We start from the raw sequence: 143,612 nt of genomic DNA, 5'->3' as shown, positions 1-143,612 counted from the left end.
TAAAAATGAAACATTTAACTGCTTCAAAACTAAGTAAATCATCACACGCCCACGTGCGCACGATTAACTATACGTAGAAAGCTGCTCCAATTGAAACATGACACATGTATCCAAATATTAAAATAATGATGGTTTCATGGGGAACCCAATAAACATGTCGTAAAAATATACACATTCTGCAAATTTTTATCATTAAATATATATGAGCATGCATATAACAATCATTTACCCTACCATAAATTTAATGAACTTAATCATTTCACTTATTCAAAATTTAAAATTTGAAATTAAGTTACTCCTATACAACAAAAAGACACTTATACAATATATGACACCTCAACATAAACTTCCTAATAGGCTCGCGAAGATCATTTTATAACTTTCACTCACCTAGGGGGCAATTGTTATACCTTATGTAATGGACTTTGCAGACCTGATAGCATACCTCGCGAACTTGACCATGTATCCATAGAGAGCTGAACACATATGAACCTAGACTAGTTCGTGAACCTCAACTCGACAAAACTTGGAAAGGGATAACCCCACTAAAACTATGTGAAGGTCACATGGAGACCTAAAGTAATTGATTTCTTGTCACCTTAACATGTCACATCTTAGGATGTCACATCATCGTCACTGCCAAGAGTATCAAATCAGACTTCCACAGTAACAATCTTAGGACACAAGGCTAAGTTTGTCCCCCACTATAAAAAGGTCATACAAACAATTCAGATAGAACTTCTTTTTTCTAATTCTCCCTCTTTTGAATCTATTGGCTCTCTCTAGAAAAACAGAAACCTCTTCCCTACTTTCATCCTTCTTTCCCTTATCTTTTCTTCATATGTTTCCCTTGTTCACCTCATTTGTTAATACTTATTAAATCTTCAACTCATTTCCAAAGAAAAGAATTACAAAGCTGAATAACTATCTTTACCTTTTTGTTTTAAGTATCAATACTCTACTTCAAATTTTTTTAATACTAAAGACAACTTTGGGGACTGAACCAAGGACTGAAGCTTGCTTGGAACAAAGGTGTTAGACAGGAGCTAATCGAAAAGGAAAATATTATGGTGGTTCAGATCCTGACAGAGGACCTTCCAAATAGAAAGGAACTCAACATTGCTAGCAACATTAAAGATCTTTTGGCTAGGCAATGCGAATTGGGAAGCCCGAATCGTGAAGCCAACAAGATTGTCGATCTTCGATGAACTCTGCATTATATACTTTTGGCAACCCCTTGAAGAAAATTTTTGCACTAATGCAACTGAAATGACTTTCAATAGGGCATGTTTATACACTAATTAGTCTTTAGAACCTAGGTTCTCTTTATTGTAGCAATTAGAGCCAATAAATAAAAAATTCTAAAAATGACTATTAATATCTCCCTTTTTCTTAAAAAAAAAAGAAAAAGAAAAGATAAAGGTCTTAAAATTAAACTTAATTACGATGAATATCGTATATAGTTGAACCAATAAATAAATAAAATTCTCAAAAGTTGAATTCCAATGAGATGGAAATATGTGGCAATCCATCAAAGTTATCCATAAGAAAGTCAAAATTTTCTCCAAATGCAAGTGATTCACTTCCAACTCTATATCTCGACCAATTGTAGCAAAAAATTGTGAAGAATTGTCTTAACTAAAGCCAGCAAATAACTTGAAAACAGCTCAATCTCACAAACACAATGTCTTATCATTTGCTTACTCATCAATCAACCTAAAATAGAAAAAAGAATTAAACATAAAAAAATAAAAAATAAAAACGAAACGTTTAGATGTATCAAAAAATAAATACAAGAATTTTGGTCTAATTATGCCTCTACTTCATGTACTCTTTAAAAATTTTGTAATTTAGTTACCCGGCTTTTAATTTAAAATTAAAATATAATTAATAGCACTATTAATTTACTTCAGTTAAATTTGAATATGTGTTATCAATTAAACTTTCTTGTATCATACCTTTGAATATTGAAATGCAACATATTTAAATTTAACGAAAATACATTAACAATATTATCAATTGGACTTTAATTTTAAATTAAATCAACAGAGATTCTAATTTCCAATATTGTAAAAATCAAATCGTTGATTAAACTTGTCGACTACCTGTTCCTAATTCAGCAATAACTAAAATTAAAATTAAAATTCCATAAAAATTAAAAATTCATAATAGATTAAACCATCCGTTTTTTTATTTCGGTTTCAATTCTTTAATAGTTTGTAATAATTTTATCTCAATGGTCGAACAATTTAATCACTAATTCTTGATTCAATTAGTTCAATCAATCAGTCTAATCTCAATTTTAACAAGAATGCTAAATTCCTTAAAATAAAAGTTGATGGACTAAATTTCAAAAATCCGAATAAGTGCAAACACCGAGTGCAGGATTAAACCCACGAATTTTTTTACAACAAAACAGCACCCAAACTTAGTTGACTGGGTAAATACTTTCCTGCATTTTTGGCAGTTCAAAGCTTGTTTTATTCATGTTGTATTTTTTTTTCTTTTAAAGGCTAAAACCTAAATCACCTTCTAACTCCCACCCAACGAATTCTTGTATTTATTTCTTAAGTAAAACGTGGTGAATGAACGGTGGAGATGAAGAACGCCGCATTGCTGTAGTGACACGTGTATTACAACCTCGTACGTGTCTAATCATTATCGAGAGCCCTAGTCTTACGTAAACCAGTAACACAATATATATATATATATGAATGGAAGCAACAATTTTATATATAAATTGATTTCACACAGTTTCAACAACAGAAAAGAAAAAAGTGAAAAGAAATTCACTGTTTTCAAAGTTCAGACAAGGTTTTCTTCTTATGTTTTTGGTATTGACTTTCCATTTTAAGTAAGTTTCTGCATGGAAAATATTATTTATTATTATTATTATTATTATTATTATTATGAACCAATCTTCTCTTCTTCTTTATTTGGGTTAAAACCTGTTGTATATATACATAGTAAAAATCAGAGGGGGACATATGTTTTGTTTGAGAAGATTTTGGGATATTATTGTATTTCTGCAGTTCAAACTTGAGAACCCAGTTTTGTCTTCTGTTTTTCTTTTAAATTACTCTTTCCCACTTGTAGAAAATTTCCTTTCCTTGTTTTCCTGCATTTATTCATGTATATGAACACCATGAACCATTTATTGTTTCCTTTTCAACGAAGAAACATGATAAAAATTGCAGATATTTCCCCATTTAATCTTTAAAACCAAGCTAACACACATACACACACAACACCTTGCTTATGAATTCTTCAGCCGCCGCTTTCGTATTTTCATGATTTAAAGATTCTATAAACAGCTCCAACTATATATATAGTGAATTTCATAAGTTTGATGTTTAGCAGCAAAAATTGCAGAAAAGCTTGGAAAGGCGTGTTCCATAGAGAAGGAAGATGGAGAATGTTTACCAACCTTATATTGACCCTGAAGTTCAATCCCTTCTTGATAGAATCCATCCTCCCAGGTATTTATTTTACTTCCATTTCTTTCATAATTGAGATGAAATTATGGGAAAGAGAAATTGTTAGTTTGGGTTTGGTGGAAATGAAATTTTGAATAAATCCTTACATTTTTCTAAATTCTAAATCAAGTCCTTGCACTTCGTATTTCTAGCGGATTTAGTCGTTTTATTGTAATTTTATATTTTCTTTTTCCAAATATGAATTTTCATTTCTAATGTCAACTTTTTTTACATTAATTTCATCTTTTCTAAAAAGGTGTAATCTATACAAATTGGCATTTTTTTCATTTGTATAAAAGTTATACATTCTTAAATGTGTATAAATTTGTCTAATTGTAAAAAAGTCTACACGTAGAAAAATTTATAAAATAAAATCCTACAAATGAATAAAGTAGAAAAAAAAACCCACGTAGTACAGGTTACTCTAATTTTTAAAATAAATTTAATTTAATCTCTTAAAATTATAAAAATATATACTATAAAAATAAAAAATTACATTTTGCTCCTCCGAAACATTAAAACAATTTTATTGTTGGCCCCTGGGATTGATCAATAAATGAAACCAATGGATTATAAATCGGTGGTTTAATGTTTGTCAGGGTTTGCATCGACAACGACGCCTTCCATGACTGCACGCTTGTAAAGGTAAGGCTAAAAAGTGTTTAAATTCAACTTCAAATTAATGTTTTATAGAAAAACTAATTAATTTTAATGCACATTAAATGTTAAATTATGGTTTCGGCCTTTATATTATTCTTCATTTTGAGATTTAGTGACATAATTTAGTCATTACTTACTCCTTCTATAATTTAAAACGTTGACTTTATATTTTACCCATTTTAATAAAAATATTTTAGTATTTTAATTAAAATATTTAAAACCATGATTTAACCTAATATGTATACATGTTATAATATTGTTGAAGTCTTGATGATAAGTCTTTAATGGTTAAAATTAATTAATTAACTCGACACATTTATATAAATTAATATTCAATTTTTCTTTTGTGAAAAGATAAAATTACGAAACAAATAAACTAGGCCCTCAGTTTTCTAGTATGAACTGACTTGGTAAGATTATCTGCGATTGAGTTCTCTTTTTGAAGTAGACGTTGAATCTTCCATTGCTTTATCATTTCTAGAATTTAAAGTATTTTTTTAATTAGTGTAGAATTGAAATTTCCTGAAGATCCATCTTGAATAACATTGACAACCCCAAACCGTCAGTTTGGATTGAGACTCTTTCAAATCAAAGTTTAAATCATTCAAAATTCTAAAGTTTTTGATGAATTTAATTAATGTTAGTAAGTAGTTAGGCACTAAATCATTAATAGAGTTGTTTATATGGAAATTAATAAAATATTACTAGTTGGAACCATCCCCTACAAATAAAGTCAGCATTATTAATTATTCAAATTTAAAATATGATTATATAATTATTTTTAAATTTTCTTTTATATATTTAAAACAATATTTTTGTTGAAATAGGTGGATAGTGCAAACAGGCACGGGATTCTGCTAGAGATGGTCCAGGTTTTGACTGATCTTGACCTCGTTATCTCCAAATCATACGTTTCATCAGACGGTGGATGGCTCATGGATGGTCAGTCCATACATCAACCATAGAATATGATTTTCATTTTACCCTAATTCGTATGTTACATATTAACCAAAACAAAATTCCTATGTTACATGGCTTGCAGTGTTCCATGTGACAGACCACCTAGGGAGCAAAGTTACTGATGAGACCCTAATTCTTTACATTCAACAGGTATTTCATATTTTTTAGGCTTAATGTTTATATATCTATTAATTTAATTTTTACTTTTTTTTAAATAAAATTGACTTTTAATATTTTAAAATCCCATCATTAACTTAAAAATACAAAATAATTTTTTAATTAAAATATTTATTAAAAGATTAAATTTTTAAACGTAATAAATTGTCTAATAAGCCACATGTACTTTATGTTTTCTTTTTACTTTCTATATATTTTTGAATTCCAATTTATTTTAACTTTATTTTTATAAGTTTTGAATTATTTATTAATGTGACATATAAAATAAATAATGTCATGTCAAGATAAAATGCATGTGAGTCGCTATGTGGGCAACCTAACAAAATTAAAAATTTTAATGTTTTACTCGGCCTTTCCGTTAACAAAAAGTGATTTGATTTTTTTAAGTTAATAGTTAAATTTAACTCAAAAAGAAATAAAGGTCAAATTGATAAAAAAATGTAAATATTGAGAGTTAAATTTACTAATGTCTATTATTTATTTTACTGTAGAACGAAAAATTAGTTTTTAAATTGGTTTCTAATATGAGAACGATAATTGATAGGCACTTACTGATCCTAGGAGGAGAGGAGAGATTCCAAAGGAATTACAAACATGTCTGACAAGAGATGTGAAGCCTTGCCATGTCTCGACGGAACATACGGCGTTGGAAACGACCGGCAGGGATCGACCTGGTCTCATGTCGGAGATATCAGCGGCATTATATGAATTGAGATGTCATGTTACTGCAGCCGTTGCATGGACACATAATGCTCGAGTGGCATGCATAATCCATATCGAAGATGGTCTAATGCGGGGACCAATAATGGCATCGAAAAAGCTGGCACAAGCACATGAGAAGCTAAAGAGTGTAGTTGAGGCTCATCATGAGAGTGGTGAGCGTTGGAGCGTAAGGTTAACGGCCCCTGCGGTTGGTAGGACACATACAGAACGACGGCTCCACCAACTGATGTATGCCGATAGAGACTACAAGCAATGTCAGGGCAGCGATGGAAGTTGCAGACAGTGGAATGGGTGTACGAATACGCATGTGACTATAGAAGCTTGTAGAGAAAAAGGGTACCTGGTGGTCAACATAAGATGTAGAGACAGAACCAAGCTCTTGTTCGACACGGTTTGTGCCTTAACCGACATGCAATACGTAGTGTTCCATGCTGCCATTAGCTCAAAGGGTACCATGGCAGACCAGGTACATATGCTCTTACAAAAGAACTAAAAAGATGTTTCCATTGTTTTGATTATTAACTATATGCATTCAGGAATATTTCATAAGGAGACAAGATGGATTCAGTTCGAATACACAAAGTGAAAGAGAAAAACTTGCACAATGTTTGATTGCAGCAATAGAAAGAAGAGAATCCCATGTTAGTGTTTTGAAACAAAACAAAAAGACTTGTCTGGTTTTGGTAGTTGAAATTGTATGTTTTAGTGATCTTTTTCATTTGATGCAGGGGTTGAGGCTTGATATATGCACACAAAACAAGATGGGATTGCTTTCAGACGTGACGAGGGTGTTTCGTGAAAATGGGTTATCAATAACCCGAGTTGAAATCGGGACACAAGGGGAGAGAGCGACCGGAACTTTCCACGTTACGGATGCTTCGGGGCATGAAGCAGATCTAAGAACAGTGGAATTGGTGAGACAAGAGATTGGGGGGTCTGTTTTGAGGGTATATAGATCACCTAATGGGACCTCTAGAGCATCTTCATCAAGTATTAGTAGAAACAGTAGTGGTGAAGTGGAAGAAAGGGCTAAGTTTTCATTGGGGAATTTGTTATGGTCTCAGCTTGAGCGATTTCGGAGAATTTTGGGTTCATTAAATCATAAACAGTTCCTAATCATGTACATAATTCATTATTTATGAAATATTAGGGTTTCTTTTCCCAGTCATAAACTATTCTATCATTATATATAAAAAAATATCAACAAAAATCCACAAACCGAACTTGTTTAATCCAAACTCGAGCTGACTCATCTGAAACTGATCTCAACTAGAAACAATTTGAACTGGAACTCGAAATGAACAAAACCCAAAGTGACGGGAACCTAAATAATGGAAACCTATAATGACCCAGATCCAAAAACCCAAGCTTCAAGCCAAAAAAAACTCTAAACACAAAACAACCTGAACTCGAAATGACTCAGACCCGATACTAAATTGAACAAATATGACTAAAGAATTCACACCAACTTAAATCCCTTTCCTGATCAAACATTAATGATATCTATACTTTTTATATGATAGATTCTGAATTTACTGGACATAAATTACATGAATATTATTGCAGCAGCGCGTAATTATCCAATTCCAACAGTGCTTTATGTACAGAATATAGTTTCCAGAGCATTAGCTCAAACTGAAGAAATCATACACAAAATATTAACAAGATTATAGAGAAGACGAATCTAGAATACAGATATAGCAAAGGTTATTCGTTCACATGATTTCTTCGATATCAAGCCAATCATTTGATTCCTTGGTTTCAGGGTTACGAGTACTTACCTGCTCAGACGCAGAATGTTCATTGCCAACACAGTTAACGTCTTTTACTGAGTCCATAGAGCTCCTGCTGAGTTGAACCCACTCTCTCGAGTCTTTTGCTGAAGAATCAGAACCAGATGTGACTTTCTTGTAGTTTATTGGCATGTCGTCGTCGTCATCCTCAAGATCACTGAATGAAACATCCTCATCATTTCCAAGAGGGATGGTGGTAGCACTTGTGCCAACTGCCTCCGAAGTTTCCTCTTTTAACCAGTCATCAGCATCATCTTCAAATTTCTCGATAGAAACTCCAGAGGAAGCAGATGTTGAATGTTGATGTTTGACTTCTTTCTTTGGCTCTTCCTCAATGACAGACTTGTCAACAACCTGCATCTCAGTCGTCTGAACTGGGTGCTTTTCTGTTGCAACTTCAACAGCTACAGCAGTATCGGCTGCTTCATTTCCAGATTCATTAAATGGTGTTGGCTTAGATTGAGCGGGAGAAGGCACAGAAAGAAACTCTTCATGTGGTAAATCAGCCTTTATATTTGAAGTGCCACTTTCAGAATGTTCTTCCATCTTAGCCTTAGATCGGTTCTGTATCCCTTGCATTAACATTGCTCTTGCTTCAACTATCTGCATGCATGAAAATCAACAGTTAGAAATCCAGAAAGGGAAAGTGGAACAGAGGGGCGAAGGAAGGTGAATCACAAAGAAAAGCACAAGCAATCATTCCCTTCATTCCATATTAAAATTTTCACTGCAAAAGTTAGAAACTTTTGGGTTATATTTCAAGGAAATGACATGAGTAAGAAATGAGAATGTTGGTAGAAGGTCAAACAAGAGATCTGAAAAGAAACCATGATTAGGCTTTGTTTACCATTGAGGTCGAAAAGCACTTTTCAACCCGAACCTTGATTTTAAACGAAAAAAGTTAATAAACAAGCAGCTTACAAACCTTTATTTTAAATTCGGATTTTAGCCCAAGCCAAAAAGCCAAAATTTTTACCCTTCTTGCTTTTAGAAAAGTGTTTTTCAATGAAATTACCTTTTTATCTTTAATATTCACAACATCATGTCTAAAATTGATATTTTATCTTCTCAACAACACTTTTTGACAGCAATGGTAAACACTATCAAACTTTTCAAAAACACTTTGTAAAAACACTTTGTAAAAGCACTTTTTCACAACACATTTCAATCTCAATGGTAAACTAGCTCCTAGACAAAGATAGCCACTGCAAGGAAATGCGCACCTAATAGAATGATAAGACCAACTTATACACTAGCACTCCTTTTTCAAAAGAGAGAATTGATGAAAATGGCACTCAAGGATGAAAATGAAATTCATAAAACTTGATGAGCTTCTATTACCAAGTGCATTTAAGAATTTTCAGTATTTAATTAATTTGTTAATATTAGTTTTATTCTCATTTCATATCTGCTGTAGATGAAATTCCTTAAGTGAATCCTCAAGAACATAATACACAACACCTTGGACCACAAAAATGTGGGACAAATCAATGAAGAAAAAGGACCCACGAACTTACTTGGGAAGTAGACAGAAGTTCTGCATCTTGTTTATTTAGTCGAGGAAGAAGAAGTACAAAATAGATCTTCCAAAAGCAACCCTCACTCATATATCCTGGGCAAAGTTCAATCCTAAGAGCAGCCAATCTTGGTGCAAGACGTTCAACAGCTAAAGCATGTTCTTGTTGCTCATCAGACATGTCAAAATCTGAAATTTCAAAACAATATAAGGATGAGAGAAATTAGCCAGATTCATACCACATCTCTGAACTAAGGGTACAGCAGCCCTTACGGAAAACCAATCTAACATATGCACAAAGTAGTGGTACTGAAATATCCCCTTAAACGTGCTTCAAAGTTCAAACAATACACCGAAATATATGACAAAAAACTCATGAGCATCACCAAGCAGCAGAGCAAATTATTATCAAAATATAACAGAAACAAGTACCAGCTCATGCTCCTAAGATTTCACTCACCTATAAATTTATTGCATTGAATGACAAAGCAATTCTCATCATCATAATTATATATAACCTATAAATACACAATTATACACATAAAGGCATAAAATAAGACACGTGGGCAGTTTTGATAGTACAGGGTTTGTTAGTGAAATCTCATAGAGATATCAAACATCGGCCGATCGAGAAACCACAATGCAAAAGGCAATTGAAAGATCCGTCGTAGCAACCATAAAGTATCAAAACGTAGTTTGATTCTATTATCCAGTCCACTGATTTCAAAAGATATATAGCATTCGATAATCAATTATCAACTATGCATTACTAAATAAAGGAATCAGAGATTTGCAAAAAGGAATTGCACATTAAAAAGAAAAACAGTCGAAGGTACCAATGAATGAACAAGAAGTGAGCTAATTTAATTTAAGCACATTATTTAATTTGATTTAATTTAAGCACATTAGTGTACAAAATAAGAAATCAAGTAAATTACCATCAAAACCATCATCATCGGGCACCGGAAAATCAAGCCAAGTCTCTGGATGCATCGCGAGATCCCTAGCGAACGCGACCACTTCTTCGGTCACACCGACAGCGATTCCACTCTCGTATGTTTCAACACCCTCACCTTCGGATCCAAACTGAAGGAAATTCGAAGCGATCTTAGAGAACTCCGAGACATTAATATTATTAGACAGCTTCGAGATTCCAGTCTTGAATCTCCCACCGATCTCAGATAAATCGCTACGGATTCCCGCTATCAATGCCTCATCCGACAACTCATCCGTATCATCAGAAGACGGCGGCGGCCGGAGAGAGTTTTCCTCCTTCTCAGCCGCGTGATCGGGCTGTTGCTCCGATGATTCCGGAGGAGGCGGAGCGAGGAAGGAAGCAACACCCCAGAATTGACGAGATAGGGTTTTGGTAAGCTCGGATAGGTCTTCTTTGACGCCACGTGGAGTGTTTGGATCCGATGATGAATGGGAATGAGGAGAGGCTTGGTTAGGATTCGGATCGGATTCGGGTTTCGGATCCACCGCCGCATTGGTCCGATCGTCATCGTCGTCGTCGTCAAGCTTGAGCGAGTTAGCAATCGATCTAGCTAACCACGACATTCTTTTTCCCTTTCCTTTTTTTCTTTTTTTTTTTTTTTCCTGTTCTTAAGTTTATAATAATTATACTTTGTATTGTATATTTGAAAATGTTTGTTTAAAAAGACTATAATAGACGGAGGTGACAATATGAGCCATAAACGACAGCGTATTAGGTCCTTTACGGGACCTAAACGGCAGCGTTTGGGTACGCTTACGGGTACTGGCGGTGTATCCCTGTACCATATTTCTAGAACTATATAATCTAATTTGGTCGATTCTTCCTTATAGAAAATTTTGGGGATTATAGTTTTTTTTCTCCTTAGTGTTTTATTTTTGGTATTAAAAAGGATTAATATTATTAAAATATTTTTAAATCATAATTTAAATTTTATTTTGATAATTTACGTTTACATCATGGATAAATACCTTACACACGAAATAAACAAGAGGCAATCCCTTATCAAATACAATGAAGGATTAACACACCATTAAATTAAGGTCTAATTATAAGATTATAATGGTTAATTCTTATGAAGACAATACATCTTTCAATCACATTCAAAAGTATATCTTCTAAAATTTTCGTGACTCAACTAATGCTCTGAAGGCTTATCACATAAGACATCTGAAGACAATACATCTTTCAATCACATTCAATAGAATAATACGAATGATTAAACTTTATGAAAGTTTTTCATGCTTTAATTTGATAAATTGTATATGTATTTTTCGAATTGGTTAATTTTAGTCTTTATATTTTTAAAATTTTTAAATTTTAGTTTTAACCCAAATAATACTAGTTCAATTTGTTCGGTTAAATTTTATTACTGGTCTTGTACAATGCTTACAGTTGTAAATTTTGTTCATACATTCCAATTGGAACATTGTAAGTCCTTATAATTTTCGAATTTTGAAATTTCTTTCTTAACACAAATGACCGTCGTTAATCCATTAACTGTATTTTTAGTGAGGGATATGTGGAAATAACAAGCTGATATGATATTACACATGTGATAATATGTTTGTCACATTAAATTTTCGAAATAGCAAAACTTAGGCTACATTTGTTTTGCTGAAAACAGCTTTCGGAAATTGATTTTTGAAAAATGATTTGATTTTCTAGAAAAGTTGATGTTTTCTAGTATTTGAATGATTTTACGTAAAATATTTTTCAATGTTTTGAAATTTTCCTGAAACCATTTTTTAAAAATCGTTCTTAGTGAAACAAATACAACATAAATATGTTTCGTACAAAATATTATACTAGCATTTCCTTTTAAAAATCAAAATTTATTTTATATTAGGAAAATATTTTATAATAATAAACATCTTATATAAACTTAATAAAAATATCTAATTTGATAATATTTTATAATAATATCATATAAAAATTTAAAATAAATAACGCCTAATAAAAGTTTTATTTAAATTACATATACGAGAATGAATAGTGATACATTATAATTGAAAGTGAAGCTAAGCATGAATTAAACAAAGACTCGTATTTATATAATTAAAATATTCATATTCTATAAAACATTTATTATTAATAGTTTTAATAATATATTAAGAATATTATTTAAATTTTAAAACTATTAATGCTAAAATTTATTTTATTAAAATAAAATTGTAATATTAAATATTTATTAAAATAATATATGTTATTAATTTTATTAATAATTTATTATATTATTAAATATAAATAATTAAATACGTATGTTTAATAATATTGAATATTATAATATTTTATATTAATATTTACATATTTAAAAATTAAAATAATATATTAATAATATAATTAAATTTGATATTTAATTTTTCGACATTTTTTGTGGTTACATATAATTTGAAAGCAGATTTTTAAATTTAAAAAGTAGATGAGCTAAATTCTTGAAAGTAAAAGTAGAGAGCAAATTCCAAATATACGAAGTGTATAGGAATTTAGAGTATAGTTTAAATTTTTAATGTTTAAAATTTTATTTTATAATTTGACATAAATAAATAATCAACCCAACACGAACTGTAACACCCTTTACCCGTATTCGACGCCGAAATAGGGGATGAGGCATTACTAGAACACATACACTTGTAAACGTATTTAACCGAGTTATAAAATTTCATTTAAATTAAAACTTTCAATTTTTTTTTAACATGCTTTTATAATTCTTCACAATATATCCTTAAAATATTATATTCATAATAAATAGGGCCTACGAGACCCTATACGTACCCATGCAATTCAATGCTTCATTTCCATTTCATTCAGTTCACAATTTCTCATGCTCACAATTCAAATCATATCACTAGCAATTTACATTTAATTACCATGTATTTCAATTAAAACACAATAATTAATAATAATTAGATTTGAATTACAGTAATACAAACTTACTAGGCTAAATTGTAGAAATACCATGATACAGGGGCATTTTGGAAATTTTCCATTTCCCTCGACTTTCCACGCGATCTTGATCTAAATTAATAATTTCATTCAATTTATTAATTTAGACAATAAAACTATTCAATTCTTGAAATTTCGTCATTTTTTCCATTTTTACGAAATTACCCTAAAAATTTTACTTTTATCCAATTTAGTCCTTGAACCTAAAACATGTAAATTAGCTATTTTTAAAATAAACTCATATTATCAGAATATTCACATATATTTTCCCTCCTTCTCCACTCCATTCCACATCCTTAATGTACTTAATACTCTTAGAAATAACATTTTCTAAAGTTTCATTATTCACCCTTAAGTATATTTCAAGCTGTCTATCCGAGTCAGTATCACTAAATTATTTTTATCTGGAGCTACAGAACTCCAAATTATGCACCATTAATTTTTCCTGAAACTAGACTCATATATATTTTTACCATAAAATTTTAATAATTTTTAGTTTAGCCAATTGGTACATTTTATTCTTTAAAGATTCCCCTGTTTCAGTGCCTGCAGTTTTTTTACCTCTTTTCACTAAAAATCAAATATCTCTTAGTACAAAATTCTGATGGTAGTTTAGTTTGTTTCTCTTGAAACTAGACTCATCAAGTAATTTAATCATATAAATTAAAAATCACAATTATTTCTTTACAATTTATAATGATTTATCAAATTTAGAACAGGGGATTTCAAAATCAATCTGACCCTGCCTTACTAAAATTCAAATATCTCAAAATATACAACTCTTTTACTTTCTCTGTTTCTTTTATGTAAAAATAGACTCATTAAAATTTCATTTCATATCATATTCACTCTCTAATTCAATTTCCACAATTTATGGTGATTTTTAAAAGTTAACCTACTGCAGCTGTCCAAAACTGTTTTAGTGCAAGATGTTGATAATCAAATTTATAACACCCTCCTTTCCTTTCTCTACAATATTTTCTATCAATTCCTCTTGTTTCCCTTCACTAACATATCAAGAACATAGAACCTTATATAATAAATCCCTACATTAACATCAATTCCCTACTTTTTCAATAATATCAAACTTAAAAATATATTGAAATCTTAATGTTCTCACCTTGCTCTATTGATTTCAATCTTTAACTTGATTTTCTCTCTCCTCCAGCCTTTATTTCTTGAATCTAACTTGATATTCTAGCTCCCAATAGTCTCCTTATCAATTTTCTCTCTTGGTGGCTATGGAAATTCTTTTGATTTCTAGATGAAAATGGTGAATTTTTGGTGGAAGGACCAAATTGTAAAGAAAGTAAAACTTTCTTTCTCTCTCTTTTTCTCACGTTGGTGCATGGAAAAATGGTGGGTTGCATGCTTCTTCATCTTCCTTTTCTTATATATATACTAAATAAAATAATAATAAAATATCATTTAAAAATCAAATTAAAATACTAATAAACTAATATTTATTTATTTAATATAAAATATCTCCAACATCATCATTATCTTCTAGATTTCTCTCTCTTCTAATTGACTATTTTGCCCTTTATGATCTTTTAAAATTTGATCCTTGAGTCATCACTTAATTTGGTAAAATTGCGATTTAGTCTCTCAAAATTCTTCACCTTTTTCAATTTGGTCCTAATCCATCTATTTTCCTTAGTTTCTAGATCATTCCGCCCTTAAAATATTTACACCATTGGTCCTTCAACTTTTTCATATTTACACTTTAACCCCTCAATTTTTTAGTATTTACTCTTGGGCAACAAAACTTTTCTCACTTTTGCGATTTAATCCTTTCTTGAACTAATATGTCATAATATACTTCCCAATGTTGACATACTCCAAAATTTCCCCTTTTTGTCGCTTTATTTCCTTATTTTATTATATCAAAGATTATATTTTCTTGTAAAATTTTTTGGGTATTACACTAACCGTGAATGGAGCATTTGTTGAATTTCATATTTCATTCATGTAGATCATATATGTCAAGTTTGAAGTAAGAATATTTTTTCAATTATTTATTTTATTTAAAAAATTTCAATCGTTGAATATATATATGAGTTAAATCTCAAAATTATATTCAGTCTAATTTATAATTGTATACATGAACTTCGATTTGTTGTACTTGTGTGCATAAAAAATTGATTAATCTAGTTCTCACAAATTATTAACACAATGACTGATATAATATCATTTTATGTTTATACATTTCATACACATATAACTATATTTATTAAATATAAAACTAAATTGATGTATTTATTTCTTTAAATGTGTATTGTTAGCAAAAAAGGCATTACTAAAAAAAGAAGCTGCATAATCGAATTGATGCCTGAGATGATGGGCACTTCTTCAAGCACCAAACGATAAATAGTAAATAAACATAACATAAGAAGTTTGTTTAAGCAAATTGGTTTCCCTACATTTGCGGAGCCTAACTAAGTGAGAAATATCCACTTTCTTCAACAATTACACAAAGTGAACCTACTTAATAACACCCTGTGATAATTTCCCTCACTCTTATACTTTGAAGACTCAATACTATCACCACTAAATTCTCCCTTGTGAATTCAGTAAGTAAAACCACAACACAAAGGTTTTACTATCAATATGCACTCATAAAATAAGGCTCCTCACTTAGAAACAGATTAAGTGCTCAATTCTCTCCATACATAAACTTATATAAGTCTCTTCATTCTATAAATTAGTTTATCAAAACTTGCTTACATAAGAAAATCTATCACAATCCCTATAAAGCAACCATATTATAAGTTGAATACAATACAATAATAATGAATAAGATAAACAAGGATTCTTAGCTGCTAAGTTTTCAAAGATTCAATCCATTCAATAATGGGCTAGATATGGTCCATATACTTAGCATAGCCTAAATAATCAATTTAATTAATTGCCAACACTTTTTTTTTGATAAAAAACTGTGATATCCATTAAAACAAAACAAAACCCAATCAAAACAGTTTAAGAAACCATAAACATCTGAAAAAACAACAAAAGAAAAAAGGAAAAAGAAAAATAAAATGGAAACCTGGTAGAAAAAAAAAGCTCCAGACCACCATGGAAATCCTCTAGTGACTAAAGCATGGCCATCAATGAATTCATCAGCCCAGTCCAAACACCCTTGAACAAAACCTTCAGTCGTTTACAAAAATATTACTCGTCTCCTCAGCGACCACCAACTCTTTCGCCACCGCCGGAATGTCTTCCATCCAAAAGGTATTTTCTGTTCTACTGTAACCCTCTCTAGCAATGAAATGTGCCACTCGATTAGCCTCCCTTCTAACATGTTTAAAGCTAATCTAATGAAAAAACCTTTCAAATGCTTTGATATCTGCTATAACCGAATCCGGATCTGCTCTACCATTTTCTTCCTGATTGATTTTCTCAATTATTACCTGCGTATCCCCTTCAACCTCTACTTTTACGAAACCCGTTTCTTTGGCAAAGAGGAGACCTTGATAACAAGTTGTAACTTCAGCCAAACCCACATCCAAGATGTTGGAATGAAGGGTAATTCCACTGCCCATTACTTCTCCTTTCTCATTTCTAATGATAAACCCCGAACATGACTTATTTGATTTAGCTTTGTAGGCCGCATCAAAGTTTAATTTTACCCACGAAGCTTGTGGGGGTTTCCATCGGTCTATATCCACCTCTCTAACAGAAGGTAATTTCTCTTTCAACACTTCGATCTCAGCATGCATACTTATAATTTTTGCTGTTGTCTCATGTCTGGTTACTACTTTGCCTTCCATAATTTGTCTATTACGAGCCCACTAGATTGCCCAAACCGCAATAACGACCTTTTCCCAGACCCTCTCCTCTCTGTCCTATACCAGGTAATAAAACAAGTCCCAAAAAGTCACCAAACTCAAATTATTAGGCCAGGTAATACCTATTGTTTCCGAGATGCTTTTGACTTGATTACTGTAACACCCCTTACCCGTGTTCCTTACCGAAACAGAGTATGAGGTATTACTAGAACTCAAATACTTATAGTTTTTTTTTTAAAATTTCGGCAGCATTTCTGCTTATTTTTACATAAAACCCCCTGCAAATTTCCAAAGACAATTTCAAACAACTTCAATATTTCCAACCAATTACAGTTATATGTTCAGACATAATTTATCCATTAATAAACACCAACATATTAAACCGAACAATACTATATATATACATATTTATACCACATTACATAAAGTCATCTATACATACCATGTTTCAAAACTGTTGATTGCCAAAATACCCAAAAGTTGATGATAGTGTGGGTGATGTTCTGACTTCGTCCAATTTCTGCGCTGATCGATGTCACTATAATGAAGGGAAAATAAAGAAGAGCAAACATATAGCTTAGTAAGTAAACACATGACAAATAAATAAATTTCTCACACGATTACAAAGTAACATAATTTTAACCACACAAAAATTTCATTATTTGCTCAACTTCCAGCAAGCTATTTTTCTGCGTCATAGTCACCAATTTATTTTTATCTGGAGCTACAGGGCTTCAAATTAAGTTCTGTAAATTTTCTCCAAAACTAGACTCATATAACTTTCTACAATAAAATTTTCAAAATTTTTAGCTTAGCCAATTAGTACATTTTATTCTCTAAATATTCCCCTATTTCACTGCCCGGCAGTTCTGACATCTTCTTAATAAAATTTACTTATCTCCCTGTAAAAAATTCAAATAATGTTCTCATTTATTTATATTAAAAATAGACTCATTAATTAATTCAAGCATGTAAATTTAAAGCCATAATTATTTTTGTACAATTTTTGGTGATTTTCCAAAGTTGGAATAGGGGATTTCGAAATCAATCCAACCCTGTCTTAATAAAATTTAAATGTCCCCAAATATACAACTCCTTTGCTTGCCTTGTTCCTTTTATATGAAAATAGACTCATTCAGATTCAATTTCATATATTATTTAGCCTCTAATTCATTTTTCACCATTTATGGTGATTTTTCAAAGTTGCCCAACTGTTGTTAGACAAAACAGTTTTATATTTAAATTTGCTCTTTTGAAGTTTTGGTATTTCCTTTCACCTTACACATGGGTTGATTAAGTATCAAACCCGATATTCCTCACATAACCTTGTCCACCATATATAAATATTCACCTTTCCAATTTTCCCTTTGAACACTCGGAATGTTATCCGTTATCGGTGGATTCAGCACTTAGCAACCACCAATGATTCAGGGAATCAGCATTTAGCAACCTCTTTTCACATTCAAAAATACGGTGGAATCAGCATTTAGCAACTGCCAATGAATCGGGGAATTAGCACTTAGCAACCCCTTTCACATTTAAGATACGGTGGGATCAGCACTTAGCAACCACCAATGATTCGGGGAATCAACACTTAGCAACCCCTTGGGGGAATTAGCACTTAGCAACCCCCTTCACATTTAAAATACGGTGGAATCAACACTTAGCAACCGCCAATGAATCGAGGAATCAACACTTAGCAACCCCTTGGGGGAATCAGCACTTAGCAACCCCCTTTATATTCAATGTACTCCGGCCTATTCCTAGTGTTCAACTGAAAACCGTGTTTTTCAACACTTTACCACCTTTCCCAACTTAACCACATTTTTAGGATCTTCGTCAATTAATTATTTTATGTTCAATTAAATCTCAAAAAATATTAAATAATATCAAAACAATGCATTAATTCACATGTTTACTTACCTCGGTGCAAAATATCGTAATTTTGCAATTTACTCTACTATCTTCTCTTTTCCCCGTTTGAGGTAGTCTTCTCGTCTTTCTTGATCTATAATAGAAAATTTAACTCATTTAATGTTCACATTTATTAAAATAGTCCTCCACCCAAATATTTGAAAAATTACAATTTCGCCCCAAACTTTTGCATATTTATACTTTTGTCCCTAGACTCGGAAATTAAACTTCATCTCTTATTCTTATGTTTTATGACATACTAAACATTTTTCCCTTCTATGGCAACATCAAATTCTCACTCTAACACACACTTTTGAACATTAATTATTTTTACCGATTATGTCAATTTACCCGTTTTCGTTTAAAATCGCTTAGCAAAAGTTGTTTAACATAATTTCTAACTTCATATTCTACCATAAAACAGCAAAATAAACATATTTCACCTATGGGTATTTTTCCAAATATGAACCCTAACATGAATTATTGATAAAATAAGCTGAACCAAGCTACGAGGATTTCAAAAATGCGAAAAACATTAAAAACGGAGCTAGGATGCACTTACTATGAGCTTGAGAAAGTGAAGAAACTCTAGTTATGGAGCCCTTCTAAATTTGGCAGCAAGCTATGGAGAAGATGATGATTTTTGTCATCTTTTTCCCTTTTTATTCTTTTTATTTCCAAATGACTAAAATGCCCCCATTTAAAAAAAATCTATTTCACCCATTTCTTAAGTCTATTTTTGTCAATCAATAACTAATGGTCTAATTACCATATAAGGACCCCCAATTTATAATTTCATAACAATTAGACACTTCTAACATGTAGAACTCAACTTTTTCACTTTTTACAATTTAGTCCTTTTGACTAAATTAAGTGCCCAAACGTCGAAATTTTCGAACGAAATTTTCACGAAATTCTTTCGTGAAATCGTTGACCATAAAAATATAATGACAATCATATTTTCCCTCGTCGGATTTGTGGTCCCGAAACCACTGTTCCGACTAGGCTCAGAATCAGGCTATTACAATTACAATTTGCTACCATATGTAGGAACGTTTCTGAATCAGCATTACACCATGAACAGATTGCATTATGTTGGATCCTCCTATTATAAAGTGTCTGGCCTGTTGGGAGGAAACCTCATAGCGCTCTCCACACCGTTATCTTAATGTTTGAAGGTATAAACAGAGACCACAATCTTTTGTAAATCGATTGTATATTATGTGAAATTTCTGAGTATTCATTTCGAGACATGAGCTCTTTATATCTACTACGGACAAAATATTGACCTATTTTTCCTTGCGCCACACCAGGCAGTCTTCACGTACAGCTTTGGATAAAGGGACACATTTGATTGCCTCCGCATCTTCAACTGAAAAAATACTGGTAATCATCTCTTCTTTCCAAACCCATCTTTCCTCGTCAATTAACTGATCCACTGTTTGGACCAACTCGTTAATAGGACAAGTATTAACCTTGTTACCAAACTTTTACGGCAGCCAACAATCATTCCAAATGGATATCCTTTCTCTTGTACCTACTCTCCAACCTATCCATTGCTCCAACAAACCCTGAGCCGCATATATACTTTGCCAAGTATACGAAGGGTAAGTTCCAAGACTAGCTTCCCAAAAACTTGAATGTGGATAGTATCTCGCTTTAAAAAATCTAGCTAACAACAAATCTGGCTTAGTGATTAACGGCCATCCTTGTTTAGCTAATAAAGCGATGTTAAATTTCCTTATATCGCGAAAGTTTAGACCTCCATTCTCTTTAGCCTGACATAAATCAGTCCAGCAGGACCAGTGCAAGCCATGCCTATTACCTCCCTTACCCTACCAAAACCGATTCATAATCTTTTCCATTTCAGCACACAATGACTTTGGAAAAAAAAACAAGACATTGAAAAAATCAGTATGGCCTATAACACAGCTTTGATGAAAACTTCTTTGCCCCCTTGAGACAACATGCGACTCCCCCACCCATTAACTCTTGTTCTCAGACTATCACAAAGTCTTTGGAAAGCCTCCTTCTTCTTTCTCCCCACTATTGTAGGCAGACTCAAATACTTTTCCATACTCGTGACAGCCCTAACACCCAAATAATTTGTCAAAAGATCTCTAATTTATTCAAAACAATTAGAACTAAAGAAAATTTGAGATTTGTCCAAATTAATCTTCTGACCTGACGCTTTCTCATAGTCATCAAGAAATCTTTTCATTATCCTGCAGCCATCCTCATTTACTTCTCCAAAGATAATGCTATCATTCCCAAAAAACAAATGAGTTACCTTCGGGCCTCCTCGACAAACACACGCTCTCTGAATAAGTCCATCCCTCTTGGCTAGTTTAAGTAATGTTGAAAAACCCTCGGAACAAATAAGAAACAAATAGGGACTCAACGGATCCTATTGTCTGAGACCCTGTTTCGGTTGAAAAAGCTCATTCAACCTTCCATTGATCGTAACAACATAAGAGACCGAGGAGATACAGTGATTTATTAACTCCACCCATTTTTCATCAAACCCCATACTCCTCATCACACCTGTAACAAACCCCCACTCGACTCTGTCGTATGCTTTACTCATGTCAAGCTTTAAAGTAAAAAAACCCTTCTTCCCTTTCCTTCTATTCTTGAAAGTGAGTAGAATTTCATAAGCCGCAAGGACATTATCTGTAATAAGCCGACCAGGGACAAACGCTCCTTGAGCTTCATCAATACAAACATCCAACACCCTATTAAATCTATTAGCAATAACTTTCGCTATAATCTTATATAGCAAGCTTATGGGCCGAAAGTCTGTCATACAATCTGGTGTTGGGACTTTGGGGATTAAAACAATCGTTGTCAAATTAACCTCGTTCAGCTGTAGCTCTCTATTAAGCACTTTAAGACAGAAATTTGTAACATCCTTGCCTACAATCGCCCAGAATCTTTGAAAGAACGCCGCATGGAAGCCATCGAAACCCGAAGCTTTATTTCCCCCATCTCTTTAATCACCATCCTAACTTCATCATCTTGGAAAGTGCCCAGTAACATCCTATTCATCTCATTTGTTATCGTTTTTTGGACCCCTTCAAAAAAATTTTGAGCTCCTTTACTTCCCTCACTAGCAAACAATCCTTTAAAATAATTGGTAGCAATACGCATAAGATCTTCGTCCGTATCCTTAATGGACCCATTTTCATCCTTCAGCCCAGTAATCTTGTTTTTACGATGTCTGCTCGAAGCAAATTTGTGGAAAAAATTAGTGTTTCGATCCCCATACCTTAACCAATTCGATCTAGCCCTTTGCTCCTAATAGAGCTCTTCCTTATCGATCTCGAGATTCAGCTCTAATTTAGTCTTAATCATAGCCTCAATAATATCATCTGAAGGATCTTCCTCAGACAATTTATTTAAATGGTCTGATAGCTTTTTCATAGTCGCACCCTTCTCCTTCTTTAAATGGCTAGCCCATCTTCGTAACCCCTCACCCACTAGTGTTAATCTTTCAGGCATTGACGCATTTTTGTTGGAATCCCATAAAAATTTAACCTGCTCATGACAAGAATCTACTAACAGCCAAGCAGCTTCAAAACGAAATAAGCACCCTGAATTTGAAGAAATACCATGGCTTGTCGAGAATTCCGTATCTAACAACAAAGGGAAATGATCAGAAATTGAATTGTCAATGTGAAGGAGCCTGTAAAATGGAAACATCTCAGTCCAGGCCAAATTAGCCACTCCCCTATCAAGCCGCTCTCTTATATTATTTGCCTCAAAATTCCCCCTTTCTCACGTGTACCATCGACCACTATACCCTATATCCACCAACTCGCAATCTTCTAAAGCTAACCGAAAAGCCTTCATCTGCCTTGCTTGCCTCAATCGACCTCCTTGTTTTTCAAAACTGAATAAAATCTCATTAAAGTTCCTTATAACAACCCAAGCCAATCCATTGTTCGTACTCAGCCGCTTTAGCAGGTCCCAAGAAACATCCCTCCACCGATAATTCGGTATACCGTAAAACCCCGTTAGTCTCCATTTTATGGTCCCATCACTATTAACAAGAACTGCATCAATGTGATTCTTCAAGAAACTTGATACGGTAACATCCACCGAACTACGCCAACTCAAAGAAAGACCTCCTCATGACCCTCGGGCCGAAATATCCACCCTATTCACATAACCAAACTTCCTTCTTATCCTTTCCATTCTCGATCTCTCTACTTTTGTCTCCATAAAGAAAAAAACTTGGGGACAGTACTTTTTCAATACATGTTGAATTCTCCGAACGGACCGTGGGTTCCCTAGCCCACGGACGTTCCAACTTAATATTTTCATAATGCTCGGCTGACCTGACCTGCCCTGCAGGTTCAGCCGTTTGATTGGTTTGATTATCATCTTCCTCTAAACCATTCCTCCACATCATTTCATCAGTGGTAGAGGCATTTAGAACATTATTGGGTCTAGGCATCTTTTTCCCCTCTCCGCCAGTAATGGGTCGATCCTCTTCAGTAGACCCAAACTCCATCGAAACCAACTCCTCATTCAAAATCTATTTTGACTTTCCATATAAATTCAGCCCCAGATTCACTCCATTATTCCTCATCAGGTTTAACTCCACCAAATTCTTTCCTTGTTTACCTTCCTCATTTTTAGGAATTCCCTGATACCCTCACTAAATTTCAGTTGGTTCCCTTAACCAAACACTGCTTCCCGTTGCTGCCTTACATGGAGAAGCTTTGAGCGAGATATCCCATTTAAGAGGGAGCTCCTTTCTCCCTGTCACCATTCGTATATGACAACAATTCTCACTATGTCTGAGTTTGCCACACAAAAAACAAAATGTTGACAGCCTTTCATATTTGAAAATAACAAAGAACTCTTTTTTTGCCACAATAAGTTTCTTTCTTCTCTTCAAACTTTTCCGGATATCAACTTTAACTCTAATCCGCATGTAATTTCTTAAACCCGTCGTGATTGCTTTGACATCGTAATCCATGAAAACTCCAATAAAATCTCCAAATTGTTTAGCAATAGCTTCCGTAAAGAAACCATGTGGCAGATTATAAATTTGAACCTAGAACTCTGTATATAACAAATCCACTTCCAGAGGATCTTCGCCTTGTTTTAAGTGATGAAAAACAAGTAAATGATTGTTAAAAGTCCAGGGAGCGCCCTTCACCACCCTATTAAAATCCATTTCACAATAGAATTGAAAGACAAACCTTTTCACACCCACATCTGCAATGGAAACTTCCCCCAAGGGGTGCCACAGATTTGCCATCACAATCTGCATAGCCTGAAAATTTATTGTAGTTGCTGTTAGAAAACAACCTACCAAGCGCAACTCCAAAAAAGAGTCTTCTGTCTCCGTATTCTGTTCAATCTCCCAAGCTTCCAACTCCTTATTGTCTCCTTCCTCCGTTAATCGCAGATCGGCTAACCCCTCCTCCATGAGAAAACACCAACAGTCGACACGCACAAAAAACCACTGAGAACCAGCAGACACCAAATGCTACACAAGGAGCATACTATTAAAAAACAGGTACAATTGCCAACACTTTTAAATATGAAAGTTGTCTCCATATAAATTTGTTGGGCAAGGGAGTGGGCACTCCTTCTAGCACCAAATTGTTAGTTTCAATTTTTTTAACATGTATGATTGAATCAGAATTAAAGTTTCATATATACATTTGAACCACAACCAAAATTTTATATACATAATTGCACTAAACCAAAGTTCATGTATAAATTTGAAATTTATCCTTTCACATAGATGATATTTTAGATCAATATGATAGAGATATCGAATCAATTCGAAATTTTACATGTATGATAAATATAATTATATTGATAAATTCCACAAATAAAATGTTAAAATATCAATCCCAGAAAAAAAAGTCTAAAAAGATGAAAACTATGTTAATTTTATACTAATATAATTGAATCTCCGGATTAATCAACTTAGCTGACCCAATAAATTGAAATTAATTATCTTGATTAAAATAAGATCATTATTGTTAAAGATTCGCCATTTAAATTAACTATGAATGAATTATAGACAACAGACTTCACCGATTCCCACTGCACATAGACTTTAGTTTAGAGTCTAAAGTCAAGACATTGATTGTGCATCAATGCTGGGTTTTTACCCACTGCTTTAAAGCCTATGTACTGATTGTAAGCCCATTAACCATACACCTGTTGAACATCCATCTATCATCTTTTGTCAAACTATAAAATGAATTTTAATTGATAAATAAAATTTTACCATCAATGAGCACAAAGGCTACTATACATTAAAATTAAAAATTAAAGAATTACATAACGTTTGAGATTACACCAAAAAGAATGTTTGACTCAACCCACTTGTCTTACCCTAAAAATTGGGTTAGAAGAAAATGGATTATTGAAATTAAGAGTAATCATGTGTTGAATTTTAGTTGAGACTGTAAAATTATGTTAATCTAGTTCAGTAGATAGGTGTTGTGAAGTTTTAAGTTTAAATTCTTTTCCTTAAAATTTTAGTTATTTTTGTCTTACCCTTAATCTTTAAGCATTTAGCTTATGTTTTATTTCTACATAAATGACAACAAAAATGAGGTTGCTGATTTAGAGGTTAAATTTTGGTTTACTTTTTTTATTTTGTGTTTATAAAATCCCTATGTAAACAAAATAAAATTATATTTTAATTCCTTACTTTTCACTGCTTTGTGTTAGTTGATGTGTTAAATAAAATTTGTTAGTTAGTTATTATCATCTATTATTATTTATTATTTAATTTAATTTAATTTTTGAATTTCTCAAAAACAAATTGTTTTTGCTTCACGTTTCTCTCACCCTCATTACTATTATTTTTATTTTATTTATTAATTAATTAGATTTCTCCAAAATTGGCTTTCCCATTATTCACTCCTCTCATTTGTTTCATGTTGGTTCCAGAAAAGAAAGAGAATTTTGCAATCTTTCTTCTTTCTTCATCTTTTGTCTCCAAAATTTTACTGCTTTCTTGCTTATTGGTCTTTGTGTCGTTCAATTCCGGAAGCGGGTGTTTGATTAAATAGATTTCAACTTGATTCTAGCATAAGTATAATTTAATTTTTCTGTTTCAGTTTTTGGGGATTTTTAATTTTTGTAAAGTGGGGGATTTATGGGTACTGCGGTGCTTCGTATCTTTAATTGTACAGGTGATTAACCGATCGAAGAATTAAGACTGTGAGGGTGCTGATTTCGTCCTTGGGTAAGTGTTTTATTGCCAAATTGGGATTGTGTGTGGCTTGTTAAGTTGGTCATATTTTGTTTGGTTAGTATTTTAAGAAAAGTAAAAACGATAGGAAAATGCTGAAATTGGAACTGTCGATGCCACACGGCCATGTGCTAGACCGTGTGAGCTACACGGTCTAGGCCAATTAGGCCATGTGAGCCTATTTTTTAAAAATTCTCATTTTAGCCCGTTTTGATTCGTGAACTATATTTAACCTCTCCGTAGGGTCCATACCGCTTAATTAAGACCTGAAAACAAGGTATTGGTGACTATGCTTTTGTGTTGATATGTTTAGGGTATTTGTAATATATATACATTTGCATGATTTGGTACTGGTAGTTCTGATGATATTCGTTATGCCTGTATAAGTTTGTATAATATATGATTTTGTTAATTTGTATGCATGAATCTATTATTTAACTATGCATGCGACTTCATGGTAAAACTTGTAACAGCCCGATTTTGAGTCTAGTCAGAATAGTGATTTTTGGACTACAAATCCAACGAGGAAAAATGTAATGGCCTGAATTTTTAGAGGTGTCAGAACGGTGATTCGAGATCACTAAATTCGACAAATGAGTAGAAAATATTATTAATTTAGTTAGTATAAGTTTAATGTGAAGTTAGGAAAATTTTTGAAATAGTGAATAGTGCACTAGAAATAAATATTAAAATAATTAGAATAAAAAACGAGGTATCGAGACCTCAGAGATTTTAAACCGAGCCATAAATATTTTTATAAATATTTATGGAGTGTTAAAAAGTTAGTATTAAAGTTTCGTTAAGAAATTTTAAAGTTCCGATAATTAATTGAACAAAAAGGACTAAATTGTAATAAATGCAAAATTATGGGAAATGATTAAATAACTTAAATGATAAAAGAAAGAGGGCTTAAAAGGCAAATAGACCCAAAGTCTATTTGGGCTGGACGGCAAAGGTACAAAAAAAAAAGGAGAATTAAGGACAAAATTGGAATATTACAAATTTTACTTAATAAAGCTAGGATTGAAGTGAAATTATCTAGATTTCTTTTTATTTTTCTGCATTCTCATCAGCTAAAACACCATAGAAGGGTTTCCTTAAGCTGGTTCTTCATTTTACTGCAAGTAAGTTCAATTCTTGATTATTTCTTGAAATTTTTGTGTTTTTGTGACTTTTACAACTAGGCCCACTTGTTGTATTCATTAGTTTTTGATTCTATGAAAGAAGTTGAAAGTTGCTATGAATACATGCTGAAAGTATATGATGATTTAGCATGGAATTAGAGCTTTAAATTGTTCATATGTTGATTTTATTGAAAGAATTGAATAGAAAGTGAATGTTTGGGACCTAATAGTAAAAGAGTTTGAAGTTGGGGTTATATGTGGAAATTCTGAATTTCAATAGTTGTGAAATAACTTATAATGTCTAGGTAAAGTACTAATTGAGAAAAATTAGCTTAATTGGGGGGTTAATTGAGCAAGGACTGAATTGTATGAACTGTGAAATTTGGGGCAAAATGGAAATCAACATTTTGCACTAAAATAGTTTTGGACAACAGCAATGGTTTCAATTTGAAAAATCACCAAAAATTTTGGTAATTGAATTAGAGGGTGAATAAAATATGAAATTAAAGCTTATTGAGCCTAGTTTCTCAGAGAAGAAACGGTGTAAGTAATGGAATTATAAATTATGAGATATAATAAATTTTGTGAGACAATATCAGAATGATTTCGGGTTCCCCTATTCTGACTTTGAAAAATCATCAAAAATTGAAGAAAAAATAATTATGAGTTATAATTTATATGCTTAGAATCCTCAATGAGTTTATTTTCAAAGGAAACAAACGGAAACATCATCTGAATTCTGTACAATTAGATAATTCATTTTTAGTGAAGAGTAGTCGGAACTGTCAGACAGCGAAACAGGGGAAACTTTAAAGAATAAATTGTACTATTTGGCTAAACCAAAAATTTTAAAAATTTTATGGTAAGAAGATATGTGAATCTAGTTTCAGGAAAAATTAACGGGTCTTAATTTGGAGCTCTGTAGCTCCAGATAAAAATAATTTAGTGACTCTAACTCGGATAAATAGCTTTGAATATACATGTGAGTAAATAGTAAAATTATAGTTAATGTTGTTTAAGTTTGTTATACACATTAAGGATGTGGAATGGAGAGGAGGAGGAGGAGGAGGAAAATTGGGAAATATATGAATGATTTTTGTATAATTAGTCATATGCTTGATTATAATTGACAAACGATGAAATAGAAGTGATGCTTATATTTGTGCATTATTGGTCATGGTTTAAGCTCATGTGTGAAAATAAAGTTTCATAGTATGTGTGTATGGTATATTCGATATATGATTTGGCATGAAATAATGTCATGAATGATTTATGAATTAACACATGTTGGTGAGTGTGATACATGAATAAATGTTGTGCTCATCCATGCTTATAATGCTTATGCTATATGTGTATTTGGCTAACATATTTGTTGTACATGCTTAGGCTTTAGCCAAGTAGTGGCTAGATTATGCCATGTTAAATTTATAAGTTATGCATTAAAATGGTAAGTGCCTAATTGAAAATATGCTTGTGATCATGAAAAGGGTGGTAATGTTTAAATTATGTAATCTCTAGTGAAATGGTTTATCATATGGTTAGTTCAAAAAAAGAGTTATGTTTAAATACACTAGCTTGCGACTATGGTTGAATGACATGTTTATATCTTGTGTGATGTGCATAGGAAACGAGTGTGGAAAGGTAATGAAATAGTAAGTTCATATGGCTGAAATTTAATGATTAAATTTTAATTTCATAAATTATATAGTATATGATGATATATATTTGTTGATGAATTGAGAATAAAATAAAAATGCGAAAACCGAATAAATGATCAAATTGATCGGAATGCCGGATTTGGGTACTTCTGATCAGTGACAAGTGACAAGTGATAAGTAGTAGCTTTAGCTACACTTATCTGATCAGTGACAGGTGACAAGTGATAAGTGGTAGCTTTAGCTACACTTATCTGATCAGTGACAAGTAACAAGTGATAAGTGGTAGCTTTAGCTACACTTATCTGATCAGGGACAAGTGACAAGTGATAAATGTGATCCGTGTAAGACCGTGGCAGTGCTATGGCTTCGGAAAGTGATAAGTGATCATATTCAATACCATAGTTACACTATGGCAAAGTGGAAATGAAGTACTCAATTTTTCATAACCGTTCCCTAATTTGATTAAGGATGGTAAGTGACAAATGGGCCCAAAAGAATTAAAGTAAATGGATAAGTGGTAGTGTATTTATACCAGGATGATGTTGTTATTTAAGCTAAAGTGATATTTTCATTGCAAAATTGAGAATTTCATAAATGTGTTAGTGAATGGTATAGTTGATAAACGTTGAGTTAAATGGTAAATACGTATTAGTATTAAACTTAATGACATTGAATTGTATGTGAATTAAATAGAAATTGCTAGTGATATGATTTAAATTGTGAGCATGAGAAATTTCAAATTGAATGAAATGGAAATGAAGATTGAATTGCATGAGTATGTATCGGGTCTCGTAGGCCCTATTTATTAATATTATAATATTTTGAGGATATATTGTGAAGAGTTATAAAAGCATGTTAACAATTTTGAAAGTTTTAATTTAGATGAAATTTTATAACTCGGTTAAATATGTTTACAAGTGTATGTGTTCTGGTAATGTCTCGTACCCTATTCCGGTGTTGGATACGGGTAAGGGGTGTTACAAAAATGATGTGTTTCTATAAGGATAAATAAATATGTTTTGTAAAGCATAGACTTTCACGCCTTCTGTTTCTGTTACTATATGTCAGCATGTTCTACATGCTCACCATTCTGATTTTGTACATGTATGCCATGACACATTGCATGAGGGTTGGGATAATGTTAAAAGGAAGAAGATTCTGTACTGACAGTTTAATGATCTGCAATTTAGTGTGTCAGGGCCCAATTTTGCCCGGGCCCAGATTACAAACAATAAAATGAAAAAATAAAAAAACCCAAAATAAATAATAAAAAAAGGTTCAGTCCATTTACAAAATCAGGCCCAAATAGCCCAAATCAGTAACCTAATGGCCCAACGGCCCAAAAACTTAATTTTTTTGCCAGAAACGATTTCTGGCCGCTTCTCCTCGATCACGCCTCTCGTGCCTCATCCCAAGGCCTGACACACGTCTGCCGCCTTGTAACAAAACGGCAAAGGGCGCCTCTTCTCTCCCCTCCGTTGACCACACCGGTACCTGCAAGAAAAGAGAAAGAAAAAGACCACGGAAGCAAAAAAATAGCAAAGAACAGTAGCAAAAACAGTAAAATATAACATGTAAATTGGCTATAAAAGCCACAATAATCCATGTAATTTTTTACGCACAAAAAAATAATATAAAGAAAAGAGAAAGAAAAATTCTAAAAAGGTGGTCCTTTTATTTTATTTTTTCAAAATAAACATAAAACAAAAAAGAGTCGAAAACTTACTGGGCTTTTCGGATTCAGTCGCCATGAGTGGCCCTAGGATCGTCATCTCTGATTAAAGATGACATATTTTGGGCTCGGGGAATCAAAAGGCAAAAAAATGACTATTTTTGCACTTTTCGGTCACCATGGACGACAGTGCCGTAGCCGGTGACTAGTGGCCACCACGGTGGCCCGATAGCTAGCTTGAGAGGGCTGTTGAGAGAAAATAGAGACGGGTTTCAGGTTTTTTTCTAAAAGGTGTTTGAAATGATTTTTTTTGAAATTTTTTTGGTATTTAAAGGGCTATGATACGACGCCGTTTTGGGCTTGACTTTCAGACGCCCAAACGACGTCGTTTTGATACGACCTGATCGCCAACCCGACCCGAACTATGTAGGATCCGCGTGTTTTTGACATGGGGATCTAATTGTTACATGGGTCCTTCTACTTTTACAGATGGTTTCAATTAGGTCAAGTTTTATTCTTTTTATTTTTTAATTTGACCACTTTATTTTATTTTATTTTTATTTTGGTCCTTGGACCATTTATGGGAAATAAACATCCTAAACGGTGTCATTTTGAAGTCGGCCCAAAGACCCAACCCGATTCGTCCTAGGATCCGCATGTTTTCACAATAATAGCTTATTTATGACCCTGGTCCTTCCGCTTTTGGACTCTTTTTCAAGCTGGTCCTAATTTCAGCCTTTTTTTCTTTTTTAAATTTATGCATTTAATTTTATTGTTTTTTCATTTCAGTCCTCTGACCATTTGATCTCCTAGGAACAGTGCGTTTAAGGGACAAGGGGGATAATTTCCTAGTTGATCCTTGTCTTTTTTCGCGCATTTGATTTTAGTCCTTTACTATATTTTATTATTTAATTTGTTTATTTTATTATGATGTTTACTTTAAATTTTGTTTAGATCTCGATTTAGTCCTTTATTTTCAATATTTTATAAATTATCTTCCTTTATATTTATATTTATTTATTTATTTATTCTTTTATATTTAAAACTTGTGTTGTTCTTTTTTGTTTCTTTTATTCGCATATTTTGTCATCGTCATTGTTACTATTATTATTGTTATTATTTATTTCTCTTTCATTATTTATATTAGTATTAGAGTAGTAAATATAACAAGATTATCGCCATTATTATTACAATTTGTTTTATTATATTTATATCATTATCATTTACTAGCACGACATTTTATTTTTTATGTATCCTCGTTCCATTTTTGTACACTTGTCATTTCATTTTATTTCACTATAATCATGTCACGAATCGTGTTTAGATATGTTTATCCATTGTCGTACCATACCTAAATAAGATAAATACGCATTGTTTTAAATGTTAAATTTGTTATCACTCGATAAAGGAAAATTTTAAAATTAAGGCAATGTTCCGTATATGGAGATTCGAGACGTCTTGCCCTAACTAATGGGGTTCGACTTTCTCTTTGAACCTAGATAACCAAATATCCTTTTTAAAATTAAAATACATGAGATTTAATTAAATAATCGAATAATGAGCAAGTTTATTTTTGAGGATTCAAGATGTCGTGTCCTAACTTACTGGACGTGACCTTTTTGTCTACCTCGAGATAAGAAGGCCTTTTACATTTGTTTTAATTTACTTAAGTGAATTTAATTAAAAATATCGTTATGCAAGGTGGGATTGTGTTTTAAATTCTCTTCAAATTTTTTCTCGGCATTAAGACATCAAGTAATCTACTAGGTACCAATTTTGGGCGTCACGAGGGTGCTAATCCTTTCTCGTGCGTAACCGACTCCCAAACCTATTTCTTAGATTTTGTAGACCAAAAAGTATCGTTTCAATAAGTATAACATTTTGTTAAAATGAGCTTTGAGGTGATCCAATCACACCTAAATAAAAAGAATTGGTGGCGACTCCATTTTAGTTCTTTTTAAAATAAAAAGTCAATTTCAAAAAAAAGGTTTCGACACAGTGGTTTGACCACATATATTTAATTTGGCAGTTTAATGCATATTGCTAAGCCATCGTTGTCGGGCAACCTGGGATGCGAGTCATCGTTGCCAAGCAATCTGGGATAACTTAATAGGTGTGTTTTGGATGGATAAGTTCGGGGGAGAACTCTATTTTGATGTGTAGCGGAGTTGGGTAGGACGATTTTTTGAAAAATTCGCATTATGATTTTCTAAAAAATACTGCATTGGCATAAACATGCATACCCAATTCTGTTTGACTAGTCGTTATGAAATTTTCTGTGATTTTTTGTTTTGTATATCATAATGTGTGTGATCTCAATTTGAGTTTTAGTTATACACTGAGCTCTATAGCTCACCCCTTTATTTTATCTCTGACCGTTCAGGAAATCTTCGGACTTAGGATTGGACGGCGTGCGGGAGCTCAATTTATTTTCTCAATTAATTAAAATATATATGGTGGTTTTAGTATTAATTACTTTTGGACTGTAATATTTTTTGAACTTTGTTTTTGGTTTTTTGTTTTTGTTTTGTTTGTTTGGTTTGAGTATTTTTAACATGAAACTGCAAAACTTCGCAGGTTAACAATTTTTCAAATTTGAAACTCTGAAAGTTTTTCTGTTGCAAAATTAAGAAACCCCTAAAGAGTTTTTTTTTTGTAAATAAACAAATGGTTTTAACGAGTGTTTGTCTCTAAACTGGAAAGGATTTGCCAAAATATTTATTTTCAAACACGATTTTGAGTTCAAATTTTGGGATTGAAATAAGCGATTTGGATTTAAGTTTTTTTTCTAAACATTTGTGAAACTTTTGCCAAATTTCATGTTTTTGAGACGCACTTTTAGTTTGATCGAAACAAAGGCTTTTAAATGAGGTAATATAATTCCTCAACTTCTGGTCATAACTTCTAGGCTAGGTTTGGGGTGTTACAACATTACTTAGAAAATAAATATTAGCATCTCAAACATAAGTCTCAATGGGTGTCAGTCACCAAACCTTATGAGCTGGTGGGTTGGAACTAGAATTATATTGGGTTGGGTTATTCAATCAAATTTGAAGGCTCGTTTGGAAAGTTGGAAGAGTTGGATGAAAAATAAAACTCGTGTTCTAAACAAGTCAGGCCCCAAGTAAAATTTTTGGGCTTGAACTTGACCCGATCCAGCCCAAATCAATTGTTTTGATGTTGTTTCGTTGTCATTTTGCTGCTACTATTTCGTTATTATATTACTACTATTTTGTTGTTATTGTTTGGATATTGTATAACTCTTGTTTTATTGTTACCTTTACTACTATTTTAGAGGCATTTGCTTGCTAAGTTGCAACTATCTTAGTGTTATTTAAGTATAAAGATTTTTTTTAATGTATTTCCAATTTGTTGGTAAACATTTATTTTAATGTTTTTAGTGTATTTGATGTATTATATTTTTTAAAATTTGTTTTTACATAAAAAATAATCTAAAAAATATTAATACGGGCGGGTCGAGTCGGGCTCGAGTTTAGCATTTTTAATATGGGTTGGGATTGGACAAAATTTTAGGCCCACTTTTCAGGTTAGGCTCGAGCCTAAAAAGTAGGCCTAAAATTTTGCATCGACTTGGCCCATTATCAGGTCTATTTGGAACATGATGATCATGTCTTCCTCAATAAAATCTAATGAATTCATATAAAACAATAAAAGCTCAAGTCAAACCTAGACAAAAGCGAGTCATAGTAGACTCGAGCTAATTGACGATCGATAAGCTAAAGCAAACGATTCACTATTGACTCGAGAAAACCAAGCCTCTAACTATATCAAAAGGGGTTTATTATTCCGAAAAACTTCATTTAAGCAAAAACAAAAAAAGGGGTAAACTACACTCAACGTCACTAAACTATTAGTAAGTTTACATTTTGGTCATCCAACTTCAAAAAGTTACAAAATTATCACTAAACTATTCGGAAGTTTTCATTTAAGTCACTGAGTTGTTGAAATCATTGTTGTATAGTCCTCTTTGTTCGTACTACCTACGCCAATCAAGAGCTCTCTTTCCCCTTCTCTTCTACAATTCAGTTTTTTTTAATGAAATGGCTTTAAACATTACGAATCTATGAACTGAAATCCAAACAGCTTTCTTTCTTGATCTCTGACACTAACCGCAAGATCGATTTGGATCTAAAGTATGTTCTTCTACTCGCCAATGGGTACTGATCCATTATACCAATCATCGAATCGTCCCTTAAAGTTAGCTAATCAGACTTACAAAAAAATTTTCAAATAGTTTCACGAATTAAAAAAATTTCAAATATTTCAATAATCATACGATTAACTTACTAATTATTTTTTCACATATTAACATCCTCTTTCTGCAAAAATATGCTTTGTAGAATGGGCATTAAATTAAATCAATTAATCTTTCAAGTCTTTAAAGGCCGGAGCTGGAATTTTTCTTTTATCGACCAATATTTGGAAGCAACCTAAATTTTAATAAATACACCCAAAATTTGACGAAAATAAAGCACAAATTATTTGGTATTAAATTAGGATGAACACTGTATCAACTATCATAATCACATTCAGCAATTGGATTAATCAATCAATTTTTCGTAATAAATTTGCATGGATCTTATTTTTAAATTTATTATAAAGCTTCCTGCTTCAACCAAGCAATAAGAATTGATTAATATCAAAAATAATTTAGTATTTTATTAAATAAAAGAATTAACTGTTAAGTATTAATTCCGAGAACTCATCACTTTCAGAATCTTTTAAAGATTATGTTTTTCTCGTTAGTTAAGCATAACATTATCTCATTATTGGAAGAAAATGAGTTTATTGGTGCGTGGTTAAGTGGTTTATAAATTGATTGTTTTAAAAATATGTTGAATTTTTAAAAATAGTCGATTGAGTTTTAATTTAGTTAATATCGGTATTGTTGCTAGTATAAAAAACATTGGGTTCAAGCGCATTATTCTCTTATTTTAAGGTTGTTAGATACTTTTATTATAAAAAGATGTTGCCTCACTTCAAACCAATACATGAAATTAATCCCCCATAAATCAAAGTATAAGCACAGATAAAAGTAGCATCACTATTGCTCTATTCTCGTGCTCCTCCTTCTGACAGTTCGCATCAAGTTTATTTAAAGAGCTGAAACAAGGTTTACATTATGAATGATTTTATAAATAAGAGTCATAACTCATGAAACAATATGAATCTTTTGATGTAGTATTTATGATGATTGATCGTGATCAACATGAATAGTAATTTTACGTTTAACTCAAGCATCAACTTATGAATAATAACCACATCCCATCAAATATATTTAGTGTTAGGTTCTGATATCAATTGAAAATGCAAGTGTTTAGTTGTAGTTGTACTAATGCAATGTTACAACTGATGCTGTAACAAGACAGTTGAATGATATAGTTAAGAACAATAAAGATAAGTAGAAGCAATAGAGGAGATACGAAATTGGTTACACGGTTCAATCCCACAGTTATGTTTTACCCAAAGAATAAATTCTCTGATAACCAATTTAATTTATCTAAACTCATCAAAGATAATTAATAACATCTTTTTAAAAATATATCAAATAAAAAATTGCCAACAGAAAATAAACAACACGAATAATATATTAAAATATTTTTTTAACATATTCATAGCCTCTTTCCAACTCTTAAATAGGAGGATGATGCGCTTCAACACACTTGAATCCATGTCCCGCTACACTGACCACAACATCGATACCAATCAAACTAAAACTCAATAACTTATAAATTAAAATATTTAGTTTTACGTCACATTTTGTTTATTCTTAACGTGTAGGTTTGGTTAGAAATTAGAAATCTCCTAGCTTTGAAATGTGACTCAGTTTAATTATAATTGACAAAATTTGAGTACAAGTAAAGGAGGGTGTGATTCATCATTCAACGTTGTAATTCCACTCCTTGTTTTATGGGTTTTTTTTTTTAACTTCGAATAAGACAATCTTTTCAGATTTACTATCCCAATTAAAATAATTAGTATAACCCATTTGGACTTTCTCTCATCTATTCTTCCTATTTCATTTGAATCATAAAACATATAGTTTCTACATCTCCTTGACTTATTAAACATACACTCCTACCCAATGCATTGAATGTAAATTTGTAATTATATTATATTTAAATTTAGAAAAAATTTTAATTAATTTGAATCGAATTTGATTTAACCAGATGAATTCATCGACATGTAATTCAAAATAATTTAAATTAATCTAAACTTGAGATGACTTAACTTGTAAAACTTGATCCGCAAATCTAAATGGACAAAATCCAAAATTTCGAACTTGAACATTATCCAATTCGGATTGATCCAATCCAAAACTAATTAGACTTACTCAGTTTACCGTTCTCATATCATTTACAATTCTCAAGGATTTAACTCAGTTTGACACTTTTTTTTTTCTAATGTGATACATTATTTTTACAAAAGTTATACATTTTGGTACCACAGATATAACGGTGTTAAAATTTTAGTATTTAATTCATGTTTTAAGATTTATTTTTTGTGTATGTCAATTGTTGAATTTTCATGATTTTATTAATAGAATAAATTTAGTATTAATTGTAAATTTGTTTAATTCCAAATCAACACTAAAACCTGAATGAATCATTAAAAAGTCGAAATTATTATTTTCAAGTACCAAAAATATTTTTTATTAAATACAAATACCATATTAATATATATTCATATATATATATACCAAATTAAAAAGAATCATAATTACCAAATATATATTAGACCATTCTCAACATATCGCTTTCCTGGCAATTGTAAAGATTGGCCCCTCTTCTGATTATAGTGCATGCTCAGTCCCCTCCTTAACCAACCCTGTTTTTCCTTCATATAATATATATATACATATATATATACAGACACACATAATATTCATATAAGAATCTTAAACCCCATTGTTCCTTAAATTTTTTCTCTTGTTTTCTGTATTTGTGGGTGGAAACTGCAACATGAGCAACAAGGTGACCAAAGAAAGCAAGCTAAGCAGATACTTAAAAGCACCCATCAAGTTCCTAATCAAGGCCAGGGATGTATACATCAAAAGTATGTCTGAATACTCCGAAAGGATCGGCTTCGGCACCACCATGGGTTGCCCTACCGGCCAAGTTAATGCTTTACCGAGGAGTTATAGTGTTGGCTCAACGAAATCCATCAACGCTGATGAAGACTTGAGGGAACTTATAAGAGCTGCTTCCATCAGGAGTTCACGAGACAAGGCTCGGTTGGACCTTCATCGGAGACAACCAGCGAGGACCGGAGCTAACCGTATGCCTAGAAGTCACAGCGTTGTGATTGGGAGGATCGATGAAGACAAGCCTTGTGAGTTTGGTGATGGTGATGAACAAGGTGTGTTGCCAAGGACTAGGAGCTATGCTGTTACGAAGAAAAAAACTGTTTCTTTCTAAGAAATTTGCATGTTGGTTTTTTAGTTTTAATTGAATGTATATGTTTGTAATATTTGATGCTAAATTGTGCTTGGTATTGCAAACGAGGTCTTGTTTTAATAGTAAAATCGAGGATTTGAGAACTTTGATATCTTCAAATTGAGTTTTACATTGTTTTAATAATACGTGATAAAATTATATTTTGACTCTCAAAATAATAAAATTTTGATTTAATATTTAAAAATTAAAATATATAAATTATTAAAATGATTAAATTACATTTTAACTCTCATATAAAATATACAATTTAATTCTAACTATGCTTACAGATCAAATTAATTTGAACTCAATTGAACCACGATTCAAATCAAATACGAATTTTATTTGAATAATTTACTTTTTTTTATGTAAAAACTAACTAAATTAAAGAAAAACAAAATCTTTATTCAACAACTGTTGCTAAATTCTGCTCGATTTCTTTATTTGAATAATTTACTTTAATAATGAAGAGATAACGAGATGAGACCCATTTCCAAGTTGGCCATTTTGCTGATTACATAGTGGCTGAAACCCCTTTTAGTTTTGATTTGTAGATTGGATGTTAATATTTCATGGATTACATGACCTCAAAAGCTATAGATTTAGGGATATGCGTTTAAGCAATTGAGACTTAAAAGTAGTGTGAAAACTACATAAAAATTCAAGTACAACCAACCATCAACCATTCACCACTTATTCTTTTTCCTAAAGACAACTATATTATAAATATAGATAATAGGTTTAATATATGATTTGAAATTTAAGTTTGACATTTTTTTAAATATGGTTTTTATCTTATTTAATATTTATATTTGACAAAATTTATATATTTTAGTACCTAAAAGATAATTATATTAATTATTTAATGTTTAATTCGAGTTGAAGTGTTGAGTAAATGAAAGTGCTGATACTATTAGGTTTGAATTTTTCAGAATTTTGTTAATGGAATAAATTTAGTATTAATTGTGAATTGCTTTAATTTTGCATTTGCTTTGTCAAATACAGTCCAATGAATATGATCTAATTCAAGTTTTATAGTTGATTTGATCAAAGTTAATTATGAGTTTTCATCAAATCAATTCTAAAACTCGAATTAAACACTGAAAGGTTAACGTTGTTACTTTCCGTTACCAAAATATATAACTTTTGTCAAATACAAATATTAGATTGGACAAAAAAATAACATAAATATCGTAATAAAGAAAAAAATGTCAGATTTAAATACCGTCTAAATAATAGAATAACCAGAATATCAAAACCTGGAAATTATTTATTTATGGTATCTGATAACAAGCAGGATTGAATGCCTGTGGGATGCAGTTGGGAGAAATCAGGTTATATTCAGCAATTGAAGCCAATAAATAGTCGGTGTGGGCAGCTTCAAAGTCAAAATGTCCTGGAAAATGGGTAGACCACATTGAAGGCCTCTCTACCCTACTAATCTTTGGAATCGAATTCCAAGAAAATGTAGGGTAAAGGAATTGAATTTCCACGTCTCAATCTATTGAATTCAATTTCCGGAAATTCCATTTCTTTTTAGTTAAAATAACTAAATCACATTAAAAAAATATTTTTTTTATTTTTAATTAATGCTTTTAACACATTTGTATTATTTTATTTTAAAATGTATTTGAATATCTAACTTGTCAAAACCATTTTTAAATTTTAAAAAAAAAACGAGGATCGACTTTGAAAATGAAAATGGGAGTCGCCACTGATCTTTTATTGAGGAGTGATCGGTTCACCATTAAAAATGATTTTGGTCTGCGAAATTTGAGAAAACAAGTTCGGGAGTCGGTTACGCACGAGGAAGGGTTAGCACCCTCGTAACGCCCAAAATTGGTACCAAATTGATTGTTTAATGTCTTAGGGTCGAAATTTTGAAAAGATTTTAAAATACAATCATTTGAATTTTAAATTTGAATAAACCCAATTGAATAATAAGACGCACTCATCTCGAAAAAATAAATTGCCACACTCAGTGAGTTTGGGTGCAATAATTCAATCGTCAAAATTAAGTATGTCTTTTTAATTTGTAAATTGTAAAATTCATGTATTTTGAAAAGGTTATTTGGTCATTTAAGTCAAACGAGAAATTAGAATCCAGTAAGTTAGGGTTCAATTTCTCGAAATTCCTAAACATCAAACATTGCCTTTATTTTAAAATCGAGATAACAAAATGCCATATCCAGTAAGTTAGGATCCAACATTTTGAAGTCTCAAAAGCTTTGTTTTAAAATTGTATGGCTTGACCAAAATAAACACTTGCCTCTTCAAATTCATCGAGAAGAATTGAAGCTCAGTAAGTTAAGGCATAATTCTTTCAATAACTATGAACACCAAGCTTTTTTTGGAAATTATGAAATAAAAAGGATTGTAGTGCTTTAATAAAATACAATTTTTTACAAAAGAAGCATGATTAAATAGCAATACATAATGTAAAAGATAAATAGCAACCCAAACCTACACTAAGAAGTAACAGGCAAGATAGGTGAATACAAATAGCAATAATAATTTTAATATTATACAAACACCAATATTAATAATTAAGCATCAAATAAATCGATAATCAATCTCCTAAAACATACCTCAAAACAATGAAAAGGAAAAAATTGTAATCAATATATCCATTATACAAAAATTCAAGGATAAATTACATACATGACTTCAAAATAAACTCAAAAGATATTAAATAGTTAATATTTGGAACAAATTAGGAATAGGTTTAAAGTAAGCAATATTTATTAATTAAACATGATAATACATATAAAATAATAATGATACATACATACTAATATATAAAAAAGTAAGTAAAATATATTACAAAATTTTAAAAGGAATTAATTACATATATATAATTGATTTAAAAGACATATGCAAATATATTAAAAAACACTTAAAATTAATTATCATATAAAATCAAAACATTAATACGTACTAAAATAATTTAATAAGCTACATACTTATATGAATAATAGTATTATAACAAATATTATTATGTAAAGATGTACCCTATAGTAATATATATAAAAGAGAAAATAAAAAACAATATGAAATAAAATATCAAAAATTTGTTCAGCTTACAATAAACTCCAATAAAATACATAAAATACTTAATGAAATAAATAATAATATATTATATTTAAAACAAAATACCTAATGGATTTAAAACATCAATGTGTAATAAATTTAAATAATATTAATTAACAAATTAAAATAGTAGCACATTATATTTTAAAATTACACTAATAATAAATTTTAAAACAATATCAAATTTAAATATTAAAATAATATTATATTTTTAGAAATAAATATGTCAAAATAAATCTAATTATATTTGAAATTATTTACTAAAAAAACTAAACTAAAATTGTAACCAAAATTAAAAGAAAAAAAAATTCGAACTAAATTGTCAATTGATTCAACACCGAGGGACTAAAACAGCAAATAACCACACAAATCCGAGAATTCAAATCTTGTTAGCGAAAATGACTACGTTTAATTGTGGATCTAATTGAGAATAGAATCAAATGCGAGGTAACAAATTAAAAAAAATCAAAGAAAAAAAAATTGCATTAGAACGATGAAAAAATGGGAGGGGCTCATTGCGCAAATTTCCCTTCGATCCAAAAAAGAGCGAATTTGGTCTCATCCGAGTCGGGTTCAAGCGCAGGTCATGGCCACTGAAACGGTACCGTTTGGAAGCTACTGATGCAAACTTCAAACGGCGTCGTTTCAAAAATCAGCATAAAAAATAATAAAAAAACCCTAAACTAAACCTGATCTGCCATTTGAAACAAAAACCTAAGCAGTCTCCTCTCGTTGCTGCGCCGTTTCGTGCCTTTAACCTCCTTCCGGCTCCGATTGCGATGGAGTAAAAGGCAAGTCGGCCACCAGGTAAGTGTATTCTCCTTCTATTCATCTTTTCTTTCGTTTTAGCACATAAAACCATGAAAAAAGAAAGGAAAACAAAAAAATAAATAAATCATGAAATCACCTTCGAATTTCTGTTATATGCTCTTTTCTTTTTTTATTGATTTTTTTTCAAAATCGGATCCCTTTTACAGTGTTGTATTTGGCTTTATATAGCCGAATCGGAAAAATGAAAAATAAATAAATAAAAATAACATCTATTTCTCTGCTATTTCTGTTTTTCGATTTTTTGCTGTCCTTTTCTTTCTTCTGCGTGGTTGTTTGTTTTTTTGCTGCGCAGGTACGGTTGTACGAGGGCCAGGTGGGGCGTACGGATGCCAATGTGGCGCGGTGGTGGTGAAAACCGAAGGTGGCGTGTTGCAAGGATGCTGCGGCGGCTTAGTTTGCTGCCTAGGGTTTCTAATTTCTCAATGTTTAGGCTAGTTTGGGCTTGTAATTTCTGATTTGGACCTGTAATGGGTTTATTTTATTGTATTTGGTTTTGTTTGATTCTTTATTTATTTGGATTTGGGTATGCTTTGGGCCTAGTCAAAATAGGCCTATTACATAACTCATATTAAATATTAACATAACATAGAAAACATAAACCTAACAAATTAAAATATTACATATATTTGGATTGAAGTTTTAAAAAAGGATAATATTTATATATCAAATATAAATACTAAAAATTTTACCATAGCATTTACAATTACAAGGGAATTCATTAAACTAGAAGCTATAGCATCTCTTGTTAATTTCATTTCAAAACCACTTAAATTGTTTGATTCACCGTCATCATCACTATCATCGTCGTCATCATCATCATCATCATCACTTTCTCATCCATGCGCATTTTCTGAATCAATATTATTCTCATATGTCGAGTTAATATCTTCGTATTCCATAAAATCTGCATCATCTCGACCGACATGTTTTCGAATAAAATTATGTATAGTCATTGTAGCAACAACGATCATCGTTTGCTTTTCAAAACTATAACTTGGCATATCCCTTAAAATGGCCCATTTTTTTTTCAAAACACCAAAAGTTCGTTCAATCACAATACATAATGATGAATGTGAATGATTGAATGTCTCTTCTTTACCAGATATCGGTCTACCTCTACAGAAGTCAGGTAAATGATATCGCTGACCTCTATATGGTCCAAGATAACCTTTCATTTGAGGATATCCAAAATCAACAAGATAATATTTTCCTACAAGTCATAATATAACAAACAATTAATTCAAGAATTTTTTAATAAAAATAATCAATTAAATAACTTATACTTTATTATTTAAAAAATCACATATAAATAAAATATCTAACCATTTGGAGGGTGCGGAAATTTGTATTTTGGATCTCGAATTGCATCAAGAAATATTCTAGTGTCATGTGCCGATCATTCCCATCCAGCCATGACAAATGTGAAACACATATTAAAATCACATACTGCCATAACATTTTGAGTCGGGATACCTTTTCTTCCAATATAGGGAATTTGTTCATTTGGTGGAAGAATAGCCGCAATGTGAGTACCATCAATTGCACCTATGCAACCCTGAACAAATAATCATATTACTCTCGTGCATATTTTTAGTCGACCAAATATATTAAAATATAATAATATAAAATTAAATTTTAACCTTAAAATGCGGCATATATCTAGAATCATTACGTATTTGTTCGGGTATTGAGCTAAAAAAAGGATCTTCGGGTGCAATTAGATCAGTGGCCATCCTTGAAACTTTCTCAAGCACAACTGCAAAGTGTCGACTTATTGTTGATCCAGACCTTTGAAATCTTTCTCGACATTGGGAAACTTTTGTACCGATGCCCAAGATGTATCAAAAAATTCCCAACATTTCACTAGAAGATATGTTTCTTGAAGTTTGTAAGTTGTATCTTGTCTCCAAAACTCTCAGCAAACTTGTGAATACCATTTTAGACATCCTAAAATTAATCATACAACGTGATTCGAGACCGTCAAGGATCTCTCAGATCCATGTCTCACCTGACTGTTTTGAATCCATACATGGTTGCCTCAATATATACTTCTCGTAATATAATTGCACCGAAGAAGATGCAACAAAAAATAATCGGTTAAAACATTCCATGCGTTGTAAAATCTCTTTCTTTTCCTTTTCATCATCACTTTCATCACCACTATAATCCTCAACTATACTCATCACCTGTGAATAAATTTTATATCCAAAATCACATATAAACAACTATTGATAAAACTAATTTAGTAAAAATTAAGTAGAACATAAATTCACTATCTAAAGACCAAACATAAACAACTATTAATAAAACTAGATTACACATAAATAAGTAGAACATAAATTCAATAACCAAAAATCAAACATAAATAACTATTGATAAAAACATATTTCGTTTAAGCCATTATAACTAGAAGATTACACATAAATAGATATCTTTGAACCCTAGAAGATCAGAAAATTTTCAGCTATCCTCCATTTCCGTCTTAAGCCACAAAGCTCTAATCTTGGGATTAATTGATAAAAACATAATTCGCTTGTCCTTATTGAGCAATAATCTAAGTGCGAAAAAGTATAGCGGACTAGCTTCTGGAACTTCTTCCGACATGCTGTCAAGCATTTTGGCTGCTTGTGGAATACCATATGGATCCATAACAGGAGTCAAACTAGATGTGGCTTGACTCATATTGTCAAGTGCATTGCATAATTTTTCTATTTAACTGGACAATCTTGCAGCCCCTCCAATTTGCTTTGAGGGTTTCTTTTTTCCAGTTTTAAAATGTGAACTTGACATCTCAGGGTTTTTTCTTTTTTGACCGTTTCCATCAATTTGAACATCATTTGAAATGTGAACATCATTTGAAATGTGAACATCATTTCTCATATTTTCTTCTTCACTCTCTTCAGGTATTTCGTTGTTAACATCCTCAAAAAAATCACTACGGAGTGTACCAGAAGAAGGTGCCTATGCTTTATCACCTGTTGCAACTATCCCTATGAACATTTGATCCAACTTCCCTTCGAATTCAGGATCAATGCCTGATGTTTTAAATTTTTTAGCTTCAGGCACAACCTGCATATAAAATGATTGTTTAATAACAGTAATTGGCAATAACCTCATAAATAAGAAAAAAATAAAAAAAATATTTAGAATTATTAATGTACCTGGAGCCTACTCTCCCACCATTCATCCGATGCATCAACAGTTCTTTTTATAGGATTCCATCCTAAACCAGTATCTTCGCCTTTAAGTTTCTTCCAAGCTTTCCATTCTTTTTTAAGGGCATCCCACCTATTTTTAAGTTGTCTTTGTGAAAAACCCTTGCCCGTTTCTTTCTCAAAGTTGGTCATTATTTTCAACCATCCATCTTTTGTGAAATGAGTACCAGGCCTATTGCCTTTCAATATCTCTTTAATAAAAATATCACAAAATATCTCTATCAATCTCTTATCCCACATTGCTTTCACTTTTTCATCACTAACGTCAACCGCCGAAGTACTCATCTATTGTGTATAAAAAACAGATTCGTTTTAGCCAGTAAAGCAATCAAGAAAATCAAATGTCACATAAATATATATGTTTACATGTGTATCAAAAATTTAACTATATACATGAACAAATAACAGTATTAATGAAGCTTGTTGCCTACCATTTGGGGAAGGGTCATTTTTTTCCACATTAAACTATTGGATTTATTGTAAAAGTTAAAGCCTTTGCTTTCAATCTTTATAACTAGCACAACACACATTCTTTCGCATATTGTATTTGTAATAAAATAAGCAGGCGAGAAATATTCAGAGAAAAAGGTATATTTGGACGTGTAGTAATTGGCATTAACAGGATTACAATTGTCAAGCCTTAAAAACAGGCCTAACCCAAGCTATGTTTTTCTTTCTTCTCATAGACTCTGCTAAAAGTAGGTTAAATTTCTATATTTATGATTAACAAGCCCCACTTCCATCAAACTTTCTGTCACTTTCCCTAGAAAATTTTTTTACTGTGCTAAGTATCCAAAGTGGGCTCCGACTACCTTCACTTGCCTCTCTTAAACAATAAGCTACCATTTTTTTTCTTTTTCTCTTCTTCTTATGTGTATTTATTTTCCATTGTTAATATTTCTTCCTCAAACTTTATATTCTTTTTAATAATTTGTTTACTTCGGTGAGAATTATTCAAGCAAGGCAGACTAGTTCGGGGCTTGGGGACGATACTGTAAACTTCAACTTCAGTGAGTCAAGCATGGTCAGTGAAAGCATCGGTCAGAGGTAACATGCACGGCAACAAGTTGAGTGGGCGTAAACAAGACCGCCAGAAATGGAGTTCAGGGGGTCAGAATAGCCCTTGGTAGAGCTCGGAACAGTCATGAGAGAGATTATTGATAACATGCATGACAACAAGCTGAGAAAACAAGCTAGTGAATAAGCAATGGTGGTTGAGGATTTGGCTGAAACAGTGGGCGGGCAAGTAGAAATTAACTGGTAATTTGATTTATTTTTTGTTGACTTGTTACCATTATATTTTTTTATGGACACAAGACTTATGTTTTGGAATTGCATGTGTACTGGTGATCCTAGGTTTCATAATTTTGTGAGAGAATAAATGCGAGATTTTTATATTGATTTATTTTGTCTTGTGGAAACCCAGATCAGTGAAAATAAAGTTGATGATATAATTGGCAGACTGGGATATCAAAATTCATTTTGAATTGAATCTATTGGTTTTGTTAGAGGTATTTGGCTTTTATGGAATGATAACATATATATGGAAACCATTTATCTACATGCTCAAGTGATCCACATAAGAGTTTGTAGCAAGAAAAGAGCAACTAGTTTCATGTGTTCAGCAGTTTATGCGAGTCCTCAAGCTAAGGTTCTGGACCTAATTGTTGAATCTTTTAATGAGTCTTGGCTTATAGCGAGTGATTTTAATTCGATTTTGGATAGTTCGAACAGGAAAGAAGGTGCAGCTCGTGTGGTATTTGGTTGTGATTTATTTCAAGGTTTTGTTTTCAATCATAGCTATCTTCTTAAAGATCCAATAATGCCTTAAACATAAGTTCAAAACTGACCTCAGCATACTGCATATCTCATAAGAACACACCCCCCAACAAAAAAAATATATCCAACCTAATCCTCAGGAATGATACCTTAAATCAATCCCAGACGAAAATCAATCAATATACAGAAGAAGAGAAGAAGAGAAGAAAAAGATAAACTCACTAGCAGAAGGCAGAGCAAAGAACGAGCAGAGGGCAAAGACGAGGGCAAAGAACCAGTGTAGCAGCAGAGGGAACCAGCAGAGAGCAAAGAGCAGAGAGCAGCGTAGCAGCAGGTACTGGGCGTCGTGTGGCTAAAAAGGTAAAGTAACCAGCCCAAAAGCACTTTTTGGATGAAAAGTTAAAAAAATCTACTTTTCATCTACCCAAAAGTACTTCTAAGAAGATGAGAATTTGCTATCAAATGAAGGGTGTTCTTCATTGCTTTTCAAAGAAAAGTACTTTTTTAGCTAAAAGCTCATCTCAGCCGCAATGAAGAACACAACCTAAAGGTTAAAAAAAACGCAGCTATATAATAAATTTCCTGCAGTGGGTCTATGAAGTTGCAACTTTCATACTATTAATCTAAACCTGCTCATAGGTCGGGTCACTTATATAGACTTGAAGGTCCATCTGAAAAATAGGAGGGTTTGAACAAAAATGAGGCCTGTTTTCTATATGGGTCAGACTTTGGATAAAAAAAATTTTAGCCCAAGCTCGTTCCAAATATTATGTTTTAAAATAATATAATATTAATTATATATGTTAAACAATAATTATATATATTTATATTAAACCACTAATTCAATAACAATTAAATTCATTACCCATGACCTACAAAAAATTTACTAAAGAACCCAACCCAAAATATAAAATTTTAAAATTTATATTTAATACAATAAAATATTTATTATATTTGTACAAACCCAAAATTTGCCCAGCCCATATACAAATAATAAAACCAAATTTAAACTAAAACCAAAATAAATGAAACAAGCCCAAATTACCAAACCCAAAAATAGGCCCAACAACCTAAAAGCTAACCCTAGCGCAAAATAAAAGAAAAACTAAACCCTAGGCAGCAACCAAGCCTCAGCCGCTGCACCCCAACGGTAGCCCCCGCGCGCGCCGCCTTATCCGCTCATGCCGCCACGTTCGCACCTGTAAAAGGACTAGGAGAGTTCAATAGCAACACAAACAGTGTAAAAGTAAGGAAAATAGGAAATTTTGGGCTATAAAAAGGCCATGAATTTATGTATTTTAACACACACGAATGAATCAAAAGAAATTGGAAAAAAACTCAGTTCAAATATCGGGCATTCTCAAAGGTAGTTTTTTTTTTATTGGTGGTCCGATGACCGCCGCCATGGCTGGAGTGGGAGGGCTGAGAGAGAGTTGAAAGAAAATAGGGTTTTTTTAAAGGAGGCTACAAATGTTTTTTAGGATTTTTTTTACTTATATAGACACCCCAAAACGACGTCTTTTTGGGCTCGGCTTCTGATGCTCAAAACGACGTCGTTTCATTCCCTTGACCCGCGTAGTGACTCGACCCAGGGGAAGGATCCGCGTGTTTTTGCTTCGATGGGATATTTGCGTTGTAGACCCTTCCGCATTTTTCAGTTTTTTTAATCCAGTCTTTTTTATTTTTTCTAATTTATACTTATAATTTTATTTCATTTTCAATTTGGCCCTAACAGATGGCGCATTTCAGAGGGTGGGGGGTATTTCCCCGTTTGGTCCCTCTAAACTATTTGCGCGTTTCAATTGGGCCCTCTCTTTTATTTTTACTTTCGATTATTACCCCGTTATTTTATTAAACTTCAATTTAGTCCTTCTGCACTTATTTATTTATAACTTCAGCCCCCATCTTATTCAAAAAAAAATTTTTGCCCGTTATTTTTATTCCAAGGACAATTTAGCTTTCTTTTTTTTTGTCTCTATTTTTTTTAATTTTGTTTCATGTTTTTTTCATTTTTATCATGATTTTATGTTTTAACTTTCCTTTTGTTTTGTTTTGTTTTGTTTTATTTTTATTTGTGAACTTTATTATTATTATTATTATTATTATTATTATTATTATTATTATTATTATTATCACTATATTATATATTACTATTATTCTTAGTATTATAGATTATTATCGTATTTATTTATATTATCATTTATTTTCAAATATATATGTATTATTTTAAATTGTAGTGCATTTAATTTATTACTTCAATTTCCATTCTTTTAAGCCATTTGTTCTTTAGTTTTTAAAACTTGTTTTTTATGTATGTTAGTTGGCTTGATACTTCTTTAGGATTAACTCTTAGTTCCTTGGTATGTTAACATCAATATTTGCATAATATATGATGTGAAACCATTGCCACTGTGTGTTTTATATGACTACTTGTATTTATTAATTATTCAACATTTATTAGCGTACATTTTGATTTATAAATTATCATTTTGTGTTACATTATTATTCCATCGTTTTTTTTTAAAAAAAGAACATCACGTTTAGTTAAAATATTAAAATCATTTTATTCAAAAATCTTAAAATGCACTATTCGGTATCCAAAAATTTTCAAGAAGATTGTGTCTAAACTTACTGGGCTTCAATTTTCTTCGTTGCATTTAGGTAACTGAGTATTTCTTTTTCAATACAAATGAAAAATTTTCAAACTAAAACTCTTTCGAGAATTCGAAATGTTATAACCTAACTCACTAGATCCGACATTTCATTATCTAGAAATGAGATTTTTTTTTTAAAAATAAAATAAAAGCAAATTCGTGTGTTGTCATTGGAACTTCAAAGGATCGTACCCTAACTTACGGGGTTTCGATTTCTTCATTGGAGCAAGACGACCAAATTTTCTTAGTTTTCAAATTAATAAATTTCAATAAAGATTTTAAAAGGAGAATCGTTTTTTAATCTTTTTCATTCGACCTTAAGACATTAAATAATTAATTTGGTACCAATTTTGGGCGTTACGAGGGTGCTAATCCTTCCTCGTACGTAACTGAGTCCCGAACCCGTTTTTCTAAAACTCGTAGACCAAAATCGTTTTTTAGGTGATCCAATCACACTTCAATAAAAAATTGGTGGCGACTCCAATTTTCATTTTTAAGTCAACAACTAATTTTTGTTTTCAAACAAGATGGTTTCGACAATATTTATTTGGTTTTTTAATATAATAAAACATTTATTATATTTATGGTAGTGTTTTTAATATAAATATTTTTTAGTATATTTTTAATGTGTTAGAAAACTTTTATTTTAGCCTTTTTTTAGTTCATTTAGTGTATTATATTTTTTTAAAAATCAATTTTAAATAAAAATAATCTAAAAATCAAATATGGGCAGGCCGGGTTAGGTCCAAGTTTACTTTTTTTCAACCGGACCAGACTTGAGCAAAAAAGTAAGCTCATTTTTCGGGCCAGACCCAGACTTGAAAATTTTATCTAAATACCTTGCATAGTCCCGACGTGGCTCATGAACACCACTATATTTAATCTAACCTTCAGCAATTACTTTGTGAATTTGTGTTTGCTTTATTCATATTATTATTAAATAATTAATATTAAATTAATTATAGAATGTTAATATTAATTTAAAATTTTCTTTTAATAGTAAGGTAAATCATCAGGTTGCTCAAATTGAGCTTCAATAAAAAGATTATAACAACTCTAATAATCTTTAAAGTGTTTTCAAGTTATACTATGAGTAAGTTGTAGATTAATTTATATATGTAATTTGGTTATTTTTAATTTATGTACTTTTTGAAACATAAATTTTCGGTTATGGTCAAATAGTAATTATTGAATTTATTAAATTTTACTATTTTCAGAGTTTAATGCAATAATTATATTATTATATGTGTAATAACATGTTAACTTATTATTTTATATATTATTATTTGATAATAATAAAAGCCAAGCTAATATATTTAACAATTGTCATTTACGTCAATATTAAAATTTTAAAATTCTAAAATGTATAGAGATTGAGAATGATCTAATTAAATAAGATGAACTAAATATACAACTTTAACAATAATATAGGACTAATGGAAAATTTTAACCTACTAGATCTAATTACTATCGTTTGAGTGCGGATTAAAGTTTAAAATTGAAAAATACAGAATAAAAATGACCAATTCAAAAATACAAAAATTCAAAATGACCAAATTAAATTGTAGGAATTAAATCAATAATTACAAACTAATAACAAAATTTAAGTATATTTCTTGATTTCTTACCCTTTAAAGAATTCAATTTGGATTTAATTTGATTAAATCAATGATTTACCTCATAGTTGTGGATTAATCGATTAATTTCGATTGAATCAATTAATCTGAATTCATTATATTCTGATTTGAGTTGTTTCAAGCTTAAATCATTTTGAGATCGTATTGATTTAAATTCAAATCATTCAAATTTAAGATTTAAATTTTAAATTAAATTATTACGATTTTGAATCCTAATTTCAAGTTTGATTTATCTCAAATGATTTGAGTTATTCCAAATTCAAGTCAACCAAAATTAAGCTTATTTTGTATTTGAGCAATTCAACTTCGAATTAAGAAAATTAATAACTTTTTATAATCAAATCATATAATATTAAATTTATATTCGAATTGATTGAATCGAGTTTCAAATATCGTACATCATTTGCAGGTACAATTGGCCGTTTCTGACTCCCTTTACTTGATCCATGTGCTGTGAAGGTTATCATGTCAATTATTGGGTTTTATTTCCAATTTTACAATCTCGAAAACCAGGGAATACACCATTCATGCATGTGACCATGGCAAAATCAATGGAGGTTTTCAAGCTACAAAAATGAAATCAAGAAAACGACACCCAGGCCAAATCATCATATGCTATCAACATTGTCTTTATATCATCACCCTAAAACCATAAATCTTTGGAATAATGTCACATTTTGTACTTATATTTTTACAAATATTTAATGTGGTATTTGTATTTTGAAAATATTTAATGTGGTACATGTATTTTTCATAAAATGTCTAATACTATTATACGGATAGTTTAATATGTACTTTTATATTTACCATATGTTTAGTTATTTATTTTAATGTAATTTGATTTTTCTCTGTTTTATTTAGTTTTCACATTATGTTAAATTATCCATGTGGACTTAATGATTTGGAAAAATAAATTCATACTTGTTAAGTTTTCATTGGTTGGTTTAACAATTCATTAACGGTGTTTATAACAACGAGAAATACCATAATAAAATACATATCTATTGGACGTTTTATGAAAATACAAGTGCCATAATAAAACACATTGATGGTTCATGTACCACATTAGACATTTCTAAAGTACATGTATCACATTAAACATTTTATGAAAGTACAGATACCAAATATGATATTATTCCTAAAACTTTTCTATAAATCCCATCACCCAAAATCCAAAATTATGAAACAAAGTCGTAAAGTTATGGTGCCAAATGGACTAACTTATGTCGGATGTTGTGTCTCAAATTCAACTATAACTGTTGCAACACTAGTTCGTGAAGTATCAGAGCCCGAATCAATTGCTGTTGTTCGTAAGAGAAACTCGAAAAGATAAGCAGAGACATGGCTATGATTCACTGTTTAACAAAAAAAAAATATCATCAATTTCGACACATATTCGGGTATAAATATAATCTTCAATATACGTATATACATACTTGTATCTACCATCTCGAATACATATGGCACTAGGGTTGCTTGTTCAGTAAGTTAAAAACAAGGCATCTTCCATGCAAAATGTATGAAAGGGCAAACAAAAAGACATGGAGCTAAACACAAAACTTCCAACATCAAACTAAAATCATTAATCAATATGAAAATTTCATGAATTTCCCATTTTAAGAAGATAATAAACTTGAATTTAACAAAATAATTTTAGTTGTATCAACGGTTGGACTTGCATATAAACCAAACAGAATATAGAGGGACTAAATTTGAAATATGTAAAAAAGTATAAGGACCTAAAACATATTTTAACCACGATAATAAAACCCACCAATATATGAACTCCCCAGATAGGTAACATAAAAATTCTACCTAATTCAAAAGAATTTCTTAATAGGTTCCTACCAAACCAAACCTTAGAACTAGTTGACAAATGATTCCATTCATTTGCCAAAGGGAACAAGAGAATTTTGTTAGTTTCTTGCATGCTTGCAAAAAAGCCCCCATAAATTTAGTCAAAAAGTACCACTCAAAAGCACCCTTTAATCCCCCCTAAACCCCCCACTAAAGTCCCCGACCTACACCAAAACACCAACATCATTGCTCCATCATAAAAGTAAAACAAATATAATTAATCCTTCAATCATGCATTCCTTCAAACACTTTCAAAGCAAGATAATGAAAAGCAAACACCTTTCACATAAATCACATGCATTGTTAAAACTTTCTTAAATTTCAATAAGAACCCATACCTTTTATGCTTTTTTTCACCATGGTCCTTCATCAGCAGGGTAATCAAAAGGAACTTCACTAACAATGGAGGAATCTAGTAAATCAGGGTGTATGAACCCATACTTCCTCAAAACCTGATTATCAGCAAAGTTCAAAGCTTTAACCATCCCATTCCAACATGATTCACCATCATACATCTTATTATGATCACCATTACAAGGTTGACACCCTGTAAAATGTGTGATCAATGGTCTCCTCCAACTCCCTTTACCATTTCCAGCACTTTTCAAGTACTCTTCTCTAAAAGCGCCGTATTGTTCACTAACTTTCTCTGCATGTCGCCTTCTTAACTCCGCCGCCCCTCTCTCTATCGCTAAGTACATCTCCGTCGTGTTTTCGTACCTTCCAAAGATCTCAACCCAATACCCTTCAAAATAAAACTCACCTTCTAGATATATATGATCATAATATTTCTCTTTGTGTTTATATAACAAGTAAATCAAAGCCGTTTGATCATCTGACTCAGGGAAAAGCTTGTCTTTGAACGTTGATCGCTGAATTTCACCCCATTTTTTGTAATCTTTGCTAATTGGTCCCATATTAGACCATGTTTCAATCAAATCCATTGACCATTGACAATTTCTTATCAAAAAAACCCCAGCATTCAAACTGGTCCAACTCTTTTTATCGTAAATCAACTCAGGCCAACCATGGACGACTAAGTTATGGTTTTTATACCTTTGTAAAGGTAACTTAAACTCCATGTCTGTAAACAACGCGTCCGAGTCAACCCACCAGATCCACTCAGCTTCAGGGTGAGTCAACATGGCTGCTTTAACGACTGGTAATTTCGCCCAATAAGACCCCATTTTCGGGTGTAATAACAAGTTGTTGTAAAAAATATCGTATCCATGGATTCTACAGTAATCTACTTTGTTTTTAAAGGAACGTAATAGTAAATGGTCGCCGATGGGGTTCTTACATGGTTTCGGTTGTGACCCAGTTACGACGACGATTCTTTCACTTGCGCCGGCGGCGAACGATGGGTGATGGTTTAGCCATTGTTTCCGTTTTTCGTCCCAGTTTTTCACCGGCTTTTCAATGGAGTAACTCAGCTCTGGGTCGTCGTAAAAGGTCAGATCTTTCGGGTCGGATTTTAAGTTAACTCCGAACCCACTTTCCTTACAGCTGACCGCAGACGACGGGTCGGTAATGGCGGAGCTGAAGTTGAGGGTCGGTGTGAAAAACGACCAAAATGAACATACTAATAAGATAGCTAAAAAGACACCGCCGCAGTAAAGGAAACTATCGGACAGACACCAAAACGACCGGTTTCGAGGTTTCGCCATTGGAGAAAACTGCGAAAGAGAAAACTCAGGAGACACCATTTTCTTTTGTTGTTTAAAAATAAGGTTTTTTTTTTTTTTAATGTTTGGTAATTAAGGAAATGAGTTTCTAAGGTTGTTTAACAGAGAAGAAAGACATGGAAAATTGAAAACAAAAAGACAAAATTTGGGATGTCCAAATTTGATTGTGGGATTAAAGAAGACGAAAGAGTGGACTGACATCGTTTTTAGTGTTTTTAGCTTTAGGCTCAGTTCTCACTGTTCTGTTTTTGGGTAAACTCCGTGTAAGGAATTCAAAAATTAAAAAATAGTCACTAAATTATTTAAAAATTTTCATTTAAGTCATTAAGCTTTTAAAATCGTTATTATAAGACTTTCTCTGTTTACATCACCGACACGAGTCAAAAACTTTGCTTCCCCTTCTCTTCTATAATCTAACTTTTTTTTTTAAAATAGCTTTGAATGTTACAAATTTACGAACTAAAATTTAAAAAAAATTCTTATCCGATCTTTGAGATATTGACTATTAGATCTACTTGAATTTAAGGTATATTCTTCTACTCATTAACGGGTATTAATCCACCATCAAATTGTCTCTTAGAGCTTATTATCCAGATTTTGAAAAAAAAAACCTTAACAGTCCAATAACTTAAATAAAAATGTTTGAATAGCTCAGTGACATAAATGAAGACTTTCAAATAATTCAATGACAATTTTATAATTTTTGAAGTTAAATGACCAAAACTTAAACTTACTAATAGTTTAATGGCCTTGTCTATAGTTTACTCTTTATTTTTTGATATATTATACTAAAATTTGAGATTTAATCATCATATTAAGAAACTAATTCGTAATTAAACATTTATAATATTTATTAATATATCAAAATGGTAAGACCCATATTTGGTACTATCAAAGAGATTTTGTAAAAATATATATATTTTATTAATAAATATGTAAATTTATTATCAATTTAATATGATTGGATGATTTTCAAGTAATGATAAAATGTTAGTATCATCGCTTTTGCTACAAAGATACATATTTTTGTATTTTGGACTCACTAGTAATAATCTAAAAGTAAATGAGTCAAATTATATCAAATTAAAATAAGGAGATTAAATTATTAGTTTTATCATAGGAGGGGGACTAGAACTTGAATTAGACCTTTGTTTTAAAAGTGAAATAGGCGTCTCTTTTTTCGGTGCGCCGGGATGCTAAAATACGCTGGCTTGAAAAAAAAAGAGATTTAAAGAGTTAAGAGGAGCGTGAACTGCGGTTGGAGAAGACGTGAGAGGTTGACACGTGTAATTATTGCCGACAGCTTTGGACTAAACATGGAATCTACGTTGGAGTTTTTCATTTGGGTCGTTAACCTTCCCGTTATTTCCGTTTAAATTGTCTGTTTAATTTTTCTTAATTATTGCAATTCAAAGACTAAAATAAAAAGATTATTATTTTGATATTTATTTTTAAAATATTAATTAAATATTTTTATCAAATTTTTAAATTCACTTGTTCTCACATAAGGATAGACCACCTTATAGGCATATTGATACTCAAAATTAATCATTATCAGGTATTTTTTTTTTCTGCATATTGATGGGACGAGGAATGTGAATACATGGTTAGCTTCTCCTGGTGTTGTGGTGTAAGACCAGTCCAAGGAATAGACTGATGGGTTTAACCATGATTTGGAAGATTGTTCAATTTTTTATATTGAGTTGTGGCATATAAGATGATTTACTTTTGTTACAAAAAAAGGGACATGATAAGGTTTTGATTCAAATAGATTGCTTTAAGGTGATTAAAGCTATCTAAGAAGGTTATTCTATATCCTCAAATTCGACTTTGTTTCGACAAATTCAACAAGCACTACAAAGCAGAAATTATTGGGTGATAAGGCATGTTCCTAGATAATGTAATCAAATTTCTGATCTTATAGCCAAAATGTCTTCTGCTAAGAAGGAGGGTATGCAAGTGGTTGAATATGTGCCTAAGAGAGTTAATTAACACTTTTGGACTGTAATACCCAATTATTGCCCGGGGCCCAAAATCCTTTACACGGCCCAATTAGCCTAAAGCTTCAGAGATCCAAATTTAAAATTAGAAGTCCATTGCTAAACCCCATTTAACCCTAGCCTAGATTAAACCTAAATTAGCCCAAACCAATTACCCTGTACCAGCCCAAATTAGCCAAAAATAGAAACCCTAGTAGCCGCCCCTGTCGCAGCAGCCTCACCCCACGCACAGCAACTCCGCGAATGTTGCAGCAACTGCCCATCACTCCCACGTCGTACACGATCCTTCCAGGATCTTCCTGCAACAAGCCACGACCACGAACAGAGAGAATAGTAGAAAATACAAAGGAAAAATGTAAAAAAAGGCAGAGAACAGTTTTTTGATATTTTCTTTTTTCTGTTATTTCGGCTATAAAAAGCCAAATATTTTTTTGTAAGGGGGGTTACACAATCAGAGATTCAAAAAAATACAGAAAAGAGTTAACAAAAAAAAATGATTTTGAAGGTGATTTTCGTTTTCGTTTTTTTCTTTTACTGCTTGCGGGTTTCATTTTTTTTCCTATTGGTTCTTTTCTTTTAAAAACTAAACAAGGAGAGGGAGTAGAGGAGAAACTTACCGGCATTGTGTCGTTGGAAGACCCCTTTGTTTCGTCGCCATCGGAGCGGTGAGGGTTTGAAATGGCAGAGAGGGAAGTGCTGCTGCCGTGCTGCGGCACATTTTTGGGAATGGCAGAGGGGAATTGTTTTTTTTTAGGGTTTGAAAAAGGGTTTTGTTTGATTTGAAAAACGGCGCCGTATTTGTGTAACCCAAAAGCCCGTGTGACCCGACCCAAAAGCCCCATAGGATCCGCTTTTTTTTGTTTCAAATGGACTATTGGCGCAATTAGTCCTCCCGACTTTATAGTTTGTCTAAATTAAAATTTTTATTTCTTTTAAATTTTCTGGCACATTTTATTTCTGTTTCAAATTGATCTAAATGATGCGCAGCGTTTTGGGCGGTTTGGGTAAATTGCTATTTTGGTCCTCTTCTTATTTCGCGTGTTTTAATTTGCTCCCTTTCTTGTTTTCTATTTTCGAATTCAACCTTTAAATTCTGTTTGTTTTCAAATTAATCCTTAATTTGTCATTTTATGGTTTTTTTTTGTATTAATATTGTTAAATTGTATTGTTATTACTGTATTATTATTAATATTTATTATTATGGTTATTTCAATATATATATATGTGCCTATATGTATCTTATTATATATATATATATATATGTATATAATTTAAATTTATTTTAAATATATATATATACCTATCTTATATTTTATTTTTATTTTATTTCTTTTAGTTTTATAAACATATATATACGTACATATATTTATATGTTATAATATTTGTATAGTTTTTCATATTTTATAATACAAATATATATACATTTTTTATAATATATATACATACATTATTCAAAACTATTATAAATATATTTTCCGCATTTTCTTGCATCTACATATATATACGCATTTTCATAATTTATTAATATATTTTACTTATTTATTTTTTTATACCTATACATATTTCACATTTTATTTTGATAACTTTTATATACATGTTTAATATATGCATATGCATATGCATATTTTAAAATTTACTTATATATCATATTTTATTTTGTATATACATATACATGTATAATTTAAATTAAAGTAATGATTTCATGTTATGCATTAACATTTTATCATACTTTTAAAGAAAAAATATATTTTGGCTTTGTCAAAGCATTAAAAATCATTATATTTTATAAATTTTCAAAATATTTGGCATTCATGATTCTCGAGAAAGATCATGTCCTAACTTACTGGATCGCGATCATTTCTTGACGAATTTAGAAAGCCGAGTATCTATTTTGCAATAAGTTCACACAAATTTCAAATAAAAGCTCATTCTCGGGAATCTAAAAATGTCGGGTCCTAACTTACTGGTCCTGATATTTTGACTTCTCGAAATAAGAATTTTTTAAAACAAAAGGCATTATTCGGTATTTGGAATTTTGAGAAATTATGCCCTAACTTACTAGGTTTCGATTTTCTTCATCTGATCTAAATAACTGAATATCCTTCTTAGATTTAATTGTGTGAGTTTTAAAATCAAAAGACAAACTTAATTTTAAAGATTTAAAGATATTGTGCCCTAACTAACTGAGTGTGATATTTTATTTCTTTGAAATAGGAATGTTTATCTTTTTAATTCATCTTCGAGTTAAAATTTTTTATTTAAACTCTTTTCAAATTTTCGATATTAAAGACATTAAATAATCAATTTGGTACCGATTTTTGGGCGTTACGAGGGTGCTAACCCTTCCTCGTGCGTAACTGACTCCCGAACCTGTTTTCTCAAATTTCGCAGGCCAAAATTGTTTTTAAGGTAAGCCGATCACACCTCAATCAAGGATCGGTGGCGACTCCAATTTTTGTTTTCAAAGTCGATAACTTATTTTTGTTTTCAAAAAAATGGTTTCGACATGGACAAGATAAAGTTTTGAGTTTTTTTTTTGTTCACTTTAATGTAATATATTATTATATAATTATTTAACAAAAAAATAATTATCCAAAATGAAATTGTTGTTTTTCATAAAAAAAGAATTTTAAGTACTTTTTTTATTATTTTAAAATTTGTTGAATTTGAATGAATATATTTATAAAAGTCACATTTCATAAATAGTTTGTGAAAATTCTATTTGTCTAAAAAAAAAATTTGAGCTGTAGGGGATTATAAAAAAATAAAAAATAAAATCGCCAATGACTGAAGGCGCGAGATTTGATGACACCTTTATTTTCCATATCTTTTAAAAAGAAATTTGCATTAAATGAATCTAATTATAGGAGCTGGACCTTGGGGTTTGGACCCTAACCCATTTAACATGTCATTTAGTATTTATTTAAAAAAGAAGTTGCTAAGAAATTCGTGGCCCGATGATTAATTTAGTTACCGTTTCAGATGTGATTTGTATTTGAGTCGCGTTAATTACGTTGTTGTTAGAGCTTTACTATCCTCTTATAATTCACAAAATTATAAAAAGTAAAGGCTGCTAAGGATGGGTCTTGCTTTTCATAAATTAACTAGCTTAATATTTTTTAAGATGTTTAAGAATGGATATGTGACGAGTTATGCATAGTTAACTTTGTTAGATGCATGTTATGGGGCTAATTTAACAGTAATTGTTGTTACTAAACTAATAGAACTTGTCACTCTTTTTTACTTTTCATTACCAAGTTTAAAATGAATATTTTAACTCTTAACTACAATTTTAGACAATCATGCCAAATACTTGAAATTAACAAACTATAATTTTCATCACACTTTTTCAAATGTAACTTTTCAAAAGCACTTCGAATTACTACAACAATGCCAAACTAGTCCTAAGTCTACTTTTTAATAAAAGCTTAATTTACAAATTGGTACTTAAATTATACCATTTTTCTTACTTTGGTACCTATACTACATTTTTCTCCCAAGTTGATAGCTTTGTTAGTCCAACCGTTAGTAAACCTTTTTTTTTTTAAATAAAAAATTGATATGTGACAAAAAAAAAGAAGAAGATAAAAAAATTTTATTTTCTCTTTATATATTATTTTATATCTTCTTTCTCTTTTCTTCCTCTTATCTTGGACTTTTTCAGTAGGTGTGAACATCTTGAGCTTCATGGTTTTGATCAAGGTTTTCAAGATCGAACCAATGGTCGAATCGGTCAGGCACCAATTTTGATTTGATCGGTTCATTCAATTCAATCAAATAAATTATTAACAAATTCATAAAAAAATATGTAAAAAATACTAAAAAAAACCCAGCTCAACTAGTGCAATTGATTATTTTAGCTTGATCTGTATCAATTCATAAATCAAGGGGTTCAACCCTTATATTCATTCTAGTATCACGGGCCTTAAGTGATTCCTTTACTTCAAATCCACCTAAGTCAGCCTTATTCTCGAAAATAAGAATTAACAAAGGAAATTCTCTAAGGCACTAAAATAAAGCATAAGCAACTCGAATAGACAAATGGACTTGAATCAAACATAAAAGCCATAAGAAAATAATAGTACACCAAGTGTTTGAGTAAATGCTCTCAAAAATATTATTTAGCTCAATAATGAAGTACAATGGAATGATTACAAATGAGAGAGAAGGCTTTTATTTATAGTTGAGCTCCCCCAGATCCAACAATATAGTTTAAATTACATCGACGGACAAGATTAAAGCTCATCTACAAGATGAGAATCCTAAGGGATTTAAACTTTATACAATTTTATTCATTAGGGTTACAAATATTAACCATGGTAACTCTAGTTTTACTGGAGTTGTAACGACTTAAAAGTCAATGGTGGCAAAAAACTCAATTTCGGGACCCTGTTTTTGTCAACCGAACTCGTAAATATTCTTATTAAATATTTACGGAGTTATATTATAAGTGAATTAAATTTTGGATAGGCAATTTTGTCAAATTAGTTATTAGTTAAGGTATAAGGACTAAATTATAAAAGTAGTAAAAGTTTAATTACTATGAATTTTTAATAATTAGAAATGGATCAAGGATTAAAGTGATAATTATACCACTTAAGAATGAATGGACGGTAGCTTATTAAAACCGTATAGCAAAAATGTTATAAAAATATAAATTAAATAAAATGTAAGCTAAATTAAATTAGGAAATAAAACATAAAGTGGAGAGAAAGAGAAAGAATTTCATCTTTCTCATTCTCCATCACCGAACATTGAAATTGAAGAGGAGGAAGTTTCAGCTAGGGTTCTATCATCTTTAGGCTTCAATTTGGTTAGTTTAATTTAGTCTCTTTTCTTTTTTTAAAAAAAAGTTTTATGTTTTTGAGATCATGGGAGCTTAATCTAGCTAGCCCATGTGTCAATTTGTAAAACTGTTAAAGTTTTAGAAAGTTATCATTGTTATTTTCTTGAAGTTTTAAGTATTAAATTGATAGATTTTAAGCTTAGAGGTGAAAAGGGACTAAACTATGAAGTTAATTGATAGTTTCGTACATTAGGGACTAAACTATAAAAAATGTAAAATTGGTTGTATAATTGGGAAATAGGAAGTCCCTAATAGACTAGGGTGGCAAATTTGAATCGATAAACCATCGTTGTCGGGTAATCCGGGGTGGTAAGCCATCGTCGTCGGGCAATCTAGGGTAGCAAGTCATGGTCAGGCAATCCAGGATGACAATACTATATCAATAAACCATCGTTGTCGGGCAATCCGAAATGCTAGACCATCATTTGCGGGCAATCCGGGGTGGCTAGTCATCGTTGTCAAGCAACCCAGGATGACAGATTGAAGTAAGTTAAACATGAACTCATGAGCTCGGATTATCGTCTGAAGGATAAACCGATTTGAGATTTTATGTATTAGAAATGTATATTGAATGATGTTTTCATGCTTGAGTTATAAGGAACAAGAGTTTAGATAACGATTCTATGTGTGGTGATGCATACCACCTCCTTATATTGTTCGATTTCATAGGAATACTGCTGAGTAACATACTCATCATACGGTTTATTTCTCATGTATAGGTTAGGCTTAAAGCAAAGTTTCGAGTATCGACTTCAACATCTAGTCGAGACCGCAAACTCTATAAAGTTTGTAAATTCTCTTTGTTGGTCAAATTAGCATGTAGCTAGTGAAGTTGTTTTGGTATTTTATTGTCAATGAAGTTAAATTTGATTGTTGGTGTGTGAACCTTAATGTACATATACATACGGGAAGCTAATGTTTGCAATATTTGATAAGTTATGTTTGGTATTTATTGGTAGTAATCTTATGTGTAAGTTTGCTAGGTGGATGGATTGGTATATAAGGTAGTTAGACTCTATGTATAATATATAGGTATGAAATTGGTGTATTAGTTGACTTAAGTCATGAGCATGTATGTTTAGTTGTGGTTGGATTAGTTTAGAGTGTTTCATGATATACTAAGCATAGTCAAATGGAAAAGTTTGGAAATCTTATCGTGAAACTTGATAAAAGATTGAGTTGTATGTAACATTTGGATTGGTTTAAATTGAAATGTAATATGATCTAGATTGACATGTTTGAATGTGTCATAGGTATGTTTTAGACATGCTATATTTGCATAAGAACCATTCTCTTGGTCAAATTGAGAAGTATGTGTGTATTCATACCTTGGTAGATTGGTAAAATTGCAAGTTTTGGATTGATTGTTGACAGTAGGTGATGTCGCAATGTCATTCGTACGACATCACGACGAGGATTCCACGTCATAACGTTAGATAGTTGTCGTCGGGACGAGACGAATTCCAAGTCACGTCGTGACGAGGGACCCCGACGTCATGACAAGACCAAAACAGTTTGTCACACTACGACGAGGGACAACCTCACGTCACAACGTCAGCCTTAAAAGTTGAAATATTTACGTTTTGATCCTTATTCATTTTTACTTTAATTTTTAAGCTTCTGTAAGATCGTATAAGAATCAATAACTATTAAATAACCACACTGATAGTTTGCGAACGCAGTTACTTTGGCAACAAATGTGGCACTTCGTAACTCGGACTCCACGATTAGGTCGGGAGTTCGAGTGTTACAAGAGTGTTCCACTGGGCCACCAAAGTTTCAAGTAGATGAACTTCTCCATGTGTTCCACGAATCGGGCCAGTTCAAGTAGGTCAACTGAAACCCATTTAATTAGTAGACCTCCATGGAATAGTTTGTATGCATTCATCACGGGCTTTGATCCACGGCTCGTGACACTAGTACCTCGATTGGTTTTTGGCTCGATCTAGTTCCAAAAACACTAGTTTTGATTCATGAAAGAACTTTTTCAATTATGAGTCGAGTAAGCATGGGGTGAAATACAAACACAAAATTAATCATTAGTATCTCGACCTCAAGAGGCTAAATTTTGAGCATTGCTGACATTGCCAAACATTATAAGGAAATAATAAAAGAAAAAAATAAAGAGAAATAATGTAAAAAATAATTAAAAATTAAAAATATATTTTTAAAGGCTATATGACATGGTAATTTATTATTGGTTGGAATTTGTTTTACGAGCAAAACATTTTTGTGTAAAATAACAGAAGAATAAATTTATGTATCACTTGTGATAAAAAAAGTTTAGGTACTAACTTGAAAAAAGCGAACATAGTTAGTGAGTTAAGCTTTTAAAATAGATTTAACAATTGGACTAACAGTAATGGAGGTATCAATCTAGAAGAAAGAAGTAGTTAGAATAAAATTAATCTCAAATCGTAAATGAAAAACACGTGGATATAAAAGAATTATTTTGTATATTTTATTGTATGATAGTTAATATTATTCTTAAACTGTAATTGCTATCCGTAGACAACTGCATATTAACTAATGAGAAAAGAAAATTTCCGCCATTAAGCGCCATGCTTTCGTAGCTCAGTTGGTTAGAGCACCCGTTTAGTAAGCGGGAGGTCTTGAGTTCGACTCTCAACGAAAGCACATATTATTTTTCTTTTTCTCCTTGAAAATAAAATTTAGAACCTCAAAAACATGGGGGAAAAGCTCTATTAAGAAAACTTACTGTATTATTTCCATTTTCATAATATAAGAAGTTGAAACTGGATCCTTCGAGATTGATTTTCGAAGAAATTATACGTAAGCTATAATAGGTTAATTGAACATATTGCTTTTGAGAAGTGCTTTTGAGAAGTGCTTTTCAGAAGTGCTTTTGAGAAGTGCTTTTGAGACATTTGAGTGTTTGGCATTGCTGTCAAAAAGTGCTTTTGAAGGATAAAATGTCCATTTTAGACATGAGATTATAAAGTAACAAATATGTATTTAAATAATGTTCAAATTAGTTAATATTATTATATTTTAGCAAAAATATAAAAAAATAATTTATTATAACTTATTGTTAATATTTTAATATATAATATTAATTTTAAATATTTCTAAGTAATTAATATCAATTATTTATAAAATTTAATTAGAATATATAAACTATATTTAAATATTTAAATATAAAAATTAAATATTTGTAATTAGATATTGACACGATTGTATTATTATAAAAAATATATTTTATTTTTTATTAATTAAACACCTATCAATTTCGTTTCAACTGTCATTGTATTGTAATGTTATAATGTGTTTGTTCTAATATATGACAATGCACATTGTTTGTCATATTTTTGTTCCAATTTAATGCACACTACTATTTTAGTGTAATGTTTGCCAATAATTGTTTCAAAATGGTATGAACTTTGGACCAAAAGAAAAAAAAGTTATATAAACAACAATTCAATAGAAAGCCGACAAAATTAATTGAAGTTGGTTCGATTCGGTTAATTATTTTAACAGAAAAAAGCTCAATTCAACTCAGATGTTGAACGTATTTTGAATAGACCAACAAAATCAGCATTGCCTACATACCAACAAAAGAGCCATAACAGTTGCAATAACCCTGCATCAATCATTTCGAGTGTATTTAAGCTTGATAGGCATTAGTAACACATCCACAACAAGCATTCAAGAACACTACAGGACTTGAAAAGAAACCAAACAAAATGAAAATGACACCTTATCCATAAGACAAAAATGGAGCTGCTATTGAAGCAATTAAACAATGGAGGATATTAACTCCAAACACCAATTACAACGTTGTAAAGATTACTGCAGCCAATTTACATATACAAATAAGCGAAAATAAGCAAAAAGGATTGGTCACTAAAATCAACCTCACCTCTGCCCATTCACAAATTGTTTCTGGGAAGCTTCTGTGTATTGTAATCTGCTATTGATGCATACCCTATGGCATGGTTATACTCAGGAATTGCAATAACCTAATAAAACATTAAAAAGAGTTCAGAATTTATGAGACAATTGCAGTAAGCTGACAACAAATTGAACAGCATTGCCTACATACCAAATATTTTTAATATTTTCAACTTAAACTTTAGTTTTTAAGTATATGATGGGAGAGAGACATCAAGGTCGAAGGCTCAGGTGTTTGCCACCTGTGCCAAGGTATATGTTTTAGTGCTTGCTATTTCTCCTTGTACAAATTGCATAACAATGTGTCAACTTTTTCAAACTGATGTGGACCAGAAAAAAATATAGCCAGCCTAGCTAAATATATATACTTGGAGCTTGATCCAACCTATATATACATGTGACTTGGATTCTAACACCATCTATCGAATCTGATCTTCCCAAATATCTGAAATATGGTTGGTTTCAAGATTCAAAATTACAGAGACAGATTATATAGAAGGTTTAAAATCAAATAAACCAAACCACACCAATTTAACTTTACTGGGAAGATATGAAATGAGAACATTTCATTTCAACTACTCTACTATTGTATTCAGTCTTTGACTAGTTTAAGAGTAAAGACATCTTAAAAGCTTTAGGTAGATAAACAGGCAACAAGAACCCAAACAGATTGAAGCACCAAAACCCCATATTAGCCAAAGCCAGCACTCTTCCCACGTAAACTCTCTTACCAGATCCCGCATACTCGTTATCCACCTTTGTAAACTCACACCTCAACCAGTCTACTAGGCTAAAAATCCTCGTATTGTAAACCATAACATGCACGTCAATTGAATATTGCTAGAGTGCAGTTCAGTAAGAGAAGTCGGGTATTATTTTTCATCTCTTAACAGCAAAAGCAGTATAAAGAAGGAATCCGTCCTAGAACGACTAGTACCGTGAACAAAATGCTTTGATGCATACCAGCTTTTCCTCCATTGATGATTTCTAGATCGAATAACATCAAGACGAGCAACAACAAAGGCTTGAACACAGTTTAAGAATCTTCAAATGCAAACGGATCCCATTTTTTTTCCTCTCAGAAACCACCAGATTAGACAAATTTTAATAAAGATATTCAACTAAAAGTCGAGTTGTTCTCATTCTCTTTGGTTATTGATTATTGGGGAAGTTCAACAAACAAAGGAGAGCAAAATAAGACAATGTGAACATAGAAGATTGAAACAAGAAAATAAACCATAGTTGAAATCATTTGTCTCAAGAAATACCAGCAAATCAACAGCTTCAAACTTTTAATCAACAGCAAATCAACAGCTTCAAAATATAAAACAGAATAAGAAATATAAAAGAAACTCTCACCTGCTGCGGAAGAGGAACAAAGAACAGAAAATAAAGCTTTGAAAGCTGAAAATGGGGAAAAGAAATCGGGTTTCACCAGCAGAGGGGAAAGAAGGAGCCAGCAGAGGGGAAAAACGTTTGGGGGAGAAGACAGGGGTATTTGGTCAATTTTCACCGAAAAGCAATTACAGCAGAAGAAAAGGAGATTTTTTTAGCTTCTCCATCTAGGGAGAAGCACTTTTTTGATGGAGAAATTGGATGAGAAAAGGAAGCCGTTCTTTGCTGCTTTTAAGAGAAAAGCACTTTTGGGTGGAAAAGCACTTCTCAAACGGGATAAAGAACGGGGCCTTCGTCAGTCCACTCCTATTTTTGTTATACTAAAAAATATATACACTTGAATAACCTTTCCACTAATCAAAAATTATTTTTCCTGACATTTGAATTTGTTTCAACATCCATGTTGATCCCTCCATTCGAGGTAAACCAATCCGGCACGATAATGTGTGTATGCCCCAGCAACAACCAAGATGTGAAAAAGTTGGTGACTATGTCCCGCAATGTCGAATTTTCCTGGCATCCACCGTTCTGGTATCCTCGCCGCGTACACAAATGCCCCAATACCATATAAAATCCCCATCAAAACTTCGTAAAGGGTAGTATGAAGTGCCTCAGGTTGGTGCCAAAACAAGATGAGTTTGTGAATGATCGGTGCTATGCTGGACATCCCCATGCCGAAGAAAAGGGATACACGAAGGGTTCGAAATTCGGGTCGATGAAACCCCGCTAAGAATGAAAACAAGATGGCTGCAACTCCTAAGATGGTTATGAATCCCAAGTAGAGCCTACAAAAGAATGGATCACATATGAAAGAATAGTACACCGGTGGATAAAAGGAAGTGGATATAAGAGCAGCGATGCCAGCATAGTCTAGCCGGCGTACGATGTACGATATGCGCTCAGAATGGCACGATAGGAGGTGGCATGCACTGCTAGCTAGCAGGCAAAACATCGCACCGCCCAAGAAGGTGAAAAATGGCCACCGCGTTATCGGTCTCACCATCAATGGTGCTATTATGTTTGTCACATCCTCCTTCATGCTCCTCTGCAAATAACAAATAAATAAAATGTAACTACATTCTTAACCTAAAATTAACAACAAAACATGACCAAAATCTTGGTAAAAGTATCATAGAAACTCCTGTATTAGGAATTAGATTGCATTTTACCTCTCTACTCAAAAAATGGAAAAATTAATTGTTGTATGTTAGATCAAAAAACAATTTGATCCTTTCTTTTAAAAATTTCATCCTTTTGTACTGTTAAAAATTAATGTGGTTGACAGAATAACCAGACAATGACACATTAGATGTCATGTGTACCACCTATTGACGTACAGAGACTAGTTTTTAATAGTAAAATTGATGAATTTTTTTAATAAAAAGACCAGTTTGCTCTTTTATCTAACGAACATAAACTAATTTACCCTTTTTTGAGTATAATAACCAAAATGCAATTCAACTTCTCTATGATACTTTTACTCAAAAACATGGCATGAGATGTTATTGAACAATAAAACGCAACATGCAACATTACTATAAACACATACATTGGATTGATTCCTAGAGGAGAAACTCTCAGGTAAACAATTATATAGAAGTTCACGAACATGCCAACCGGAGATCGACGTCTTTAACTCATCTCGAAATTTGTGTAGATCGGACATGTTGGGTAACGACGGCAAGCATGTTACGAGCTCGGAATGTAATTTGTGGAGATCCGCTTTTCTCAATATATCATGAATATGACTCAAAGAGTTAAGATCAACAACCTTTGGAACTTTCATTGCAGTGTATATGGTGAGGGCAAGGAAAAGGAAGAACCCAATCAAATGCCTATCAAAATTAATAATTGTCATACAAATATTACGAAAATACATCGTAAAAAACATGTCAGTTTGATAATTAATTTGTAACTATGCTATTTTTGTAATTTTTTTATTGTTTTTGTATTACTTATATAAAAAACCTCAAAATGGTGGTGCACTGTACTCTAACATTAATTATCACAAGAATGGATTGTATGAAACTGTGATTCAAAGAGGAAAAATCTGATTTGTTATTCTCCTATTAGAAAGTGATAAGGATGACGTGAATTCACAGTTTCATACCATCACAATTTCATACAATTCTTCCTCTATTTATCATAGTACAAATAAGCCACAATGGGTGTAGTCATGCGCAAATAATGGTCTTGGTCCCTTGGTTAAAAAATGAAATTCAACTTTAGTACTACTCATATTTTAATAATTCAATTTTCTCCTTTTGTTAAATAAAATAAAATTTCATTTTGAGTCCCTTTTAAAGTTAACGTATTTAATTTAAATTATTTTAATAAAATTTTGCATAATAACATATTTAGCTCTTGAACCCTAATGTTTTTAATCATTTTGAATCTCAACCATCAAATTTAGTCTTTTTTTTGGATGAAAAATTAATTGGATTATTAAAATTTTAACAACAGTGATGTGGCAATTAATGTAACAATCCACATGTATGTCATAGAAGATTCAAATATTTTCAAAAAAATCATAAAAAGGTTTTAATATTAACAATAAAATATACATTGATTACCATATTACTATTATTAAAATTTAACAACTTAATCAAACTTTCTGTCCAAAAAGCAATAGTTTGACTAAAATTTGAAACTTGAGAGTCAGACTAATCCAAATAACCAATATTAAGACTAAAGTGACAAAAAATGTTCAATTTTTTTTTTAAACTTTAATCACAAAATTCCCAGCTTTGGCCATGCTTCATTGTAGGGAAAAGTATTATAGAGGCCTTTGTACTAGGAATTAGATTGCATTTTGTCCCTTCTGTGCTAAAAATGAGTAAATTAGTCTTTATATATTAAATCAAATAGCAAACTAGTTCTTTAGTTAAAAATTCCATCCACTTCTACTATTAAAAACTAGTCCATGCACATTAACACGAGGTACACGTCGAAATGAGTTACATGTGGCACACCACATGTAACTGTTTTGTTATCCGTCAGCCATGCCAGTTTTTAACAGTAGAAATGGATGAAAACTTTAATTGAAAGGACCAATTTATTCTTAGATTTAACATACAAGGACCAATTTTCCCATTTATTGAGTAAATGGAGCAAAATCCATTCTAACTACTAATACAGGGGGCTCCATGATGCTTTGGCCTCCATGATACTTTTATCTTTTGACTGTCAAAAAAACTAAAAGGGGTAAATGAAAACTTACGTCCAAACATTGAGAGTCTCATTGTGGATGGAGAAGATGCTAAGCAAAAGCTGTTTCATTGGCCATTCAGATCTATAATGCCCAACAATATACTCATTGTCCCTCAAATAACCAGGTAATGAATGGTATTCAACCAGTTGATACTTCACCTTCTTCCACAATCTCTTCCCTTTTCCTCCCTTTGAATTCTCCATTGTTTTTTCACCTGTCTTCACTAACATTTTCACGCATTGCACATCACTCTCTGCTTAAAAAAAAAAAAAAGTTTTAACAACAATAAAAACAAAAGATATAATATCAAATTGAGTCCTCAACATTTACATTTTTTTCAATTTGGCTATTATTCTTTTTAAGTTAAATTTAACCATTAACCTTTCAAAAATAATCAAATCGTTTTTAATAGAAATGCTTACTTAAATATTAATTTTTTAGTGATGGTGTGGCAACAAAGGCCAAGCCAGGAATTTAGTGTTAGAGGGCAAAAGTAGGGGCGAAACTATGGGACCTGGCTGGGCCCCCAACCCCCTTAAAATGGAAAAAAATTTATTTAGACCCTTTAAAATTTTTAAACATTTAAATTAGTAAAGGTTAAATTGCACTTTGCCCCCTCCTAAAAATATAAGAATTTGATTTAATCCTTTAAAAATTATAAAGATATAGCCTATTAAAATGTTGAAATTACATTTTTGCTATCGTAAAAATTACAATTTAATTTCGGCCCCCTCTAAAGAATTTCTAATTTCTCCATTGGGCCAAAGGTAAAAAAAAAATTGTTTAAAAACAGCTAATATAAATGCTTTATAACTATAAATGACTAAAATTAATAATATATCACTTAGCTAAAGGGGCAAGGCTACTGCTTGCCCCTTTCTAGTTACACCCTTACCTATAGTCGAACTTCATTTTGATATTATACTATTTATCTTATATGCAATACTAATAAAAAAGTTAAAATTTTAAAAGAAATTTAAAAAATCAAAAATATATTAAAAGTTCAAGAAAATTAGTATTAAACAAGTAAATTATCATGTAGGCTATTATGTTTAAAAATTTAACGGTTTAATACATATTTCCTTAAACAAAACAATTCAACTCTTTTTTAAAGGATGATGACTAAATTAGACTCCTTTTTTAAAAAATTTGAGTGTGAAATTTAACTAAAAAAAGAATAAGGCCAATTTGACAAAAAATATAAATATTAAAAGCTAAATTTATCATTATACCAAAAAAAAAAGATCCAATATAAATGTAGAGAGAAAGTGGCACCTGGAAAAGAAAAATAATAATAATGAAGGAAATTGAAGAATCACCAGCTGAGAATGGAGACCCAGATGGGGATCCTTCTTTTTTATATTACAGAACTCTCAGGCGAAAGACTCTATTAACACAGTAGAATATATATATATATATATACATTCATATACACCCCAAAGTTAGTTTTTGGATGATACTAATAATTAAATATTTATATGCAACAAAAAAAAGAAAGAAAAAAAGACAAAGAAATTGTAGGAGAAAAACCTAACCGATAATGTCTGAAACAGGGAGCAAAAGTCAGGTTCCAAGAAAGAAAATGTTAAAGAAATTGTGTTAATGAAAAATTAAAGAATGGGACTTCATTTAGTGAGATTTAAAAAGAAATCTGGTTCATTGTGGCGATGCGAAAATAGCGAAGGTTTGTTTTGTTGGGGGGAGTGGTGGAGGTGTTAGAATAGAGAATGAAGGTTTAAAATGTCAAAATAATTGGTGGGATTGTTAAAAAAAATTGGGTATTTTAAAGTTTTTGTGGTGGACCACCTTTTACTATTTGGGGATCTTAATAATATCCCAATAGCTTTGGAAGAATGTTTTTGTGGATTGGATTTCTAAATTATGATCCTATAACTAGTACATTTTGGTCGATTGAGTCTTAACTCGATTGGTATGAGTATTGTTGTCAATATAGGAGAACGTGAGTTTAAGTGCATTGAAGTGCATTATCCTCTAAATTTATGAGTTGGGGAGGGGTTATGGGTAGTTACAGATATTGTGCCAAAAAGAGTAGATATGATCAGAATCTATAATTAGATTGTTAAAAAAATTAGTAAGTTTTGAATTATTTTACAACCTAGGGTATTAAATGCTAGGTAGTTTAGGGTTGTTCACAAATCTCAAATTTTATGATTTTATTTATGTTTGTTGATAGTTTTAAATAGGAGTTGTTCGATGATTAAACTTAAGATTGATGTTAATTCAAGAGTTAAATATAAGTATTTTGTCACTTCATTTGTGATCCAGTTGATATTATTTATAATCGTAGATTTGAAAAGGAACCGGTTTACTAGTTATTTCAATTTGTTGTCCTAACCAAGGTTACAATACAACTTAGAACAAGAGAATGTAGCTAACAAATTCAAGAAGAGGGTAAGGCTAAGAGATAAATCGATGCACAATATTTGATAACAAAATTCAAATAACAATCTTACTCTACCAAGTCTTGTTAACAAAGTTCAAATACCAATTCAGATTATATATTGGCTAAAGCCCAATCTACCCTTATAATATTGGATAATCGCAACCCAATAATGAACCCTAAATGTTACAATCACTCATCCAATATTCTTTGCTATTGTCTAAACAAAGTTACAATATTAAGCTTGGTTATAGCAAGTGAATAGATTTGTCTATTTGAAAATCTAAAATTAAAAATATTAATCTTAAAAACTAAATTTAAATAAAAAATTTGACAAAGGAAACAAACATGTTAAAGTATCCTTCCAATTTTTATTTTCTTTATACATTTAAAATTTAGTCACTCCATTTTATTTTAAAATATTTAATCTCACCATATTTTATTTTAAAATGCAAGCCTAGTGACCTCACTAATTTTTTTGTTGAAATTAAGCTCATTGCAGTATCATATATTCATTATACTAACATGTGAGGTTTTTTTAATTTTAAAATATCAAAACAAGGAATTTAATAAAATACTTTTAATATTGTTAACAATTGAAAAAAAAATTCCTAAAAATAAAAGTAATAAAAAGAAATAGAGACTCAAGTGATACTGATAAGGATAAGGATTCTAAAGAAGTTGCTTTGGACAATTGAGGTAGAGAATGAAGGCTTTAAGTTGGAACACTTGATCTAGCAATATAAAACCAATTTAAGGGGTTTTTTTAATGGAAACTAGGAAGTCCTTAAATTTTATGTGTAATTGAGTTGGGAAATGGGGATTTTGCAATGTGGTGGGCACATTTGGACCTTTGCTCACCCCAATCTCTTTTAATAAAAATGACATATTGCTTTATGTGTCTCATTTTAGATTACTTGTGTGTATGGTAATAAGAAGGAAGTTCGAGATCAATTAAGAGATTATTTAGTAATTTGAAAATCAAGAAACGAGATCCAATGAAGCTTAGAACAAAATTGCTCACTCCAGTGATTAACTCTTTAGGCCTAAGATCAAATGAAAGCCAAGCCCCATTAATTCACATCCTATAGCATTCTACAAGGTTCCAGAACTCACTCTTTAACTTACTTATTAGAGTACCAACATTAAAAGAAACCTCAATCCTAAAAAGATTAAGTGGTTTTTAACATCATCAGACGCAAATTATTGGTAAAAGTTATCATGAAGGCTCTTATATTAAGGGTTGGATTGCATTTTGCACCATCTAATAAAAAATGGGCAAATTAATATTTGTACGTCAAATCAATCAGTAATTTAGTCCTTCTGTTAAAAATGTCATCTATTTCTACTGTTAAAAATTAGTCTTTGTACATCAACCACCCCAGTTTTTATAGTAAAAACAGATGAAATTTTTAATAGAAAATACCGATTTACTCTTTGATTTAACATAAAAAGACTAATTTACCCATTGTTTGAGTAAAGAGAACAAATGCATTCTAACTCGTAATACAAGAGCTTCTATGATACTTTTACGGAAAATCACCCTAAACTTCTGCTATCACTTCCTGCACTAACAATCCTTAAAAGAAAAAAACAAATTTAACTCAAAAACAACTCAACCCTACTCAACACACTTTTGGTTGTGATGGTGATTGGTGGCTCATGAAATAACAAGTAAGCAAAGAGAAGCTTCCTTTATCACATCATATTTCTTCACAAAGTATGAGTCTGCTCGTGAGAATTGATCACTTAAGACCAAACCAAACCATAGAAAAAACAAAATTTAAAACAAAAAGACAGCTTTTCTTTTACTTTAATTTTTTTGTATCCATGATCCTTCCTATCCTTTTTTTGTTGCCACAAATTCCACATGATTTGTTGATAAAGAGTATCAACGGTAGTGAAGAAAAAAAGGGAAAAGTGTTTTGGTCTAGGATATGAGAGAAAGAAGCCCCTTTCAAATCGAATATTTGGGGCTATTTAAATCACAGATCAGATTTCGAATCGAATTATTATATATTTTATTATAATTATATAATAGGATTGAATTGAAAGTTTGATGTACATAAATAAATTCGTTATTAATCTGATTATGTTTATTGATTTTTATATAAAATAAATCATAATTGATAATAGGAATTATTGTAAAATTTGGTTTTAAATTAGTCAATTTTAATCTCTATATCTTTTAAAATTTGAAATTTTATTCTTGACTATAGTTTAAATTTGTTAGGTCAAATTATGCTATTAGTCATGTACTATGGGTAAATTTTGGATATAGCTTAAGCTATCCGATATGATTATTTTAATCTTTATACTTTTCGGATTTGGAATTTTTAATATTTACTTAAACGATAGCCATTAAACAAATTAACTAAAATAATGTGGCATTTTGTGAGTGTTATTTATGAAAATAACAAGTTGACATAAAATTATCGAAATAACAAAATTTAATTTAATGAATTTAATATTTATATTTTTCATAAATTGAGATTTTAAAATTAAAAAATTATGAAACTGAAAACAATGAAATTAGAATTGAGATTAAATTCATTTATTATTTATAGATAAAAGAATTGATTAAGGAATTAAGATATGCTTCAAATTCTAATAGTTATCCGACTAATTATTTGACCACCATTTTCAAGTGTAATTATTGCCTTCTATAGGAATAATTAATCAAATTGTACAATTTTGACATTGCAATTAGCATTATTTGTCGTACATTACTCTCGTAATCTAAACATTTTCATATGGGTAGATAGATACTATTTTGTATTCATTGAAATTTTACAAAATGTTGATTAAAAGTTACAAGTTATTTTTCTTTAAAGCAACCTACATATTATTTGTTGACTCTTATAATAGAATTTCTGTTATGATACTAATTATTATCAACCCACTAACCCGTTAATTTATCGTGTCTTGATCTGTATTCTGTATGGGTTCGCACATGCATAGTGCTTGTACATGGATGAACACTAGAGGAGGACGCGTAATATGGGTTCACCTACACATTGTGCAAACTCACTTTAAGTATCCACATGTTAACCCTAAGCTAGGGTATGTGTCATTATGCATGGAAACCTATCTAGTATGTCACATCTATGAATAGTGACCGTATTATATAAATACACAGAATTAACCCACCTAAGAGGAGATATGAAAAAACACTCAAAAATTTTATATATTTTTAATGAGTATCTATTTAAAAAAAACAATACTAATAATTAAAAAAACATCCTCCTTAAACAATATCAATTACCCATAGTAAAAATACACCCAAAAGAAAAAAGAAAAGAAAGAAAAAGAATTGCACACAATTACAAACCAAAACTTCTTTTTGTTTGTTTTCTCCTTTATCAAAAAAAAAAAAGCTCAAACACTATAATTCCCAGCTCTCTCAGCACTTATTTTGCAAATGGCAAATCTTCATCAGTATTTAGCAATTTCCTTGCAAAGCAGAGCAGCTTCAAGCACACATGTGGGACTTTGAGGCATTAGCTTCAAACTAGACCTTTTCCCTTCAATAACCTTGTAAATCTTTTTCACCATTCCCTGCATTCCATTGTATAAAAAATTATCATTAATCTATAAACAGTGGGTAGATTCATTTGTGAGAAATCTATAAAATGTCGTCCGTCAAGTAACCAATTAATCTCCTAATAATGTCAAATAATCTCTTGATGAGAGTTTTGTTTTCCATATTTTGTCAAGAGCCAACATGCTGTGAGCGGCTGTCCGATAGGTTTGGTTCACAGAATCTTGTAGATCCACCAATTGAGGCGTTCTTGGCGGCGTAGATGGGTTTTGTCTCCCATACTTTGTTGAGAGCTAGTGTGCCGTAAGTGACTGCCCAATGATCTTGGTTCACAAAATCTTGCAAGTCCACCACCAATTGAATCGTTCCCTGCAATGTAAACCAACCCCACCGAGCAGCCTCTTGCGGCACACCAGCTCTTAGTAGAGTATAAGAGACAAAACCCTCATTGAGAACAATACCTTCAATTATTGGAGGACTAGCCGGCTGCCTAACCGATAATATTTTGAAATTTTCTCTCGAAATAGTTCCCTCAACACATACATACATATATTTGAATTAGGTCTTACAGTGTTAATTACTTGGTTCACTCCATTGTGCAAGTGCCCCAAATTCTGTTCATCAACACTGTGATTAGTGATCCATAGTGCCACAGCTGCAGCAATTGCTGATGGAGGATAATCCAATGAATCAATAGCTGCTAAAATTATCAGAAACAAGAAATTAGGAAACAAAACAGATTTTTTTTTCTTCTTTTAAGCTAGCAAGGAATTTATTTACCTATACATGTATTAATAATGAGATCAGACGCTAAAGAAAACAGGTGACAAAGCCTGTTTGGTTGGTGGGAATCACTAAAACATGACGAAATCCTGGCAATGAAACAATGTACAAAATCGAAAGGTGTAATGATACGCAATCGCCAATTCAAGGTTTGCATGACTAAAACCTCCATTCTTTGGACTGTTTTGGGCTTAAACAAGAATCTGGGTTTCATTATTTGCAAGTCTAGGAGAAAAGGAACAGTTGTTTCCTCCATTTTTGCTGCTAGTGAAAGGCATGATACTGATAAAAGCTGCATTGGCCAACCTTTCCCTTGCTAAATTGACATGAATTTTCAAAAACAAAATCAACCAAATTAGTGCTTCATCAAAAAAAAAAAATCAGTGAGATTAAAAATAGGTAAAAGTACTGTCCTTGTCTGCAAAGTACATTTTGGTTCATGTATTTTAAAAATGAGTAAAAATATCCTTATAGGATTATGCTGTAGTGGAATCAAGCATTAACTTTTAGATGGTATAATTAATTTTTTTCAAAAATATTGTACAAGGACTTTTGTGCTCTTTCTAAAAGTATAAAAACCAAAATACACACTGCTCTATAGTACAAGGACCTATATAGCAATTTTACCTAAAAAATAACCATTCTAAATCTTCTAAAATCCAATTGAAGTAAACAATATATATACCGGCAAAGGTCGAGCTGATAGGAATCGATCCATGTAATTAATTGAAAGATAAGCAGTTTCAGGCCTAAACCTGTAGAAACAGTGAACCTGAAATTTGTTTGAAACATTAACAATAACATCACAATTCTAAGGTAAAAATACCATGAAAGTTCCTATATCAGGAGTCAGATTACATTTTGTCTCTCTTCTATTCAGAAAATAAGTAAATTAATATTTTTATGTTAGATTAAAGAGTAAATTGGTCTTTTCTTTTAAAAGTTTCATCTATTTCTACTGTTAAAATTTGATATAGTTGACAGAATAACTAGACAGTTACAAATGACGTGCCACGTGAAGTTTATGCCGACATACATAGACCGGTTTTTAACTATAGAAATCGGTGAAACTTTTAAAAGAAAGATTAGTTTATTCTTTGATCTATGGGACTAATTTGCTCATTTTTTAATTGAGGGAAAAAAATGTAATCTGTCTCCTAATACAAGTATCTCCATGATACTTTTACCGGATCTAACAAAGAAAAAAAAAACAGGGTTTACGTAGTACCTTTAACATCCATTGGATAGCATCTTTACGAGCAGTAACAATACTATGATGAAATCTTGATGAAACAACCTTGGATTCCAGCATCTGATCGACCTCGGTCTCAAACAAATTAATCAATAAATCGTCGTCGTAGTCGACTGAGCAGTGATCACTTTCATTATCATCATCATCATCACCACAAGCTTCGCAGGAGACAACAATCTCATTTGGTGCTTCATTGCAGTACAAGCTTAGGGACACTGCCATTGGGTTTCTTTTGTTGGTGGAGCTGAATCAACACAAGAGCCTATATATATATATGGTGATAAAGGAGGGATGTAGGGGGGACCTGTAGGAGAATTGTGCATGAAACTTCGTTGTGGAGTTGATACAAAAAGAGTAGGGACAATGGGTTGGGTCCTGGAATATTTGGAAGACATTCAGCTAAAAGTACCATGGAGTATCTTCTACTAGAGTTAAATTATATTCTATCCTTTTTACTAAATAATTGGTAAATTAGTCATTAGATTAAAGAGTAAATTGATCCTTTTTTTGTTAAAATTTCATTCATTTGTACTATTAAAAACTGACATGTCTACTAGAATTACCATACAGCAACATGTAGTGTGCTATATATACCTCATTCTGACATACAAGGATCGGTTTTAAACAACATAAATAAATGAAATTTTTAATAAAAGATTAATTTACTTTTAGTTCTCTCTATTTTTAATAAATGAGATAAAATATAATTTAATTCTTAATAAAAAAACTTTCATAATACTTTTATGATTAATTACTTTCACTGTTTTGTTTTATCTCATTAGTGATTTCACATCAGTAGCTATAGATGTATGAGATACATCAGTGCAACATCCTTTTCATGTGTAGTTCTTTGACATTATCTAATCTTTTATCAGACCAATTATTGTTCTTTTTCTCAGTTTCAAAGCAGAGGAAAGATTTAAATTACTATTATTCATTTTCAAAATTAAGTCGCATCAATTTTGAAAAAGTTACTCTCTGATTTTGTCCAATTGATAGACCCATTTTCAATATCAAGTTTAGATAACTTTTGAAGTAGAATCATTAATCTAATATCAAAACTCTCAAAGACTTTTAGATCAAAACTCTCTTATAAAATCCCTTTCCATCAATACAAAGAAGATAAAACTTTTTTTTATCAAGTTTAGAAAACCCTTAAAGCAAAATCATTCGTCCAAGATCAACTCTCGAATAGTCGATTGGTATAGGCATTGTTGCCAATGAATAGGGACATGGTTTCAAGTGCGCTGAAGTGCATTATCCTCTTATTTATGGGTTAGGGAGAGGGTGTGGGTAGTTCTAGACATTATGTCACAAAGAACAGATATGATCAAAACTTATAATAAGATTATTAAAAAAAAATCAACTCTCGAATACTCTTACATAAACCCTCTCCAAACTGGTTTTCAAAGTTAAATCTTGACGACACTTAAAGCCAACCTTATTAGTTTAAGATTAAAACATAGTTAAATAAAATGATTTAGTTGCACTCGGTATCTCTAAACTAGGAACTAGATTTTAATTTAATTCATGAACTCTAAAATGTTTTCATTGAGTTCTCGAAATACATGGATCAATTTTTAATATATGAATACCTATTGCAAGGATAATTTTGATCCGGTGTCTAAAAGAAAAAAATATTAATAAAATTTAGAAGGTACAAATGTGTTTAATTTTGATCCACATATTTTACATATGCTCATTATCATATTCGAGATAACATTCAACCCTCACATTGATGGCTAGGTTGGTAGAAATACTTAATTGATACAATTATGATATTTTAAGATTCAATTAAAACATTTTAAAATTTAAATACTAATTTAAAATTTGAGCCATAGTTGAAGACTTTGGGTGTAATTAACCCAACAAATATTTGAAAAGATGATTGAATGAATTAAGATATGTAGGAGGTTCAGTTTGGGCCTGAAAATAATGGACTACTTTTTTTCTGGTAGGCCTAAGTTTAACAATTTGAGGCCCTTACATTTTCTTCTCAATATATATAAATAATAATACCAAAGAGTATTTAACTCTTTGTGAATTTTGTTACAAAATATTTAACAATTATTAAATTATGGGTAAATATACATTTTTGCACCTGAACTTGGCTTCAAGGTTCAAATTGGTACCTAACTCTTTTTAATCCAATTAGGTACATGAACTTGACTTTTAGTTCAAATTAGTACCTGAACTTGGTTTCATAGTTCAAACCAAGTCATTTACTATAAATGCTAATTTGGACCAAAAAGCCAAGTTCAGATACCTAATTAGACCAAATAAACTTTAGGTATCAAATTGAACTTTAAAGCCAAGTTCAAGTACCTAATTGGAACAAAAAAAAAAAGACTTTAGGTATCAATTTGAACCTTGAAGTCAAGTTCAAGTGTCAAAATATATATTTACCCTTAAATTATCTATCCACCCTTTACTCAACTAAGTATAAAATTAACTTGGTTATCTCTATTATTTTTCTAACTAAAATCATTCTAACTGAATTGATTTCAAGTTAACTAATAACTCTAACTTACTATGGGTGCAGTAGCAAGGCATATTACACTCTCAAAAAGAGAACAGAATTCAAATGAGATTACATTGTTAAAAAGGACAACCACAAATCTTGAACATAAATTATAAAATGAACCTGAAAAGTATAAAAAAAAAAACTATCAACACTAACTTAATAAAAAATTTAAATAATATATATAATATCACTTAATCACTAATAATAATTGTATATATATATATATATTACAAAGTTAGTAACTCCAGCTTAAAGAAAAAAATGAAGAATTTCGCATCTAATTGTATGGAAGTTGACGAATATAAAATAGCTTAGTGTTTGTATAGTCAATCTCACTCACGTGATTTGTCTTTGAAAACGTATAATAGTTTTAATGGAGGAGAGGTGGCGGCGGTGCATTGGCCATTAATTTTTTATGCGACGGCGGCTAATCGGACCGGTGGGCAGCTACTTGAATTTGGAGTGGCCTTCTACCTTCCAGAAAACAATTCACTTTTCACCCCCAACTAATTTTGATGATTATTTGAATTAAATCGAACCAATCGAGTAAATTACGTAAGTTGCAATTCGAATTTTAGTATAAAGACTTTAACCGGCTTGACTTTGGAGGTTATTTGAGAGTATAGCCGCCGAGGGTCCAAGACTGGAAGGAGTCCCAAAAAAATATTTTTTCACCTTTTAATATGAGAAAAAAATTTCAGACTAAAATAAATTTATTAAATGCCTAGAGCTTTCAATTTGTCACCATAAATGCTTCATCTCTTAGGGTCCCAAAAAAATTTCAACTTTATTGTAATACATTTTATAAATTTTTTTAAAAGAGACCCAATTTATTGTTTCGCCTAAGGTCCCAAAAATGTCAAAAACAAACCTGAACTTTGATAATACTTTTATCGGATCAAATCATATATTTGAAGAAAATTTAAAGGTGTAAGAAAATGATGGAATAATGTTATTAGCAACTAAAATAATTAGTTGGTAAAATTCACAATTTCAAATTTTCAATTTAAAAGAGAATGAGAGAAGAAAGTTAAAAGGTTTAACTTATTATGGTGTAAGAATCATTAAAGATTTAATTCCCAAAAGGGAAGAGTTTGAGAAGGTAAAACATTTAAAGTTCTTAAATAAGGTGAAAATAATGTAAATAAATGTAAAAGTTTTTACGGAAAATATGTTTAATTTTTTTTATATTTATTTCATATAAAATAGAATGGTCAACTTAAAAGGTTTTCCAAACACCGTAAAATTATCCCTTTATTCACTGTAAAACTTCCATACTCGACTCGAGCATCAGGTCAAAGTACTGAGATATTACATTCTCTACGACATTCTTCACTTATCAAATATTTTCTTATAAAATTTCATAACTTTTCAATTTAGTCCTTTTTTGTCATAAAAGTTTAATATTCACTAATTAATCATATTAAATCAAATTTCTTTCTTGTTACACTTTAATCACATAATTTATCTCAATATCTTGTTTCACATATCAAATTTCTATGTATTTTGCTTCTATCATTTTGTCCACATATTTTCTCAAGTTTAACAATTTAGTCCTTATCATCATAAAAATTCCATATTTTTCCACAATTTCACATTTACAATACTTTATGCATATTTCATCATCTCATAACACATTCATTAAACTTTTATCATAATTTCCTTATTCGCTTATTAAATTGTTTCACACTAAAACTTTTATACATTTTAAATTTAGTTCATATTTCCATGTAATTTATTTTTCACCATATAAGCACTTTAATCAAACAATTTATTATAATATGTTATTTTAATAACAAAATTTTCATGCATATCACTTCTCTTGTTTCAATTATAAATTTCACAAAGTTTACAATTTAATCCTTAACATCATGAAGATTCACTATTTACTATAATTTCACCTTAACATCACTTTGTAATCAATTCACTACTTATCATAAATCTCAAATATATGTTTGTTTTATTGAAAACAATTTTATGAAATATTTTAAGAAATCTACCAAACAATGAAAATATTTTACACAAGTTCATCCAAACACTAGAAAATATTAGTTTTCCAAAAATAAATAAGTTATTTTCTAAAATCATTTTCCCAAAGCCATTTTTAGTGAAAGAAACGGAGCCCAAGATTCAAAAATAATTTGCCCAAAACATGTTTTTAATATGTTTGGTAATAAATTTATTTAATTGTATAACTGATTAAAAATATTATAATAATTAAGTTATACAGTACAGGAAGTTGAAGTAATGATGGGATATTTATACAAGGAGGCTAATTTGGCATGGGGTCTAAATTAGAGGTGTGCATGGGTCGGGTCGAGCCCAAAAAAATTTTCATCCCGCTTTCTAGGCCCGGGTCTGGCCCGGCCTGGCCTGTTTTTTAATTAAAATCAAAATTATATTTTTATTAAAATTAAAACTAATTGTTATTAAAATTAATTGTTATTAAAATTGTATCAAAATATATATTTTTTTGTACCAGTCAACATTTTGTAAAATCTAACATTTTGTTAGTAAAATTATTAATTTTAATTGTATTAATTGTTACTAAAATTATCAAATTATATCAAATTATTAATTATTAATTGTTACTAACATTTTGTTAGTAAAATTATTAATTGTTAATTGTATTAATTGTTAGTAAAATTATCAAATTATATCAAATTATTAATTGTTAATTGTATTAATTGTTGTAACAAAATATAACATTTTGTAACTTAAAACTTAAAATAAAACTAAAACTAGTATATTTTAAAAATAAAAAATATATATATTTAATATATTTTCGGGCCGGGCCGGGCCAAAAAAATTTTGCCCGAGGCCCGGCCCACTTTTCTAAACGGGCCTCATTTTTTGCCCAAACCCATATTTCAGGCCTATATTTTTACCCAAACCCTCCCATATTTCGGGCGGGCTGCCCGGCCCATGGACACCTCTAATCCAAATCCTCAAAGCACTTTGTAGAATGACAAATTGTCAGCTTACGGGTATTGTTGGAATCGACATGAAAGGACTATAAAATGATCAGATAGGTATCATCAAGCTTGAGGGCGATGGATTGACAAATAATGGTAGGAATTCTTCCTTATACATCCTTTTGGGATTGTGCGAGCCTCTTTATGTGATGTGATACTTTGGCAACGCAAGGTTGAGGCTAATCTCTTAGCAAGGCTACAAGATCGAGTTTTGTCGAGTTTTCTTTTAATTATAAACGGACAGTTCGACAAAAAACGATATAAGGAAGGTATAACAAAAAAAGATACATATTTCAGTTGTTTTAAAAGAAATTTCTATATTTAAATATTACTTTATGTATTTCATGACTTGTTAATTTTATATATAAAATCTAAATTTTAGAATCAAATAATTTCTTAAAAAAGTAATTTTCCATTTTTTCACAAGCCAAGATTAGTGTAATTAATTTATTTTCTCTTATTCCACTTTAAGAACTAAAATGCTAAATATCTTTAAGAAGATAATAGTATTTAATAAATTGCAGTATATATATATATATATATATATATATAATAATTACATGTGTTTCCTTATTAATAAAAATATATAACCATAATGCATAGATTTACTTTATGTATATATGCCAACAAATCATGGTACTAATTAATCAATTTATCATCAAATGATTATTTTTATCAATGATTCAATGTATCACTAATTGTATCCAAATATTCCAAAACAATTATGTTTTCATGCCTCATCATCATTACTTATTAAAAATCATGCAAAGCCCATAAAAAACACCGAAGTCAAAAAATCTTTTTAGGGTTCGAAATTAAATTACAATTCTACCATTTCAAGCAACCGGCTTAAATGAATTTTTATTTTATTTTAAGGGAGTCAAGGCCCCTTCCAGCCCTCGCCACCAATGTTAATAGAGACCTATGGAATAGTAATAAGGTAAAATCTTTATAATAAACATATTTTTCTAAAACTTCATAATTTTGTCGGCAAAAAGTTTGTTGTTTAATAGTCAAGGCGAAGTGACGGAAGTTGGTAAAAGTTCTAACTTTTACTCTCAAATTTATAGATTGGTCTTTTGAGTATTTTAGAATTTTATTTTAATCCTTTTGAAAACCATAAAGATATAAACTAATACAAGAATAAAATTTATATTTCAACTCTCATAAAAATATGTAATTTAATCTCAACTCTCCTAAAAAGATTTTCTAACTTCACACCTGACAATAGGCGTTGACTAAATCTAAAATTCAGATAGATCAAACTCCTAAACCAAAGATAAAGTTCGTACCCTCAAATTTCTTACTAGTCAGTCCATGAATCATTACTCATTAGCCAATAGTCATATAGGCTTAGGGCTTGTGTGTGAAAGTGGGACCAATGGCTTGGTCCATTCCCATTTAAAACAGCAGCAAGGCAAAGCAAGGACGGTTATTGCATCAGCTGACGATAATTCTCATTCAATTGGTAAAGTAATAATGCAATATCCCCACTTCTGTTAGAGGTTGCCCAGGTGGCTTTTGCACCTTTAACACGTCTCCCCTTTGTATTGCATTTGCGCCCTACTGGGGAAAAAAATTTAATAACAATCATAAATGGATGGCCAGAAACGAAATTATTTAAAATCCGACACGTATTATATAACTATTTTTTCTCTCCCATTCATTGTGTATATTAATTAAAATATAGGAAATAAAATTATTAAAAATCAGTAAAAATTTTATAACGTTTCATATATAATATTATTAAAAAATTAAAAATAATATAAATTTTTAATTTTTATGACGATGGTAATTTAAATTAAAATTGAATTAAGTGTGTACATGTATATGATCCTTATTATATGAATGAGTATTCAATGTTGATATATTTTTACGACCAACTCTCTCTATAACAGTCTCATTTGCCTGCCAAGATTTTATCTGCTATAACAACATGCTAATTATTTGTCACGTGAATTTGACACTTTTAAAGGTGATTTTTTTAATTATTTCAGTTAAAATACTAACGTGAATCTTTTAAAGGTTTAATACATAATTTGATACTTGAATTTGACACTTTTTAATTGGGTAGCTATGTTTTTTTGTCCAATCTAGTACTTATATTTGACAAAAGTTATATATTTTGAAACTCAAATGTACCAGTGTTAACTTTATTGTGTTTTAATTGAGTTTTAGAGTTGATTTGATGAAAATTAAATTAAACAAATTTACAATTAATACTAAATTTATTCTATTAACAAAATTATGAAAATTTCAAATCTAATAATATTAGCAATAAACTTTCATCAAATTGACCCTAAAACTCGAATTAAACACTAAATAGTTAACATCATTACCGTTGGGTACCAAAATATATAAAATTTGTCAAATACAAGTACTAGATTAGACCAAAAAATACAAGTACCCATTAGAAAAAAAGTATGAAACTCGGTACCAAATAATGTATTAAGCCCTTTTTAAAAAAATATTTCTAACTCATAACATTGACAATTTGACGTAATGTTTTGTATTAGAATAGGTGTTTTAAGAAAACCCATATTATCAGAATAATTAACGACACTAACTATTTGGATTAATTAATTATTTTATAGAAGTAAAAGATTAAATTATACTAACTTATAGTATAAAATTAAATTTCAAATTTGAGCATAATAGAAAGATCAAAAGCATAATTATACAAAGACTTTTTTATTTTGAACCGATACCCTTCAATATACAATAGTCACATTAGATACTATGAAAATCCGGATTCGAGTCAAATTAGGTCCTAAACGAAAGGCAAAACACTCCTATGCTATTTTCTTTATTTATAAGACTTGAATTTAAAAAAAACATTTAAAGGATATTGAACTCCTTTATTGGTAAATGCAACGTGCATTTTTTTTAATGGAATTTACAAGTATATTCAATTAAAATTACAATCAACTTAATACAAAAAATAACAAATTAAAAATTAAAATATACCCATAAATTATAAACTTAAAAAAATCAAAAATATAAATTTATACATGATAAAACTCGAAACTCCGGACTAAATCGTCGTTGGCAAACACCCATTGCTTTTGTTTTCAACGTATTAGACCATAATTTCATTTTGTCTAAACATGTAATTGGGTCAACATCTGCCCCCAAAAAATATTATAAAAGTATAAGATTACAAGACTCCCCCACTGTTTTCGCATTTACGCTTCTTCCCTTTGTTTTCATCATCATCGTCAGTACTTTTGCAATTCCCTTACTGATATAATACATAGATATATATATATATATATATGCTACCAAAGACCCCTCACAACTCACCATTGCCTTTAATTTCCCATCATTTTCCTAAACAACCACCACCACCATTGTTTCTCCTTCAAGCCATCCCCCTTCTCTCTCTCATGGCGTAAAACTCCTCTTTGGGTTCTTTTTTAACGTCAACACAAATACGTTTTCGTTTTTCTTTTTTATAAGTTTTTGACTGTGAATTTTTTATATATATATATCGTATATGGGAAACTGTCAAGCAGCTGAAGCAGCCACCGTGGTGATTCAACACCCAGGGAACAAGATCGAGAGGATTTATTGGTCGGTTAGTGCAAATGAAATCATGGGGTCGAATCCAGGTCATTACGTTGCCCTTGTGGTGACTTCACCGACGATGAAGAATGAAAATGGTACGCCGGTGAAACAGCTTAAGCTGTTGAAACCTGATGATACTCTGTTGATCGGTCAAGTTTATAGGCTCGTCAGCTTTGAAGGTAAAAAAAATTCTATTACTTGATCTCTTTACGTCTGCTATGGAATTTTTTCTTATTTGCTTTGTTATATTGGCAGATGTTTTGAAAGAATTTGCTGCAAAAAAGTGTGTGAAATTGGGGAAATTGTTGAAAGAAAATGGAGGACTTGGGCTTGGAATGGAGTTGAAGAAGAAGAGAACGGATTTGCCAAGAACTAAACTTGGTTCTGAATCTGGGAATTGCAGTGGCGTTAAGGTAAACTTAATTTGATAAACCTCGTACCCTCAAAACATTGCATCGAGTCTCTCTTTACTTCAATAAAAAGTCAGTAAAAAATAACCTAACGTACCATATATACCTCATTCAATGAATTTTTAATCTATTATCCAATACTTTTTCTATGTTTATAAGAATGGACTAATCTTACAAGTTTCATGTGTGAATTACCAGGAAAAAATTGTCAGAAACTGAACTGAATATTATTAATTTGGGGTCTCGAATTTTGTAGCCATTTGCAGAGAGGCTTATGATTTCGATGCAGAAAAAAAAAAGTAAATCTTTTATGGTTCTGAAAAAAGTTTTGAAGATAACAAAAAAAGTGGGAAAGGAAAATATTCATCTGCAAAAGGGCTTGTAATTTTGTATACTACTGTTTAATTTCTTTTGCCTTTTTTCTATCTCTTCCTGTGTGTGGGTTTGATAAGTTAAAAAATGTTATCATTTGAAAAAAAGAAAAAAGAAGAATCTGAAACTTTGTTTAAATGATAGATCTCTCAAGGTATATTTGCTCTTTGAAAACAAATTAATTTAACATTTAACACACTTTTATATCATGTTGAAATTCTTCTTCAACCAATTGTCTTAGTGGAATTTGGCACCCTTTTCTTTTACCTTTTTAATGTTGGAAGTGTTAGATGAGTCATTGGTCAATATATAGAAAAAGAAAGTTCTTTTTTTTATCGATTGAGTCTTAGTTCGATTGTCATGAGTATTATTGTCAATGTAGAAGGATATGGGTTTAAATGCGCTGAAGCATATTTTTCTCTTATTTATGAGTTTGAGATAAGCTATGAGTCAAAACCAGCCTAAAAAGGGAAATTTTTTATTTTGGCCTTTTAAAATTTTTAAAATTTTAAATTAGTAAAGGTAAAATTGTACTTTGTCCCCCTAAAAATGATAAAATTTTGATTTAATCTTTTAAAATTACATTTTATTATGGTTAAAATTACAATTTATTAAAAAATTTCTGACAAGATCAGCATGGTTTTAGATTATATGAAATGAATGATTTAGGGTTAGCTTTGTATTTGAAAAAGAAAATTACAACAATGATCACCATTCATCATGCATGCTTATGCTAGATTTTATGATGTCTACTTATATATAAAGAGACAAATGACAATATTCTTATTGATTATGAAAGTTATACTTTATGAAAAAGCTAGAGCCTTTTTATTAGTGGGGTGGAAATTTTTTAAAAATAATATATTGTTAACATGAAATGACCATATACTTTGTTTGTATGCATTTACTGGGGAATGTGTGCACGTGTGTGCCTTTCATCAAAAGCTTAATTAGACACATAAATTGCCCATAAGAATTTTGGTCCAACAATATCTTGTCTTCTCCCTATGGTCGTAATTTAAATTCCAAACTCCGAAATGAATGGATAAGGTCAATGAATAGGATCCAAGTGTAATGGAAAAAACATGGTTTCAAAATTGACTTATTACACAAACTTTTCATGGAATTGTCATTGTCTTATGGGTGCCATTGCTTTTGTCCTTTGTTGTTGTGTTTTTTTGAATCTTTTCATAGGTGGAGCAGGAAGTTAATAGGGTTGGAACCAGTGGTGGTGGTGGTGGTGGTGGTGGCAGTAGGTACATAGGCAGACATCATGGCGGTGGTGGGCAATGGAGGCCAGCCTTGCAGAGCATTGCAGAGATTGGAATTTGAAATGCAGTACCATTTGCATGCTGTCATTCTCTTCCCCCACCCAATAAAATTGCAAACAACTATATATATATAATCAAGTTATTATCTCTTTTTTTCTCCTAGATGGATAGAGCTTGTGTTAGATGTAAAATCATTTGGACATTTAGAAGATTATAATATGTAATGATCAATTTTCTTTAATAATCTTTATATTTCAATGTTAAAAACTCGAAAACTTTAGAAATTAATACTTGAATCTTAAATTAACCAATACTATGATAAGACATAATAATCTTAAATTCTTAGAATTTCAAAATTTTCCAAAGTTCAATGCTCAATCTAAGGTTATACATAATTCCATGTTGTTAAATTCAAGAATGTAGAAGGACCAAAAGCAAAAATATATAAAAAGTGTGGGAAAAAAAAAAACACCATCATGAAGTAGTTACTTTTTTTGAAAGTAGTAGTAACTTTTTCTTGCATAGGGAAAAGGAATATTTGTATAGATATATGATTAATAATTAAAATTTTAAACATATTGAGAATATATATATATCTTCGAATTTGAATAACATAAATGATTATTTGATAGGGATTTGATTTTGTTACGATATAAAATACGAGTTATTTATTATAACGGTTCACATCGTAAGGGTGTAAAGAGTCATTAGGATGAGGGTGGTTCACAGAAAGGTGCGAAGAGCCATTATATTTGGGAATTCTTAAGAGATTGTGGAAAGGAGTTTTGGCAGAGTAAGGTTGTTAGTGTTATCGTGTCTCTTTGCCCTTGTGTTGAAGGAGTATTGCTAGAGCAAGGGAGCATAAATGTTATAGGAAGACGGATGTTAGCCTAAAGCATTACTAGGGTGGATCTAAATGGACTAGACGAGAGGTTTGCTAGAGATATAATGAATTGATGGGTGTCATTAAGATTCTTTCTCAATATATCTTCAGCAAATTGTGTAAGCCCGTTAAATATGATGTTTAGGAGAAAACGTGAGGCTATATCATCAACCCCATAAAATGATTGATTGTTCTATCCATGAGGAGGCTTAAGGTAGAAGTTCCTTTGAAAACCCTCTGACAAGGGCCCTCCATCTATATTACAAAGTAGAGCTTTCAAAGAATTTGGAGGACTCAAATTGAATAAAGAATAGTGGAGGGGACCGTCTAATTTTCCTTGCAAACAAACATTTTTCATGTAGATACAATCAATGCGAGGAATGTTCTTGCTTTAGTTGCTACTTAGCATGTAAATTCGACTTAAAATTCAATTCAACCCAAAACTAATTATGAATGTTAATAGTTCGGATCCATTTAATTGAACTTGAGTTTAATCCAAACCAAAAATGATTTGAGTTCTAAAATATTAGAATTCTAAAGGACCCGACCCCAAAAATTTAAGCTTTAAAATTTAAATTGACTTTATCAATTTTATCCTATCTAAGTATACAACTTTCTAGCAATTCTTAATTTTATATTTTTCCACAACTACTAAAGGATAAATTATATTAGTAGTCACCCAATTATTTTTTTTTTTTTGGTCACCTAATTATAAAAAGTTACAAAATAGTCACTCAATTATCTAATTGTCTTTTCTGCAGCTTGCTAATGTAAATATAAAACCCAAAAATCCAAGATAATATGACCATGTTATAATATTTTATAGTGGGATCATTCGTAACATAGTTTACCCATTATTTTAAAAAAAAATACAGAAGAAGGGTTCCAACATATTATAGTGGTCTCTCCACTTAAATGACCTTTTTGCAAATGTAAGAAATGGTAATAATAAAATTTTATACTTTCGGGGTTTAAATATGTAATGTTTGAAAGTAAATAATTGAGCAATCATAAAACTTGGCTTTTCCCAGCTTTAGGTTACATTCTCCCCTTTAATGGATCCTTTGTGGACACCAAAATTTTTCTTGGGGTTTGCATTTTTGGCTGATTTTGCTTTCACCTCTCGTTACAAACTACGATATTTAAGATTTGATTTGGTGGGTTGTAATGTCCACACGATTTTCCCAATAATTATTTAAAGATATTAATTGCTTTTCATTATTTTCATTATTATTCAAGAAGTAGATTTTTTTTATGGTAATAGTTTTTCTATTTGTAAGATGGTAAAATTATGTATACACGATAAAACAAATAAAATAATAACACGAAACATGTCAAGTGTCAAATTGTAAAGCAGTAATGGATTTGACAACATCCATTATTATCTCAAAATTAGATATTTTATAAATGTTAAATTCATTATTTTTAATAAATATTAACAATTATGAACATCCGACAATGTGATGTTTGTTGTTGATTACCACGTGTGGCTTGCATTGCTTTATTGTGCTTTTTGTAGGGTTCTCAGATTTGAGAGTCCATCATGATAGGTATTTCCTAACTGAATTTCTTCAAGTTTAAGCTTTCTTTGGCAGTAAGATACATGAATGAAGCGTTAATTATTCAATGGTTTCGCAAAGGAAAGCAGTATCTTTGAAGCCTCCATTTGTTTGGAGGAAATTGAAACCGACACCAATCTATTCGCTTGCTTGATGTCGGATAACGATGGGATTATGGATTGCTTAAAATATGTGAGAAGTTCTTTATAAATTTTAATTTTAATTTATGTGCTTTTATATTTACAATTTTAGTCTCTGTTTGTTAAAATTATTTTTGTTAAATAGAATTCAACCTAAATTTTAAAATCTTGAAGACATAGAGATATTAAATTCCTGAAAATAAAAATATAATAATTAAACTCTAAATTTGTGAAAAGTATATTAACCTATGAAATATTTTAACCTTATTAATTTAACCAACTTTCTCTAACACTTTTACCGATTAGGAACAAATTGTTTTGTCTACAACAATTCACAAAATTACTAACAAAAAAGTACTTATAAAGCAAAAGATGTGTTTTTGAATGCGAAAAAAGAGCAAATAGTTGTTTCGGGGGTTAAAAAGTTTTATGCTTACATTATCAAAAACAAACAGTACGGGAAAACCTTCATAGCTGAGAAGATCCAGATGCAGCAGCAGATGGGACGGGCGCCGGTGGTGGTGGTGGTGGGGCAGAGCCTGATGAAGTAGATGCTGGTGGTGGTTGCGCGCTTGTTGAAGCTGGTGCACTCACAGGTGGTGAAGGTCTTGGAGGTCCAGGGTGTTGATAATGTTGAGGTGGGCCTCGAGGTGGAGGCATTGCTGAATGGTATGGTGGATACTGTTGATAAGGTGGCATTGGTTGCATGTACCCATATGGCGGATAATGTTGATGAGGATATTGTCCAGGTGGCGGCGGCGGCATACCTTGGTAAGGATAGTGTTGTGCTTGTTGTTTATCTGATCCGGGTTTGTTCTCCCCGTCCTGAGACGGAACCAGAGCACCCATTCTTTGAGGGTCCATTGATGGATAGTAGGCTCTATCCATCTGAGGTGGAGGTGGGATATTAAAGTACTGCATAGGTGGTGGTTGGTCGTGCATGCCAGGTCCAGATGGCTGGAATTGATTCTGCTGCTGAGATATTACTGCCCGGGGCAACATTCCGCTATGAGCCACTGCTGCTTGCTGCCTGGATCCATCGGAGGTTTCTGACTCAGGCCTTGGGGCTTGGGGCTTACCCCACATTAGCTTCAGCCTAAGACCCTTTATGACTAGCTTGCTAGAAAGCTCTTCTGCAGCCTTTTCAGCTCCTTCTCTGGTTGTGTATGTAACAAAGGCGCATGCCTTGTCGAGGACCATCTTTATCGATTCAATTTCACCATGGGCATAAAAGTTATCCCTTAAATCTTGCTCGGTGATCCTTTTATCCAGCCCTCCCACATAAAGGGTTTTAATGCTTTCATCCTCAGGCGCTTCCAAAGAAGGCATTTCACCAGCCTTGTTAAGTAGCTTTAGTGCCACTGGATCATTCACCCTGCAAATATTTAGGGGGGGAAATAGAGACAAACAGTCATTCGCAATATTAAAATTTTTATCACTAGCAAAATATAAAAATAAAAACAAAAACCAAAACCGAGCTTACCCATAGTAACGGTCTTTTATATTTTGCTGGGACAACTCCCCAGCTTCTGGCATCTCATGCCTATAAGGGCACTCAGCACCTCTTGTACATTCACCCCGCACATAGAAACTGCAAATATGTGCTCGGTTTCTCTTGTAGTAAGGTGTTGTTCTCTGAAGCTTCAGAATAGTGTCGTTTGGACGTACCTTCCCATATGAGGATTCATAATCTAGACCAGCTCTCGCCTGCAAGCCACAAATATTTTTAACTAAGGATAAAGAGTGAACACAAATAGAAATTAAGAAATCATAGCCATCTAAAACAAATAAATTAGGCACACTTAAAACCATCAACTTATATAGAAGATTACGAATCAACAAAAAACATGAAGAAAAGCTGTAACATCTTGTTACAAACATCATAACAAATTTATTCTCGTAACATGTGATGGTAATTAGTAAGTAAAAACTGAAAATCCATGAACCCAAAAAGCAGTGAATACCCTAAACTCAAAGCCTCACATGACCTAAACTCTGGCTACTAAGAGAAAATGGAGGAGAGATAGGGGTATCATATCAACTGAAAAAAATGTAAGATGCACTTGTGTATTTGGCATGTATATGACAGAAATGCAAAGTGTCGTTATAGCAAGTACGCAATGCCAAGTCCACATGATTCAGCAACTGCAATGACAGTAATAACAACTATATTCTAAAAAGTAAACAGTTTACCAGGATGTTGCTTGAAAAATTTCATACAACACCTTTAATTTCTTCATAAAATGATGCTAAAAGATAACTGTTAAGCATGAAGCTACATACCCTCCTGTCATGCTCCTCGGCGAAATACTCTCTATTGACATCACTCTTTGGAATGGCATCATTGGAGTTTATACTTAGAGCAGTATCCCGAACTTGAACTGGCAATCCATATTCAAGATCTAAAAGGCAGACTTGACAAACATTTTTCAACTTACTGCAAGTCTGACAAACCTCAGTTTTCTTATACCTTGCATCACGACCAGGTCTCCACCTAAAGACTGTAAATGGACGTGTACAAATCTTGCACTCCTTATCATAATCAGCTTTAGTCTGTAGTCAAAGTGTAAAGAAGCCCATAAGAGTAAACACAGAAATTTTTATTATTGAAGAAACAAAAGGATATTTTTTACTATCAGAATACCACGGTGAATCTATAGGTTTAGAACCATAGTCTAACAGACTTAATATATCATAATCCCTTCTTGCTGCTTATTTAGATGCTGATTTGTGTTATCTCATCCATTGTAACAGAGAAAATACAAAAGGTTAGAAAATTTTCAAATATGTCCCATTAGTATTACTATTAATACCTATATGCCAGTGTAAATCATGTTGTTTTGCATACAGAAAATCCATTTTGAAGAATCTTATCTCAAGTTTAGCTAAGGTTATAGAAGTCATAGAACTGGAAGCATAAAAAGAAAATGTAGGAATAAAGAATATAATAAGTCTAGTAGATCTTCTCATTATTAAAAAGTGGCAAGAGTAGAGAGACAAGCACAGCAAAGAACAAGCCTTAGACTCAAACTTGATAATCCATGTCTACATGAAAATGTCATTCCAACTGTATTTTGATTTACTTATTCTACATTTTCACCTCCAAAAAAGAGAGGCTCGACCATGTTATAGAAAGTATTGCCATATTTCACAACTCTGCTCACATCCACAAACATGATGGTTAACATATATAGACATATGACTAAAAGCACAGCCAAAAATATAAACAAAGACAGAAACCATATTGATTTAGTTACAGAAAACTTGACTTTACAGTTCCCATATAAAAAATACAATTTCAGATCCATAAATAGGGGCCGACCTCTAGAGTGAGTGAGAGAGAGTATTAAAGAGATAAGGATTAATACCATTCGGACATATGGATTGTCACCAAGGCATGACTCGCAAATGATAGGAAAATCAGAGCGTTCCCAGCCATCCGCCTCATGATCTCTTAACAATCGGTGTGCCATCGAATACTTCACACAACCTCGTGTAGCTATTCAGCGCCTTTAATTTGCAGTCTATTTCCTTAATTCCTACCGCAAGTGAATTTAAGAGACAGACACAAGAACATCATATCAAAATCTGATTTAACATATATACAATTATAGAAACATAAAACATAAACACGTGAACCTTTAGCAGATCTTTCTTATTTAACATAGTATTTATCATTAGAACATTTTAAATTTTTTTTCATTCATTGCTATAAACCCTACCGACTCAAATAAACGATAATTTCACGCATCAAACTATTTGAAAAGAGTTTCAATTTTGTAATTTCATTTTTCTCGTCTTTCCTACTCAACTGATCAAACTAAAACCATATAAACACCAGATAGAACAAGAAAATCACAAAAGAAAATGACAAATGTTTAAAAGGACATCAAAAGTTGAAATTGAGAGTCTAGAAAGTACCTGAACCGCTATCGATAAGGTGGACTAGTAGAACCGCCGGTTGCGACTGCACGCTGGCGATTAAAACTCAACGGTAAAAGAGATCGGAGAGTAGAACCGAGAGAGCTCTCGCAGGGCCGCCGCGAGGGAGGGAGGGATAAGGGTTCCTTTACGCACTTGATTTTTCTTTTTCTATTTTATTAGCGGTTTTTTTTTTAATTTCTTTCAAAGATTTCGTGTTTGGACTCGGAATGGGCCCAGACAAAGCCCAAGTATCTCACCGCCTTCTGCTTTACTAGTGTTATGCATAGATTTTAGGTTAAAATATGCTTCAAGTCCCTAACTCTTAGTACATTTGAAATTTAGTCCCTATATTTTTATTTCTAGAAATTTAGTTCATCTTCTTTTCGAATTTAAAAATTCAAGTATGAGCTTAACTACTTCCCATAAATTTGTAAACAATTAGAATTTTTTTATCATATTAAAAAATTATTTTAAGTACTCTCAATAGAAGAACTCATATTTAAATATTGAAAACAATATTGTTACGAGAAACAACAATGAACCCTAAAATGATTAGTCTATATAGATAATAAAACATATATGAATGTGTTGAGTAATATTTTGCATGTGTCTTATTGATATGAATATACGGGTATTTATATATGTTGTTACTGCTACCATTACAACACATGATAGGACCTTACTATTTTGTCTTAACTTTGTTGCATCCAGTATTGGCATTCTCTGTGTGCTCCAGGTTTGTTGGGCATGTGTCTACAAAGCATAGAGTCCTTTCTGTTCTGAGACTAGTATTCAAGGCAAGCTCCGTACCTACTGGACGCGTTCTTGAGTGGCTTGTGGAGCACGTGACACTTTCTTCAAGTTCCTTGGGTACATATGAGGTGAGACTGCGACCTTCCCTATGTCCTCACAAGCTGGGTCCGTAACCTTTATCTTGCAAGTTGTATCTACGATATTGTCCTATAAATTCGCGCAAGGTTCCTACGAGCTGGGTCTGTGCCTTGCTTTGCGATCTGGTTCGCCTTATTGTCCTTTCGTGGTCGGGTCATGAATCAGAGACTTGGATCTTTTCTAGGGTTCGAGTCTTAAGCTATTGACATATAACAATTTACTCCACCCTAAAATGGGCTACCACTCCTTAGGTCTATCATATCAACATTAAATGCAACTTACTGGGCACGTTTGCAAGTGATTCTCACATGTGCGTATCTGGTCTTTGAAAATTGAACCATTTTCGTTCGTTCATATTTGGGCCGTTGATTTCCTTTGGTCACACGAATTGTCTAAGAGGCGAGAAGGGAACTTCTTCTTTAAAAGGATGTCTCTTTGAACCCTAAATCCCTCATCTTCACCATAACTCAAGTAAAAGAAGAAAATTTTTAAAAGAAAAAAATAATGTTTCTAAAAAATTACCTTTGTATAGATTGCAAAAAATGCTAAAGATGAAGGATTTATATATATATATATATATATATATATTAGAATATAATACAATAAAAACACTAAAAACATTAAAATAAATGTTTCCCAACAAATTGAAAATATATTTTTAAATTATACTTAAATAACACTAACATAGGTGCAACTTAACAAGCAAATACCTCTAAAATAGTAGCAAAATTAACAATAAAATAAGAATTATACAATATCTAAATAATAACAACAAAATAGTAGTAATATAATACTGAAATGATAACAAAACAGTAAGAAAACAACAATAAAACAATAAGAAAACAACAATTTTTTTTTTTTGCAAATTCAGACCGAGGCCAGGCAAAAAAACCTTACCTGAGGCCTAACTTGTTTTCTAGAGGAGTCTTGTTTTTTTGTCCAATTCCATTTTTCGAGCATATATTTTTATCCAAATCCTCCCACTTTTCGGGCGAACCCCATAAACAAATCTAGTTGCAATTGAATTTGTATTATATATTAAACTCTTAATTAAGCATTAATTTAATTTCGATTATTTTTTATAAAATAAATTATATTATAATTTTTTCTTATTTTTATATAAAATAAATAAAAAACAAATATAAAATAAGAATGAAATCTATTATATTATACAAGATTAATGTTATCATTTCAATTAAAATTTTATTAATTTTAATAAATATATTTTTTCATAAACATAGTAATTCTACTATGATGAGAATATTCTTTTAATGATGAGAATATTATACTCAATTATTTTATTCTCAAAAATAGTAAACAAACTAAAATTTATTCATTCAAAGTCAGAAAAAATTTTTAGGGCAGAATGAAATCTTAATTTTTATAGTCTATATTTTTATAATTTTAAAAGATTAAATCAAATTTTTATAATTTTAAGGGATTAAAGTATAATTTTAATTTTATTAATTTAAAATTTTATAAAATTTATAAGTAATTTTATATTTTAAGGGCGGGGTGTGAATGTGTGATTCGCCATCCGTCAACTTTAAAAATTCTAAAAAGTTAAAGTCGAAAAAATTCCCAAAATAATGTAGGAAAATAAATAAACAAAATAAACGGCATCCATGGCCATGGGGACCACCATGTATTATTATTACATGAACTCAGAACAAGTGTGCGCTCAGATTCCCAGGTCAGTTTGCTTGTTTTTGTTTTTATTTTTGTCTCCCTTTTATAAAAATTATTATTTTTTATTTTGGTTCAAAGCCTTCTCTTTCACTATCCAGCCACCCACCTCTTCACACCGTTTAGCCGCGTTTTCTGTTTATTTTTTTTTCTGGTTCAACGATGGCGACAGCAGCTAAATCAAACCCTCATCATCAACCATGGAATTCCCGACAAGGAATTTGCAGTTCATGTTGTGATAAACAGGGTTTTAAGGGTTTCGTAAGGTTCAAAAGGAGTATGTTTTTTAACCAAGGTTTTCAAGGGATGTTATCGAGATCGGTTGTTAATGGTGAAGCGAAAGCCATCAATGTCTGCTGCTGCTGCTGCAGCTTGGAGAAGGTTTATGATGTGGCCGAGGAAGACCGGCGGTTCGTGGCGGCGTTGAGGGAGGCTCAGTCGTATGTTTATTTGCACCGAGGGAGCACATTTGTCTTGCTCTTGTCAGCTGAAATTGTCGCTAGTTCTTACTTGGATGCCATTCTCAAGGTATCTCAATTTCTTTCCTTTTCTAAAATATTTTGGGTAAATATATCTTGAGGCCGGTTAGTATAATTCATATTACATGAATTAATCCTTTAGATAAATGAGTAAATTAATATTTTATATTAAAATTTTATCTATTTGTATTGTTAAAATCGATGCGATTGATGGAATAACTAAATAAGAATACGTGATATGTCATGTATATCTCTTATTGATGTACAATAATTGATTTTTAAAGGTCAAAATAAATGAAATTTTTAAAAGAAAAATCGATTTACTCTTTTATCTACGTAGAATGATTTATTTAGTATTTTTACCATATTTTTGGTTGTTCAAGTTAAAATAATATTTTGCATCATTAAAATATTAATAAATAAATAAGATATTATTTTTAAAATATGTTAATTTAAATTTGATAACATATGAGAAAGAACTCGCTATTGGCAAATCTAATCACAAACTTGTGGTGGATAATGATTTTATTTCATTTTGGGTTAATTCCAATTAACATTCTCAAACTGTAGTCTAGATTGTAAATTGGTTCTAAAATTTTAAATTGTTCTAATTAAATATCAAAATATCAATTAGGTCCTTTTTTTTTTCAATTTAGTGTTAGTTGGAGTGTTAAATGTTAGCTTAGATTTAACATTAAACATGTTTTTGCCAAGGGACGAAAAGTAAGTAGGGACTTGGCTCTCTTGGTTAAATGAGAAAATTGCTTTTTAATCCCTTTCCAAAATTAAAACATTCAGATTTATGTTTTTTTTAGCCTAATATTGTATCTTTGTTCTCTTTCAATGATTTATAAATTCACTTTAAGCCCTTTAATAAAACAAATTCTAGGTTTTTCAACCAAAATTTTATTAGTTTATCTTCACATCTTAAACAAAATTCATTACTTCAACTTAGTTTAGTTAGTAAGTATACACATGTTCAAATTTTAATCCACATATTTTCTTTTTGAGAAAATTCATGTGTTTTAAATCGTTCCACATTATATCTAAAGTAGCATTTAAGGACTTGTTTGGCATGATACTAAAAGTAAAAAGTTCTATTCAGTCCTTCTTAATTTCAAAATTGAACAAATTGATCCCTCTCAAAAAAATTAGAGCAATTTAATTCCTATCAATTTCAAAAGTAAGCAACTAAGTACAATTAATCACAACGTTAATTTCTTTCGTCAATTGTACATAATTTTTATTGGTATAGTAACGAATTTAACCTTCGATGTTTACATATTTTGTCATTTTGGCCTTAATTCTAAAAAATTCAACAAATTTGGACTCGACATTTACACAAATATTGCGGGTCCTAAATTTGTTAAATTAGGAGCAATTTGACAAAATGTGTAAACTTTGAAAGCTAAATTTATTATCATACCAATTAAGATCATATACAATTGATGAAAAATATTAACACTGTGATTAATTATCCTTAATTACTCATTTTCGAAATTAATTTTATTTAAAGAGATTAATTTATTCAGTTTCAAAATTTAGACGAACTGGAGAGGTATTTTTATCGAATTTAAGGACGTCAACTGAAATTAATTATTTTTATTTTAGTTATACTCGTTTTCTTTTGTTGTCCTTTGAAATACTTTCCACGTAAGCAATAATGAAATGGTTTAGGACCGTAGTCAGATTGTCGGCTTACGGACGATATGGGAATATGGGGGGCTCACTTGAATTATAGTAATATTACATGTCCCTTCAGCCATCACAAACGTTTCGTATGAAAGTGGAAAATGGCTATTTTACCAAAAAAACCTTTTTTTTTCAATATTTACCGAAATGGGCCGGTTTTTTAATTATTTACCGGAATGGTCAATTTTTCGCGAAATCGTGCCACGTCAGCGCGATGTCAGGGTAAATGGCAGGAGGTCGCGTCCACGTCAGCGCAACCTGCTGACGTGGAGGGAAATCGCGCCTACGAGGATGCGATTTGCTGACGTGGCATGAACAGTTTATGTTTTTAGCTTGGAAAACTTTGAAAGGCCATAACTTTTGGCTCGGTTGTCCGATTGAGATGAATTTTTTTCTGATTTCGAATAACTTTTTGAGATCTACGCACGCCGCAGTTTTCGTCGAAAAAGATCCTTTTTTGCCCCAAAATTTTAATTTTTTCGGTTTAAAATTGAATTTTGAAACATTCAAATCATTATTTTCCTTATTTATTTGAAGTAAACACCGGATATTTTTTTACAGAATTGTCTTATATCATCCTGTTATTCATTATAAGTCAGCTCATTCCACTTTTGAGAAGTTCCCTAAAATTTTCTATTTTATTCAATTTAGTCCCTAAAACCTAAATAGTCATATTTTCAAATCTAAGCTTCGTTTTTCAATTCAAATTCAATTTCATCCTTCCATAACATTCAAATATTCTTAAATACAAAAATTTCATGCTAAATTTGAAATAATTACACTTTAGTCCATATACTCGTAACTAACAAATTATACTTTACAAATTAGTCCCTATTCATCCCTAAGCAGTTTTTCAACGCGTAGATCTCGAAAAGTTATTCGAAATCAAAAAAAAAAATTCGTCCCAATCGGACAACCGAGCCAAAAGTTATGGCCTTTCAAAGTTTTCTAAGCTAAAAACATAAACTGTTCATGCCACGTTAGCAAATCGCGTCCTCGTAGGTGCGATTTCCCTCCACGTCAGCAGGTCGCGCTGACGTGGACGCGACTTCCTGCCATTTACCCTGACATCGCACTGACGTGGCGCGATTTCGCGGAAAATGGACCATTCTGGTAAATAATTAAAAAACCGGCCCATTTCGGTAAATATTGAAAAAAATGGCTTTTTTTGGTATTTTGCCCGTGGAAAATATCTATTAATATTATTGTTAGTATAAAATAATATAGTTCGAAGTGCGTCGAAGCTCATTATTATTATTTATTTAAAGGAATAGAAGGAGTTATGTGTAGTTTTAGATATTATATAAAAAGAACTTATAATAATATTAAAAAATTATAGAAAATAATTTAAATATACATAAATAGGTTAAAGTATATCATAAGTCCTGTACTTTTTGAGAATTTATCTTTATACTTTTATTTTTAAGAATTTAGTCTCTACCGTCTAAATTTCATATTTCAGCTTTTAACTATTAACTCCGTTTTTGTTTGTTTGTTAAATTCGGGTTAATTACAATGTCTTTTTTAATTACATGGTTATCAAGTGAATATTTTTTATTTCAAAATGTTACACCGATAGATTTAACAAAAAAATGTTAATAGTGGGATCTGAATTTTGAAATTTAAAAGTAAAATAACTAAATTTTTAAAATAAAATATATGGGCCAAATTCAATATTTTGAAAAGTATTGAGAATTATGACATATTTTAATTAAATAAATAAAGAAGAAATTTAATTTTGATCTCTTAAAGCTTTAAGTAATTGATTAAGTTAGTATTACGAGTTAAGGAGACATTAATTTAATTAATAAATAATTAAAATTTATTCATTTAAGGCATAATGATTTTATTTGACCCTCTAACTTTTAAAAAAAACTCTAACCCTCAATTTAATTTTTGCCTCTCTTAGCTATTGAATTTGTATTGTTTGTCAAATAAAAATTTTGCTAAAAAATTAAACATATTAATTTTATTATAATTTTCATACTTTTTAAATATTTTTGAATCTTAAAAATTAATTAATTGTTGATGTGGCATGCATGCATATGTCACGTTAACAAAATTAACAAACATCAAAATTTTTATTTTTTTGGGTGATTTGACAAATAACACAAAATTAAGGGCTAAAAGAGATGAAAATTAAATGAATAACCAAAATAACTTTTTAAAAGAAAGCTGGAGAGCCAAATAAGTGATTATACATTCTTTTAAATAAAAAAATTAATTTTTAAATAAAAGGACTAAATCTAAAATTTTGTTGAAGTATAGAGAGTAACCGCATATTTTAACCTAAAATGTAAAGATCAAAAGGTAAAGTCGAATTCTTTCTCCACGCTTTTTCGTATTGAATAAATTAATTACTCTAAAATTCATCCCCAGGCCCCACAATCCATGTGTCATAAATACTATTATCGATATTTTTCCTTATTTTTTCATATTTTGCTTTTAAGTTTAAAAAAAAAAAAGAGGTTCACTGCTATGTTCTAAAACAAGCTATTGAGGGCCGCCACCCACAATGGCCGCCTCATGTTCAACGGCTCGCCTTCCTCGCTTTCTTCCCGGTCGAACCAAACCTTTTTCATCCCGCCACGCCTTCCAAACCGACATCGTAAGGCTCAGACCGGAATCGAAGTTCCGGTCTCATTACCTTAAACCGGAACCCGGGTCCAAGAGAGGTGATTCGGTTAAGCGCAATGTGATTATTGAAAACGACGATGGCGTGGACGAAACTTACAGCTCCGTCGACGATAAGCAGTTCGTGCGGTGGTTCCGTGAGGCTTGGCCTTACCTCTGGGCTCACCGTGGCGGCACTTTTGTTGTTATAATTTCCGGCGAAATCGTTGCTTCCCCCTTTTTAGACACCATTTTAAAGGCAAAATTAATAAATTCGTAAAATCTTTTACGTTTTTTATGATCAAGGTTTTAACTTTTTTCTTTTTCTTTTTATATAAATTTGCAGGATATTGCGTTTTTGCATCACCTTGGGATCAAATTTGTTATTGTTCCGGGAACTCACGTTCAAATCGACAAGCTTTTGGCTGAGAGAGGTGAGCTACACAAGAAAACGGCATTGTTTCATGTTCCTCTTATTTCACTTTGTTCTCATGATAATTGTAGCAGTTAGTTTATTACTCGAGTTTAATTTTATCTCATGTTTTAGTTGATAATTCAGTGTTTGTCTCTCTTTTACTATAAATAGAGTAGTGATACTTAAATGAGCCTTGAAAATCATGCAGGGAATGAACCAAAGTATTATGGTAGATATAGAATAACGGACTCGGAATCTCTAGCCGCTGCGACGGAAGCGGCAGGAGGGATCCGTTTAATGATAGAAGCAAAACTTTCTCCTGGACCTTCTATATGTAATATTCGTCGGCATGGTGATAGTAGCCGTTGGCATGAAGTTGGTGTCAGTGTTGCTAGTGGTAACTTCCTTGCAGCTAAGGTTAGAATGTTTCTGTTTTGAAAATAATATTTGATTTGGGTTGTGGATTTATGTGCATTGATGTTATTCCGATTGGGACGATGGCTAAGCCCTTGCAAATTGATTGAGTTGGGATACATATAGTGATGGGTAGCCTGCAGAAGCATGTTTTTGGTGTTGGCTCTGCTATTAGACATGTTATGATATTGCCTCTTTTTAAACACTTTTGCAGAGAAGGGGAGTTGTTGAAGGTGTTGATTATGGAGCAACTGGTGAAGTAAAGAAAGTAGATGTTGCTCGATTGCGTGAGAGGCTTGATGGTGGTTGTATAGTAATATTAAGCAACCTGGGGTATTCGAGCTCTGGTGAAGTTTTGAATTGCAAGTATGCTGTGTAACTTTTAATGATATTTGGTTGCAGCTTGCACTGATCTATTTTCCTGTGAAGTAAAAATTCCTTGAGTTGTCACCCTAAACCATCCATTTTAACATATTCTGCAATTCAAATAGTTTAGTAGTAGCAGTCATCGGTATTCCAAAAAGCAAGCTTTTACATTTTACTATTTCTTTCTGTAAATCCTAAGTAGTTTTTTCTCAGATACAGAGGGATTATAAGTTTGGTGCCCTAGTTTGTGCTTTTGTAGGATTATGAAGATGTCAATCAAAAGGATTTAGTGGGGGGAGGGGGAACCCAACTCCTGAAGTTGCAATCTCTTTAGGAGTTGAATAAACCTTTATTAATTCGTGTTATGCGTTTTTTTATCTTAAAAGCTAGTTTGTTTGCTTTATGATGTATCTTGGACCAGCCTAGAAGTTTTATTTTACTTGCCAATGATTTAGAACCTGATTGGTAATGCTTTATGTTTTTCCAAATTTCAGCACATATGAAGTTGCCACGGCTTGTGCATTAGCTCTTGGAGCAGATAAGCTTATTTGCATTATAGATGGCCCTATTTTGGATGAGAATGGACGCCTTATTAGTTTCTTGCCTCTTCAAGAAGCAGATATGTTGATCCGTCAACGGGTCAAACAAAGTGAGATAGCTGCTAAATATGTTAAAGCTGTTGGTGAAGAAGATCTCACTTGCATTGGACATGATGATACTAGTTCAGTTGTTCACTCTTTGCAAAATGGGAAGGCTCTTAATAGTATTCGTAATCCAACCTTTCAGAATGGTGTTGGTTTTGATAATGGGAATGGACTATGGTCTGGAGAACAGGGCTTTGCCATCGGAGGTCAGGAGCGGCTAAGTCGAGATAATGGTTACCTTTCAGAGTTGGCTGCTGCAGCCTTTGTCTGCAGGGTAAGTTCTAATAGCTTGCCTTCCAGCTTAGCATATTTAGATGCTTTCCCAAGCGAAAACAATAAGCCAATTGTATTTTCTGCTTGATTGTCAGGGTGGCGTACAAAGAGTTCATTTGTTAGATGGCACTATCGGTGGGGTCTTATTATTGGAATTGTTCAAAAGAGATGGAATGGGGACAATGGTGGCTAGGTATCTAATATTTACAGTGAACTTAGCTTAGCATTATGGGAAAATGGATATTTGCTGATAGGCATGAAGTACAAAACATGGTTAATTTCCCTACGCGTTCTCAGTCTTTCCATGACTAGTAACCTATTCCGATGTTTCAATGGGCTCTGCCACTCAGGTGGAGTTTTAAATCTAAAATATATGTTATATGCTACCAAGTACAAGTGCTTATAGGTAAATTTGGGTGATACTTTAGGGGACCTTATGTTATTACCACAAATTCTTTTCCAACTTTCATGGTCTTAATAGGATGAGGGATCTCAGATTAACTCAATCTGGCCGATATTTATTAGTTTTTATGAAATACTACTGCAAGATTTAGCAAGTCATTAAGCTATTTTGCATTCAATTCCCTGACTTCAGTTTTACTTGTTATTTAGTGATCTATATGAAGGGGCTAGGATGGCTATGGTGACTGATCTCGCTGGAATCAGGCAAATCATACAACCTTTAGAAGAGTCTGGCACATTGGTTCGCAGGAGTGATGAAGAGGTCTATACTACTCTTTTAGACTTCTGTTTGATCAATCTCGATCTCTTTTATGTGTATACTTTTTCAATGAGGTGCCCGTTGTAAAATTAGCTTTTGTTTCAAATCTCACCAAAAGAAAAACAAAATGGAAGGTGAAAAATACCTTCATTCTTTTGAGTCAGAGCCAGCCAGAATCTGAAAATTAATTTCTTGTCTCCTTTTTATTCGCACAGCTACTTAAGGCCCTAGATTCATTTGTTGTTATGGAAAGGGAAGGTCAAATCATTGCTTGTGCTGCTCTTTTTCCGTTCTTCAAGGACAAGTGTGGAGAAGTTGCTTGTATTGCAGTTTCTCCTGACTGTCGAGGACAAGGACAAGGAGATAAATTGCTTGGTACGTTGTTGAACATCTATAACTTCACTGTTTGCGCTACGTTCGACACGGTCATACTCTGCTACTTATTCTGGTGTAGTTGAAAGAGATGCAATGCTTGAACTTGTGATTTCATATTTGATGGAAGCATCTTTACCCATTTCAGAAGAATAACTAAGAAAGGCACACGTCTTTTGGCTGTGCTAGACTGCATATAAAGCATTTTCTGATAAGTCCAGTTCCCATGGCCTAACCATAGAATGATGCTCGATTTGATCTGACTGGTTTTTGTTTTTATGATCATCCCTGCATTGTGATACTACTACGGGATATTTGTTTGTGGTCTACAAACCATATGATTCCTAATGATAATGCTTACTTTTTAGTATCAATAATATATTTGCAGATTACGTCGAGAAGAAGGCATCCTCTCTCGGATTGGATATGCTTTTCTTGTTGACAACTCGTACTGCTGACTGGTTTGTATTTTTCTTATTCATAATCTTTCGAGCACATTTGATTATTTTCATGCACCATCTAATGATAAACTCTAACTTTTTAGTCATCCTAGCATCGTGGAGAGAGAGTTTCAGTTCCTGTATAATGTTCATTCAGTATATCAGCCATTAGTTACACCCAGGTTACTACAAATAAAACCATGCCAATACTTGCTTCTGCTTTTACAGGTTTGTTAGGCGCGGCTTTACTGAATGTACGATCAACATGATACCGGAAGAAAGGAGGAAAAAGATAAACCTATCCCGTAAATCCAAGTATTACATGAAGAAACTCATACCAGATCGAAGTGGAATAACAGCTGATAAAGCATTTAAATAAAGCTTACAGCCGATAAAACGGATCTACGGAGAAGACGATGCTACCTCATTGGTCCGATTTGGCTTAGAGAAACCATTTACTTCCAAGTTAAATGTTTAGCTGGGAGTGGATTTGATTTTCTATGCATCTGGTTTTTGTTATGAGCTGTGATTTTATTATTACCACAAAAATAGTAGTAGTTGACATAATTTTTTAGGCGAATTGTAATTATGTAGCAGTGCTTCAAAATATGGTAAATAAATTTTCTCTAGGAGTGCTCTAATTTGTTATTATTATTATTGAATTATTAAGTAATTTTCATAAGCTAATGAGATCTTGGTTTAATGGCTATAAGATTTTTTAGATTTATTCTGCTTTGGGTTTTGTATAAAATTTATTTTAGTTTTGGAAATATTTCTTTTGGTGAATTACAAACAATAGAGAAAATCCAAATAATAAAATGAGTAGCTCGACTTAAATTCAAATTACACTTGGGGCGGTGAATAACTTTGATTTTAATTATAACTGTTCAAATTGCTTGTAATTATCATTATATTTATTATTTCACAATTTTTCTTTTAATGGACCGAAAAATGGTAGCTTGACTTTATAAAATATTTTTAAATATTTTTTAACTTTACATATTTATGGTTTCTAAAAGAAAACTCAGAATATATTTTTTTCCTTAAAAATATGTATGTTACTATGTTTCTTACAACTTTTCTTCTTTTATCACATTATGAGTATGAACATATACAAAACAGAATCTTCTAAACAGATTTTAAAAATGAAAAAATAAGTGTAACTCAAAAGTCAATGTATTAAATCATTTTAATGAAATAAAAATTTAGATATGACATGAATACAATAAAAAATAATTAAAACATGAAAGTTGATTGAGTCTTAGATTGGTATGAGTATTATTGCCAATGTAGAAGGACGTGAATTGAAGTGCACTAAAGCGCATTGTCTTTCTATTTGAGTTTGGGGATAAAAAAACAGATATCATATATATAAGGGCAAAAAGTTAAAATAAATGATTTTCGATTCCTTACTAATTAAAATTTATTATTGATAAATATTTTTAAAAATATAAATATTTAAAAAATTAATAAAATATTTTTTAATATAGTTTTTATAAAATTTAAAAATTTTAATGGTAATAATTATTAACTTTTAAAATGGGTTAATATATTTTTGCTCATGAACAAGTAATTAGGTTTACTTTGGTACTTATATTTTTTGTGGTTCACTTTTGCACTTGAACTAAACAACGAAGTTTATTTTAGTCCTGAACTTAAAAATATAAAAGTTTGATGATATGTTGTTTGAATATTTAAAAGTTATATAAATTTGCTAGCTATGACATGATATAATCTTAGAGAATCACATCCAGTATTTTAATAAACGAATTGATAGTTGAATCGATCAGACCACTTGTTTCTAATTCAACCGATTTGATTGATTAAACATGTTCATCTATTGATATTTATCCCAATTTTTATTTTTACTAATTTCAAGCAATTCCTGATTTAATGATTCAACATCTTTGTTCGGACCGTTATATTGATTAATTCTTGGTCCAATCAATTTGACCCAATCTTTTTCTACTAATCAAATCTCGATAGAATTCAAAATCAAGGACCAAAATGAATTTATTTACCAAATTAGGGAAAAATTATATTACCCTTTTAAAATTAACATAAATATACAATACTTTAAATAAAATAATTAAAGAAAAAGAAAAGCACGTAAGAAAAGCACGTAGGCTAAAGTCAAAACTAAAATAAAAGAGTAGCAGCTACAGAGTAGATTTCAGAAAGCCAAATAAGCAAAATTAAATTAACCCATAAAATAATAGTAAAAAAGGAAAAAAGAAAAAGAAAATTTTCTATTTAAATTAAAATATTCTTACGGACATAAAATAAAAGCCAATCTCTCCTTACATGTTTTTTATTTTATTTTTGTCACTCCTTTTGTTTTGTAAGAACTAATTTTTTCTCGTTAAAACAAAAATTTCCGATGCTCCGCGCGTGATCTCTTCCTCCCTTCCCGCGTTTCTCCAATCAGGTACTCCATTTTTAATCATCAAATTTTCTCCAAAATTATACCCTCTAAATATGTTAAAATTCAGTGCTTAATGTAAAAGTTCTGGTCTTTTTTTTTTTTTGGGTTTGATTTTTATAGATAAAATCGATCCTTTGATGAATTTCATTAAATTCTAAGCTTTGGATGAAAATGCATCAATCTGATTTATTTTTTTCCCGTTATTGTTAACGTTGTTTCTTTTATTGGAATTTTAGATTTTCAAATATTTCAGAAATATATAATTTTTATTGTGTAGTTTGATGGGGCATTAAAGATTTATGATTATACTTGTATATTTACTACCTCTGATTATCTGCTGTGATGGGTTTGAGTTTAAATTCATGTATAATTTGAGTTAGAAGAGAATTTGGAACTTGAAACTTTGAGTTTTGTGCTTAAAACTGGTTTTGAATTTGTAAAATTTTTGTCTAGAATTTTGAAACTTGATTGCATTAAATATTTATATTGGTAAAGTTCTGAAATTTGCATCATTTAGATATCAGAATGGTTGAGAATTGGAGCTTCAAATGAATTTTTTTAGAACATGTCAGCAAAAAAAAAAAAAAGTCCAGGAATGTCAAAACTTGATGAATAGGCACAAAAGCATATATGATCGATTAGTATTAGTGTTCAATCTTTTTCGAATTTCAATTGTTGATGTTTTCATGTATTGATGGGATTTCAGGAATTTGTTGATGGGTGCCCCTAAGCAGAAATGGACAGCAGAAGAAGAAGCTGCCCTCAAGGCAGGAGTTCTCAAGCACGGAACCGGAAAATGGCGCAATATACTTTCAGATCCCGAGTTTAGTTCGGTCCTGCGGTCGCGCTCGAATGTGGATCTCAAGGTTTGTAGTTGAGCCTTGAGGAGGACTCACCAATCATCATCACAATAAAATTTTTAATGTTATGCATATTTTGGTTACCAATGTTATGTCATGCATAGAGGTGAATTAATGTGATAGTGTTAATATGACCAGGATAAATGGAGAAATATAAATGCCACGGCCATATGGGGATCAAGACAAAAAGCTAAGCTTGCTCTTAAAAGAAATCAGTTAGCCGCTAAACACGATGATAACCCCATGGCACTAATCACCGTACCTCCGACTGAAGAAGTCGTTGATCCTAAGCCCCTTGCCATTTCTAGTGGAACACCAAGGGTAACTGGTCCCAAAAAACCAGTTTCAAGGTATTTTTATGTATTTTCTTATACCATAAACCAAGTGCCTTAGATTAGGGCTTTAGATCAGTCCTTGTCGGTCGAACAATTTTGTGTTGAGAGCCTCACTATTCTGATTGTATGGGCATAATGAATGCTGCTTAAGTGATATCCTCTCGATGCTTGTAGGTTGGAGAATATTTTATTGGAGGCTATCACTAGTTTGAGAGAGCCAGGTGGTTCCGATAGAGCTTCGATTGCTTTATACATAGAGGTACTTTTCTTTCTTGGGTTGGTCACATTCTAAATACTTTAAGAAAAGATAACCCATTTGATTAAACCACTGAAGGCCTTTGCTTCTTTCAATGGCTATATATGACAACAACTTTCCTTCTGTCTCGTTCCGAGTAAGTGTGGAACTTAGGGTTTCTGTTTCTTCTTATATCTTGTCCATTCTATTTCGAGCATTAAAATCCAAATCTCATCTCTGAAACTATCGCAAATGACTTCCTGAAACATTGGAACTAATTTGAGTTTGTTTTTTGACATTATAGGAGAAATATGCTGCACCGCTGAACCTCAAGAAGCTTTTGGCTACGAAACTAAAGCTGTTGGTAGCAAATGGGACATTGACAAAGGTAATTCTACTGTTTGATTATTCGTGTAACACTATCTTAGAATATTATTCTTCATTATGTATATAAATTATTTTAGCCTATGATGTAGCACGAATGCCAGAAATGTCAAAAGTTCTTTGCATTTGATATTGGTTTTTCTGATGTACTTGTGGAAGTTATTGGCGTGTTTGCAAAGAAGATTAACTTGAATGTTCATAAGTCAGGATTGGTTCATTGTTATGATGTATATGTTGATAGGTAAAGCATAAGTACAGGATTGCACCACATTCAACTATTTCCGAAACAAGATCTCCTCTGCTTGCTTTGGAAGGAAGGCAGAAGGATTCTTCGAAATCGGAGAAGAAAGCCATCAACATTCTTACTAAAACCCAAGTTGATGTTGAGTTGTCCAAAATGAAGACCATGACTGCCGAAGAGGCCGCTGCAGCTGCTGCACGAGCTGTTGCAGAGGCAGAATTCGCAATTGCAGAGGCCGAAAAGGCGGCAAGAGAAGCAGATGCCGCGGAAGCTGAAGCTGAAGCAGCAAAAATTTTCGCTAAAGCAGCAGCTAAAGCTTTGAAGTCTAGGATGCTCGTTACCTGGTAAATCCTTGTTCTTATATATAATGTTCATACATCTCGAAACACAGGGTTTCTTTTTGCTGTTTATCTTCTTGATTTTGGTTGTAAACTTGTGCAGATGGTACAAGGAGACACCATTTGGTCTTTAGTTCGCTGCTGAAACCACGCATCACACTCGACATCATGCTGGCCTGGTATATCAAACTATCATCATGTCTATAAAACTGTAAATATATTAGGCTTGTAAAGGATAAAAATGTGAGATTAATCCATGAAGTCGTGCTTCTTTTTGGACGATGAACATTCGTTGAGAAGCTTAGAGGGTTTTTTTTGGTGTTTCTATAGCTTTTATCTTTAAGTAAAGAGGGTATATAGATATAGCAAAAGAAAAAGAGATGGCATTGTGATGGCATAATTGAGATTATGATCTGTTCTTTTTCTGAAAGTCCATCTGAATAAATTAAACTACAGTTTTGCATGTTGGTGTCCAAGCAATGTAGTGTTATTGTTGGCTATTGGCCCCTTAATGAACCTTCTCTCTCCCTTTGGGGTATAGCATGCATGCATACATGCATGTGCGCACACACAAATACATGAAAATTTTGAACATTTTTGGTTACCATCATAGAGGGTCCCAATCTCCCAACAAACATTGGCCAAAGCCTTTTGGTCATCATGTCATCTTTGGAACACCTTTTTGATGAAAGCTGCAATGAGCACTACACAAGGGGCTGTTTTTCTGGGTTAAAATATGCTGTTGGTCCTAGTATAGAATTTGAGATTTAAAGTTAAAAATTCAATCTTTCTACTTTTTCAATTTAATTAAAAATTTTAGTTTGTTAGTAGTTTCTATTAAAACTTGTCAATTTATATGTTTATTTGTCACGTCACAGCATAATGAAAGTTTTTTAAATAAAAAAATAGAAAAATTGAATTTTTTAATTTTCTAAATACATAAATTAAATCTCAATTTTTATCGAAGTACTTAATAGCATATTTTAATTTTTTTTTACCCACTATCCAAGCCATCTCAAAATTTTGATATTGATTAGTCAAAAGCATCATAGAAATGGCTTTAGAGTTTACATTTGCAAACTCTCTAAGATGGCTCCACTTGTACCTCACAATGGGCATATTGATGATTACTATGATGATGATCATCATCATTTCAAGGGCTAAAAACCATATCTCCAATTTCAATTGAAGGAATACATGCATGCATGCATACATGCATACATACATATCATCATTTAATCATCAATACTCAAACATTGACATGAACCAAAGTTTCATTGCATTCAACTATTTGACTTGAATGATAAGAATACATGAAAAATCTTGTTCAAAGATTTAAGCCTACTTGAATTACAAATGTGATGATCCAATGTTACATTACACGATGAGAAAACAATAATTAAACAATCGGGAAATCAAGTTAGGGAGAAACCGAAAACCATAAACCTTAAAACACGAATTGTATCCCTTTTCAGAAACTTGATACATAAAACACAGATTCATCACAGAAGAGATTAGACAAAGAAACCCCTTTTTCATTTCAGCTCTTAGATTTTGAATGCTTTACGAGCCAATCAATAACCGAGTCGATGTTGGTCGAGTTCTTGCATGATATCATGAAGCAGCATACTTCTCTATCTGTAATTGACTTGAGTCCCCTGCATAACAAAATATTCGATGTCACGAAGAAGTTTCTAGTTAATCGAGCAAATCAAGTGAATGTCTTCTCTTACATATCGTCAGTTAAAGCCTGTTTCGACAAAGCTTCTGGCTTGTCGATTTTGTTGCCTAACAGCAGAAGAGGGATACCACTAAGTGAGGGTTTACTCAACAAATCATGAAGCTCACTTCTTGAGATGCTCAAGTTATCGGGATCAGCGGCATCCACCACGTAACTGCAAGAAAATCAAGTTTAATCGAATAGATTATACTCAAAAACTAAGAAAGGTATTTCACGGTTCGAGAAGTAGAAGGTACAATGGCATGCAACTGAAGGCCAGTAACATACTGCAAAACTTATATAAATAACAGGATCAGATAACTTCAGTACGTTAGCTACAGTTTTCAAAGACATAGATCTAAACCGAAATTAAGAACGGTCTGAAATTAAGAACGGTTCGATTTTAGTTAATACTACTACCAAGCTAGCATTGAAATGGTTACTAACTGAAGCAGAGACAGGCAAATCGTTAGCAGAGAAACTATCATTGCCCCAAAAGTGTTAAAGCAATTAAGAACAAATAAACAAGTAGCTTCTTACACAATTGCCGAAACCGCACGGCAGTATCGTTCCCACATGCTACGAAACCTAGGTTGACCTCCGAGATCCCATAATTTTATAGTAACATTTCCTTTTGTCACTTTCCTCATGTTGAATCCGACCTGAAAAAGAAGCCATTCGACATTAAATTACCTTCTACGACAGAAAGAAAAGGACTATAAAAGTACTGGAAACGTAATATCATCGCAGCCCTCAAAATAATCCAAACTCACCGTAGGGATCATATCTTCGCTATATCCACCAGTCTGGGGAAAAAAACAACCAGCCAACTTGAAGTTAAATCACGGGATAAGAGAGAAAACGTTCTAGATCGCTCTTAATCAACCCTTTGTATGCTGCAACGACATTTACAAGTTCTAATTTACTTACTGCAACAACATTTACTAGTGAGGTTTTTCCGGCGTTCTGAAGTCCGATCAAAGATAGCTCCATTTCCTGCTTGAAAAACAGGCTGCAAAGAACAACATACACGAAAAGTGAACCTTATAGTATTGTGAAGACCAAACTACCATGATTAACTCGGAAAAGCCTTAATCAAAGGTTCGAAAACACTGCAACAACAGGCAACCTACTAACATAAATGAATTAAACAAAGCAACATTCAGCAATACAGCAAGTTTAACACATACACATCCATGAAGAACCCCAAACATACTTGGAGAAGAAGTAAAAAACTCGATATACAAACCGTTCCCTGACCTGAATATATTCGAAACACCATTTACAACTTACACTAGAATCTGAAAACTATATGGTGGAGCAGATAGAACTAACTGTAGCTTTGATCAAAGCCAGTGAAAGACTAAACACACAAGCTACTGCATTTAACTTCACTAACATAACACTTATAAGTCTATGATTAACATAAACTAAACCATCTTAATGCAAAAACAAAAATAAAAACCATTGACTCATTTGAAAATTGCAATCGATATGCTACCGAAAATCGAAGCATTCTTATCAAAAAACAAAAACCCAGATTTTATTACCCTATTTTGTTCATTATTTTAACATCAAACACATTCTTTTTCAAGCAAAACGCTGGAAAATTCACTGGTTTTTTAATTCTAAACTCCAATGTCAAACACTAAGTTAAAAGGATAAAAAGAATGAAAATTTAGCTTAAATATGTAAAACCCAACTCTATATAAACCATAATTCTCAATCCAATAGAAATATTTTTCCTAAAAACTCAACAGAAATTTTTTTTTTAAAGTGACATTGCAAGAAATGTAAAAAAAAATTATACCTTCGAAGCCAATTGAGAAAAGCTTCCCACAAACCCATTTGGGAATTCAAAGAGAAACAGAAGCAAAACAAAGAAAAAAAAATTGAAGCTTTTTAGTCAATTTTTTCAATTAGAGATAAAAGGAGCCAGAGATCTCTCTTCCTTTAATTCCCTCCTTCATAAATAGTATAAATACACAAATATAATATAAAAAATAAAATTTGAAATAATAACATTATTCAAATTAAAATTTAGATAAACTGATAAACATAATGTTTTTAAATTACTTGCGGTTAATTTCACCAGAGGTCCTCAACTTGTGACCTATATTTTAAACTAGTCCAAATTCCAAAACTTTTAATCGAGTCCTTCATTGTTAATATCCTATAAATCAAGTTCGTCTACTAGTTTCATTGTCAGTTCAAGTATTAAATTTTAGCTCAAATTTGATACGTATGGATAATTTGTATATGATGATATCGTTAAAATTTTTAATGTCTAAGCTGATGGTTTAAGGACTTGATTAAAAATGTTTTGAATTTGGAGGATTAATTTAAAATATAAGTAATAATTTGAGGATGTTTGCCAAAATTAATCCATTAAATTCATTTAACTAGAGTGAAAAGAAAGAAATGGAATACCAGATGGCTTTAAATATCAATGGGCGATAATTTAAAAAAAAGGTAATTATTAATTATGAATAGAAATCTCAGCCGTTGAAAGTGGGTGATGATGACATTTATGGACGGTTAGGATCTTATTTGGATCTTTTACTTACAGTTGTCCGAACTCGGACCAATTGGAGGAAAAAGATTCCGTGAAAAATGTGAGAGAATTTCGGTTGAAGAAATAGTTTCATTAAATAACAGTCTCGGCAATGGCGAGTGAAGTTCACGGAAAAATATGATTGGTTGAATGAAATAGAGATGATTGGAAGGTGTGATTCAGTCGCGATTAATGGAATATCCAGAGAGACGTAATAAAATACATGTTATTACAGAAGAAGTGAGGTGGCAAGGAACTATTACTTACTCAACTGTAACTGACAACTAACCTTTTGCTGGATAGTATGGTCCTAACTCATATACCTATAATAATAATAATATTATTATTATTGTTGATTGAGTATTAATTTAATATCATTATCAATATAAGAGAACGTAAGTTTGAGTGTGCAGAAGTACGTTATCATCTTATTTATGGGTTGAGGACGGGTTATAGGTAAATTTAAGTATTGTGTTTAAAAAAACAGATATGATATCATTCATAATTGTTTAAGTCGATTAAATTTAAAATACGGGTTTCAAATTTTATCAAGCTAATTTAAATTTACCATTATTTTTATTACATATAATGATTTATTTAGCCCTTTAATTTTAAAAAAGTTATTTTAGCTTTCTATTTATTTTTAACTTTCAAACTCAATATTTTTTTATCAAATCATCTCAAAAAAATGAAATGGTTAATAGATGTTACTTTTTGATATGAAATCCACATGTATACCATACCAACAATTAATTAAATTTTTAAATAAAAATTCAAAAATTTAGAAAATTATTTTAAAATTGTAAGAAATAAAAACATTATAGAATCTTTAAAATCTTTAAATACATATATTTCAAATAATTGTTTTTATTTTCTTTAAAAAATATTATACATAGTCACGTAAATTTTGTTAACCTTTTCATCTATTTTTGAAAAATTTGGCAACAGACTCAAATTTAAGGATTAAGAGAGACAAAAATTAAATAAGGTATTAAAATATTTTTTTGGTAAAATTAAAGGGTTAAATAAATCATTATACCTTTTATTTTAAAATTATTAATTTGATATATGTTTTTCTTCATTGAAATTGTAAATAAAAATAAAAATATTTATATTATAGTCTTATGTAAATATTTAATTTTCATATTGACAAAAAAACATATTTTTCGTTTAATTTTAATTTTTCTTTTTACAAATTGATACATCAATTTTCGAGTTTAGCTCTATTTCTTGAGAATTAATTAATAATGAATTTTCAGTCAGTTGCTACTACTAATGGGTTGGATCCGGTTGATGCTTAATTTCTTTCTTGATTTGCATAATTAGGGTTGTGTAGTTTGGTTAAAATATAATTAATACAATTAATCAGTCTGTTATTAAAATTAGTTCGATCAAAGTTTTTGAAATTTCATCCATTAGTTAATTTGATTTGAAAATAACTAATTAATTAAATGGCAAATTTTCTGATTGATGAAGGCGGCGATGACTCTCGGTCTACTGAGGATCGAAATACTAAGAAAGTAATATTTAAGGAGCATAATGGCGATGTGGCTGTCGACATGGTAGTGGATTTGGACCCGATTTTGACTTTGTCATCGAAGGATAAGCTATTAGGGAAAGGCGTCGCCGATTTTGGGGAGGTGGTTGTTGGCTCTGACGGTGGAAGCGATGTAGAGATTGATTTTTTTTTGAAGGCGATGTCACAAGATCTACTATCAACAGAATCCCAACAATAGACTTCTCGGACCGTATTCAACAAATCCTCTTTTAAGGAGATGGCGATGACAGTCGTGCTAAAATTATTGGGGCGTAGTATTGGTTACATCTCACTTCAAAATAGGATCAGTAGTCTTTGACGGCCCTTAAAACTGTTTCACCTTATGGATATGAATCCTAACAGCCGCGCACTATTCCGTTGATCGCAGCAAAACCCACATCAATCCTAACGGTGCCATCAATATTCAAACAAACCCAGTTGCCTGCTGATGATGGAAATGAATTTGATCTTCATGACTTGGGCGATGTTGCCCTATTAGGGGAGGCATCTTGTTTTGCCCAATTATAAGACACCTTGATAATTTCGTCACAACTCCATGGAATACCCTGAAATGTGAAGAGGTTTCAGCTCTTTCAAATACGCCAAGCAATAATCCCAAAGAGACACTGTCAATCCACCTCACCCAAGCACATACTTTATTGATTCTGCAAGTTCGACACAAGCCACTCCAACAACTCTTTAAAATAAAACCAATAATGCCTTCCTACTAGAATTAATTGATCCCAAGTATCTTTTGCTGTAGGACAATCTCTAATAACATAAATATATTTAAACATAGTGCCTATAAACACAAATATTTACACATAACACTTTGTATTATATATATATATATATGCTTATATGATTAACGAATAATTAAATCTACATCGAACTAAAGAATATAGTTGAGCTTTTAAGAACTGACATCATGAGATAATTAAATATTTAATAAATTGAAATTAATTCACCCAAACAATTAAATAAATTGAATGAAAAAGCTGTCTGGAGCACGTGAGTTTGTGTGTTTAGGAAGATAATTAGAGATCAAAGTACCTACTCTTTTGGCTTTTATTTATAAATTGACCTCTCAACTATACTCTAATTTTCAAATTGGTTCTCTAAAGTTCTTTTTTGTCAAAGTGATCCTTATTTATCAATTTTGTTAAAGTTTACTCAAAACGATATCAACCAATAAAAATAAAACATGTGTTATATTTTTATTGGGTATTGTATACTTTTTGAATAAAACTGGACAAAATTGAAAGATTATTAGAAATAATCTATGTAATTAAACAGAATTATTTTAAAAAGAAAAAAAAGTGGGGGGGGGGGGAGAGTAGATCTAAATGAGTTGACGTGGCATCTACGGTTCTAATTGGTTGACCCAATTTTAACACTAAATCTTTAAGGGTAAATTATACTGATAGTCATTCGATTATTAGTAATTTTTTTTGTTACGCAACTATTTAATTTTGTATTTTTGATCACAAGGTGGCTAAAGGTGGCAGATTCTAAAATTGGCATAATAACAATTTTATCCCTCAATATTTATAAATTATGTCAATTTAGTCTTGATTTTTTTCTTTTGCAGTTTACACATTGAGGGTTAATTTGTTTTAACCATTATTTTGTATATTATTAATTAAATTTAGCTGATAATATTTTTAAAATTTTTAGATGAAAGGATAAATTTTTTTAAAAAAACTAAAATTATGCAATGGCCTCTGTTTTTTTTTCTTTATTACCCTTTTATTATTATTTAAAGAAAAGGTAAATGTTGGAAAATTGGACAGCTCTTAACCCTAAAATCATCAAAGTCTTCAACTGTTGAACTGTCAATTATACACCTCATGCATAGAAATCTTAACAATTATAAAATACCCAATAGTCTCCTTAATTAATTAATCACTTGATAATTACATATAAAAGCCATATAATCAATTGCTCAAAATCAATAAAATCATCATTTGCTCAAAATGTTATCCAAGAACAAACAAAATATCATTAAAATCTAACATCTGATCTGAAAATCAGGGATTTTGTGTTGAAAACATAGCGAAAAGAGTAAAACATACACAAAACTAGATAAAAAAGAAAAAGGAACTTTTTTTGTTCAATAGTCATAATCCATCTTCAAGGAAACCTTCTTTAGATCTTTATTTTAAATTACTATACTTCTCCTCACTTTGTCTTCTTCTTCTTATTGTCAAATTTTACTCCTTTCTGTGAAGTTGGTTCCCCCCCCCCTCCCTACTATTTGCTGGTTTTTGTATTTGGAACTTTGAAGAACAGGGTAAAGCAGAGATGGCCATATCTGGAACTGGGAATCTTCATAGAGCTTTGTCAGGTTCATTTTCTTTTCTGGGTATTGATAGTTTTCTGCAAAGGTCATTTTTTTTTGCATGCTCTTTGAATCTGCTATAGGGGTTTTGGATTTTACAATTAAAGTTGATTATTTGAAAGTTTGGTATTTGATACTGAACTTAAGTGCTTGTTTATGCTGAAAAGATGGTGAAATTAATGCAAATTTACATATTTCTGTTTCTTTCAATTTGATCCTTTTTTGTTTATGATTAGGAGTTTATAAAGGTTGCATTTTCTTACAATGTTCTGAACTTGGCTGCTGTTGATTCTGAATCTAGTATTGGTTTAGGGTTTGTTCTGCATAAATTTCAATGGAATTTAGGATAAAGAGTAGATGAACATGGTTGGAATTCATATTTAGGCCAAATACTTTAACAAATATAGGAAACCAACCGCGCAGGGTACAGATGCTCGAGGTCAGCTATGGTGTGGAGTTTGGTGGGATTACTTCTTATGCTCCAATTGTACTCATTTGCTAGCCGGAGAAATGTAGTGAGAGGAGATATCCAATTGCATGTGAGTCGTCATCCGTTAGTCCGGGAACTTGAACAAGTGGAGGAGGAGAATATTCAAGTTCCACCTCCTAAGAAGAAAAAATCTCCGCATGCTGCTAAACGGAGACGCAAGCGATCAGCCACTCTGATCGATGAATTTCTCAATGAGAATTCCCAGATTCGGCATGTATTCTTTCCGGAAATGAAAAGTGCCGTAGATCCAGTAAAGGGTGTGGAAAACGGTAGCCATCACTACTATCCCGGGAAAATTTGGTTGGATACCGAAGGAAATCCTATTCAAGCTCATGGAGGTGGTATGCTATATGATGAAAGGTCCAATACATACTATTGGTATGGAGAGTACAAAGATGGACCCACATACCGTGCTTATAAAAGGGGCGCAGCTCGAGTAAGTTTATTATTTTGAATACGTAATCCGAGTTTATTATCTTGTTTTCTTACTAAAGAATATGTTGCTTGCATTCATAGAACGAAAGCAGAACATGTAAGATTTGTTTAGTGAAGAAATGTTTTTTTGAGGATTTTAGTGATTACCATTGAGGACTAAGGAACTACCTAAATGTTTATCGAGGATTTTGCGTTCATAGGTATATTGGTCTTGGTTGTGACTCGTACAAATTCTGTTTTAGAAGTACTAAACTCCGAGGAACCGCCCAAATGCAAGTAATATGTAACTCATTTTTAGCTCCTATTTCAGCCTTTAGTTCTAAGAAGTTTTCCTTCTTGTAATCAGGTTGACGTTATAGGAGTCGGTTGCTATTCTTCCAAGGATTTATGGACATGGAAAAACCAAGGTATCGTGTTAGCTGCAGAACAAACAAACGAGACCCACGATCTCCACAAATCCAACGTGTTGGAGCGGCCAAAAGTTGTTTTCAACGAGAAAACAGGGAAGTATGTAATGTGGATGCATATTGATGATGCCAATTACACTAAAGCTTCTGTCGGCATTGCTATCAGTGATTACCCAACAGGTCCTTTTGAGTATCTCCATAGCCAAAGGCCCCATGGATTTGACAGCCGGGACATGACCATCTTCAAGGACGACGATGGTGTAGTGTATCTAATTTATTCATCTCAAGACAATAGTGAACTTCACATTGGACCACTTACCAGTGATTATCTAGATGTACAACCCGATATGCGAAGGATCTTGATTGGACAACACCGAGAAGCCCCAGCTCTATTTAAGTACCAAGGAACATATTACATGATCACATCAGGTTGTACCGGATGGGCACCAAACGAAGCATTAGCACATGCGGCTGAGTCAATCATGGGTCCATGGGAAACAATGGGAAACCCATGCATCGGTGGAAACAAAATGTTCCGACTAGCAACTTTTTTCGCACAAAGTACATTCGTAGTTCCTTTACCAGGCATTCCAGGTTCATATATCTTCATGGCAGATCGGTGGAATCCAGCTGAATTACGGAACTCAAGGTACGTATGGTTACCTTTAATAGTCGGTGGCCCTCCTGACCGTCCTCTCGAGTACAATTTCGGATTCCCACCGTGGCCAAGGGTGTCAATATATTGGCATAAGAAGTGGAGACTTCCCTCTAGTTGGAAGGTATCGAAATGATCTGCTCGTTTTTCTTTCAATTCTAGCGTATATGTACATTAAAGCTCTTCCCCTATTCTTCCACCGATTCACATCGTTGTCTCGTGATTTTTCAAAGCTGTTTTTGAGCATACACACCTCAATATTTCAGTGTACATGGCTTGATACATTCATACATACATATTTATATATCTGGTGTATGTTTTTTTGCCCCAAAAGAAGGGGGAAAGGCCCCATTTTGCTTGTGCCACAAGTTTTGCCAACTCATGCTACTTTGGGGGACATGGAAATTGCTTGTGAAATAAATTTCTAAGTGTCTCCCTTACTAAACAAGGGAAATTGGTGTTGAAACAAATAACCCAAAAAGGGGCCAAAAGAAAAAAGTGAAAAAGTGGGGGTGTTTTGATAATGATTTAGGACCATAATTTACAGTGACAAGTTGACAAGGTTGTCCTATACGATAACAATGAAAGAAAAAAGTTAAGGTCCCCCATTACCCCAAAGCTTGTGGCCTTTTCTCTCACATACAAATGTCCCAATATCTTAATTAAACTGTGATTAAAACCAAAAGAAAACATTTCTCTACATACACTTCGTACTACAAAGATGTTAAATTTGACCAATTTAAAATAAAAATAATTCAAAAAATAAAAAAAATATTCTGTCAATGATTAATACCAACAAATGTCGGACAACTTTTAATTAATGGTCATGTCATTGGCAACATGAGAGAAGTCAGACATGGTACATTTTCATTAGTTTGGTGCGGTACCTATTTTTTTAACATCATCCACTTTTTTTTTTTTTACCAAAAACTATAATGAAGAGATAATTTAGGTATCAAAATAGGAAAACGAGTGTAATTTTGAAGCTAAATTGATAATTTATAGACTAACCTTAACTAGGGTTATACATTAGGATTTTGGGGGATAAATAGAAATTTTGGAACATAATTCAAGAAGGGAAATTGTTTGGGACATTTTGTTTTGCATAATTCCTAAGTTTGGCATTTAGTGTGTTGGAATGTACACTTAGACAACTCCCTGGAAATGTTCCCTAATTCCCCCCATAAATCTAATTAAAGCATTATCATTATTATAATGATTATTCTAATGTGGTAAACTTCAACTAATTATGATGGCAATTTAACGAGACAGGTGATCTTTTGTTATCCGCGATTCGATTTTAATTTAATTTTTTTAAAAAAATTATTTAACTTTAACTCAAACTACTTTAAAATATTACTTATTTTCTATATTATATTAAATTTTATAAAATAAAAAATAGTTAAAATATTATAGAAGTTTAAAAATTTCTAATTAAAATTAGTTGTAAAATTAATAGTGGGTTTAAAGAGAGTTAAAACCAGTGTAAGAAGAAGCGGGTTGAAATGTGTTTATCCTCCAATTTAAGGATTGGGGGAAGGATTATAAGTAGTTCTAGTTATCGTATCAAAAATGATATTTTTAAGGGCTTAATACATTATTTGGTACTTGTGTTAGACACTTTTTTCTGGTCCAATGTTACTTATATTTGAAAAAAGTTATACATTTTGGTATCGGAAGGTAATAGTGCTAATTTTTTGTGTGTATAATTCAAATTTTAAGGTTAATTTGAAAAAATCACTACCTTTAACTATTGTATTTAACAAATTAAACACATAAATAAACAATATAATAATTAACACTAAATTTGTTCTATTAACAAGATCATGAAAAATTCAAACCTAATCATATTAATAATTAACTTTCATCAAATCAACACTAAAAAATTAACATCGTTACCAATAAAAAAAGGGTAAACTACAAAAATGGTCACTAAACTATTACCTCCCTTCTATTTTGGACATTGAACTATTAACTTTGTCGATCTACCCACTAAACTTTTCGAAATCAAATATTTTGGTCACTCAAAGTTGATATAGCCTTTTTTTTTCTTGTCTAATAATGAATTTGGCCCTCAATGTTTACAAAATTTGTCATTTTAGTTTGAATTCTAAAAAAATTCACATATTTATAATTAAACAATCTATTTTCCATAATTTTATCTTCCGTTTTGAAGCTGAAGATAGCAACTTGAGCTCACTTTCCTTTTTCTATTTGGAGTATTGAATTTTGTTGCTTGGTAGTGTTTTTTTTTTTTTAATTATAAGCTAGTTGGTTTCCCTACCAAAGATTTGTAATCAACTTTACTTCATCAATTGTAACGTTTTAAACGTCATTACTATATTTTTCCATGTGTTGGGTTGGTAAATAGTGTATATAAAAATAATTTATGCCAAAGACGATGCTCGAAATTTTTGTCAGAGTAAGATAACATTATAAAATTTGAAACCTAAAACTAAGATTTTTGGGTTAAGAAGCTTAAATTATTAATTTTGTAAAGGACCAAAATTAATTTATTAAAATTTTAGAATTGAAACTAAATTGAAAATTTTATAAAATTTGAGGGCTAAATTTATTAATTTTTTAGAATTCAAACTAAAATAATTTTTTTGTAAACATTGAGGGCTATATTTGTTGAATATTTTATATTTAGGATTGAATTGATATAATGTGTAAACATTAGAGAGCTAAATTCTTTATTAGACCAATAAAAAACCCAAGTCGACTTTGAGTGATCGAATTTTGATTTTTAAAAGTTTAGTGACTAAATAAAATAAAAATAATTTGGTGACCAAAATAAAACGAATGCAATAGTTTAATAACCATTTTATAATTTACCCTGAGAAAATACATGAAGATTTTCATCCAAAATCTAAAATTGGTAATGTGGCTTTGTTTCCCTCATCTCAATTAGAAAATTCTACATAATTGTATTTATAATCAGATATATTTAGCATTTTATGTTTATTGAATTTTAGTTTTGAAGAAAAAAGAGAATTTGGTGTTAATGAGTGTATCATATTTAAAAAAGTATTTTCATTTATAAGAACCATAAATAACAGTAATATATAGATGCGATACATAATATATATGATGAATAAAACACTATAAATTATTGCGCAAATACCACGGTTGCAAAAAAGAATAAAGCCCAATGGAGGAGAAAGACAATTGCCAATAACTACTAATAACTATTAATTTTGATCAACTATTAATAACTGCATCCTAACTCGCCAATTTGACAACTGACAACAAACTACGATCAACCAATTAACTACTGCAAAAGACCCCTAAGAGTCCCTTCCGCATCAGTGATGCATGAAAAGTTAAGTTTCAAATGGTTTATTTTCCTCATCTTGAAGTCCAAATAGATTTAGTAGCGCGCTTATTTTAATAAGTCTCGTTTATACGTTAAAAATTAAAACTAAAACCAACAGACTTTCACTTGATACTTCTCGATAAATCTATAATTTTTTAATATATATATATATATATATAATAACTTAAGTTAAACTCTTATATAATATAAAAAGGGCCAATTAACAACCAAAGATCAAAGAAATTTGATTGAATAATCTTCTTGTGAACATATGATTAGTGTCTTCTAACTTAAACTTAGGCTGGCCCTCCAATCAAATATATATATTGAGTCCCAATATACAGTAGCTAGGTGGTCATTTGTCAATGACATAAAGCAAATTCAAAGCTTAATGAACAAACATATATGGACCGACTCAAACCCACACACACGTAGAGTAGTTGCATATAATAATAATAATAATAATATTATTATTATTATCAACTCTAAAAGCAAAAGAAAGTAAGGGAAAAATGATAATCAGAAAAAAGTAGTACAAAAAGATAGAAAGGAAAAATAATTTAAGATGAGAATTTAAAAGAAAAAAAATAAAAGAGTGGGTCTTATCAAAAGATAAAGATGTGAACCATCTTAAAAGAAGCTACCCCACTATACATATTTAATTTTATTATTTATTTATTCGGGTCCGAGTCAATTTGGTATTCGATAAACATATTAGATTTTGATTAAATTTAAAATTAAATTGGGTTAGACTCTGAATAAAAATTGAGATAAAAACTCATTCTACGTTATTTTTTTTATTTATAAAATTCGAACTCAATACAAACTCATTCGATTCGATAAAATTTTGGGTTTTTATTTTTTAAAATTTTTTTCTTCTTAACTTTCTTTTTCCTTTTATGTGTGGGCCAAAAAGCAACACTTGTTAACGTTACCACACCACCATGAATGCACTTTTTTAGGTTATGGTGGGGGCTAACTTATATGTGGAAAAACCAAAGGCTTTCCCTTTCTAAGAATTAAAAGGTAAAAAGAAAATATTGATTTCATTTGTGTTTATAATTAAAATAAAAAAAAGACATATTTTTCGGGTACAAAATATAATGGTAAATTTTTTGGTCAAAATTGAAGTTCTCGAATTAGGATGACCCTTTATCTCCCGATTATTTTACTAAAGAAATAAAGAAATAAAACAAATCTAAAATTAGTTCAATTAATCCTACAATTACAAAAAATCCCCTAATTGGAACCCAAATCCCCCAACCAATGGCCGTCCTAAGACTCTAAACTAGATAAAGACCTATTTCTATTTCTATTTATATTGAGATGGATAATTTACAAATTTAAACCCTTTATTTTAATTATCAAAATGATTAAAATTTCATAAGCTGATATCACCCTTTTACACCAAATACCAAACCCATTTTAAATTTGGACCTATTTGCAAACAATGATTTATAAATTAAAGATTACTTAGTAATGCTAATTATTTAATTAGTCCAAAACACCAACCTTATGTTTTAGGCTAAGAAATTTTTTTATTTTTGTCTTCAATTTGTGCAGGCCAAATATGGGGTCCAATTAAGTTGGTGGTATCGATTAAAATTTAATTTTGATAGGAAAATGAGTCGAAAATTTTATATAAATTCAATTAATATCGTTATTATTATAATTTTCTTTTGAAATTATGAGATTTAATTTAATTAGTAATCCAATTAAGAAAATTAAAATTTTCATTTGATGCAAAAACACAAAAAATTCTATATAATAATAAAAATAATCACAAAAATAAAAAAGAACAATATTTAATTATAATTAGTGAAAATAAATTTTTAATTACTCCCAATCCTATTGAAAATAAGCAAATTCTTGGCACTCCCCAATACCATATTATAAAGAAAAAAATACGCCAATCCACATTACACGTACGAGAAAAAAACCATAACACACGTGTGAACCACTCCCCTTGCCATGCAACAAAAAGGAAAAGAAAAGAAAAACGCCATCTGCCACCGGTCGCCGTCGTCAAGGCCGCCATGCACTGGCCCAAACCACCACCTGATCTTTCCACGACAAGAATATTCCGGCGTCAGGGCATTGTGTCATCGACCAACCATCTTTATACCTTCTCAACAAGGCGCGCACATCATCACACACTTCATCACTCAAACCCACAGGACTGAACCCACTTGCATGGAACCGCCTTGACCAACGCGCGGCTGGTTCACGCCGCTCTATCGACTCTGCCGGCGAACAAGCCACTAAGTCAACGATGGCCCGGCCGGCGGCTCGTTCAAGCATCAACTTTTCGTTGCTTGTTCTATTGAAACTTTCATCTAAAGCTTCAAAATAAACCCTGAACCATCTTAAACATTCATGGAAACCTTTAATGAAATCGACCCCATCGACACCGATATCGAGGTCGGCTTCTTCTTCTACGACGGTGATTACCCTCGGTTGTAATCGCCGGAAACTCGATATAACGATGTCCCGACGAGTATCCATGATCGAATGTAATGTGCCAACACAGTTGATGGCTAAAGCTTCATCGTCTTTAACATCAAGGTTTGATAAATCTAAGTCATATAAATCACCGGTATGGTGTATAACATTGAATTTAAAAGGAACTCCCATTAATCTAGCGAATTTTTCCATCCTTTTACCTATTTCTTTCATCACTTTTTGGACGGCGGCTCCACCGCCGGATGTTGAAACGCCGCCGTTTTTGGTGGTGACGATAGTTGTAAGCCTTAAACTCGGCGTATCGTCACTACGGGTAGCTAGGGCTTCGAGTAAAGTAGGCCATTGAGTGCAATATGTATTGCTTATATCAATTATATGTAACTTACTTTCACCTTCAAAAGCTTCCATGATTGCACCATTACAAGCAACATGACCAAAAGTAGTCCATGGACTTACCTCTTGAAATTTCAATACCATCTTCCTCGTTGATTCAAACGAACATGTTTTCTCCGATACCGATGATAACGTCCGGTAACAACGCTCACCGGAATCCGTCATACGACTGAACAAAGCTTGAAGAAAATAAGAACTCAGTTTTTGATCAATATCACCGTAAGGTGAACCGAGTTCATTCAACATCCACATCAACTGTTGAACACGTCCACTGTTCCGATCAGCAATAGCCGTCGCCGTTTCCAACAACACATCGGTTGCCCACTTGCCGGAGAAATCAAAGTTGTTCAAATCATTAGCTGGAGATGAAAAAGAAAAAGCAGCAGTTGAATAATCAGAAGATTCAAAAGCATGAGTAGTGGTGGGGGTGGAAGTGTTAGTGGGAGTCGTAACGGCTGCTACTCCACCACCACCACCTCCGCCGCCTCCGACGGAGGAAGAATGGGTATGGGGCTGATTTTGTTGCTGGTAAGGATAATAAGGGTAATAATTCCTAGAAGAAGACGAAGAAAAGTCTTCTTCATCCATGAAAACGTTGAAGCATTCTTCGTTATCTTCTTCTTCTTGATGATGATGATGGTAACGATGGTTTTGTTTTGAAGATCGAGAACTGCTTGATGTTCTACTAGAATTCAAAGATTGATCAGATGATTGAAGACTTACTAACCTAAACAAAGTATCCATCAAAAAAACATGAAAAACAAGACCCACATCAAAGAAATTTTTAAGACTTTGGATTTAAGGTTGTCGGGGCAAGGGAACAGCTATAACAGTGATGAGAGTTTATGTTTTTTTTTTTTGTTCTAACAGTATATACTAGATTGAAGAAAGGGGGGGGGGGATCTTAAAACTATATGATTTTGCTAATTGGGTTTTAAAATAAAAATAAAAATAAAAATAAATAGAATTAAGAAAAAGAAAGTAAAGAGGGCTGGGGAATCTATGTCGTGACAGTCAAAATTATGCTTTTCTTTTTGTATAATCGATGGAGGTGGCCGGTTAGTGGTGATGCCTTCTTTTTCTAGCTTAGCTTATTTCTTTTAGGGCATGCTTTTGTTTTTCTTTTCTTTTTTTTTTTAAAGAAATTCCATGGTGGAATTGACTCAGATAGGGGCTTTATTAGCATTTTTTGGGTTTTATTTTTTATTACTATTTTTAATATTTTTACCGAATCATTGGGTTGAATAAAATATCGATTTTAATAAAAGATTTAATCCACTTTTAAGTAAACTATTTGGAATTGAGAAGAAAATTGACAATCGAACCAATTTATAAATTTTTAGATTTGGATGCAAAAGTGAGAAAAAGAATGGATGTCATGAGATGGATTAGTTGGATAACCTTATTTTCTAATTTAATGATCACTTTTTTAATTTTATAATATTAGTACTAAGTTCAAATTATTACGATGGTTTATCAATTTAGACCTATTAACAAAAAGAAAAACAATCAAATCATGTCAAATTGTACTAAAATGGATTAAATTATAAATTTCAACATGATAGAGGGGCTAAAACTACAATTAAACCCTAAGTTTTCATAATGTATATTTTAAGAGAGAGAGTGATGGGTATAGATTGAAGTGAGTGTAGGCGTGCGAAATGGGGGGGTTAAGAAAGAGAGTAAAAGAGGGTAAAAGCTGCCGGCGTGCATGGGCAGCACCAAAACCCACCACCACCATCATCATCAATCCAATACAATACAATACAATACCCCATTCTCTATTCACATTCTTTGCCTCCTAATCCCTCACAAAACCCTGCCAATTTTTATACTTTTCTTTTACCCTTTTTCTATCCTAATTTATTATATTACACTATATCCCATACTCTTACCAATTTGTCATTATAATAATACTATTGTATACTATATTCCATTGCAAAACACTACTACCCTTTCCCAGGGGCATATGCATTGCACCCTTGCTTTCCTTTCCTTTATCATCCAATAGTATATACATCTTATCGGTTCGACATCTTCCGGTGTTTGATAGTTGTATTGAGTTTTGATAAACTTTCAAGTGAGGTTGAATTAGATCCTTTAAACGGGGGAATAAAGTTTTTCTAGCAACGTTGTTTTCTTTCTTCACAATATTCGAACTTGAAACCTTACTCGGGGAGTTAGGACATCGAACTTCTTACTATTTGACTGTAGTCATTAAAAAATAGATATGCATATACCCCTTTTCTTTTTTCAATGTCATTGTATTTTCCGATTGTTTTCTTCATCTACGAGAATCAAATTTGAAACCTTGATTAAGGATATCAAGTTCTTCACTATTTGATTCAACAAATATTAATATACCCTTTCTATAACAATTCAAGTTTGTTTTATAACTGATTTTTATGTTATAATTTTATTCTCTATAACAACAATCATAAAGTATGAAATACACTCTTTATTAAAATAGATCTCTATAATAACTCAGTGTCTTAAATTTTAGTAAAATTAATTTTATTCTTAAGTGAAATAAAATAATAAATTTTAATTAAGATATTTTTCAATAAAATATTTAAATTTTATATAAAAATATACTAATTATATTTTTATTAAATGATAATAATCTTTAATAAATAAAATTATTTTTGTAAATTTTATCAAAATATAATCTAAATCTCAAATGTTGTTATAGGTATTTGAATGTTATTATAAATGTATAACATCTTCCTCTCTATAACATCCAAAATTTTAACAGCTAAATAAAGCTGTTATAGAAAAGATTAACTGTACCTTTCTTCCAATGTTATCTAGCATAATTTTCTCCGTCCACGTAAATCAAACCCGAAATCATAATTTAAAACATTAAACTCTTTCAATATCACTGTCCCCCAAAATCTTGCAAATCAATATATCAAAACTCGATCCCCCTAATGATTTCACCACCTTTAAAACACACACATACACATATATTCATGCATATATCCATATAACCTTGAACTAAGGGTTGGGAAAAGAGAGATTTATGGTGTGTAAGTATATTGTTTGTGTGTTGGAAGGTTCCCAATTTCTGTCCTTATCTTTGGGGGGGTTGAAGGGGTCAAGGCAAAATAGTAGTGGGCGAAGAGAGTTTTAGGATTTAGGGTTAGGGGTAGGAGTGTTTATTATGTTGTTTTATTTGTTTCTCCAATGTGAAGGGGTGGCTTAGGCTATGCATTTATTTTGCTGTGGAGATATTCTCATGTGTTGTTCTTTCTTTGTCGTCCTCGATTTTGTTCAACAATCATTAGGGGGAAATTGCTGGCTTTGGACCCTTTGTCCCTAGTCAAGATGAGTGCTTGCAGACAACTACTGATTTCAACTTATTTTTCTTATACCTTCCATTTCACCATATGTATACTCAATAGTACTGATGGGGTTCTGATTTTGATTTTGTATATAGTGAAAAAAACAAAGAAATAAAATAAAGTAGTGTTGGAACTCAATTCCCGAGAACCAAAGTATATTTTCTCCTGCTCAAAATGTTCCAAGTTGCCAACCCCATTGCCCAAAGCTATCTAGCTAGCTAACTTAATTAGGATTTAATATAATTAGTTAAATAGTTTAACTACTACTTGTTTTAAAAAAAAAACATTTAATGCATATTTTTTAATATATCAAATTTCCTGTGATACAATGATAGTGCAAATGAATTAGATGATAATATATTATTAAAAAAAATTTAAAGTTAAATCAATTTAACTTCATGCTTAAAGATGCAACGTTACTTAATTTATTGATAATATGTAAAATTATACGTTATTAATATATTAAGTACTAAATATTATTATGACTAACATTTTCACATATATAATATAAAGTTCTGAGTTGGTGTCATGGGTTAACCATATATCCATTCAACTGAGAAAAGATAAAAATACCCTAAGTATGGAGCAGCTTTAAAACTTGTGGTCACCAGCTATTCCCTTAATGGGTCTGCAGAATATGGAGGATTAATTACTGGGTTCGCTCCAGTAGATATATTGAGAAATCAACAAAAAAAATACATTCACTTTTCAAAGTAAATTGTATTACTTTGAGGGTGCTTTTATTACTTTAAATTTTTTATATAAAAAAAATACTCATAATAAGATTTGAACTAACACCTCATTAATTTTACATTTATATACTTTACTATTCAACTAAAGCTTCATCTATTACTTAAATAAACTCCTTTTATAAATATATCTATTACATAAATTTATTTTTCACCTATAACATGAATGTGTCATAATTTAATATATATATATATATATAAATAATGAATCTAAAAGATTAAAATAAAGCTTAAACCATGGGATGTTTGATGGAGTTGTGGGGCCAAATTTTGTTCACATGATTTTTGCTTTTTAGGATTATAGAAACAAGACTGTGAGGTGAAATGTCACACTACCTCAACCATAAAAGAAATTTTGCTTTAGATTATTTGGGAAGGTGATGATGGCCAACTTGTTAATTTTCTAACACCTTTTTTATTTTTATTGTGTTCTTTTCCCTGTTTCATTAGTTTATTGTTTTAATACCTTATAAATTGCATAATTGAAAAAAGCAACTATAAATTTATAAATTTCATAAAGCACATTTCATAGATTCGAATCTCAAATTCGTATATTCTCACTCTTAAATGAGTAATCTTTGAATTTATCAGAGAATGGGATTAATTGATTGAGAAACCCATTCTAACTTAATGTAGAAAATACGAAAATAATTTATTAAAATCGGTTTAATCAAGTCTTTAAACCAATATTATTCAATTAAGCCAGGTTAGTCAAATCAATTATGATGAATAATTCAACTTGTAGGCGATTAAATTAAAATAGGTCAAGTTGGTGATTATTTGGTCTATGAATTTTCATAACTAAAACCAACTTAATTTTTAAATATATAGTAAATTTTGAACCAAAACCTAAACTGATTTCCATTTGTGTTATTATTTATCATGCTTCAAACCGACAGACGTTAAAATCAGTTCAGATAAATTAATTATGACTTAAATTGGTAAAATCAAATTTTCTATCATGATATATTTTTAGCTATTCAATTAATTGAGTTGAATTGTCTTGGTTTACACTTTACACCTTTATTTTCCTTTTGAATAGTCTACCATATCTTTTAACCACACAAGTCTGATTTATATGAAAAAAAAAATGATAAAATTTGTGGAATTCAAAAACCCTTTATTTCCCCATACCTTGATAGAATGATGGATGAAAATAATAAGGTCAAAAGCAAAAACTGTCACAGTCTTATGTTAATAAAAGAAGGACTAAGATGTAAAAGAAAGAAAAGAAAAAAAAGAAGTAACTGTGAGTCTGTGTGACCACAGAAAGGACATGGTTTCTGAGTTAGTCAATCAAATTTTTGCCTGAAACATGCTTTCCTCATGGCCTTTATACAAAACATTAACCCCACCATAACCTGAGCTAATATCAAAAGAAGTATATAATATATATATATATATATATATGCACCAAAGTTATGAACTATATTATATATATATACATCAAACCTGGCCAAAGATAACTTTAGTGGACCTGCAAAAAGAAATATAAGATGGGGTTTGATTTTGCCTGACATGGCTTAACACCATTAGTCACCAAAGCTGTAGTTGCAGTTGGACCCCCCCTCCCCTAACCTCTCACTTTCCCTTTCCGTTTCCCTGACTTTTCTTTTGCAACTAATCTGTTTGATTACTATATACATTTATTTTTTCTCCTTGATGATGTTTATGAGGCCCCTACCTGTTGGATTAATAACTAAGAGTTCCTTAAGATCTGTCTTAAGTACTTTCGGTTTTCAATCATAAAATCGATACCTATGAGATTCGAATGAATTAATTTCATGGGAAAAAGACACTAAATTTTTGTTTCCACAATCTTATGAGAAACAAGTTGTTGATCAATAGTGGAAAAAAAGTAGCAGGTGTTAAAACTTGAAGGACAATGGAAAAGAAAAGAGGAAAAAGCAAATTTCTACCTCTTTTAAAGTTGGGTAGAAAATCAGCTTTAAAGCAAAAAGCAGCCTGCCCTTCTTCTTCTTATTCTGAAGAGTTTGAGTAGATACATACAATCAAAGACAGCTTGAAAGATGAATTCTGAATTGACATACTCATTATGTTATCAGAAACTGTAAAAAAAGAAAAAAGATAAAAAAGTGAGAAATAATAATAATAATACACAATCCATCAAAAAAATGAAAAAACGCACATCAGTTTGACATGGATGTTACATGTGCAAGTTTATACTATTATGTATAATAAATATTATAATGAAAGGGATTAAAAGTATGTCATATGTTGTACTATTTTTCAGTTCATTATGTAATATCTCTTAATCTAAAAATTATATGAACGAGAACACAAGTATATTTTCAGTTGATAAATAACAAGATAATGTTTTATTTAGTAAATTTGTGAAAATTTTCTGTTCTTTCCAAAGTTAACATCAATGCATAAAATAATATTCCAATTCATCTGAAGCTATATTTCCATCTTTCTTTTCCTGTTTTAGTTTTAATAATCATTTTTATTCAGAAAATGATTTGGTGGAGATGAGTAACAAAGGAAATCTTAAACCTGCAATCATATAAGCTTAAAAAGGGTGACAAACTCACCGACGATGAAGATAATTAAAGAGTTTTGCTGTGGAAGAATATGTTTAAAACCCATTCTTTACTTACAGAATGATTGATTCAAGCTTTCACCGAAAGTTGACAATCATTTCCAATAAAGAAGTTTTTTCCCCCAGTAAAAGAACAGAAAAAAATATTGTCCAGAAAAGCACTGAAAATCAGCTCATGAAGTTGTGGTTAGACAACGTCAAGAATGACATTTTAAGTTGGAAATTAATATTGGCTAGCAATGTCACTAAATAGAAGTGGTCCATATTGGCTATTTCTAGCTACTCTACGAGTTAGAAAAAGGCATTCATTCTCAAAAGTGTTTTTTCTTTGTAATGCATAAAACTAATACGGGGAAGATAGTGTCAACTGGAAACATCCAAAAACTTCTCCTACTGAATGATAAGAAAAAAACTGACCTGTTTAGTTGAGAATTCTGCAGCTGGTGGGCCACCAATTGTCTGTCTTTTATCCAACTGCCATATAATCATATTGTCTTCTCTGGATATTGACGTAGAGCAATGAGCAAAGATTCTAAGAGTGAATAGCAAAATGGAGAAAACATAAGTTCTTTGGAAATGCATTTGTAAGATGTCAGATAATTGAGTGTCAAATGGACCATCTTTTTTTCTTTTAAATGCACAAACCTCAGAGATTTGATAGATTTTAGGATGATCTGATTTCCACTGTCTTTTATATAGTGTTTTGTTTTGTAAGTACAGCAGTAGTAACCATTTCCAATTCTCTAAATGCTAACTCAGCAGCAAAATCCCTGCTGATGCCAATCCAACCTGAGAAAACTGGTAATCTGTTTGATGTGTGGAGGATGTGGCTAATCAAATACCTTATGGGCCGACAATTGTTGACATTAAAAATAAGCTTAACATGTAACTGATTGCGTGGACAATATCGTATGCAATTAATCACTGCATAGTTCATCAGTCTCACAACCCTATACTAGATGTATGGCAGGACCTTGAGTTTACAGTATAATTGACAATCAATTAGTAAAAGGATTCAAGTAATGCATGTAGCAACCACAGTATGATCCCTACCAAATGAAACCTAGAAAGGAATTTCCATCCTGACTTGTCAGTGTGCAGTTCAAGAAAGGTTTGAACTCATTCCACAAGTTCAGATACATTATTCTGTAGTACAGAATAGATGGTTTTAATGAAAGGCTGCAGCAGTATGAGAATTAATCATATTCTCAAGGAAAACTCCTATATGAAAATACTGGCATACAACTTATACACGAAAAATTGCTAAAAGACAGTCACACTTACCTGACATCTGAACCTGTTGTGAACCAGTCAAAAGGGATCACCAGCATGTGGCAAGCATGCAATGTGTCAAAAGTTAACCTCTTCTATAGCAATGAACTGAGAATGAGCATTGATGGAGCTCCACATTGCTTGAGACTCAAATTGTGCAGGAAATTGTATGAATGCAAGTAAAATTATGCTGGTCACAGAAGGCCGTACACATGGGATGTCCCAACAAATGCTAGAGCAGGTATACAGAATTGTAATTTTAAATACATTATTGAAAACGGGAAATGTACCTTGGGTCCCAACTAGCATTTTGAAAGAAACTGGTTTGGAAGAAACAAGTACAGAATGGAAAAGAAACCAGAAAACTTAGAAAATACATCCAATTTCATGGAAATCAAAGTTCAGAGAAAGAGAGATCATTTGGACAAAATCAGTTTCTTATAATTGAATAACAGGGAATAAAAGTGTTATCTTATGAGAACTGAAAGGACAAAAAAATCTGATCCATATTCATTACAACTTCATTTATACGACCAAAGATACAAGTGAAAGGAAGGATGCTGATTTTTCCTTCCTCTTCTTTTTACCACTTCATTTCCCTCTTATTGTTATAGAAACTGCTGTTAGACTGGTATCAGCAGCAGCAGTCTCACTCCGCTACTCCTAGCCTTTTAAATACTTAACAATCCCACCCACGGCTTCAGATTCTACTGTTCCAGTACCTGGATTGCTATATCAAGGCCCAACCTTATCCTGGAATTGAAAGAAATACAAATTGATCAGCTTTGGAGAAGAAAGTAACCTGGAAAAGCAAAAGAGACTAGAATAAAGAATCTCAGAATTAGGGGTCCACAAACTAACATTATCTTCATCCTCAGCAGTATTCTCACCTTTTCCCTTCTCTGCCTCTCCCTCTTCCTCTGGTTCCATGTGTGGAATCACAAAGATTGTGACTAATTATTTTAATCTCCTCCTGCACAAGCAATGGAAGGAAAACACTCAGAAATTAGGCTTGGAACAGAAGGTATCTAGTGGCAAAACCTTCTGATACAGATGCTTAAATGCTACAGGGACATTCCAGAGGCATTACAATCACCACAAGCAGAATTGTCCATTACAAACAAATATTCAGTTGCAAATTATACATGATGAAAATTTAAAAGGGATGCAGTAGCAAATATAGCACAAACAAACATGCAAAGATTTATAGTAAAGAGAAACAGATTTTGACCTCAATATCATCTTTTCTCTATACACAAGTTAACAAAAATAAAATGCATGAATATCAACTAAACAGCTAACAATTTATAATTGGAAAAGTAAGGGGAGCTGGCATTTGTATTAAAGAAGCAACCAACCATGCTGCTGATGTTAAGCATGTGCTAACATGGAAAAATGCAGAAACTTGACAAATCAGTAATGACATAAAGAATACTAGACACGAAAAGTCACCAGAGGTTGATCATTGTCATCGACAGGAACCTTCTCCATAGCTGATACTTTGAACATCACCAGAAACTGTCCGTTTGATGTTTATTTGATTTGCAGAGTTGTAGAGAATGAGGAACTGTTTACTTACTAACAACACTTTTCCTGAGTGAACAAATTAAAGTCCATTTTCAAAAGACTTTAACCACATGGATTCACTTCCTCTGCCAGCAACAGTTGAATCACCACCTTGAATCATAAAATTCCTACAAACTACAAACCAGTAGGTATAACTTCATCAGCTTGAGTCAACCTATTAAGCCAAGTAATGACGAAAGATAGAATTTGAGCTGCGCAATTGTCACCATACTGAATATTTCTATTGAAGGCCACTCCATTGTAGTAACCACAGTCACAATGAGTGACGAAGTTCTCACATGTCCTTGCAGTTATGTCAGTGTGTCCTCATAAGAAATTCAATATTAAAACAGACCAAGGCTCAAATTGTTTAGAAATCTTAGAGTCATTTTCTACGTGCTATAAACTCATCGCGGATCTAAAACAATGACTAAGAATCGAAAGCCGTGATCATCTCCATCGGGAGATGTCCTTTTCCCACTTTCTAGATAATTAATATAACAACTCTCATATGAGCTTAACACTACCAACTGATTGATGTAGACTGATAATTATTGTAGGTCATTACCACCACCAATGTCTAATCAACAAATCAACACCAAAACGTCACTAAAGGAGTACCAGTAAAACAAGCAACAAATGAAAATAAAAAGATGCAGATTATTATACCGAAGACCTTGCCATTCTTCGTGCATTACTGATATATATTAAAGGGCGTAAGTCTAGGACTAAATAAGAAAAACCATAAAAAAAATAGAAAATTAAAATGATGCTAGTCGATAAGCATAAATTTTAATAGAGATATAAACAAATGTAAAGCGGAGAACGAGGCATACCGGCGTTTGAAAATTTTCCCATTTTCTTTAGATTAAGCGCCGTCGCCCCAGTCCGTCTTCGTCATGAACATTCGATCTTTACAGTGCTGTTTCTTTTCCCATCTTCGCGAAGCTTTTCAGGGATGATACAGTGTTAGGATTTCTGGTTTTGAATAGCTTTGTATTGTTGGAATTAAATGAAACTGAATTTGGCGAGATTGCTAGGGTTTATGATTTGGGGATCTTAGTAGGGTTTTGACACTCGACGATTTGAGTCAAACGGTGAGTTCTCTGATTGGCGGTTCTGGTAATTAGTTAATTACCTACCTTTTGAATTGGCAAGTAATACCCCCGTTTAATTCCTGTTAAAAAAGAGTAAATTATATCGTTGGTCACTCAACTTTCATAAATTTTCATTTTGGGTATCAAAAATAAAAAGTTTGCAATATGAGCACTGCCGTTACATAGTTTTATAATTTAATCAATATGGTTATATGCTTTTATCATTTTAGTCGTCCGTTGTTAATTTGTCATTAGAAAAACTCATTTTAATCACTCAATTTTAGTAAATTTTCATTTTGATAGCTCAATTTTTTAGAATTAATTCTATTTTTCAAAAAAAAACTTGGACTTTTACTGAGAATTGAGTTATTCAACTACTAAATGAAACTCAAATTTCTCACATGTAACTTAATTACATGTAAAAACTTAGGTTTTTCCCTACAAAAATATAAGGATTTCCTTATAAAACCTAATATTTTTCTCTTTTACTAAAAACACTAAGCTCCGTTTGTTTCACTGAAAATGGCTTCCGGAAAATAATTTCTGGAAAATGACTTACTTTTCTGGAAAAGCTAATATTTTCTGGTGATTGGATGAATCTGTGTAAAATATTTTCTTTTGTTTGGCAGGTTCTTTAAAAATATTTCATAAAAGTCGTTTTCAATTAAACAAACATACATTTGAGATTTTTTTTTATTTTTTCATTGTTTAATTGAGTTTATTTTATATCTATAATTTTATATTTTACATTGTTTTTACATATATTAAAAATATTTTGTTAAATTTAAGTTCATTGCAACGATCATTTTTTAGTTACATGACTACCAACTGAGTATTTTTTTTATTTAAAAATGTGACATTAACAAAATTGACAAAAAAAATCAACAATGTCAGCGGTTGGACTTGATTTTCAAATCTGGAAAGTAGAGAGACTAAATTCTTGAAAATAAAAGTACAAAAACTAAATTGAAAATTTGTGAAGAGTATATAGACTTATGACATATTTTAACATTTATACTACAAAACATTTATTATTAATATCTTTATAATTGTAATAAATATTTAGTATTAAAAATTAATATTGATATTTTCAATAATATGTGAATAATATTATTTAAAATTATTATTTTAAAATTTACTATTAAAATAAAATTTAAATATTAAATAATTTATTAAAATAATAAATTATATTAATTATATGAATAAATATAAATAATTAAATATGTATATTTAATAATATTAAAAATATAATATTTTATATTAATATTTTAAATATTTTTAAAATATAAATAAAATTTATTATCAATATAATAATATTAAACTTGGTTTAAGTTAATTTTATATATTAAAAATTAATATTGATATTTTCAATAATATGTGAATAATATTATTTAAAATTATTATTTTAAAATTTACTATTAAAATAAAATTTAAATATTAAATAATTTATTAAAATAATAAATTATATTAATTATATGAATAAATATAAATAATTAAATACGTATATTTAATAATATTAAAAATATAATATTTTATATTAATATTTTAAATATTTTAAAAATAAAATAAAATTTATTATCAATATAATAATATTAAACTTGGTTTAAATTAATTTTTATATAAAAGTAAAATTATCTATTAAAGAGCTCTTTTCCGGAAAATAGCTTACGCTTTTCAAAAGGGTAAGTCATTTTACAAAGAAAAAGGCTTATTTTCCGTTGACCTGTAAGTTATTTTCCGTTAATCAAGCTGTTTTCTGTGAAACAAACACAGGAAAATGCAAAAAATATTTTCCGTAAAATATTTTACATGTAAACAAACAGACCCTAAAATTAATTCTAAAACAGAAAAATAAAGGAATTAAAAAGATAAAATCAGTTTCACAAATCAACCAGCATATCCTTACCCAAATCCTCAATTTTATGCTTAAACGGGGAATCAAAATCTCCATAGAGGAGTCCTTTGTACCAGCATCTTGACAGAGAGCATTTCTAGATTTTTCTTTAATTTTTATCTATTTTATTTATTTATTCATTCATTTTACTATTGAATCAACAAATAAATGGAAGGATGTAATCCTTCAATCTCTACTATTAATCCTATCAAAATATAATCTTTTTATGATAAAATAAATAAAGTGCCTTTAAAAACAGAGGCGTAGTTAGGGGTTAGTAAGTGCTCGGTCCCCTTAAAAATCTATATTAGTAAAGGTAAAATTATACTTTATCGTCTTAAAAATGATAAAAATTTGATTTAATCCTTTAAAAATTATAAATATATAGACTATTAAAATGATGAAATTACATTTTTACTACAGTAAAAATTATAATTTAATTTCATAAAAAGAATTCCTAAAGTTACCCCTACTTAAAAATTAACATTTTTAATCCATTTATCTTTTTCAGCCCCCGCTCTACAGCCGTTCGGCGTTCCTTAGTGTAGAAAAACACATTCTTTTCTTATTTTATTCATTAATTCACCGACAAATCAAATTACACCAAATTTCAAAAATCATAAAATTGAACTATACATAAAAATCATTAGTGGTGAGAAGTTGTCAGTTGGTCCTTTTTCTACAAAATAATAAAATTTCACTTTAGCCCTTAAACTTTTGACCACTTTTCAATTTAGTCCATCCCTTGATTTTCCAATCCCATATATCAATATAACTCCATGTCACAATCATGAAAAAATATTTATTCTCACTCCACCTTTTCTTTCTATGGTGTACTTGAACTCTGGTCCTCTTACTTTTTATTAAAATTCAATTTAGTCCTTACTAAAAATTCACTACACGTACTTTCTTTTCTCGGTGTCTACTTTACCTCTACCATTGTTATTTAATGAGTAAACCACCAAAATAGTCACTTTTGTTTCACTCAAGTTACATTTTAGTCACTTATGTTTGAAATGTTACGTTTTAGTCACTTACGTTAGCGTGTTATAATATTTTAGTCACCAAGTCATTAATTGTCATTAATGGTGTAATGATAAGCTAACGTGGCACGTTAAATCACCATTTCAAACAAAAAATTTAGGTTAAATTATACAATTGGTCTCCATATTTTTTCGTTTTGAGTAATTTAATTTTTTTAATGTTCTTTTAACTCTCCTTTTTTTTCATTCTCTTCTGCTTCTCCCTCTATTTTCCTCCCTTCTCCATCTCTTTTAACGTAAAAGAAAAAAATTGAATTACTCAAAATGAAAAAAAAATATAGGGACCACTTGTATAATTTAACCTAAAATTTTCATTTGAAATGATGATTTATTGTGCTATATCAGCTTACCGTTAATGACAATTTACACTCAGTGACTAAAATGTTACAACACGATAATGTAAGTGGCTAAAACGTAATATTTCAAACACAAATGACTAAAATATAACTTGTGACAAACAAGAGTGACTATTTTAATAGTTTACTATTATTTATTTAATAACTCTTACTTTCTCATAAATATTATTATTTAAACACTATTACTAATGGCATTGGGATCTTCGGGGGTGTTAGAAAGAGTATTGGAGAGGTAGAGAGGAGAAGGAAGCATAAAGAAAAAAAAAATGATGAGAGAAGTAAGAAAAATAAAACATATTAGATTTAATTTGGAGCACCATGTAACGGAATCATAGTTTAAGTATTACTGAATAAATTGTTAATTTTTTTGCCTCAATTTTTACTTTTTTACTGATTCATAATGATTTGATTTATATTCAACTCTACATCACCAATTCAACCCACTAAATCCTCAATTCTCGATTCAACTCATCAAGGAATTGAAAGTTATTTCCCCTCCATCTGTTAAACAATCAATCGTACTACCCTAGTATATATAATGATATTATATACTGTAATAATAATTGTTATAATATCAATAATTGTATACAAAACAATTAAAGGTATTGTCCTCGTCTCAAGGTTTTGTCCTTGGTCTCCACAGAGAGCCGTGCATGGTTCACGAAGGGAGGGGCGCTTCAATCGGAGGAGATAGGTACCTACAAGACTCGAGATAGGTGTTAGTATTGAGTGTGTGAATAATAATGGAGGTACTTGGACTGCTGGGCGTGTCATAGCTTGAACCACCAACTAAGGCCTTATATACAACTTATTTGCAAACATGATACCGCTTGAACTACGACTCCTCTGAGAGAAGTCTTGTTTTCAAAGTATCATCTTCTGACAATCGACCTAAACCTCAACAATTTGTAATTTATAAACTTCAAAATTATTTGAACTCGTTTAAATCCATTAATTCAAATCCAAAATAACATCAACCTAAAATATCCCAAATTCAAATAAGTCAACTTGAAAATATTCTGTCAAACTTAAAATTTTCCAAGTTTTGAAATAATGTGACGTGGGCCCTCCCAAAGCTAAAATGAAATCACATTTGATATTTGCACAATGATATTGCAATATTTACCATGTCACAATCATGGTAAAAATATTTAGTCCCTCCACCTTTTCTTGCTATGGTGTATTTGAACTTTGATCCTCTTACTTTTATTAAAATTCAATTTAGTCCTTATTAAAAATTCACTACACATACTTTCTTTTCTCCGTGTCTACTTTAGCTCTACCATTAAAGAAAAAAAAGGAGGAGAGAAGGAAGAAAAAATAAAATATATTAGATTTAATTAATTTTTCCATGTGTCATAATATGATTGGTTAAAAAAATTTTAACGGAACAAACAGTTTGGAGTACTATGTAATAGAATCATAGTTTAGGTACTACATTTGATAAAAAAAAAAAAGTATCTAACTGAGAAAAGCGCTATAGTTTGAAGGCCAAATTTTTATTTAAGCAAAAAAAAAGGCAAACCTGAAGTAAATGTGAAGTCACATGTCAGACTCTAAGACTTGTAAGAATTCAAATTATATATAACCATACAATATTTTAATTGAAAAAATTAACAATATTAATTATTTGGACTGATTAGTAACATTATAAAAATATAGAGATCAAATTATGTTAAAAATTAATGTATAAATTTTAAATTTTAAATTTAAGTATAATAGAAACAACAAAATTACTAAAATTTAACCAATTTTCTATAATGTAAAAAAATACACATTAC

General features: G+C 31.3%; 15 protein-coding genes, 3 long non-coding RNA genes and 1 other non-coding gene across 24 annotated transcripts; 7 read left to right on the top strand and 12 right to left on the bottom strand.

The window, feature by feature from the left end:
- Positions 1–2,966: 2,966 nt before the first annotated feature.
- Positions 2,967–7,168, top strand: LOC105787694 (ACT domain-containing protein ACR1-like). Its single transcript, XM_052624814.1, is given in 8 exon segments — positions 2,967–3,479; positions 4,076–4,121; positions 4,964–5,078; positions 5,179–5,246; positions 5,818–6,462; positions 6,533–6,637; positions 6,725–7,067; positions 7,070–7,168. Coding segments are annotated over 8 exon segments (1,425 nt in total). The 5' UTR covers positions 2,967–3,408; the 3' UTR covers positions 7,102–7,168.
- A 359-nt stretch (positions 7,169–7,527) lies between these two features.
- On the bottom strand, positions 7,528–10,932 carry LOC105787693 (uncharacterized). The gene is made up of 3 exons (XM_012614211.1): positions 10,244–10,932; positions 9,307–9,494; positions 7,528–8,392 (listed from the first exon to the last, which is right to left on the bottom strand). Exons 1-3 carry the CDS (start codon positions 10,863–10,865, stop codon positions 7,712–7,714), a joined length of 1,491 nt encoding a protein of 496 aa, XP_012469665.1. The 5' UTR covers positions 10,866–10,932; the 3' UTR covers positions 7,528–7,711.
- Positions 10,933–21,357: 10,425 nt separating this feature from the next.
- LOC105789456 (uncharacterized) lies at positions 21,358–21,998 on the bottom strand. Its single transcript, XM_012616832.1, has 2 exons — positions 21,871–21,998; positions 21,358–21,694 (listed from the first exon to the last, which is right to left on the bottom strand). Exons 1-2 carry the CDS (start codon positions 21,996–21,998, stop codon positions 21,358–21,360), a joined length of 465 nt encoding a protein of 154 aa, XP_012472286.1.
- Positions 21,999–37,621: 15,623 nt separating this feature from the next.
- On the top strand, positions 37,622–38,077 carry LOC105789775 (uncharacterized). The gene has a single exon (XM_012617131.2). It carries the CDS (start codon positions 37,622–37,624, stop codon positions 38,075–38,077), a length of 456 nt encoding a protein of 151 aa, XP_012472585.1.
- A 5,078-nt stretch (positions 38,078–43,155) lies between these two features.
- LOC105787692 (uncharacterized) lies at positions 43,156–43,832 on the bottom strand. Its single transcript, XR_001131636.2, has 3 exons — positions 43,657–43,832; positions 43,340–43,571; positions 43,156–43,226 (listed from the first exon to the last, which is right to left on the bottom strand). It is a non-coding gene; the product is annotated as an uncharacterized LOC105787692 (long non-coding RNA).
- Positions 43,833–44,742: 910 nt separating this feature from the next.
- LOC105787690 (L10-interacting MYB domain-containing protein) lies at positions 44,743–45,479 on the bottom strand. The gene is made up of 2 exons (XM_012614210.2): positions 45,178–45,479; positions 44,743–45,085 (listed from the first exon to the last, which is right to left on the bottom strand). Exons 1-2 carry the CDS (start codon positions 45,469–45,471, stop codon positions 44,978–44,980), a joined length of 402 nt encoding a protein of 133 aa, XP_012469664.2. The 5' UTR covers positions 45,472–45,479; the 3' UTR covers positions 44,743–44,977.
- A 6,803-nt stretch (positions 45,480–52,282) lies between these two features.
- On the bottom strand, positions 52,283–55,020 carry LOC105787687 (putative glycosyltransferase 7). The gene is made up of 2 exons (XM_012614197.2): positions 53,497–55,020; positions 52,283–52,656 (listed from the first exon to the last, which is right to left on the bottom strand). Exon 1 carries the CDS (start codon positions 54,862–54,864, stop codon positions 53,512–53,514), a length of 1,353 nt encoding a protein of 450 aa, XP_012469651.1. The 5' UTR covers positions 54,865–55,020; the 3' UTR covers positions 52,283–52,656; positions 53,497–53,511.
- A 1,719-nt stretch (positions 55,021–56,739) lies between these two features.
- LOC105787691 (uncharacterized) lies at positions 56,740–57,631 on the bottom strand. Its single transcript, XR_001131635.2, has 2 exons — positions 57,461–57,631; positions 56,740–57,142 (listed from the first exon to the last, which is right to left on the bottom strand). It is a non-coding gene; the product is annotated as an uncharacterized LOC105787691 (long non-coding RNA).
- Positions 57,632–64,252: 6,621 nt separating this feature from the next.
- TRNAT-AGU (transfer RNA threonine (anticodon AGU)) lies at positions 64,253–64,326 on the top strand. The gene has a single exon. It is a non-coding gene; the product is annotated as a tRNA-Thr (tRNA).
- Positions 64,327–65,589: 1,263 nt separating this feature from the next.
- Positions 65,590–70,451, bottom strand: LOC105787688 (heptahelical transmembrane protein 4). The gene is made up of 5 exons (XM_052624799.1): positions 70,217–70,451; positions 68,540–68,831; positions 68,107–68,112; positions 66,961–68,041; positions 65,590–65,669 (listed from the first exon to the last, which is right to left on the bottom strand). The coding sequence occupies exons 1-4, from the start codon at positions 70,435–70,437 to the stop codon at positions 67,388–67,390; spliced, it is 1,173 nt and encodes a 390-aa protein (XP_052480759.1). The 5' UTR covers positions 70,438–70,451; the 3' UTR covers positions 65,590–65,669; positions 66,961–67,387.
- Positions 70,452–75,771: 5,320 nt separating this feature from the next.
- Positions 75,772–78,411, bottom strand: LOC105787686 (cyclin-D4-1). Of its 4 annotated transcripts, none has more exons than XM_012614194.2 (5): positions 78,161–78,411; positions 77,618–77,704; positions 76,930–77,248; positions 76,719–76,849; positions 75,772–76,166 (listed from the first exon to the last, which is right to left on the bottom strand). In XM_012614194.2, the coding sequence occupies exons 1-5, from the start codon at positions 78,404–78,406 to the stop codon at positions 76,044–76,046; spliced, it is 906 nt and encodes a 301-aa protein (XP_012469648.1). In that variant the 5' UTR covers positions 78,407–78,411; the 3' UTR covers positions 75,772–76,043. The 4 variants fall into 4 exon arrangements, with proteins under 4 accessions (XP_012469648.1, XP_012469650.1, XP_012469649.1 ...); XM_012614196.2 differs by having other exon boundaries at positions 76,731–76,849; XM_012614195.2 differs by having other exon boundaries at positions 76,719–76,846.
- Positions 78,412–86,861: 8,450 nt separating this feature from the next.
- LOC105787685 (hypothetical protein) lies at positions 86,862–89,547 on the top strand. Its single transcript, XM_012614192.2, has 3 exons — positions 86,862–87,429; positions 87,506–87,663; positions 89,227–89,547. Exons 1-3 carry the CDS (start codon positions 87,180–87,182, stop codon positions 89,362–89,364), a joined length of 546 nt encoding a protein of 181 aa, XP_012469646.2. The 5' UTR covers positions 86,862–87,179; the 3' UTR covers positions 89,365–89,547.
- A 2,602-nt stretch (positions 89,548–92,149) lies between these two features.
- Positions 92,150–95,976, bottom strand: LOC105787684 (zinc finger CCCH domain-containing protein 40). Its single transcript, XM_012614188.2, has 5 exons — positions 95,807–95,976; positions 95,254–95,424; positions 94,169–94,438; positions 93,369–93,592; positions 92,150–93,260 (listed from the first exon to the last, which is right to left on the bottom strand). The coding sequence occupies exons 2-5, from the start codon at positions 95,356–95,358 to the stop codon at positions 92,354–92,356; spliced, it is 1,506 nt and encodes a 501-aa protein (XP_012469642.1). The 5' UTR covers positions 95,359–95,424; positions 95,807–95,976; the 3' UTR covers positions 92,150–92,353.
- Positions 95,977–98,412: 2,436 nt separating this feature from the next.
- LOC105787683 (probable amino-acid acetyltransferase NAGS2, chloroplastic) lies at positions 98,413–107,527 on the top strand. 2 transcript variants are annotated; one of them, XM_012614186.2, is made up of 10 exons: positions 98,413–98,914; positions 103,517–103,604; positions 103,794–104,002; positions 104,214–104,365; positions 104,860–105,283; positions 105,378–105,475; positions 105,895–106,006; positions 106,219–106,378; positions 106,764–106,836; positions 107,044–107,527. In XM_012614186.2, the coding sequence occupies exons 1-10, from the start codon at positions 98,549–98,551 to the stop codon at positions 107,192–107,194; spliced, it is 1,833 nt and encodes a 610-aa protein (XP_012469640.1). In that variant the 5' UTR covers positions 98,413–98,548; the 3' UTR covers positions 107,195–107,527. The 2 variants fall into 2 exon arrangements, with proteins under 2 accessions (XP_012469640.1, XP_012469641.1); XM_012614187.2 differs by lacking the exon at positions 98,413–98,914 and adding an exon at positions 102,984–103,429.
- Positions 107,528–109,084: 1,557 nt separating this feature from the next.
- LOC105787681 (telomere repeat-binding factor 2) lies at positions 109,085–112,096 on the top strand. The gene is made up of 7 exons (XM_012614185.2): positions 109,085–109,243; positions 109,947–110,106; positions 110,239–110,450; positions 110,610–110,694; positions 110,975–111,058; positions 111,296–111,639; positions 111,737–112,096. Coding segments are annotated over exons 2-7 (876 nt in total). The 5' UTR covers positions 109,085–109,243; positions 109,947–109,956; the 3' UTR covers positions 111,738–112,096.
- A 793-nt stretch (positions 112,097–112,889) lies between these two features.
- Positions 112,890–115,329, bottom strand: LOC105787680 (ADP-ribosylation factor-like protein 8a). Its single transcript, XM_012614182.2, has 6 exons — positions 115,164–115,329; positions 114,284–114,365; positions 114,127–114,159; positions 113,894–114,015; positions 113,367–113,528; positions 112,890–113,291 (listed from the first exon to the last, which is right to left on the bottom strand). The coding sequence occupies exons 1-6, from the start codon at positions 115,199–115,201 to the stop codon at positions 113,174–113,176; spliced, it is 555 nt and encodes a 184-aa protein (XP_012469636.1). The 5' UTR covers positions 115,202–115,329; the 3' UTR covers positions 112,890–113,173.
- Positions 115,330–119,409: 4,080 nt separating this feature from the next.
- LOC105787679 (hypothetical protein) lies at positions 119,410–122,078 on the top strand. Of its 2 annotated transcripts, none has more exons than XM_012614180.2 (3): positions 119,410–119,809; positions 120,209–120,711; positions 121,057–122,078. In XM_012614180.2, exons 1-3 carry the CDS (start codon positions 119,749–119,751, stop codon positions 121,906–121,908), a joined length of 1,416 nt encoding a protein of 471 aa, XP_012469634.2. In that variant the 5' UTR covers positions 119,410–119,748; the 3' UTR covers positions 121,909–122,078. The 2 variants fall into 2 exon arrangements, with proteins under 2 accessions (XP_012469634.2, XP_012469635.2); XM_012614181.2 differs by having other exon boundaries at positions 119,412–119,791.
- Positions 122,079–126,880: 4,802 nt separating this feature from the next.
- Positions 126,881–128,986, bottom strand: LOC105787678 (protein SHORT-ROOT). The gene has a single exon (XM_012614179.2). It carries the CDS (start codon positions 128,689–128,691, stop codon positions 127,117–127,119), a length of 1,575 nt encoding a protein of 524 aa, XP_012469633.1. The 5' UTR covers positions 128,692–128,986; the 3' UTR covers positions 126,881–127,116.
- A 4,834-nt stretch (positions 128,987–133,820) lies between these two features.
- LOC105787677 (uncharacterized) lies at positions 133,821–138,588 on the bottom strand. Its single transcript, XR_001131633.2, has 5 exons — positions 138,278–138,588; positions 137,328–137,576; positions 136,766–136,848; positions 135,021–136,628; positions 133,821–134,109 (listed from the first exon to the last, which is right to left on the bottom strand). It is a non-coding gene; the product is annotated as an uncharacterized LOC105787677 (long non-coding RNA).
- Between the last annotated feature and the right edge of the window lie 5,024 nt (positions 138,589–143,612).

Source organism: Gossypium raimondii, chromosome 2 (assembly GCF_025698545.1).
Source record: "Gossypium raimondii isolate GPD5lz chromosome 2, ASM2569854v1, whole genome shotgun sequence".
Lineage (NCBI taxonomy): Eukaryota > Viridiplantae > Streptophyta > Magnoliopsida > Malvales > Malvaceae > Gossypium > Gossypium raimondii.
This window is presented reverse-complemented; position numbering and strand designations above follow the sequence as displayed.

What these genes read in the sequence shown, in the direction of transcription:
- LOC105787683 (XM_012614186.2), top strand. Translation starts at nt 98,549, where the DNA reads ATGGCGACAGCAGCTAAATCAAACCCTCATCATCAACCATGGAATTCC. An exon ending in TTCGCAGGAGTGATGAAGAG is followed by an intron (nt 106,007 to 106,218) that starts GTCTATACTACT and finishes TTATTCGCACAG; the next exon opens with CTACTTAAGGCCCTAGATTC. An exon ending in ACAACTCGTACTGCTGACTG is followed by an intron (nt 106,837 to 107,043) that starts GTTTGTATTTTT and finishes CTGCTTTTACAG; the next exon opens with GTTTGTTAGGCGCGGCTTTA.
- LOC105789456 (XM_012616832.1), bottom strand. Translation starts at nt 21,998, where the DNA reads ATGAATAGGATGTTACTGGGCACTTTCCAAGATGATGAAGTTAGGATG. An exon ending in TTCAAAGATTCTGGGCGATT is followed by an intron (nt 21,695 to 21,870) that starts GTAGGCAAGGAT and finishes TATTGCTAATAG; the next exon opens with ATTTAATAGGGTGTTGGATG.
- LOC105787686 (XM_012614194.2), bottom strand. Translation starts at nt 78,406, where the DNA reads ATGGCAGTGTCCCTAAGCTTGTACTGCAATGAAGCACCAAATGAGATT. An exon ending in TATCAGCTCGACCTTTGCCG is followed by an intron (nt 77,249 to 77,617) that starts GTATATATATTG and finishes ATGTCAATTTAG; the next exon opens with CAAGGGAAAGGTTGGCCAAT. An exon ending in TGAACCAAGTAATTAACACT is followed by an intron (nt 76,167 to 76,718) that starts GTAAGACCTAAT and finishes AATGGAATGCAG; the next exon opens with GGAATGGTGAAAAAGATTTA.
- LOC105787679 (XM_012614180.2), top strand. Translation starts at nt 119,749, where the DNA reads ATGGCCATATCTGGAACTGGGAATCTTCATAGAGCTTTGTCAGGTTCA. An exon ending in AGGTTCATTTTCTTTTCTGG is followed by an intron (nt 119,810 to 120,208) that starts GTATTGATAGTT and finishes CCAACCGCGCAG; the next exon opens with GGTACAGATGCTCGAGGTCA. An exon ending in ATAAAAGGGGCGCAGCTCGA is followed by an intron (nt 120,712 to 121,056) that starts GTAAGTTTATTA and finishes TCTTGTAATCAG; the next exon opens with GTTGACGTTATAGGAGTCGG.
- LOC105787685 (XM_012614192.2), top strand. Translation starts at nt 87,180, where the DNA reads ATGGGAAACTGTCAAGCAGCTGAAGCAGCCACCGTGGTGATTCAACAC. An exon ending in TAGGCTCGTCAGCTTTGAAG is followed by an intron (nt 87,430 to 87,505) that starts GTAAAAAAAATT and finishes TTATATTGGCAG; the next exon opens with ATGTTTTGAAAGAATTTGCT. An exon ending in GGAATTGCAGTGGCGTTAAG is followed by an intron (nt 87,664 to 89,226) that starts GTAAACTTAATT and finishes ATCTTTTCATAG; the next exon opens with GTGGAGCAGGAAGTTAATAG.
- LOC105787687 (XM_012614197.2), bottom strand. Translation starts at nt 54,864, where the DNA reads ATGGTGTCTCCTGAGTTTTCTCTTTCGCAGTTTTCTCCAATGGCGAAA.
- LOC105789775 (XM_012617131.2), top strand. Translation starts at nt 37,622, where the DNA reads ATGAGCAACAAGGTGACCAAAGAAAGCAAGCTAAGCAGATACTTAAAA.
- LOC105787684 (XM_012614188.2), bottom strand. Translation starts at nt 95,358, where the DNA reads ATGGCACACCGATTGTTAAGAGATCATGAGGCGGATGGCTGGGAACGC. An exon ending in CCGAGGAGCATGACAGGAGG is followed by an intron (nt 93,593 to 94,168) that starts GTATGTAGCTTC and finishes TGTGGCTTGCAG; the next exon opens with GCGAGAGCTGGTCTAGATTA. An exon ending in ATAAAAGACCGTTACTATGG is followed by an intron (nt 93,261 to 93,368) that starts GTAAGCTCGGTT and finishes AAATATTTGCAG; the next exon opens with GGTGAATGATCCAGTGGCAC.
- LOC105787690 (XM_012614210.2), bottom strand. Translation starts at nt 45,471, where the DNA reads ATGTGGGATAAGAGATTGATAGAGATATTTTGTGATATTTTTATTAAA. An exon ending in GGTGGGAGAGTAGGCTCCAG is followed by an intron (nt 45,086 to 45,177) that starts GTACATTAATAA and finishes TTTTATATGCAG; the next exon opens with GTTGTGCCTGAAGCTAAAAA.
- LOC105787678 (XM_012614179.2), bottom strand. Translation starts at nt 128,691, where the DNA reads ATGGATACTTTGTTTAGGTTAGTAAGTCTTCAATCATCTGATCAATCT.
- LOC105787688 (XM_052624799.1), bottom strand. Translation starts at nt 70,437, where the DNA reads ATGTTAGTGAAGACAGGTGAAAAAACAATGGAGAATTCAAAGGGAGGA. An exon ending in GAGACTCTCAATGTTTGGAC is followed by an intron (nt 68,832 to 70,216) that starts GTAAGTTTTCAT and finishes TAATTTTGATAG; the next exon opens with GCATTTGATTGGGTTCTTCC.
- LOC105787681 (XM_012614185.2), top strand. Translation starts at nt 109,957, where the DNA reads ATGGGTGCCCCTAAGCAGAAATGGACAGCAGAAGAAGAAGCTGCCCTC. An exon ending in GCTCGAATGTGGATCTCAAG is followed by an intron (nt 110,107 to 110,238) that starts GTTTGTAGTTGA and finishes TAATATGACCAG; the next exon opens with GATAAATGGAGAAATATAAA. An exon ending in CGATTGCTTTATACATAGAG is followed by an intron (nt 110,695 to 110,974) that starts GTACTTTTCTTT and finishes TTGACATTATAG; the next exon opens with GAGAAATATGCTGCACCGCT.
- LOC105787693 (XM_012614211.1), bottom strand. Translation starts at nt 10,865, where the DNA reads ATGTCGTGGTTAGCTAGATCGATTGCTAACTCGCTCAAGCTTGACGAC. An exon ending in CGATGATGATGGTTTTGATG is followed by an intron (nt 9,495 to 10,243) that starts GTAATTTACTTG and finishes TTGAAATTTCAG; the next exon opens with ATTTTGACATGTCTGATGAG. An exon ending in AACTTCTGTCTACTTCCCAA is followed by an intron (nt 8,393 to 9,306) that starts GTAAGTTCGTGG and finishes TCATGCATGCAG; the next exon opens with ATAGTTGAAGCAAGAGCAAT.
- LOC105787680 (XM_012614182.2), bottom strand. Translation starts at nt 115,201, where the DNA reads ATGGGTTTGTGGGAAGCTTTTCTCAATTGGCTTCGAAG. An exon ending in TTTCTCAATTGGCTTCGAAG is followed by an intron (nt 114,366 to 115,163) that starts GTATAATTTTTT and finishes TGTTCTTTGCAG; the next exon opens with CCTGTTTTTCAAGCAGGAAA. An exon ending in CAGGCTTTAACTGACGATAT is followed by an intron (nt 113,292 to 113,366) that starts GTAAGAGAAGAC and finishes TTTGTTATGCAG; the next exon opens with GGGACTCAAGTCAATTACAG.